The 144,179-nt window shown below is 39.8% G+C and overlaps 2 protein-coding genes and 1 pseudogene across 4 annotated transcripts in view; 1 reads left to right on the top strand and 2 right to left on the bottom strand.

Annotated features, from left to right (window-relative positions):
* TRPC5 (transient receptor potential cation channel subfamily C member 5) overlaps positions 1 to 33,753 on the top strand; it is a 262,537-nt gene extending 228,784 nt beyond the window's left edge. For 2 of the 3 annotated variants that reach the window (XR_004297931.1, XR_004297932.1), the window contains exons 7-12: positions 3,906 to 4,101; positions 25,726 to 25,929; positions 26,551 to 26,592; positions 27,606 to 27,695; positions 30,446 to 33,645; positions 33,714 to 33,753. Coding sequence is in view for 1 of the 3 variants with exons in the window: in XM_032392736.1 (XP_032248627.1) it covers positions 3,906 to 4,101; positions 25,726 to 25,929; positions 26,551 to 26,592; positions 27,606 to 27,695; positions 30,446 to 31,138 (1,225 nt within the window). In the remaining 2 variants the exon portion in view is untranslated. The other variant, XM_032392736.1, reaches the window with a different exon arrangement.
* Positions 33,754 to 55,867: 22,114 nt separating this feature from the next.
* Positions 55,868 to 119,541, bottom strand: ALG13 (ALG13 UDP-N-acetylglucosaminyltransferase subunit). Its single transcript, XM_032392720.1, is given in 31 exon segments — positions 55,868 to 56,777; positions 59,397 to 59,577; positions 61,342 to 61,382; positions 65,157 to 65,321; positions 72,001 to 72,166; positions 73,385 to 73,456; positions 76,785 to 76,865; positions 77,192 to 77,247; positions 77,350 to 77,382; positions 79,574 to 79,694; positions 80,047 to 80,203; positions 80,395 to 80,508; positions 81,349 to 81,595; positions 82,337 to 82,464; positions 83,502 to 83,602; positions 83,960 to 84,024; positions 85,642 to 85,750; positions 86,736 to 86,811; positions 88,665 to 88,827; positions 89,030 to 89,111; positions 93,438 to 93,510; positions 94,886 to 94,932; positions 95,658 to 95,708; positions 97,775 to 97,858; positions 98,413 to 98,589; positions 98,592 to 98,630; positions 98,632 to 98,756; positions 98,759 to 98,784; positions 116,268 to 116,406; positions 118,280 to 118,442; positions 119,427 to 119,541. Coding segments are annotated over 31 exon segments (3,429 nt in total). The 5' UTR covers positions 119,508 to 119,541; the 3' UTR covers positions 55,868 to 56,511.
* Positions 74,072 to 74,187, bottom strand: LOC116624720 (annotated as a pseudogene).
* Positions 119,542 to 144,179: the final 24,638 nt, after the last annotated feature.

Raw genomic sequence — 144,179 nt, forward strand, 5'->3', positions numbered from 1 at the left:
CAGGCGCCCCAACCATTGCATTTTTTTAATTAAAGATTCTTATTTATTTGAGAGAGAGAGAGAGCACAAGCAGGGGCAGAGGGAGAGGGAGAAGCAGACTCCCCGCTGGGCAGGGAGCCCAACACGGGGCTCGATCCCAGGACCCCGTGATCATGACCTGAGCCGAAGGCAGACAGTTAACAGACTGAGCCACCCAGGCACCCCTTACCATTGCAATTTTAATTGTTTACGGGGACGGGGGTAGAGGAGTGTAACACCCTCCATTCTGGACCCTGCCAACATATGGATTATATACTTGCCCTGGTTTGTGGCTTTGTTGTCTGTCATGCAATGAGCAAACATTTACTGAATGTTTTCTTTTTTTTTCTTTTTAAAGATTTTATTTATTTATTTGACAGAGAGTGACAGAGAGAGAGAGCACAAGCAGGGGGAGCAGCAGAGGGAGAGGGAGAGGCAGGCTCCCCGCTGGGCAGGGAGCCCGATGTGGGGCTCAATCCCAGGACCCTGGGGTCATGACCTGAGCCAAAGGCAGACGCTTAAGGACTGAGCCACCCAGGTGCCCCTTACTGAATGTTTTCTATACTCGAGGTCATTGAACTTCCAGAGACCCTGGTTTTTCGAACTACCATTCCGATTTGCTGCAACTCCTTTCTGTTTTTCTGAACCACACCCACCCTGGCTTCTGCTCTCCAGCTATTGGCTAGCTGCTTGTGCCAGTGCTGGCCTCCCACCTGCCCTGATTTCAGATGGACCCTGCCACGTCCTGGTTGTGCCTTCTTGGTAGAACCAGACTCCTGAGCCCCATATCTTTCTCATTTTTGATCCTCTGCCTGGCTCTGTAATGCACTGTCTTGCCTGGCCCTGACTTTTAGACTCTCCTGGAAATTCGGATCCTGTGCTAAGTCTGACTTGCCATATTCTGGTTCTTGTGCCAACCTGGCCCCTGAACTCCAGGCTCTCATCTTACTTTTGATTCTCAAATGCTTCACCAACCAGCACTTATTTTCATCAAACAAAAAGCAAATTTCTTCCTTCTAGGCTAGCTCACAAGCAATGTGATGTTGAAAGAATCATGGAAGTTACCTATGATGATACAAGAAGAGCCATGTAACTGGTTGAAAGGGGCCACGTGCATGTTGCCCAGACAGCCCTGAAGGAGGCTCCATGAGAGTCAGGCCAGTGCAGACAGAGCGCAACCTTCATCAAAATGACTAATCCCACTGTGCCGCCTATTTCCCGGACAATTGTCAATGGGACTGGCATCTTCTAGACTTTAATCCATTGATAACAGTAATAGTAAAAGTTAATAAGTATCCATTCATTTCTTCAACAAGTATGATCCAGTGCCTATCATGTGCCAGGTACAGAGGAGCTGTATGTCTCTGCCTTCCTAGAGCTTACATTCTAGTGGGGATGGACAGAAAATAAACACTTAAACAAGAAATTACTTCATATAATTTTAGGGAGTTTTTTTTTTTATTTTTTTTTTAAAGTTTTGAAGCCCTCACCACTGTAGGTCACAGGCAGTCGGTCTGCACTTTTGAAGATTTTATTTACAAATTTTTAGGGAGTTTTAAATGCTACAAAGAAAATTAAACGAGACGGGATGCCTGGGTGGCTCAGTCGGTTAAGCGTCTGCCTTCAGCTCATGTCATGATCCCAGGGTCCTAGAATCAAGCCCAAGGTCAGGCTCCCTCTGCTTCTCCCTCTCCCTCTGCCCCTTCCCCTGCTTGTGCTCACTCTCTCTCTCTCAAATAAATAAATAAAAATCTTTAAAAAAAAAAAAAAGAAAGAAAGAAAGAAAAGGGGGCGCCTGGGTGGCTCAGTCGTTAAGTGTCTGCCTTCGGCTCAGGTCACGATCCCAGAGTCCTGGGATCGAGCCCCGCATCAGGCTCCCCGCTTAGCAGGGAGTCTGCTTCTCCCTCTCCCTCTGCCCCTGCTTGTGTTCCCTCTCTCGCTGTCTCTCTCTCTGTCAAATAAATAAATAAAATCTTTAAAAAAAAAAAAAAGAAAAGAAAAAAACTGGTGGATCTACTTTTGGTAGAGTGACCAAGGAAAGCTTCTCTGAGGAAGTGACATTTGAGCTGAGACTCCAGTTATGTTAAGGAGATGGTCATGCAAAGATATGGGGGAAGATCACTCCCAGGTAGAGGGAATCTCTAAAACATTTCCCAGATACCCCCTAAATGAACCCAAGAATAAATCTCTAAGCCTCTCAGAATGTATTGCACCCTAAAAACATATTTGGGGGGCACCTGAGTGGTTCAGTCAATTGGGCATCCAACTCTTAATTTCGGCTCAGGTCATGATCTCAGGGTTGTGAGATCAAGCCCCATATCTGGGCTCCGTGCTCAGCAGGGAGTCTGCTTCTCTCTCTCTCTCTCTGTTTTTCTTTCTTCCTCTGCCCCTCCCCCTGCTCATGCTCTCTTTCTCTAAAAATAAATAAATCTTTAAAAAAATTAAAGCAACCTATTTTGAGCAATAGAAAAAGGGCATCTAATCTTAAAGTAACATTTCTTATGTTCTGCCCCTCATCTGTGAGCTTGAGAAATGGTTGATTTCTGCCACCCGGAGCTGGCTGCCTTTTATTGCTACCTGCACAGACTTCTGAATATGAGGCCAAATAAACCCTAGACACCGAAAACATACTGCAAAGTTACATATTTGGAGACTAGGAGAGGAAACAATAATTTGTGAAGCCATCTAATATAAAATAATGCAGTGGTTTGAGAAGGTGAGATGGATTTGGATTTTGAATTCTGGCTCAGCACTTAGAGCTGAGTGACCTCTGAATCTCTGCTTCCTCAGCCATAACAATAAAGTTTTTATAAGGATAATAATGATCATGTGGGGCGCCTGGGTGGCTCAGTCGTTGAGTGTCTGCCTTCGGCTCAGGTCATGGTCCCAGGGTCCTGGGATCGAGCCCCGCATCGGGCTCCCTGCTCGGCGGGGAGCCTGCTTCTCCCTCTCCCACTCCCCCTGCTTGTGTTCCCTCTCTCGCTGTGTCTCTCTCTGTCAAATAAATAAATAAAATCTTTAAAAAAAAAAAAAAAGGATAATAATGATCATGTATGGAAAAGTGCTTAACATGTTTATATATAGTAAGTTCTCAGTGAGTGTTAGTTGACATATCGTTTAAAATAATCTACACAGTGTGTTAATTCAAGGATCCCTAAGCTCCTCCACTGAGCTTAGCACCCCGCTGGGCCCTGTCAGAACCACAAAAGAAGTATCAGAAATGGTAACTTGTTCACATTCACTTGGCTAGCAAATGACAGAGCTGAGATTTCTAACCCAAGCACCATATTCTTAACTACTCATTTACTGTCATTATGTAATTAGAAAGGTGATAAATCACATGGTCTCAAGATGAAAGAGAAAGTTTGGCAAAGGAAGGAGCCCTGGAAATAACTCTTAGAAAAGCATAGGCTCAGGACGCCTGGGTGGCTCAGTCGGTTAAACGTCTGCCTTCGGCTCAGGTCATGATCCCGGGGTCCTGGGATCGAGCCCCGCACACATCGGGCTCCCTGCTCAGCGGGGAGCCTGCTTCTCCCTCCACCTGCTGCTCCCCCTGCTTGTGCTCTCTCTCTCTCTCTCTCTGACAAAGAGATAAATAAAATCTTTAAAAAAGAAAAAAGAAAAGCATAGGCTCTGTGTAGACTGAGAAAAGAGAGAAGGTATTCCAGGCGGAAGGGGAAAGCCTAAGAGACAGAAGCGGTAACAAACAAATGAGCCCACCTGATAGGTTTGTGTGGGGAAAGAGACCAAAATCATGTGACATCATAGTCTCCCTGTTGGGATGTAAATCTGACAGGCCCCTTATTAAGCAGATCCCTTCACATTTTCTGTCTATTTTTCTTGCCCTTCCTAGAGTATTAACTAACCTGCTCTTCGACCTCTTTCAGGCTCTTCGAAACCCTCCAGTCTCTCTTCTGGTCTGTCTTCGGCCTTTTAAATCTCTATGTCACCAATGTGAAAGCCAGACATGAGTTCACAGAGTTTGTGGGAGCTACCATGTTTGGGACATACAACGTCATCTCCCTAGTTGTGCTGCTGAACATGCTGATTGCCATGATGAACAACTCCTACCAGCTTATTGCCGTGAGTAGCTTTGCTTGACAAGGGTGATTACTTCATTTCTAGAGTGGTCACATTGGCCTGGAGCCCACTGGAAGCTCAATGAAGCAGTGTGTTGGCATCAAGTATTTTCCATTAGCTTTCCCAGTTGTTAGAGTGAATTATTTCTCTCTAAGGCAACTCGGTTTGGACTCTGAGTCCATTGAATCTCAGTAATCTAGAAGAGGACGTTCTAGTTAATAAGACTTTCCAGTTGTTAGAGTGAATTGTTTCTCTCTAAGGCAACTCGGTTCGGACTCTGAGTCCATTGAATCTCAGTAATCTAGAAGAGGACGTTCTAGTTAATAAGACTTTCTGGTAGCCTTAAAACTCTGAATCCATTTTCTTGCCTTAGGAAGGAGAGCTTGGGAGGTATGAGCACAGTTTGGCTATAACTTGTCACTCCACTAATCTCCAGGGTGGATTGAGCTGACTGGTTCTCTAGGCAGGAGGGTCTTATCTCCTTCATCACTGCAAACATGTTCCTCACAAAACTGAGCCAAAGGTTGCCAAAGACAACCTTCTCAGGCAGAGAGTGACTATTTTTTGATCAAGAATATATGAGTAATTACACTCCACTGTGAGACACTCTTTAGTAGAGTCAATCACAGTAGAATCTTTTTTTGACCATCATGCTACCATTTGGATCAGCAATATTACCCTAAACAAGAAATGGTGAAGGTATAGGACAGGGGATTGGTCCAGGCCCTGCCCTGGTTTTTGATGCCAAAGTAAATATCTAACCTTAGCATATTTTCTTATGATCTGCATATCATATTTAGAAATGGAGTATTAGCAAAGGAGTTTTGGCTATCTGAGGTCCTGTTTAGTTGGGTACCAGTGGATTTGGATGCTTAGTTCATATTAAGATGCTAGATCACCCCCATGGGTCTATCTGTTGCTGAAAGTTTTTGCTATAGCACAGAAGACAGATGAAAAGACCTGACTCTTGTCTTCCTTCATTGATGCTATTTCTCAGATTTTGTCTGCCACTGAGGAATCATTTAGCCTACAGAAAAGCAGCTTAAATTATTGGTTATATAAATAAAAGTATACATATAAATATATACATAAATATACACACATTTTTACACACATAGATATACACACATATTGTCCATATTTCATGAATATTTCTGGTGATAGTGACCATCTGTGATCCATTTCTTTTTTTTTTTAAGATTTTATTTATTTATTTGAGAGAGAGAGTGAGTGAGAGAGAGCACATGAGCAGGGGCAGAGGGAGAGGAAGAGGGAGAAGCAGACTCCCCGGCTGAGCAGGGAGCCCGATGTGGGGCTCGATCCCAAGACCCTGGAATCATGACCTGAGCCGAAGGCAGATGCTTAACTAAGCAACTAAGCCACTCAGGTGCCCCTCTGTGATCCATTTCAATTAAAGACAGACCGAAGAGGAATGGGTTTATGTGGTAGCAGGAGGCTTTTAAGTTATCTATTAGGAGAAATTTCCTAACCATAAATAACAATGAGATGTATTCTCCCAGGTGGGTTTGTAGAATTTCTCTCACTGGACAGTTTAAAGAAATCAGAATATAAAAGTATCCATTAGGATGGTTTAGATCTTAGGTACTTAGGTGGAGGCATATAGTGAAAAAATATATTAGGAGTTAGAAGACCAGGGACCCTAGTCTTAGTCCTGTCATTTATAACTGTGACCTTGAGTAACTTACTTTCCCTTTGTAGGCCTCAGTTTCTTCATCCAAAAAGTAAGAGGGTTGAAATGGATGGTCTTTATTGAGATATAATTGACATATGGCATTGGGTAAGTTTAAGGTGTACAACGTGATGATTTGATACAGATATATATTGCAAAATGTTTATCATAATAAGGTTAGTGAACACATCCATCACCTCACATAAATGACCATTTTGATGAGAATATTTAAGATAGCAAATTTCTTAGCAACTTTCAAGTATACAATACAATATTGTGAACTAGAGTCACTATGCTGGACATTACATCCCCAGAACTTATTCAACTTCTAACTGTAAATTTGTACCCTTTGACAAATATTCTCCATTTCCCCCAACCCTCAGCCCCTGGCAAGCTCCCTTCTACTCTCTGTCTCTCTGCATTGGACTCTTTTAGATTCCACGTATAACTGAGATCAGACAATACTGGCCTTCTTCGGCCTGACTTATTTGTCTTAGTATAATGCCCTCCAGTTGCATCCATCCAGGATTGCCTTCTTTCTCATGGTTGAGGAATATTCTGTTGTAGATATACACACCATATTTTCTTTTTCCATTTGTCTGTCAAGGGACAGTTAGGTTGTTTCCATGTCTGGTCTCTTGTGAACAATGCCACAGTGGACATGGGAGTGCAGATATTTCTTCAAGATGATGGTTGCCTCTTCTTTGGCTATATACCTAGAAGTGGGACCGCTGAAACATAGAATAGTTCTATTTCTAATAGTTTTGAGGACCCTCCATACTGTTTTCTATAGTGCCTGCACCAGTTTGCATTCCCACCAACAGTGCACCGGGGTTCCCTTTTCTTCACATTTGCACCACACTTGTTACCTCTTATCTTTTTTTTTTTTTTTTAGTTTTCATTTTATTTTTTATTTTTTTATTTTTTTATTAACATATAATGTATTATTTGTTTCAGGGGTACAGGTCTGTGATTCAACAGTCTTAAAAAATTCACAGCACTCACCAAGGCACATACCCTCCCCAATGTCCATCACCCAGCCACCCCATCCCTCCAACCCGCCTCCACTCCAGCAACCCTCAGTTTGTTTCCTGAGATTAAGAGTCTCTTACGGTTTGTCTCCCTCTCTGGTTTCATCTTGTTTCATTTCTCCGTCCCTTCCCTTATGATCCTCTGTCTTGTTTCTCAAATTCCTCATATCAGTGAGATCATGTGATACTTGTCTTTCTCTGATTGACTTATTTTGCTTAGCATAATACCGTCTAGTTCCATCCATGTTTTGCAAATGGCAAGATTTCTTTTTTTGATGGCTGCATAAAATTACATTGTATATATATACACCACATCTTCTTTATCCATTCATCTGTTGATGGATATCTAGGCTCTTTCCATAGTTTGGCTATTGTGGACATTGCTGCTATAAACATTGGGGTGCACGTGCCCCTTGGGATCACTACATTTGTATCTTTGGGGTAAATACCCATTAGTGCAACTCCTGGGTCATAGGGTAGCTCTATTTTCAACTTTTTGAGGAACCTCCATACTGTTTTCCAGAGTGGCTGCACCAGCTTGCCTTCCCACCAACAGTGTAGGAGGGTTCCCCTTTCTCCGCATCCCCGCCAACATCTGTCGTTTCCTGACTTGTTAATTTTAGCCATTCTGCCTGGTGTGAGGTGGTATCTCATTGAGGTTCTGATTTGCATTTCCCAGATGCTGAGTGATGTTGAGCACTTTTTCATGCGTCTGTTGGCCATTTGGATGTCTTCTTTGCAGAAATGTCTGTTCATGTCTTCTGCCCATTTCTTGATTGGATTATTTGTTGTTACCTCTTATCTTTTTGATAATAGCTGTTCTCTAACAGTTGTGACATGATAGCTCCTGGTGGTTTTGCCTTACATTTCTCTGATGATTACTGATGCTGAGCAACTTTTCCTGCACCTGTTGGCCATGTCTGATGCAGTGGTCTTTAATATCCCTGCCGGCTCTGACATCCTGTGAGTCTGGATGTCTAGATGAACAGGCTAAGCTCGCAAGGTCTCTTCTAGCTCTGAAATGCTGTCCATCTGCTGCTTTTGAAATGGAATATCACTCAATTTTATACTTCTCTCTCTCAATAGTTCGAACCCAACCAGGCCAAGAATTCTGGAATGATCTATGCTCACTCCAAGTCTGTCTGTATAAAGGGGACAGGCCTAAAATCTCAGGGGGTTATTTTTCCACTGCTATGCCTAGCATCCCCTTACCCTGCCAAAGATGGCAATATTCATGCTGAGGCCCTTGTCATTTTCTCCCTGGGTGTCTTGCAGCTGATCGCTCCTAATGGCAGTGGAAAACAAAGAGATTTTCTTGTCACCTAATACAGGGCTGTGGTGTCTCCCACTGAGCTCAGTGACATTTGGTAGGAAGGGTGGAAATAATCTTCTGTTTATGTGTCTTTAACATTTGGAACTGGATCCAGTGGGGTCCTGATATTGGGCAACCAGATTCCAAAAATATCTGGATCTGTCTGAGCAGTAAAGACCAGCAAGTAGATTCGATTCCACTCACCACATCTCCACTTCTGTAGTCAATGTAGTTTTTAGAAGGGCCCTCATATGGAAGAAATGTCATAAGAAGGGAAGCCACTGAGGATAAATCTCTCCTACTTCAAAAGGTATCAACAGGCTGACTCAGTCTAAGTGGAGACTCAGTTGTTGACATGCTTTACTGGGAATATGTTTAGTGTCTTACATCCTAAGACAGGGCTCAGGAACACCAGGTAATAGCAATCCCTTGAAAGGTCAAGCTCTTTCTCAATGCTCTGCACAGGATGCAGAGCTGCTGGTGGAGTAGAGATATGGCTCTTGAGAAATTCATATTTCTATGCCAGAGGAGGCTCCACTGCAGTCATAGATAGTCAGCTTCAAGATATGGGGAAGCAAGGATCACTCCAGGCGTGTGCTCTGTGGTCCCAGCCAGCATCATCAAATGAAGCTGGCCATATTTTATATTATTATTGTTTGTGATTATCATCGATTTCCTCTTCTCCCTTTATCCTTTTCTCTCTCTCAAGCTGCTTATTTCTCTCTGTAACACTTCTTTCAACACATCCACCTTGTCACTGCTGCTCCTCATGTGTATGCTCCCAGTTCCATCAAGTGAAGTTGCCCTTGATACCATTTTCATCAAATTCACCCTTATGAAAATATGAGGTGGGAGAGACAGACCAGCCCCACAACATTCATTTACCTTAGGACCTAGTCCTACGTCCAACTCACCTACAAGGGGCATCTCTTTTGCCTGAGACGGGTCCTCACAAAACATGGGGCTTATTATGATCTGTGTGATATAGCCTCGTGCGGCAAGTTACTAAGAACCCTCAGTTTCTCTGGCTACTGTGGAGTGTTCACTCTAAAGCTGAGATTAAGTAAACAGCACTTGCCTCACTGAGCCACATCTGCTGCAAGGCTTGGGGAGAGCCCAAATACATAGAATTGATTATCTCCCTTGGGGTGGCAGCATTTGGAGGCTCAGATAATGGATGAAGTCTCCAACTGCCAAAGATAGCTATGCCCATGAAGACATTCATCAAAACAATCCCAGCACTGCAAAAACAGTAAACAAAGCCGGAAGGGGCCACCGCACACCCGCGAATGTCAAGGGAGGGGGCAGGTGGTCTTCCTGCCCACCCCCAGTCACCCGAGACCAACCTCAGACTTTCAAAGCACAGAGAAGACGACAACTCGCACACTACACCCATGATTTGTAACCCACTAACCAGGCAGATAACCAACTGCTATGCACTGATACGGCACCCAGTTGTGAAGACATTGAAATATTTCCATACCAGTTGGTAAATAGCTGCCACTCCAGCTGTTCCCTCTGGGATGCCCCTAGATCACCTCACAATCCAGCAGGTGAAAGGTATTTTGCACGCCTCTGTCCCAATGCTATTGCTGGTATACATTCTGATTGGTTAGTTTCTTTTTTTAAATTATTTTATTTATTGATTTGAGAAAGAGAGAGTGTGTGTGTGCACAAGCAGGGAAGAGAGGGAGAAGCAGGCTCCCCGCTGAGCAAGGAGCCCGACATGGGGCTCGATCCCAGGACCCTGGGATCATGACCCGAGCCGAAGGCAGATGCTTAACAGACTGAGCCACCCAGGCGCCCCCGATTGGTCAGTTTATTAAACAGTCTGAATGTCATAGTGACAGGCAGAATCCTAAAATGCTCCCCTAAGATTTCCCAATTGTCAGGACTGTGAATATGATGAGATGGCACATTTGTGATTACATTGCATATGTGGCAAAAGAGATTTTACAGATGTAATTAAGGTTACTAATCAGGGAGATTATCCAGATGGGCCTAATCTAATCACATACGTCCTGTAAAAGCAGAGTTTTCTCCAGCTGGTAACAAAAGAAGATGTCAGAGATTCGAAGCATGAGGAGGGTTTGCTGGGCCGTTGCTGGCTCTGGTAACACCACTCACCACCTCTTCCAGTTGTCCCTCCAACTCTAGGGATAAGAGGGGCTTCCTGTTGTTGCTCCGCTGAAAATTCTCTGAGCTGTCTCACTGTCCTGTTTGGCTTCTTATCTCTTCCATCATCAACATACTAATCCCTGTTTTAAATTTTCTGCTTGAAAGAACTAGAGTGATTTCCATTTGTCTGGCTGTACCCCAACCTATCCGTATGTCTCTGATTAGGTTTTTGTGGGGTTGGTTTATTAAGGACAGATGGGGCTGAGACTTGAAGGTCAAATTTGGAAAGACAGAAAAGGGGGGATAGCTTTCAGATCTCATTTCTGGCAGGGAAATAGTTTGCACATCAGCAAGGATCGGCCTGGTGTTGATTGAAGGCAACAAGGGTGTAGGAGATGGCCTCATTCTTTTCTGCCTCCTCTTCTTTGATTTCCAATGGAAATATCTTCAAATGGGGGGCACCTGGGTGGCTCAGTCGGTTAAGTGTCTGCCTTCAGCCTAGGTCATGATCCCAGGGTCCTGGGATCAAGCCCCAGATCGGGCTCTCTGTTCAGCGGGGAGCCTGCTTCTCCCTCTCCCTCTCCGTGCCACTCCCCCTGCTTGTGCTCTCTCTCTCTCTCTCTCTCAAATAAATAAATAACATCTTTTAAAAGAAAAGTAAAAGAAAATATCTTCAAATGGGAATAATGTCCTCCCTGTGCCGATAGGGAACATGCCCCAGCAATGAAGAGAAACATATAGGGGAATCGTATCTCTAGGAGCTGGATGAGTTCAGAGCCTGCCTTTAGAAAAATAATTTTAAAAGATGAGGTCTGCTCTTATGGCTTCTCACATCCCCATTCTGTGTCTTTATACTGCTGTCCACCCAGCGCAGCATAGCACCCTGGGCTAACTGCCTTGCCTTACGTGGACCTGACCTCGGACAAGCCCTTTGCCTCCACCTCTAGGCCCGAGCTGAGCTCTTTCTCAGTCCCCTAAGGCTTAGAGAAGTCAGTAATAAGCCTGCAGTGACTATCTAGCATACAGACAGCCTTTATTAATCTGATAGGCATTCAACTGTTTTCAATCTATTATCATTATAACTCCCATCAATAATAACTACCATTTATGGAGCATTTATTATATGCCAGACACGATACAAAGCACTTTTTATACATATCTTCTCATTTAATTTTTACAACCTTGTGAGGCAGGTACTATTATTAATTCAGTTTGATAGGCGAGGAAACTGAGGCACAGAGCTCAAAGTGACTTACCCAAGGGCACACGCTTAATAAGGGCACTGGCAGGTGTGTCTAATCCAAAGTAATCACAATACTATACCCACCCCTTTCCCTGCCTGCATTCCAACTCCCCAGACCTGGATGCACACCCCCCCCACCCCACCCTACACCCAACCTTGGACTCCCTCAGCTTTATCCTTCTACTTGATTCACTGACTCGGACTGTCTCCTGACTTCTAATCAGAGGACTATCCTCTAAGGAGTCTTTCCCTTGGTTCTAGAGATTAAGTGCCTTCCATTTCCCTGAGATTCCCTGCCCCCTCCCCCCCAACACACACACACACACACACACACACACACACACGCTGGCTCTCTTTTTCTCCTTCAGTGTGCCTGTGCGCACTTCAGACTTCCAGTTTCTTCTTAGCTCTGCCCTGAATACTGCCAGCCTCCTCAATGAACAATCACACAACCCACCTGAGATAATCACACCCACAAAGGGTAAAAAGTTCAGCGCTCTCAAGCTCATTTGCATGACAAGAATTCCTCATTCAACTTACACATCCTGCCTTTGGATCGGCCTCTCATGCTGTCGCTTCCCAGAGAGCTCTTGCGTGGCCGAAAGGCTCTCTTGAAAGTACATCCTCACAAGCGAGTGGACTTCAGGGAAGTCTCGAGAAGAGGAGCATTCTCTCTGCGGATGCTGCAGGGGGCACCAAAGGCTGACTTTTCAGATCTCTGCATCTTGCCTGGGCCTGGCCTTCCCCCTGCTGGTCTAACACAGAAATGGATTCCTCGGTTTTTCTGCGTCAAGGTCCATTCATGGCTTTGTCAGCCAGCGGTCCGAGAGCCCGCATCTGCTGAGGACGGAGCTCTTCACCTCAAAATGCCGAAGGTATCCTTTGGCAGGTCTCTGCTGAGCGGCAGTCTCTGCTTCTGACAGCAGCAACAGCCTTTGATGCCTGCTACCTGGTAATGATCTTGGTCACCAACAAAGATGAGGTGGAGGGGGGAGGACGGTAAGAAGGCAATGAAGGGAAGTGGGGTTTCCTTCCCCCGTGCTAAAAGGCAACCAGACAGGGCAGACGGCCGTACTGCCCCTCTGCATCCCAGATTCTCCTGTCCTGGATGTTCAGCAGGAACATCAGTAGTTGTCATGGTGACTCTTCTCTTGGGTGACTCAAACCAAACAAGACCAAGTATGCAAGAGACAGGAAGGGCTTAATGCCCCAAGAATCCCTCTGTCCATCTACTGGCTGATGTCCTGGACTCTTTCACCCATTCACTTAATAATAAATATCTCTTGGATGGATAAATATTTATATTTATATATATATTTATATTTAACAAATATTTATTGAGAGACTACACCATACTATACTACATTCTTGTTAATGGAGACACATTAGGTGACAGGTGAACAGGACAGACAGACCCCTGTCCTCATGGGGTCTACAATCACGGAACCACAGTTTCAAATTTCTCTTTGCATTTCCTTTCTTCCTTGAAGACTGCCTTTAACTTTTTCGGGGCCATGGATTGCCTTGATCATCTGTTAAACATGGACAAGAGAAATGCACATATGAGCAGACATGATCAAATGCAGCATAAAATCTCAGAGGATTCACAAACCTCCTCCCGCTGTCATCCAGAAATAGCTCACCTTAAGACCTGTCGCCAGTTAGCATGCAAATATGTGTTAAGCTGTTAGGAGGTCACTTGTGACTCAGTGTAAATGAATCTGATCCCTTACTGAGATCAGGTTTGCATAGGGGGCCAAGCGAGTGAGACAGACCATGAGGGAATTGTACCTGAAGACTGCGGAAGGGACACCAACAAGGAAAACAGATCAGAGGCACTGAAGGAAAATGTCACCATCATCACAGCTTTGCAAAGGATCATCAGGTCTGTGCAACAGTCCCCGAAGCCAACGGTGCCTTCAGCCACTCTGTAAAATAACAACCATCAATGGACAATCTGTGTCCATAAAAATGACCATGTTTGTATTTCCAATGATTTCAGAGCTGAGACTCGGGAAGAACTGTTCCTCGTGGAAGACTTGGCCTCCCTATGGACTGGTCTCTGAATGTTCTCTTCATTGGCTACAAATCATATTTGTGGATGAGTCAAAGGTCCATGGCTGAAAGGTCATTGTTGGAAAATGGGGTTCTTCTTGGCTTCTGCTTGTTCCCATTATCATTGTTCTGGGCACCAGGAGTCAGTTGACTGGAAAGCTAAGTGGTACAAATGAGCTTTGATTTCTGAGCAGTTGAGGTTGAGGAACTAAATGTGAGCTCGGAGTGATTAATATTAATAAGGCCTCTCTTTTCCTGTGGTCATCGGAGCCCCATGTTATAGCCCAAGTCCATGTGAGAGACAGCACAGGCCAGGAGGTGTCCTTGAGCTACAACACAGAAGTCACAATACCCAGAAGGAGCATCGGAGGTACCAACCCGCTGCATTACTCTGCCTTTCACTCGAGGCCTGACAGCAAAGTTACGTTACATCAGCTGTCAAAGAAAATTTGTTTTTGTTTGAAAGAGAAAAACAGAGGAGATCTAAGAGTAAAACTGAAGAGAAAGGGTCATTGTATTTCTTTCTTATCCTCCTGTCTTCTGTCACAGGATTCTGCTCTTTCCTCTGTTCTCGTTCCCAATTTCCCCTGGGGATTTGACCTTCTAGAGAAGTACCTGGGCCTATAAAATTGTGAGTTCATCACAAAAGCTTTATGACAAATATATTTATCTCAAAGCTGCTCTTACTAAATGTGGCATATCCGGAAGCTCCCATAGTTAAAGAAAAGAAAGTGTTCTAGATCCCCTCATTCATTAGAAAATCAACATTATTAAAGAAGGTTTGAACTATTAGAATTAGAATCTTCTCAACTAACTCCACCAAAATTCCTATTGACCTTGCCCTAAAGATTCCTGGGGGTACAAAGAAGTTTCTAGCACCCAATAAATCTTCTAGGAGATTTTGCTACAGGGTTTTTCTCTTAAGACGTCATTTCAAACATTTCATAAAAGAAAACTAATGCAAGAAACCTGATGCTGGAGTCCCTCCATCCTTAACCAGGATGCGGGTGTCGGACACATAGGCGGCTCTCACTTAGTATCTACTGAATAAATGAGCAAATCCATGAATTCCCAATGCATGTGACAAAATATTTTAAAGTGTGAAGACAGAGCAACAGACAAAGCTGACCAAAGCTGAGCTCCTTGGCCTCTATTCAGGGGTTGGTCAAATTTTTTCTACAAAAGGGCAGACAGTGAATATTTTAGGCTTTGTGGACAATAAGATCTCTGTCACCACTATCCAATTCTGCTATTATAACACAAAGGAAGCCATAGAAATACATAAACAAAAGGGCATGACTGTGTGCCAATAAAACTTTATTTACGGGCACGGAAATTTGAAATTCATATAATTTTTGTGTAAAAACTATTACTCTTCTTTTGATGTCTTTTCAATCACTTAGAAATGTAACAACCCCTCGTAGATCTCAGGCTGTTCAAAACCAAGTGGCAGGCAAGATTAGGCCTGCAGGCCATCCTTTGCCTACTGCTGTTCTAGTTGTTTCCATATGTATCTCTTTTCTACCTTTGTAGACTGAGGCTCCTTGAAGACAGGGGCTCTGCTTTAGGTTTTCTTTATATTCCCCTGCTGCTTAGTAACATGTGGGACACATCATAGGTACTCAACACATACTTTTTCACTGATTGATGGGGAGAAGCTTGAGGAAATCCCTGATCTTCGGTTTGTCGACCATGTTAAAAAATGCATAATGCGGATTTATATCCATTGCAAGTGTTTGGTGTTTGGAGATTACATTTCTATGGCAATGGGTGGAAGCATTATCTGACTGAAAAGAGATCTGCCTACATGATGGATTTCATAATTATAGTAACATAGCGCTTTATACTTCCCAAAGCACATTTGCAGATATTGTCTTATTTGATCCTCATGAGGACTTTTGAGTGTAGGCAATATTATCTGTGGGTTACGGATGAGGAAACAGGCTTCCAAAGGTTGAGACTTGACCGGGGCTACATGGCAAGTTTGTTCATTCATTAATTCATTCTTTCTACAAGGACTTGAGAGGCTGCCGTAGGCAAGCAATTAGGTCAAGGTGAATGCAGGGCCAGTGACTCCTCAGGTGATGTTAAGAAGCAATCCAGAAAATAGAAATGTGCCCTGGAGGGGCACCTGGGTGGCTCAGTGGGTTAAGCATCTGCCTTTGGCTCAGGTCATGATCCCGGGGTCCTGAGATAGAGCCCCATGTCCAGCTTCCTGCTCAGCAGGGGGGCTGCTTCTCCCTCTGCTCCTCCCCACGCTACTCATTCTCTCTCTCTCTCAAATAAATAAATAACATCTTTATTTTTTTTTAAGATTTATTTATTTGAGAGAGACAGATAGTGACAGAGATAGCGAGAGAGAGTACAAGCGGGGAGGAGAGGGAGAATCAGGCTCCCCGCTGAGCAGGGAGCCCGATGTGTGGCTCGATCCCAGGACCCTGGGATCACGACCCGAGCCAAAGGCAGACGCCCAACCGACTGAGCCACCCAGGCGCCCCTAAATAACATCTTTAAAAAAAAATAAAAAGAAGTGTGGTCTAGAGAGTTCAAAGTAAAGTCCTGATAAGTGAGGCATATGGGGACAGACAAGTAGATTTTCCCGTGCCCACGTGATCAGGCACACCTCTCTCTTCTGCCCAGGCTCAGAAATGGAAGGCCTGACTGAATTAGTCCTGGTTATTTCTGAAAACTGCAGGGTGAGCTCCCAACCACAGCTCTCACCACCATCTGATGGCTTCTGTCCTCAGAAAGGAAAAGGTGCCTGTACTCCCCAAATGAAAGATACAGGCAAGCAGAACAATCTGTGTCTCCTTTCAATTTACATTTCTGGAGACGCCCAGAAAAGGGGACAGACAATTCAGTGAGCTTCAGGACCACCACGTGTGCTGTGAACGGTGCTGCCAGAATTGTGTAGTGTATAACCTACACGGCTGAACGCAAGAGCCCTGCAAAGGTCTCTTCACAAGCAGAAAAAGCTGAAGGAAACAAGTGGAAAAGAAACCTGGGCCGACAGAGGCCTGGCCAAGTGTGCAGTGGAATCTGTTTTCAAAATCTCAGAGTCTGATCAGCAGGCTCTGTCTCTGCACTTTTTGCAGGTACCTTTCTGACACACAGGAGTAAACTTGCTGCTTGTTGCAAAATCCCACTCGTGGAGCACTTCCCAAAGAGACGGTACACCTTAGCACCTTAGTGGTTAAGAGCTTGGGTCCTAGGGGCGCCTGGGTGTCTCAGTCGGTTAAGCATCTGGGATCCTGGGGATGGGATGCTTCCACCATTGCCATAGAAATGTAGCTCTAGACAAGTGGCAAGTTCTGGCTGGCTGATGTCCCTTTCCCAGGGGCAAGCTAAAGGTGAAACACTTGGCATTTTATTTTCTGGCCCACTGTGTTTGAAAATGGCCAGAAGGCACTTACGTAGAGAAGACAGCGGCTCCAGAAAGCACTAAGAGAGCCCTGGTGTCATGACAGCCAGCACCCCTTGTCAGGATGTAGGGAGGGACAATTCTTCCAGCAACGGGGCTCAGTAGGATCTGAGAGTCCAATTAGAGCTTATTTTCTTTGAGGACCCCTGGAGAGATCTATCACAAGTTCTTTTTTTGCAGTGATAAACGGGAGGCCTAGAGAAAGTAACATGGTTTGTTTCCATATGATCTACATAGTTTAGATTACCCAAAGGCTTGTAAGGTGCTATTCCTCAACCAAAACTTACCTACGCTGGGGTGTCTGGGTGGCTCAGTTGGTTGAGCATCTGACTCTTGATCTCAGCTGGGTAACCAGTAATAGAGTAACACACACCAAGCCCCTGAGTGGTCAGAGTGGTAATTCCAACCACTTAGCAATCGCAGAGAGGGATTTGCAGCTGTTTCCCGCCTGGGGAGGGGTGGGGGAGGGGCGAGGAGGGACAGACACAATGGCCGCCCACTAGGCAACTGCGTATGTTCGGTCGGGAGAAGGACCTGTTTGTAACACCCAACGAGGGGGCTCTTGCAGTCTGGGAAGGGTTAACTGGACTATTGAGGGGGCATCAGTACTAGGGTGCGAGGGATGCTGGGGACAACGGCTGGGCGGGGAGTTGGCACTGGAGGAAGGACTCTCTTTTATACCCCGATGTTTTGCAGCTGAGTTTGTGCCCTTGAACTGAGGTTGCTACGAGGGCTCTGAAGTAGATAAACCAATCTCAACGTCACTCGCAGCAGGCCCCAGAGTGATAGGAACGGGACATTCTGTTACAGAACCTGGACTAGATTGCCCTACGGAAGAACCAAGCGACACCCGGAGATCTTGGAGGATAGGAGGTTTATTTAACACTGTGGGGCTCAGAGGACAGTAGTCTCCAAAGTCTGAGCCCCGAGCACAAAGGGGACAATTTATACACTTCTACTTCCGCATACTGGGCACTCTTGGCGCATGCGCGAAGCGGGGCAGGGAGAGGAACCCGGATTCGTGCGTGCGGGAAGCAGAGCAGGGAGAAGAACCCGAAAGAGCCCCCCGGGGCAGGGGCTGAGACTCTCCCACTGGCTCAGTCAGCCATCTTAAGACACAGATTTTCCTTATCATAACCATCCAGCCACCTTGGGGAAGAGAGGAGGACTGCCGATTCTTTAGAGCTGGGGCACTGAGTCCCCGCTAGACCACCACACACGCGCAGTGAGCCCGGAGGTCAGGGCATGGAGGGGAATGGCGATACTCACTGAGGGGACGTTCTCTACTTCAGGGCTTCCAGGAGACCTGGACTACTTCCATATTCTGAAGATTCCTGTATATTTTTTTTAACTGAATGCAAACAAAAATGGAGTTACAAAAACCATGATATATTTTAAATGCTTACATCTTTTTAAAATGGCATTTTTAGCCCCGAGGCAAAACTACAATACAATGTATAGCATTGGGTGCGGTCCAGAAATCTGCATCTTTAACAAATGCCCCATATGCACACCAACCTTTGAGAAGCGTGCCCTGAATTCTACCAGGTGAAGAAAGCACTCCAAGTGGGGTCGGCTTCCCTCGAAATGCCAGGGAAGTGAATTCTCTCGCTTCAGTTTGGGGTGTGTTGCCTTCCCCTCATAGGGAAACAAAGTGGGGCTTCTACCCAAATGAAGTAAGCAGCTACTAGTTAATGTGAAAAAAATGCCAAAATATCCCTTACCCAAAACACCCTGCAACCAGCCTGCCATTGGGCCCAAGACTCCTGGGAGTAGCTTTTCTCCTTAAAGGTTATTATTAGCTCTTCTCTGCTATGTCTCTGCCTGCCGCTCTCCCTTTGCATTATGTTATAAAGCTTTCCAATTTGCTCAGGCAAGATGGTTGCTGGCAGGAGATCTAAGAGCGTGCATAAGAATTTGTCAAAAGCTGGTAAGAAATGGGCCTCGTGGTTTGATTGCAAGGCAAAGAACCTTGAGCTTGGATTTGTTGAGAAATGTGAAATTGAACAGACATGTGCATTTGACCTTGCTGTGGCCATGTGTTCTGGATCTGAGCTAGTCAACAACATTTGAGGTTGTGTTCTACAGTCACAGAACATTACACTGGGTTAGTGAAAGGAGATAAATAGAAGCCCTGGCCTGCTCTACAGGACCTGACAATCTCAAAGGCAATGCATGGCACACACGTGAACTAGAACACATATGTAAATCTATGTGTCATTAAAAGCACATTATGGGGGCGCCTGGGTGGCTCAGTCTTTAAGCGTCTGCCTTCGGCTCAGGTCATGATCCCAAGATCCTGGGATAGAGTCCCGCATCGGGCCCCCTGCTCAGTGAAGAGTCTGCTTCTCCCGTCTCCCTCTGCCCCTCCCCTGTGCTTGTGCGTGTGCTCGCCCACTCTCTCTCGCTCACTCTCGCTCTCAAATAAATAACATCTTTTTAAAAAATTAAAAAGTAAATAAATGCACATTACGGTAGCACAAAAGTCCTGAAAATTTTGGGAAGTCTGGAAGAGGAAGAACCACAAAAGAACCCTCCCAGGGGCTGACTTTGGAGAATGTTCAAGAGTAATAGTTGAGCAGAAAGGGTAGGGCAGAGAGTAGGAGAACGCAGCGCCGCCAAACACTGAAAATATGCAAGGAAAAGACAATGTCTGATTTGCCCATCACACAAGGTGAAAGGCTAGCCCTGTGCAGATGCAAGAAAACCTTTTGGGCATCATACATTCAGGGAAGTTGTAGACAAATACAACTACACAAGCCACAGCTCTAATCTTGCAATTCAAATTAGATCAAGGATTGAAAATAAAACAGGTTTCTAGACGCCAAATCATCTTTTTGTCCCTGTTGTTCACGGCTACAATCCCAACACCTAGCGTCTATATATATTTGATGAGTGAATGAATGTACGAACGAATATTTACTAATCACTTTACAGCTCACACAGTTTAATCCTGCCAGGTGCTCTCTTATGTCCAGATCTTCAGGTTTCAGCCATTAATTCTGTATGCTAATCATGTCCTGTGTGATATTCCCACCACTTTTGGACAGTCATCTCTCTCTACCCAGCACCTAGCACAATGCCTGGAATATAGTAGCTCGTTGCTCAACATGGGAACCAAAGAATGGAGGTTAGGTGCACTATGAATTAATACATGATGAATGAATGGAAAAGCACTACTGAGACAGTAATTTGCAGTAACTTCTCTGTTAAGTTAGTACATAGAAATTCCCAACCTGAGCTCACCTGAGTACTAGGGGCAGGAAAAGGTAGCAGTGGGGGTCCTTGAGCTGTTTTCAAATTGCTTAGCCAAAATCATATCCCCCATCTAAATGGACTAGGGGCAAGGAGGGACACCAGAAAGCCTCCTGAGCTCACAAAGATGTCTATGGTTTATCACTTGGCCCACTTTATGACTCTATTCTTTGTTGAGATCGAATGCCTTTTTTTCCCCTCAGCATTTTAAACAACTGTTGTTTTTTTTAAAAAAGGGACATAACTTCTTAGTGTTTAAAACACAAACAAAAAGCTTAACTCACATAGGGATTAAAAAAAAGAAAAGAGCATTTCTAGATACCAGGATATCTAGGCGAGTTTGAAAATGTGACTCAGTTCATCTTAAGAAATACTTATTGAATAGCTACTTCATTTCAAGAACTACAGAAACATTCTGCGGATGAAAGACTGGCTATTTGGGGCCATCAGAGGGTAAAATGAAAATTCAAGGTTTGTTTCTGGTGTTATGGGCTCAGAAATGTAGTGGAAAAAACCCCTGTCCTCCTCTGCATGGCAGCTTGCCTACAGCACCATTGTCTCTCAAGGCAGTGATAGTTACTATACTGATAATTGTGTGCATATATATATATAATTTATATATTGAAGCTGTCTTAGTCCTGGGTCTCATCAAGGACATTCAAGCGCTTTTCCAGCATACTCTCTAATGAATTTGGTGGGAAAAAAATCTATATATCCTTTTATATGTTTTTGAGTTGACATCAAAATATGTCATCCTAAGTTTAAACCATTGCAAATGATGTAATTTCTAGAATAGGATAAATACTGACATTTAAAATAAAACTACCTAATCACTCATTTAAATGTATCCAATGAAATCTGAGTACCATAGCAATTTGTGACTGATAACCATGTATTTAAAAATTAAATGGCAGGGCACCTGGGTGGCTCAGTCTGTTAAGCGTCTTGCTTTTGGCTCAGGTCATGATCCCAGAGTCCTGGGATCAAGACCAGCATTGGGATCCCTAGCAGGGAGACTGCTACTCCCTCTCCTGCTCCCCCCTGCTTGTGCTTTCTCTCTCTCTCTCTCTGTCAAATAAATAAATAAATAAATAAAATCTTTAAAGAATTAAAATTAAATGGCTAAAATCTTCTTTAAAGGCAGAAAGTTTACATCATTCCTTTTCTCCTTGCATTCTTATTTCCATTCACATCCCCACAGGATTTTACCCTAATGCTATAAAATTTTTGTTTTAAATATTTTATTACTATTGATCACTCTATAAGAGTTCTTCATAACAAAAATATAAATTAAATTTTAATTTTTTATTTCCTGTGGCCAGAAGGCAATAAATGTTAAAGTATTTCCTTTGAATTTAGTTATGATTCCATGATTAGCAGTACAAAACACCTCAAAAGAACACAAATAGGGGCGCCTGGGTGGCTCAGTCGTTAAGCGTCTGCCTTCGGCTCAGGTCATGATCCCAGGGTCCTGGGATCGAGCCCCGCATCGGGCTCCCTGCTCCGCGGGGAGCCTGCTTCTCCCTCTCCCACTCCCCCTGCTTGTGTTCCCTCTCTCACTGTGTCTCTCTCTCTGTCACATAAATAAATAAAATCTTAAAAAAAAAAAGAACACAAATATAATACAAATTTTAATAAATAACCAAGACATAAAAATACATTTTTATTGGAAATGAATTGCTTATATAGGTGAATAGAGTTTTTCACTAACTAGTTATTATATCCACAGAATATTAAGTAATATTCAGGAACAAAATTCAGCATCAACTATATTTTTATATTTTTATAAAATTAAGTGCTAAGAAAACTTTTCATATCATTTTCTTTTCTTTTTTTTTTTTTATTTTATTTTTTTTAAAGATTTTATTTATTTATTTGACAGAGAGAGACACAGCGAGAAAGGGAATACAAGCAGGGGGAATGGGAGAGGGAGAAGCAGGCTTCCCGCGGAGCAGGGAGCCCGATGCGGGGCTCGATCCCAGGACCCTGTGATCATGACCTGAGCCGAAGGCAGACGCTTAACGACTGAGCCACCCAGGCGCCCCGAAAACTTTTCATATCAATAAGTATATGTGAATGGACAGTTTTATTATGCCATTGTCATTCAATTTTCTAGAACTCTGAGTTACATGCCAAAAAGTCATGTAATGATTTTTTGTAAAATAATATTTCAATAATCTATCATCTGACAACTTGATTAGGTTTGCCTTATCTTTTATCAAAAGCAAGGAATTATAAACCACATGACTTAGAAAAGGATTTGTTACTCAAGATTACAGTCATTCAGTTTCTCAATTTCTGGGAAGCAATACGGTAAGAAGCCTCTGAGACGGACCCCACTGATCCCCACTTCCAGGCATCTGAACCCTTATACAATCTTTTTCCCTTGACTGTGGGCTAGGGACTCAGTCCTAACATATGAGACATGGCAGAAGTGATGTCACTTCAGAGAGTAGGGTACATGAAGACCATGGCTCTTCTCATTCACTACCACTGAGTGAAGCCTGCTGCCATGTTATAAGCCGTCCTATGGAGAAGCCCATATGGCAAGGAACTGAGGAAAGTCTTCAGCCAATAGCCAGCAAGGGACTAAGATCCTCAGTCCAACAGTGATAAATTTCACTTCACTGAAATTAATACAGCTTGCTCTATGAAAGAAACCATTAAGTGTGTGAAAAGACAAGATGCAGCTGGGGAAAAAACATTTGCAAGTCACATTCCTAACAAAGAGCTTGTATCCAGAATATAGGCATACCTCATGGGTTGTTTTTTTTTTTTTAAGATTTTATTTATTTATTTGACAGAGAGAGAGAGAGAGCACAAGAAGGGGGAGCAGCAGAGGGAGAGGGAGAAGCAGACTCTACGCTGAGCAGGGAGCCCAGTGTGGGACTCCATCCCAGGACCCTGGGATCATGACCTGAGCCAAAGGCTTAACCAACTGAGCCACCCAGGCACCCCAGGCAAACCTCATTTTATTGTGCTTCGCAGGTACTGTGGTTTTTTGTTTTTTGTTTTTTGTTTTTTTTACAAATTGAAGGTTTGTGGTAACCCTGCGACGAGCAAGTCCATTGGCACCGTTTTTCCAACAGCATTTGCTCACTTTTTGTCTCTCTCACATTTTGGTAACTCTTGCAATATTTCAAACATATTCAATATTATTACATTTGTTATGGTGATCTGTGATCAGTGATTATGACTTGCTGAAAGCTCAGATGATGGTTACCATTTTTTGGCAATAAAGTACTTTCTAATTGGGGTGGCTGGGTGGTTCAGTCGGTTAAGCATCCAACTCTTGATTTCAGCTCAAGTCATGATTTCAGGGTCCTGGGATCAAGCTCCACATCAGGCTCCATGCCCAGCTCAGAGTCTGCTTGAGAATAAATAAATAAATCTTTAAAGTACTTTCTAATTAAAGTGTACACATTGTTTTTTGAATAATGCTATTGCACACTCAACAGACGACAGTATAGTGTAAACATAACTTTTATATGCACTACGAAACCAAAAAATTCATTTGACTTGCTTTATTGTGATATTTGCTATGTGATGGTCTGGAACCAAGACCGCAATATCTCTGAGGTATGTGTTTGTGTATATATATATATATATTTATAAAAATTCACCTGTAAGAAAACAATGCAATAAAAATGGGCAAAGGATCTGAACAGCCACTTCACCACAGAGGATATATCGATATAACGCATATGAAAAGATGCTCAACATGAGTAGCTATTTGGGAAATGCATCTTAAAACCATAATGAGCTCCAACTACTTGTCTGTTAGAATGGCTAAACTTTAAAAACCTGACACATGGCACTGGGTGATGCAGGGAAGTGTTGAATCACTGTATCGTACACCTGAAACTAATGTAACACTGCATGTTACCTAACTGGAATTAAATGTTCCACTAAAATGGAACATGGACGAATCTCAAAGCCAATCTCAAAAAGGTATCTACTGTATGATTCCATGTATCTGGTATCTTGGAAGAGGCAAACTAAAGCATTGGAGAACGGAGGGGCACCTGGGTGGCTCAGTCGGTTAAGTGTCTGCCTTCAGCTCCGGTCGTGATCCCGGCATCCGGGATCGAGCCCTGAGTCGGGATCCCTGCTCAGTAGGGAGCCTGCTTCTCCTTCTCCCTCTGCCCCTCCACCCTTGCTTGTGCTCTCTCTCTCTGTCAAATAAATAAATAAAATCTTTTTAAAAAAAATAAAAGTGCTGGAGAATGGAGCAGTGGTTGCCAGGGGCTAGGGGTTGGGGAGAGCTTGATTACAGAGGGGCAACACTAAGGAATTTGGGGGAGGTGGTGGGACTGTTGTGTATCCTGACTGTGGTGGTTACAGCAGTCCATTCAGGTCTTAAAACTCCTAGAAAAGTGTGTGTGTGTGTATCTTGATTATGATGGTGGTTACACAGATATATACACTTGTCAAAACTCATGGAAAACCTAAAATGTGTGAATTGGATGTGTGTGAATTTTATGTGTGAATTTTATGCTATGGAAATCATACCTCAATGATACGGAATTTTTAAAAAAGCCTCGGGGTGCCTGGGTGGCTCATCAGTTGAGCGTCCGACTCTTAGTTTTGGCTCAGGTCGTGATCTCAGGGGTCCTGGGATGAAGCACCCTGTCGGGCTCCACACTCAGCAGGGAGTCTGCTTGGGGGTTCTCTCCCTCTACCCCTCCTCTCTCTCTCTGAAATAAAAAGTCTTAAAGAAAAAAAGCCTGCCCACATCAATTCCACTCCTCAAAAATAACCACTGTTGACAGTTTGGTATGTACCTGTCTAGAACATGTAAGCATGTCATATAAAGGGTTCTTCGGGTGCATAAATGGCATCATGGTACACAATAGATGCTTTATGTTGCTTTTTTCACTTCCAGGTCTTGGAGCTCTTACAGATATATGGATAAGCGCATATACACATATATATGTTCTATATATAAAATGGTGATAGATGTACTATATTTGTAATAGCTATATTGCAAGCCATTTTGTGGACATAACATCATTTACTCAAGCAGGCTCCCACTGTTGGATATTTAGGTCGTTGCTAGTTGTTTCACTATGACAAGCTACAGTGCTAACAGTGAACGACCCTGTGCATACATCTTTTTGCAAGTATGATGATCAGATAAATCTCTAGAAGTAGGATTACTGGGTCCTGGGGTATGTGTAATTTGAATTTTTTTAAAGATTTTATTTATTTATTTGACAGAGAGAGACACAGCGAGAGAGGGAACACAAGCAGGGGGAGTGGGGGAGGGAGAAGCAGGCTTCCCGCGGAGGAGGGAGCACGATGTGGGGCTCGATCCCAGGACCCTGGGATCATGACCTGAGCCGAAGGCAGACGCTTAACGACTGAGCCACCCAGGCGCCCCTGAATTTTTATACCTACTGACAGATTGCCCTCTATAGAAGCAAGCCGAACTTTTAGAAGGAGGCATGGGTGCATTTTGCAGTTTCCTATTCCAAATTCCTGAACTTCTCTCTTTCACAGGATCATGCCGATATTGAGTGGAAGTTTGCAAGGACAAAACTCTGGATGAGTTACTTTGATGAAGGCGGCACCTTGCCACCTCCTTTCAACATCATCCCCAGTCCCAAGTCATTTCTCTACCTTGGTAACTGGTTCAACAACACCTTCTGCCCCAAAAGAGACCCTGATGGTAGACGGAGAAGGCACAACTTGAGAAGCTTCACAGTAAGGCTTTTTAAAATTCCATTTTTTTTAGGTGCTCAGTAAATATTATTATTTTTTTATTAACATAATGTATTATTTGTTTCAGGGGTGCAGGTCTGTGATTCATCAGTCTTACACAATTCACAGCGCTCACCATAGCACATACCCTCCCCAATGTCCATCACCCAGCCACCCCATCCCTCCCATCCCCCACCACTCCAGCAACTCTCAGTTTGTTTCCTGAAATTCAGAGCCTTTTACGGTTTCTTTCCCTCTCTGGCTTCGTCTTGTTTCATTTTTTCCTCTCTTCCCCTATGATCCTCTGCCTTATTTCTCAAATTCCTCATATTAGTGAGATCATATGATAACTGTCTTCTCTGATTGACTTATTTCGCCGAGCATAATACCCTCTAATTCCATTTCTTTTTAAACAAAACTGTTTTCTATCTTCCCCCCTGCCCCACCCTTCATGACAGTCCCTATATTAAACAACATAAAATCACTCCAACCTACAGAGGCCTGGGGGTTTGTCAGGCAGGAGCTCCTGTGTTATTCTCCAGTCCTAACATAAAGAAATATATTCGAGTGGATGGGCTGCTGGGAGACCACTGATGTGAGCTCTCTGTCCATTTTCAATTACAGGAACGCCACGCTGACAGCCTGATACAGAATCAACATTATCAGGTAAAGCTCGTCCCAGTGACTAAGCAAAATCGTTCTTGGTCAGTTGGTGTGACCTCGGACAAGTCACTTAACTTTGCTGAGCCTCGGTTTCCGCATCTGTTAAATGGGGGTGATATAACTTAATTCACAGGGTTGTTGTGAGAATCGAGTGGTGAGCATGCATGTGTGATCATGTGTGTGTGATCGTGTGTGTTGTGTGTGTGCGCACGTGTCCTGGCACATTTAGTGGTAGCTATCATCATCACCGTCACTGACACAAAGTAGAGTGACCACGTGTGTGCCATTCCCAGGAGGCTAAGTAAAAAGTGGCCATCCTGAGGTGCCTGGGTGGCTCAGTCAGTTGGGCTTCCGACTCTTGATTCTGGCTCAGGTCATGATCTCAGGGTTGTGGGATCGAGCCCCGCGTACCTGCACCAGGCTATGCGATCAGTGGGGTGCCTGCTTAGGATTCATTTTGTCCCTCCCCCACTCTCCCTCTAAAATAAGTAAAATCTTTTTTAAAAAAAGAGGTCATCCCTGTAAAGGAGAAGTGTACATTGACTTTAAGAAAAATATCTGGATTATATAATAAGCAGACGTTGAAATCAGCAGACTTCGTGACACCAAAGAATGACTTTATCAATTCTACAAGAGGGAAGAACAACTCTCATCTTACAAGGAGGGTTAAAGTTTAATCCAGCCTGAAAGGGAGGGTATTGGCCATGACCATCCAAGGATTATTCCACTCTCATTATTCTGTAAATGTGAATCTGTGTTTGCCTTCTCTGTGGGCAGAAATGTTTCGTGTTGGATGAATTTGATTTTGCTGGCCCACTCTGCCACCACATTTGGACACACAGTCATTCTTCATTTAACCAATGGACTGAACAGGATTTTTGAGGAAAATGACTGGATCCCGGGAGGATTTCCTATTGCAAAGACAGTCTGAGCATGTTTTTTTCTTGACAGTGTTTCTTATTTTCCTGAGAGCCTGAGAAGAAAACTGAATGCCCCCCCTTTTTTTTAATTTCCAGGAAGTCATCAGGAATTTAGTCAAAAGATATGTAGCTGCTATGATAAGAAATTCCAAAACAAACGAGGGACTAACAGAAGAAAATTTTAAGGTAATTGAATCATGAAGTGGTTTAATTTCTCACTTCACATTTCTTAAGCATTATAATCTTCACAGGGTTCGAGGTTTCTGGTGATCATTTAACTGCCTATAATACAGCAAAACCCGCTATGATTTTTATGTTCTCTTAGAATGGTCTGTCATTGGGGCGCCTGGGTGGCTCAGTCGGTTAAGCGTCCAACTCTTGATTTCAGCTCAGGTCATGGTCTCAGGGTAGTGAGATCGAGTCCTGAGTCAGGCTCTACGCTCAGCAGAGAGTCTGCTTGTCTCTCTCCCTCTCCCTCTGCCCCTCCCCCCGCCCACTCATGTTCTCTCTCTCTCAAAAAAAAAAAAAAAAAAAAAAGAATGGTCTGTCATCCAGCTAATGGAGAGATTTCATCAATGTCTGCCACCATAATCAGCTTTATGAACAAAAGAAATTTGCCTTATGCATCCCTTTTAATATTCTGGGTGTCTCCCAGTGTGGGAATTGAGGGCTTTAAGTGTTGTGGCAAGGATGCACGGTGAGGGGCAAGAAAGCAAAAAGAAAATGCCTGCAAATGTAAAGGCCTTCTTTACTTCAGAGATATAAGATGAAGACCAATTAATCCATCATTAAATCTAAGATTTAACAAACCCTACCACAAAACATCAAAATTCTCCTAATACTAGCATTAGCCTAAAACAGTGGTTCTCAATCAGGGGCAATTTTGTTCCCTAGGGCACATTTGGCAATGTCTGGAGACATTTTTGGTTGTCACACTGGATGTGTGTGCTAGTGACATTTAGTGGGTGGAGATCAAGATTGCTACTAAACATCCTACAATGCATGGGACAGCCCCCCACACAACCAAGATCATTCAGCTAACATGTCAAGTGATTGAGAAACCCTACCTTAGAACACATGCATATTTTCTTTTTTAAAAAAGATTTTATTTATTTATTTGTCAGAGAAAGCACAAGCAGGCCGAGGAAGAAGCAGGCTCCCCGCTGAGCAGGGAGCCCGATGTGGGACTCGATCCCAGCACCCTGGGATCATGACCTGAGCTGAAGCAGACACTTAACTGACTGAGCCACCCAGGCGTCCACACATGTATATTTTCTAAGGAACATAAAAAGGCCATTATCCGTGCCTGGGTGGCGCAGTTGGTTGAGCCTCTGACTATTGGTTTTGGCTCAGGTCATGATCTCAGGGTCATGGGATCGAGCCCCGAGTCGGGCTCCACATTCAGCGCAGTCTGCTTGGGTTTCTCTCTCCCTTTCCCTCTGCCCCTCCCCACCTCTCTCTCTCGCCCTCAAATAAATAAATAAATCTTTTTTTAAAAGGCCATTATCCTAATCCATAGATATAACTCATCTATTGAGGGCCTGCTGTGTGCCAAGCACCCCACTGGGTGCTGGGGTACAGTGATGAGCAAGATATCACCAGCCCCCACTCTCATGGAGTGACACACAGACAGTAACAAGAGAAGGTGACAGGGACGCCTGGGTGGCTCAGATGGTTAAGCATCTGCCTTCGGCTCAGGTCATGATCCCAGGGTCCTGGGATCGAGCCCCACATCGGGCTCTGTGCTCAGCAGGAAGCTTGCTTCTCCCTCTCCCTCTGCCTGTCTGCCTACTTGTGATCTCTCTCTCTGTCAAATAAATAAAATCTTCAAAAAAAAAAAAAGAAAGAGAAGGTGACAAATGACTGAGTATTGTGACAGGATAAACACAGGATGCTGTGGGACAGAGAGCAGGGACACAACTGGGATCTGGGGAGTCAGGGCGGCTTTACAGAAGAAGCTGTGTTTTAGCTGAGGCTTGCAGATAAAGGAGAATCGCCGAGAAGAGTGTTCTAAGTGGAGAGAACAGCACAGGCAAAGACCCAGAGGCAAGAGAGACTATGTCCATGCAGGTGGACAGTAGAGAGCCCGAGGAAAGAGTAGGAAGGGCTGACACGGGGTCTTGAAAGACCTTGTAGCCCTTGGAATGGCATTTCTACTTTTATCCAAGGTCAGTGACAAGTTACTAAAAAGTTTTAAGCAGGGGAGCAAGGATCCAACTTAAGCTTTTAAAAGGTGGCTTTTAAAGGAGCAATCTAGCATCTAGGCCGTCAGTTAGAGAAGACATTTCCTGGGGACACCTGGGTGGCTCAATCAGTTAACCGTCTGCCTTCGGCTCAGGGTCCTGGGATCGAGTCTCGCATCGGGCTCCTTGCTCAGGTGGGGAGCCCGCTTCTCTCTCTGCCTGACACTCCCCCTGCTTGTGCTCGCTCTCTCTCTCTCTCTGACAAATAAATAAATAAAATCTTAAAAAAAAAAAAAACAAAGAAGAAGATGACATTTCCTCGGGACTTGAGTGGACAGGACCCCCTGTCCCCAAAGAGCAGTCTCTAACCTGACACGTTCCACTTCCCTACTTTCATTCCTTAGGGTCCTAAAAGCTTTTTCATCTTCCACAGTCTTTCTATATGCAGATGAGAGCTAGTACCTTAGTTGCAGGTTAGCGCTTTAGCAGGGACAAGTCTGTTGGTGTCCTCCTGGTAAGGGCCATCTGAAATCAACTTTGCCAACTGCACAATTTTTCCAATGGCCAGCCCTGCCCACAGAATTATTAACATGTTTTTCTTGTGCTGGAATAATGTGAGATTTTGCTGGTAGTCTGTGTACTTTGTGATTTGCCATTAGGCAAAACCTGGAACATTCCAAAGGACACCCAATGAGCCTATTTTGAACTAAAGACCAAGCTTCTTAATGTAAGGTGTCTTCTCTCTTGCCCTAGGAATTAAAGCAGGACATCTCCAGCTTTCGATATGAAGTACTTGACCTCTTAGGAAATAGGAAGCACTCAAGGAGAAGCTTTTCCACAAGCAGCACTGAACTCTCTCAGAGGGATGATACCAATGATGGCAGTGGTGGGGCTCGGGCCAAATCCAAGAGTGTCTCTTTCAACTTAGGCTGCAAGAAAAAGGCCTGCCATGGGCCACCTCTCATCAGAACCATGCCGAGAGCCGGGGGTGCCCAAGGGAAGCCAAAAGCTGAGTCATCAAGCAAACGGTCCTTCATGGGTCCTTCGCTCAAGAAACTCGGGCTCCTGTTCTCCAAGTTTAACGGTCATATGCCTGAACCCAGTTCAGAGCCAATGTACACCATTTCGGATGGCATCGCTCAGCAGCATTATATGTGGCAGGACATCAGATATTCTCAGATGGAGAAAGGGAAAGCAGGGGCCTGCTCTCAAAGCGAAATTAACCTCAGTGAGGTAGAATTAGGTGAAGCCCGGGATGCTGCTGAGAGCAGTGAATGCCCCCTAGCCTGTTCTAGCTCTCTCCACTGTGCATCCAGCATCTGCTCCTCAAATTCTAAACTTTTAGACTCCTCGGAGGATGTATTTGAAACTTGGGGAGAGGCTTGCGACCTGCTCATGCACAAATGGGGTGATGGACAGGAAGAACAAGTTACAACGCGGCTCTAAGTCAAACCCCTATCCCGTTGTGGAACACAAGAGAAAATTTGTAATTTCCTTGCTCTCAGAGGTGACATAGAATCTGATTCCCTCATTGCCCACCCCCCCACCACCACCACCACCAGAAAGGAGAGGGAAACTCCTAGTTATCTTCACTATCTTTTATAGCCACATTTTCCATTTTTTTGTTCTTGTTAGTATGATGATTATTATTGCTATGATTTGCCTTTTTATGCCTGTTAACTCGAAGTCCATCTCACAACCAACTGCAGGGGTGTTCACCCCGAATCAGCAGAGGTGCAGCCGGGTGCTTTCCCCTTTGGCTTTGCTTTTCTGACCCTTGCTTCCTTGAAGCTCCAGGTGCCACTTCGCTACTGTTGCTGCCGCGCAGATCTCTGACCTTCGTCAGGATCTCACGCCATTTCCCCACGGGGCTGCGGGACGAGCTCGGCAGTCCCCACCAGCTATCAGATGAGGCTAGCCAACCTGCCCATCTCTGTCGCCCATTCCAATTCGATGAACAGCATCAAAGGGAGACTGAACAGACTCCAAAGAATTGTCAGCTTGTGGTTTCTAGGTAGAACTGGCCTTCTCCTTGTTTTTGTTTTTAAACACAACGACTTCTCCTTATCGTGGGGGCTGTTGAGTGTTTTGTTTCTAAAAGATGTGTTAGTTTCCCAAGATGTGCTAGTGAATATTTACCGTGTATTATGTGTCCTATCTAATAAGTTAGTGAATTCCTTTCCTGTGTTTGTGTGTTTCAGTTGACTTACTACCTTTCAAAATGTGATAGTATTGAGATTAGTATTTAGGATGTGTGCTATTTTAAGAACTTCTGCTGCACTTTAACCAGTAGTCGCTACATCTCATACATTGGCAAGAAAAATAGCCGGTACATATATAGGGGCCTATCTACTGTTGATAGTTTTAATCATCATTGCTATCAAAAGCATTTCTAAGGTGAAAGTCTGGGTTTGAAAATATTTTTTTAATCAGAAAAATAACATCTTGCTGAGGTGTCGAAATCCAAAAAGAGCATCTTCATTTTCATTAATTGCATTCTGATGAAAAAACAATTTTAGGTCTAGATAACCTGATTCAGGTTGCAGTTTTAATATTCATTGCAGGCAGGGGAATTGCATGTGTCAACTTATGTTAGATATATAACATAACCCTAGCGCAATCCAAATTCTGTCTTCAAAGAAAGCCGAATTTATACATACAAACAAATTATTTTCCACAGCTCAAGAGTACCTCATCAAAATCTGAACGTGCAGGTTAAAAAATGAAGTCTATAATGCATATGGTCATCATGTTGACCCAATAACCACTGACTGATAACCTGCTCACCAAGGGTGGGGTTGTGGGTTTTTTGGGGGTTTTTTTGGCTTTGGTTTTTGTGGTTTTTTGTTTTGTTTTTATTATTTTTTACCAACATTAGCACAGAGTTGTCCCCAATTCACACTCTAACATATGACCCAAACAGCCCTAGGTGTGGGTCCTAGAGAGTAAATTAATAGTGCGTAGCTCAGAAAAGTAAGAAAGTTAGGTGTTGTTCTGTTCTTGTAAATGTCAACAGTAACAGAAATCCATCTAAATTCATGTGTGTACTTTCTGATACAAGTAAGTAAAATGAAACATTTTCAAAGAATGCATATATGCCTCCATATATCTGAATAAAGCTCAGATCCCAGGAAAAGTGATCAAGAGAACAAGCTGCATCGAGACCCATTTGATAAGAGGTTGTAAATTGTACAATTATTTGGTTGTCCCCAAATAATTCTTTGATCATGTCTGAAGTGATTATTTACTCAACTCCAATTTCTCTCCCGCTCCCCTAGGTTGGGCTATCATAAATGACCTTGACCTCAATAACAGGTGATTTTCCAGAAGGAAGGTTTCTAAATTTACAGATTCGACTTTTCCAGTTGTCAAACTTGCTTTTGATAATAAATAGCACCCGGGCTACCTCCCTAATTCATACTGATGGCACCAAAAACCAATACGTGGCCCTATTTCCTCAAAAGAAAAAGATACCTCTTTCTCACAAACACATGTACTTGTGATAAGCTAGGTAAAATTGTTCCAGCTGTCACTGTATCAGTTTGTCAGAAAACAAGGGCAGCTACAGAGCCAAAATAGTCTTCTCTCAGTTACATTCTGAGGACAGAATGTGCATAAATGATAGCAGCCAACCTTGACCACTAAAAGAAACCAGTGTCCTATTTTCATGGGCAGTACATTCCTTTTCAGATCTTCTCAGGGTTATCGTCTTTATGACTTGGGCTTACAACCGCACTAGCTACCTTGAGGCCTAGTTATGATGGGGATTGAGGCCAGTGAGCTGTTAAAGCTGGACAGCTATTGCCATAACTTCCATATTGGTGACATCAACAGTTTTATTCACTCTAACTCAGAAAAGTAGGAACTTGTAACATAGAAAGTAGAAAGGAAAAGAGATTTGTGTTCACCTTTGGGCCTCTGCAGACACTCTGGACCAGCTACTATCAAGAAAGGTATTTCAATTTTTGCCCTTGCTTCCCTTGCCTTTGGCGATCGTATCGCCAAAGGCAAGGGAAGCAAGGGCAAAAATGAACTATCGGGACTTCATCAGGATAAAAAGCTTTTGCAAAGCAAAGGAAACAGTCAACAAAACCAAAAGACAACCGACAGAATGGGAGAAGATATTTGCAAATGACAGATCAGATAAAGGGCTAGTATCCAAAATCTATAAAGAACTTATCAAACTCAACACCCAAAGAACAAAGAATCCAATCAAGAAATGGGCAGAAGACATGAACAGACATTTTTCCAAAGAAGACATCCAAATGGCCAACAGACACATGAAGAAGTGCTCAATATCGCTCGGCATCAGGGAAATCCAAATCAAAACCTCAAGGAGATACCACCTCACACCAGGCAGAATGGCTAAAATTAACAAGTCAGGAAACGACAGATGTTGGCGGGGATGCGGAGAAAGGGGAACCCTCCTACACTGTTGGTGGGAAGGCAAGCTGGTGCAGCCACTCTGGAAAACAGTATGGAGGCTCCTCAAACAGTTGAAAATAGAGCTACCATATGATCCAGCAATTGCACTACTGGGTATTTACCCCAAAGATACAAAAGTAGGGATCCGAAAGGGTACATGCACCCCGATGTTTATAGCAGCAATGTCCACAGTAGCCAAACTGTGGAAAGAGCCAAGATGTCCATCGACAGATGAATGGATAAAGAAGATGTGGTATATATTTACAATGGAATATTATGCAGCCAGCAAAAGGAATGAGATCTTGCCATTTGCAATGACGTGGATGGAACTGGAGGGTATTATGCTGAGCGAAATATGTCAAACAGAGAAAGACATGTATCATATGACCTCACTGATATGAGGAATTCTTAATCTCAGGAAACAAACTGAGGGTTGCTGGAGTGGGGGGTGGGGTGGGAGGGATGGGGTGGCTGGGTGATAGACACTGGGGAGGGTATGTGCTCTGGTAAGCGCTGTGAAATGTGCAAGACTGTTGAATCTCAGATCTGTACCTCTGAAACAAATAATGCAATATATGTTAAGGAAAAAAAAAAAAGAAGATAGCAGGAGGGGAAGAATGAAGGGGGGGAAATCGGAGGGGTAGACGAACCATGAGAGACGATGGACTCTGAAAAACAAACTGAGGGTTCTAGAGGGGAGGGGGGTGGGAGGATGGGTTAGCCTGGTGATGGGTATTGAGGAGGGCACGTTCTGCATGGAGCACTGGGTGTTATGCACAAACAATGAATCATGGAACACTACATCTAAAACTAATGATGTAATGTATGGGGATTAACAGAACAATAAAAAAATTAAAAAGAAAAAGAAAAAAGAAAGGTATTTCAAATACAGCGCTTAAATGTCATCTGACCCCAGAGAAAGTATAAGCCGATGTGAGAGTGAATTTATAAACAGAGAAAATTGGAGCTAAGAGAGTACCTTAGAGAGAATCCACTCTATCCCGACCTCTCTTCCAACCTCTTATTTCACAAACAGAAAAAAAAGGCCCAGAGAAGAAGAATGATTTGCTCAAGGTCACAGAGCCAACCAATAAATCCAGATCTACTAAATCGTAGAAGCAAGGCATTTATTATTAAGCATATATATGATATAGTATACATAGGAGATGTGAAAATGGAATGGCCGCTATACATACATTTTCTTCAGTGAAAAATGTACTCTGAAGTCAAATATAATAATACATGGTATAAGAATCATTTACTACTTGTCCAAATACCTATACCACGGTTTACCTCCATTACAGTTGGCTTTCTTGTCACTTCTAGACACCTGTATTCATTTGTTTGATTCCACCATAATTCCATCAGTGTGTCCCTGATAATGAGTAAGGGTATAGATCCTGCAAAGAAAATGTCTGAATTATATTAGAAAATGACCACTGTTGAAGAATCTCTTCCACTTCCAACTTTAAGTCCAGTGGAGTACAAAGACAGAGGAAAGATTTCAAATTCAAAGTCATCGTTTTTGGAAGATGCCAAATTTTACAGGGGTATAAATGCTCTAAGTTATATTTCTGTCCACTTACATCAGAACATTGCAGATTTCTTTCTGCCTCCCATAGTCATTTTTTATTCTACTCTGACCTAATTTAGGCTATTTCAGCTAAGCCCAAAACATCTAAACATCTGCCGGCAATTTGATTAAAGAACTGAAAAAAAAACTAGGGCCTCTACCTTTTGAATGACTTAAATAATAAACAAATACTTTTTCAATAAGAACTTTATAGTTGTTATGGCAGTGCAAAAGCTCTCCTGTAGATTTCATTGAATTTCAGTGAAAAATATGAGCTGATACCTTAGCCAGAAAATACCAATGACCATTTGATGTTCCTATTTAGGCCTTGCGAGTGAGACTCAAGTGGTGTTTTGACTAACAGTTTAAGTGGCCCAGACCTTGCTTGGTTTATTAAATCATCAGATAAAAAGTACTTGAAGTTAGGCAGACATTCTTTCCTGTTTAAAAGTACATAAGAAGAATTGACCATATTATTCTGGTAATCGAGTTTCCAAAACAATGCTAACAAACAGATTGCTTGTATAGACATAGCCAAAGTAAGCTGATGTAATTGTTCTGATCATTTAAATAACTTCTTCGTACCTACCTGTCAGCTCCCTCTAACCCCTGTGGCTTTGCCTAAAATCTATGGGCATTTTAGTTTGTTTCTCTGGCTTGCCTTATCTAGATAATTGTTCCAAATATCCACTTTGCTGGTGAAGAATTCACCACTGGGAACCGAGTACTGCAATTCAATGTGAGCATTACTTTAGTAAAGAGAAATGCTATTTCTACTGGATTTCTGGTGACCTTTTCCATCACTTTGTATCCAACAGATGTGAGTTTTGGCTTGTGTTGCCTTTAGGGGGATGTTTGTAAAAATGGGAACCTTATCTGTGTCACACACACATGCACATGCACACAGTGAAACTTAATAGCATTTGATCGTTCTGGCCTTGGCCAGATCGTTCTTTTTTGGTAATTATTTGATCATTTTGAAGGGAGGGGGAACAGGAATAACTTCAATGCAAAGAAACTTCTTGAGATATGGTGAGGAATTTCTGAAATAAACTGCCATGTCTGCCATGACAGAATCTGCTGTAGCAGATTATTAATATTGAAAGCTCTCAGAATTTTGGGTTTCTGGCTTGAAGAAAAAATAAAGCATTTAGGTCAGAAGAAAAGAACCTACCTGCTAAATAAAAATACGCATTTTTGGTGAATTAAATTAAATCTGCATACTTTGGATTTATTGCATACTTGAGATATTACTATTCATATGCTGAAACGTGGCCTAGGATTTCCACCTATAGGCTGCTTGATGGTCCAGAGACGAAGATTCCGGTAGGTGGTTTTGAGAGGTTTATTTTTAGAAAATGAAACTTTCAGTAAGAAACAAAGGAGGGAATTGCTTGGGACGATACAGGCAGCAGACCAGGCTGCTCTAGCATCTTTAAGCTCCGTATTTGTTTTATTCCTGCTCTAGGGTGGACTTGTATCTTGTACTTGATACTTTATTGGATTTGAGTTGTGGTCTTTCATTTTTTAGATATACCATCAGTGCTTGTGGTACTTGAGAGACACGCACATATTAAGAACGATAATGTCTAAATATAAAATTAAGCAGAATGCCCTTATGCCAAAGCTAGCTTTCTTATCTAGTGTGAAAAGTTGTAAAGCTGTGTAAGAACTTCCTGTTAATGAATTGCAATTTTTGTAGTAAATGGGAAGAGGCCATCACTTTCAACCATCGTAGTCAACCTTCAGAAATCCATAAGTGTAACATCCACGTACTCTACCCTCATTCTTCACCCTCAAAAAGAAAAGCCTTTTTTACAACTCTCCAAATGACTTGATAGAACCAAAAAAGACTAAATGAAGAAGCAGGGAAGAAGGGCCTGCAGTGTGAAGGTCATTTTCACCAATTTGCAGCCTATTTTGCCATCCAACTTCATCGATGAGCAGGTTTCAGGGAACCTAACATCCCAGGAGCTGCCCCTCAACACATGCACACACACATACCGAGGCAACATCCTCGGTGGCACCCGAACAGGTAGGTGGCAGTGGCCTTTTATTTTAGCCTAAGGTGGCCAACCATTTCCACGTACACTTAAGCTGGGCTTGGCCATTCTATGCCTTTTCCCACAAAGTTCAACATACCCCAAAATACTCATTGCCACCACCTGCCTTCCAACTTAGAAAACCTGTTGACAGTTCTCTGGTCTTATACAACCCTTAAAACTGACCCTTGGAAGACAAGACAAACAAGAGGCTTTGAGTTTTTACGGGGAGTGCTGGAGGTACTTACATGGTGGTGGTATAGTAAGAGACAGAAAAGCTGGTAACAGACGGAAAAGCTTGCAAAGAATGAGTATGGACAAGCGCTTTAAAACACAGGACGAAACCACCAAATTGTCGAACTCTTTAGATGACCAAATTGAGATGGACTTCCCCAATAAAAAAAAGTGTAGTTCCTGAATTAAAACGTTAACATCACCGTTTTCTCACTCAGAAAAATCCAGACGTGTAACAGTATATGAAAACCAGCTCTGAACAAACTGTAAATTCATTTTTCAAAGGTCAGGTCAAATTTAGTTTGAATTTCAGATCATGGCAATTTCTCACCTTGTGGTCACTATATTGCTAAGTTCAACACATCAGACTCATAGTAAGGTTACATTTTAAATTGTGCAATATTGTCGATTAGCTTTTATAAATATGCACGTTTAACCAGTTACTGGGATTGATCTCTCCAAATTTTATCTAAGAAATAAAACGAATTTGTCAAAACTCTACATCAAAGAGAAATAAAAGGTAAAATTGGGGGAGGATAGTATAGAAGGCTAGATTCTATATCCGGTGTCGTCTTTTAGCCTCATAAATTCGGAATAAACATATCAAGTGAAATTATAAAATAATGAGATTGATATCTTCATAAGCATGCTGGAATGTATGTGCCCAAATGAATGCTCTTCTTCAAAGTAATCACCTTAAGCTGCACCCATATTCAAAGGCTGTCATTACTCAAATCACTGTGGACGTCTGCTTTTGGGAGGACTTTCAAAATCCATAAAACAACCTCTGAATATCCTCAATGGTAGAAAATCATGATCCTATAAGATAAAAATTTTTAAAACAGTCAAAAATAATTTTAGGTCCATATTTGGTAAAAAGGTGGGTGATCAAGCTGAGTTCTACTTTTTCTGGTTCAAGTGCTAATACATAATAGGCACTTTAATAGGCACAAATATAAAACGAAATGGTTTCTTGTGTGATTTGTAAAGTGACCTGAAACTGCTCTTTGGGAACCAGTTAATTTTTTTCTTATCAACTTTACTGAGGAATGACGTGTACAATTACCTGCATCCCTTTAAAATGTACAATTCAGTGAGTTTTTGCAGTTGTATATATCCCTGGAACACCACCAACATTAAGATACAAAAATTTCCACCACGCCCAGAGTCCTCGTTCCTCTTTGCAGTCTGAAATCTAGTTTTAAACATGCTTGAAGCAGTTAAGTGGCCGCCAAAGCCTCCCAAGGAAGAAACATTAAAGAACACCATATTTAGGTATAGAACCTCCACTGATTTGGCAACAACCATAATGACTTAACCCTTGAAACATCTGTGTTTAAATAGTAAAACACATCCCAAGTTCCAATAGTTTGTCAGAAATAAACCCAGAATTGGCTTCCCAAACCTCACCTGAGCCATAAGAAATGACACTTTATGATGCAGAGGTTCTGACAACTAGGCTGTTAGCCGGAAGAAGGGGCAATACAGAAAAGCCCCAGGCTTTGTAGAAAAATGGAGGGCGGCGGCGGCTGGACCCAGGAGGAGCTCTGGTAGCAGAACTAGGAGGTAGCTATACGGGGAGGACGGCGGCAGCTAGCTGAATGTTCAAGTCATTTGAAAGGCACATGTATTTCCTGTGTAAGGTCTAGTTACATGATTTAAGGTAAGGCTTCAGCACTTTGTGGTCCCGCCTTGCAGGACTTCTTTTATGACAGATATTCAATGATCAGTTTAAATAACCAAAGCAATGCAGCCTGTAGTCCAACAAGCACAGTGATAACTGTACTTAGTATACTTGGACAGAAGAAGCAGAATTCTCAAGTAACTAACAGGATCATTAGAACCAATGACACTAAAATGAATGTCATGTGAGCTCATGAGGAAACCTCTAAACCCAAAGGATTAACACATTAGTCTCTGGCTTCCTTAATGTAAAGGCAGTCTAATTTGATAAATTATTAGCTTTAAAAGTTTTAACTGTTCAAATTGCTCCTTTAACAAAGCAAAAGTAAACCCATGTGTTTTCTTATTTCAATTGTAAAAGGAAAGACTTTCTCAAGGACATTTCAGTTAAGTATAAACAAACACATCCTTCTCAAGTGGAAACATTTTGTCTTTGTTTCTTATAACATAGGAATGCACACCAGTGATAGTATTCAAGAAAATACCAATATTTAAACCTTTCACAAAATTATGTTTCAAGATTTCTCAAAAACGAGGTTGAAACTGAGGTTGAAACAATGAATGTAGTTTGGAACTCACATTTGACACAAGACAAAGAATAGTAAAAAACACAGGTGGTGTTTAATTCACTTTCTTAACCTAGGTGACAGCCCGATCACACATCACCATACAGAAAATGTTTGCATCAAACTTAAGGTTAAAATTAGATCTCTTGGGCTTAATCATGAAAAGGGAAAATTCCAAATGTGTTTGTGTAAATGGCATTTTGGCTTTGCAGACTACAATTTTAAAAGCTAAAACCTCCTTGAGGAATTTCATTTGGATAATTTCCGTAAGAAGCGCAAAGTTAGTGTCATCTTCAAATGTGTTAAAAAATATTGTACAATAAAATGATTTTGTGTATTTTTAGCTTCAGTATGAAGAAAAATAAAGCACTGAGTTTCTTCCCCCCGAATTGTCTGGCTGCTCAGAATCAAGGTGTTTTGTTTCTCCATTTTCCCATCATTTACAGCCACCTATTATTAATAAACATTTGTGAACAATGGATTTTACACTGGAATTTAACCACCATACACTTAAAGGAGACCTCTGCAGTTCCATATACTTTGAAAAGCAGATGATTGAGAATAAACATTAATATCATTCTACCTTTTTATTTACCATTAGAGCTGTGACTATCAAATATTTAAAAACTGAATAAGCATTCATAAAGAACTTTGAGGGGTGCCTGGGTGGCTCAGTCGTTGGGCATCTGCCTTTGGCTTGGGTTGTGATCTCAGGGTCCTGGGATCGAGCCCCGTGTCGGGCTCCCTGCTCAGCAGGAAGCCTGCTTCTCCCTCCCACTCCCCCTGCTTGTGTTCCCTCTCTCGCTATGTCTCTCTCTGTCAAATAAATAAGTAAAATCTTAAAAAAAATAAAGAACTTTGAGATAATGACATAAAGGGACCAAGACAGTTATAAAGCTTGAGCTTACACATTGAGCAACATTACTGGCCTTATCCTGAAAATTTCTTATTCTTTATTGAGTACCCAAAGTATAATACATGTTGTGCAGAACAGTTTGAATCTGTGGGCCAGCAAGAATTTACATAAACTGGGGCACCTGGGTGGCTCAGTCGTTAAGCGTCTGCCTTCGGCTCAGGTCATGATCCCAGGGTCCTGGGATCGAGCCCCGCATCGGGCTCCCTGCTCCACGGGAAGCCTGCTTCTCCCTCTCCCACTCCCCCTGCTTGTGTTCCCTCTCTCGCTGTGTCTCTCTCTGTCAAATAAATAAATAAAATCTTTAAAAAAAAAAAAAAGAATTTACATAAACTAAAACTAATGATGTAATGTATGGTGATATAACATAAAAATTTAAAAAAACTTTAATAATAAAGAAATCTATTTTTAAAGGGAAAAAAAGAATTTGCATAAACTGAGGTTAAGCTGGTCATTATTAAACTAGTATACTCTAAGTACATTTGGGCAGTATTTCCTCAAGTATCAGTTGGTGCTGTAAGATTTTTTTTTTTTTTTTTTGTAATGGGGCGCCTGGGTGGCTCAGTTGGTTAAGCATTGGACTCTTGATTTAGGCTCAGGTCATGACCTCAGGGTTGTGAGATCAAGCCCCACGTGGGCTCCACACTGGACATGCTTATACATGGAGCCTGCTTAAGATTCTTCCTCTCCCTCTGCCCCTCCCCAACCCACACTTGCAAGAGCGCTCTCTCAAAAAAATAATTTTTTTTACCTTGCCCCTAATTAAATCAGATTCGAAGTTTTATTGTTTTTATTTTACTAACATTAACTTTAGGCCACGAGAAAACTGGTTAGCATACCAGAACAGCTTAACTTTCAGCCAAATAACTCGCTTGCAAGTCCTGGCCTAATTATTTAAAGTATGATTGGGTGTATAACATCTACACATTAGTTAGGTGAGTAAGGACAACTAAATAGGCAGTAATATAGCTGAAAAGATCTGCAACTGGCATATGCAATAAACTCCTACAACTCAATAATAAAAAAAACAAACTTCAACATACCTCAAAAAGAAATATATACAACTGGCAAATAAGCACATGAAAAAGTGCTCAACACAATCTGGGAAATGAAAACCACAACGAGATACAACTTACTACACACCTACCACAATGGCTAAAATCAAAGACTGACACTACCAAATGTGGACAGGGCTGAAAAACAAGTGGAACTCTCATACATTGCTGGTGGGAGTGTAAAATGGTATACTCAAATTTGGAAACATGTCCTGCAGTTCCTTACAAAACTAAACATACACCTAAACTGTGACCCAGCAATTCCATTCCAAAAGGAATGAAAACAAATGCTCAGAGGCTTGTACAAAAATGTTCATAGTGATAAGGAAAAATCTGTGTCCTAAGATGGCCAACTGAGCCAGCAAGGGAGTTCCAGCCCCTGCCCTGGGGCTCTTCCGCGTTCTTCTCCCTGCTCTGCTTCCCACACGTGCCAATCCGGGTTCTTCTCCCTGCCCTGCTTTGCGCATGTGCCAAGATTGCCCAGTATGTGGAAGTAGAAGTGTATAAATTGCCCCCTTTGTGCTCTGGGCTCAGACCTTTGGAGACCACTGTCCTCTGAGCCCCCCTGGGTTAAATAAACCTCCTATCCTCCAAGATCTCCGGGTGCTGCTCGGTTCTTCCATCAGGTGATCCAGTCCAGGTTCTGTAACATTTGGTTCCCTGACCGGGAAACCCAACCGCGCTGGCCCATTGTTGCCATCGGTCTGGGGGCAATGGCAGGGCGGTGACGGAACGAGGGATCCTAACCGAGAAGGCATGCCCTGCCTGATTTTCGGCAGTCTCCTGCCTTGGTCGCCTCGGGCCGGCCCCACTCCACTGTTCCCGCCGGACTCGAGGAGACTTGGCAGGTGAGGACCTGGTCCTGACATCCGATCACGGTAAGGCCTGGGGCCCCAGGACCCAGACTGGCCCACCCATTGGGGTGGAAGGGAAGCCTGATCACCTCCCAGAGACCTCTTAGAGGTCTCCCAGGTAGGGATTCCCAGGGAGGGAATGTAATAACTTCTGGAGTGAACGTGTGAGTGAATGTGCAATCCGACCTGGCTTACTTACAAGCGGACTGATTCTGTGACTCCACGGGTGGGCACCCTTAAGGACCCCAGAAGCCCCCAGAGTCTGAGTGGGCCCGTCTGCGATTCCATGGTGAACGGCATATGGTCTATGGCGGCATCGGAAGTTTCCGATCATAAGTCACAACGCTGAGACCGCTACGGCTAAGCCTCACCTAAGCTCCTTCGGGACACGGCCAGACAGGCATCTGATTGGTCTCCTCACCTCAGGAGGCACCCCCCGCTTTGTCTGTCTCTGCACCACCGCACACGGGGACATCACCATGGGGTCAGGGCAGAGTAAACCTATGGTTCTAGAGACCATGATCAAAAATTTCAAGAAGGGGTTTTCGGAAGACTACAGAGTCAGGATGAACCCCGGCAAGTTGAGAACCCTATGTGAATTGGAATGGCCCACCTTTGATGTCGGGTGGACTTCAGAAGGGACACTGGATGTCCCAAGGATTCATCGAGTATGGCGAGTCGTAACAGGAGAACCAGGACACCCTGACCAGTTTCCATATATTGACTCCTGGCTAGGAATTGCTCAGATCCTTCCCCCCACCCTGCCCCGGGTGCAATTTGCTTGCAATAGTCAGGGACAGGCCAGGGTCTTAATTGCCTCATCCAAGCGACCGAAAGAAAATCAGCAAAAGCCCCAGTCTACACAAATCCTAGCCGGAGATCCCGAGGATGAACCGATCCTGCCCCCACCGTACGTAACCCTGAGAGTCTACACCTGGCCCTTCAGCTCCAGACACTCCGCCGCCATCGGTTTCACTGGCGCCCCCAGGCCCAGAGGATCCACCGGTGCCCCCAGGCCCAGAGGATTCACCGGCGCCCCAAGGCCCAAAGGATCCACTTTCTCCAGGACCAGCAGCCAGGCTGCACCCCAGGCTGGGTGCAAGTGCCCTCCAAATGCCGGTACGAGAGACGCGGGAACCCGAGAGGCACGATGAACACGGGACGGTCCAACCCGGCCATTCCATGATGTATCATCAGCCCTTCTCCACCACTGACCTCCTCAGCTAGAAACATAACGCCCCATCCTACTCTGAGAAACCACAGGCTATGGTAGACCTCATAGAATCCCTCTTCCAGACTCATCAGGCCAACCTGGGAAGACTGCCAACAGTTACTCCGCACCCTGTTTAACAGAGAGGAAAGGAGGAGAATAATGAAAGGTGCACGGCAGTACCTGGAAGAGCACGCACCAGCGGGAGTCATTGACTCTGCTGCCTGGGCTAATACGGCCACACCCGAAGAGCGCCCAGCATGGGACTTCACCACATCTGAGGGACGGGCCCACATCCGCCGGTACCAGGAGGCCTGCCTCCGGGGAATCTGGGCAGGAGCTAAGAAACCCACGAACATGACTAAGGTATCCTCGGTCACTCAACAACCAGGGGAGTCCCCCGGGGACTATTACGAAAGACTATGTGAAGCCTACAGGATATACACTCCATCTGACCCCGAGGCACAGGAAAGCCAACAGATGGTAAACACCTCCTTCATAGCTCAGGCCGCCCAGACATCAGAAAAAAACTTCAGAAACTAGAGGGTTTTCCCAGGATGAACATCACACAGCTAATAGAGATTGCCAATAAGGTTTACATGAACAGGGAGGTTGCAGCTGAACGGGAAGCCAACAAAAAGATGAAAAAGAAAGTCAGCCTCCTTACCACCGTCCTGCAAGAAAAGGACAACACAAAGGCAGGGAGACCCCGACCACTGAAAGGGGGAGACCCAGAACCCCCTTGGCAAGGGATCAATGTGCCTACTGTAAGGAAAAAGGGCATTGGAAAAACGAATGTCCCAACCGGGGAAAGGCCCAGAAGCCCAGCCGCTACAAGGAAGAACCCCGATAGGAGGACTTCATAGGCCTGCGGGAATGGACTCAGACTGAGGGGGACCAGGCTCTTTCCTCCTTGGCCCCCATGAGCCCACAGTCAGAATGAAGGTGGGGGGCCAACCCGTGACTTTTATGGTTGGTACTGGAGCCGAGCACTGTGTTGTCACCTCCCCAGTGGCCCCTTTCAGCAAAAGGACTGCAACCATCCTTGGGGCCACCAGGACGCGGGCGATACAACAGCCCTTTCACCAGGCTCGCCAGTGCGAACTCGGGGGCCACAAGGTCTGACACGAATTCCTTTATCTGCCTGATTGTCCCATCCCTCTCCTGGGCCGAGACATACTCTCCAAACTTAGGGCTCAGATAACCTTTGAGCCCACTGGACACACTAGCCTCCGATTAAACCCAAGGCAAGAGGGGATGGGGTCTCTGGTACTAGAAATTACCACACCGAGGGAAGAAGAATGGAGGCTATTCTGTGCCCAGGCCCAACTGAGCAGCCCACCGGAGTTCAGACTCACCTTCCCTTCAGTATGGGCTGAAAACAACCCACCTGGACCAGCCTGGAATCAGGCCCCTATCATTGTTGAACTGATCCCAGGAGCCCAACCTCAGAGGCAAAGGCAATACCCCCTCCCACAAGAAGCTAAGATCGGCATCCAAGAACATCTGACCAAACTCGAAGAAGCAGGAATTCTAGTCAAGTGCCAGTCAGCCTGGAATACCCCACTCCTGCCAGTCAAGAAGCCAGGAGGGGGATACCGACCAGTTCAAGACCTGCGGGCCATCAACAAGGTGACCATCTCTCCGCACCCAGTGGTCCCGAATCCATACACTCTCCTCAGCCAAATCCCAGGGTCGGCCAGATGGTTCACTTGCCTAGATCTGAAGGATGCCTTCTTCTGCCTCTGCTTAGCTCCCCAGAGCCAGCCCCTATTTGCCTCTGAATGGTCTGAACCTGATACAGGGCGCCAGATGCAACTGACTTGGACGCGCCTCCCGCAGGGGTTTAAAAACTCACCAACCCTCTTTGCGGAAGCACTGGCCATGGGCCTCGCCAGCTTCCCAAGAGAGGCCACACGACGCACCCTCCTCCAGTATGTGGATGACCTCCTCCTCGCCAGTGACACACAAGAAGACTGCACAAGAGGCACAAAGGCCCTCCTACAGCTCCTGTCAGACTCGGGATACCGAGCCTCAGGAAAGAAGGCACAAATCTGCCAACAACAGGTCCGATACCTTGGTTTCCTCCTCACCCAAGGGAAGAGAGAACTAGGGCCGGAGAGAAAGAAAGTCATCATCTCCCTGCCACAGCCGCAGACAAAAAGGGGCCTACGAGAATTCCTGGAAGCTGCAGGATTCTGCTGCATCTGGATCCCTGGGTTCTCGGCAATAGCAAGACCCCTCTATGATCTCTTAGGGGGACCAGATCGAAAACCCCCTGTCTGGACTGAGGAAGCAGAAGCCGCTTTCACAGAGATAAAGACTGCCCTGGGGTGGGCTCCAGCCCTAGGCCTACCAGATATAGAGAAACCCTTCAATCTCTGTGCATGAAAAAGAAAAGATAGCACTCGGGGTACTCACCCAGACTGTTGGGCCCTGGCAATGGCCAGTTGCATATCTGTCAAAGAAGCTGGACCCCATAGCAGCGGGATGGCCACCGTGCCTCAGGGCACTGGCAGCCACAGTCCTACTCTTCAAGGAGAAAGACAAGCCCACCCTGGGCCAAGAACTTAACGTCAAGGTCCCTCATGCAGTTGTGTCCCTCATGAACGCACAGGGATACCGCTTCCTTTCCAACTCTCAGCTAGCACAATACCAAGGGCTCCTCTGCGAAAACCCGTGGGTCACACTCGAAACAGTAAAGACATTAAACCCAGCAACTTTTCTCCCCATGGACGAGGAGGAACCAGAACATGACTGTTCCAAGGTGACTGATGATGTCTACGAGAGCCGTCCAGATCTGCAGGCTCAAGCCATAAAGAATCCAGAGCTCACACTGTCCAGCGATGGCAGCAGTTACCAACAAGAGGGTGCCCGGAAAGTGGGTTATGCAGTAACCACAACCACTGAAGTCCTAGAAGCTAAGGCATTACCAGCTGGATGGTCAGCTCAACGGGCTGAACTATATGCCTTAGTCCAAGCCCTCACCCTCGGTGAAGGCAAGCGAGTCAACATCTATACTGACTCTCGGTACGTCTTTGCTACTGTACATATACATGGAGCCATCTACGAGGAAAGGGGCCTTCTAACCGCTGCAGGAAAAGCTATCAAGAACAAGGAGGGGATACTGAGACTCCTCAAAGCCGTCTGGCTTCCAAAGGAAGTAGCAATCCTGCAATGTGAGGGACACTAGAAAGGAGACGACAACCCCATAGCGCAGGGAAATCATCTGGCAGATGAGGCAGCCAAGACCACAGCCAGTGAGGACATGGACAGAGCCCCTTCCCTCGCCATGGCCCTGACACCTCCGGAAGAAGTCCCTCCACCCAGTTACACTAAAAAGGAAAAGGAATGGGCCATGGCTGAGGGAGCCACCCTGACTGAAAAGGGATGGTGGATGATGCCAGATGGGCACATCTTCATTCCAACAGCAACTGGAGGGCATCTAGTCAAGGAACACCACCGACTCACTCATCTGGGGGAAACTGCATTAGAGGCCCTTCTCAGGAAGCACTACTACATCAGTCAGCTGCTGGCACTATGCCGAGCGAGTGAACGGTACATAACATGTGCTAAAAATAATGCTCGGTTGGCACCACGGCCCCCGCCAGGTGTCCAGAAGGTGGGAGCAACCCCCTTCGAGGATCCAGAGGTAGACTTCACAGATGTGCGGCTCTGGGTGGGTCGAAGCTTTCCCGACCAGGACGGAGCAAAGCCGGGAGGTAGCTAAAGTCCTCTTGCGGGAGATCGTGCCCCAGTTCGGCCTGCCATTAACAATCCATAGTGACAATGGACCCGCATTTGTGGCAGACATTGTACAGGTCTTGACCAAATCTGTCAACATCACCTGCAGACTCCACACCGCTACCGGCCCCAAAGTTCAGGGAAAGTAGAGCAAATGAATCGCACCCTCAAGGGAACCTTAGCAAAGTTTTGTCAGGAGACTAACCTCCCATGGCCGGATCTACTACCCCCAGCTCTCCTGCGTACTCGCTGCACGCCTGGGACATTAGGTTTCTCCCCATTCGAGTTAATATATGGATGGCCTACCCCATGCTTGGGAAGCCTTCCAGGAAACTTGCATCAGGTTGGAGATAAAGGGATAAAGGAGCAGCTTCAGGCCCTGGGGGCCACCCTAAATAAATTACAAAAGTACACCATTGAGAGGGCCCCAGTCTCCTTAGGGTCTCAGGTACACTCCTTCCAGACAGGGGACTCAGTTTGGATCAAAGATTGGAAGAAAGACCCCCTCAAACCGCAGTGGACAGGGCCCCACACTGTTGTTCTAACCGGCCCTACTGCCCTCAAGGTCTCAGGTGTCACCCCGTGGGTCCACCACTCAAGAGTGAAGAAAGCTCATCATGCGGACGAGGAGCCGCGCCAGTGGAGTCCAGCCAGACCTCACGAACCCGCTCCGGCTTCACCTTCGACGAGACCCCACCGACTGATGGACACCTGCTCACCGTGGTCCCTGGCTCTCATTGGCATGATTTCCCTCATCTTGGGAGTCAGACTCTACACTGTTGCCCCACCTGATTGGACTTTCCTCCAAAGGCTGACTACTATTGTCATTGCTTATTGGGTGACCCTAGGGTGTATTACTGCACTTAATCGTCCACAGGTTTCATCTGTCGGGTTAGCCCCGATGGCTCCCTCTACCTAAGGTCGTAGGCCACTTTTACTGGCCCTCTGCTGTCTACTCCTAAGCACATTTCACCATGGTTTTCCCGGCCCCAGTCAGTCCCGGTCTTCTGCTGCCTGGTGTGCTGTTCCTCCTCACTGCCTCTAGCTTGCCCGGCCAGGCAAGGGGGGCAAACTCTCGTATCACCGTTACTGGCAAATGGACTTTCCAGCTTATCCCCCTCAATCCCGCACCAGCGCCCCCACTGACTTCTTCCACCTGGGATGGGCACACACCGAAGGTTGACCTCCACTTTGATGGATGCCAGCTTCTTGATACCTCCTGGGAACCTCATAGACGGTGTTCCTACCATGGCCCTCACTCAGGTTACCGGCTGGTAGATTTCTACATCTGTGGAGGCCCTACGCCTCAACAGCCAAATACCTGCTCCCAGTTCTGCTCACAAACCTGGAGATGCGAGTCCTGTGTGGCAACTTGGCTGGGAATGGAACAACGGTCCAATGGGTGGTGGAGCCTCAAACAGCGCAGTGACACCCGGATTTCCTTGTCTCGCAGTGCCACCCCATCCTCTTGCTCTAACAATCACTGTATACTGCTCACTCCCTCGGTCCTAAAACCCAATGCCACATCATGGGCCACAGGAATTACTCTCCTATTGGGCCAATATCACTCTATAGGGACCGACCCCATGGCCAAGTTTATGATTAAGTCCGTGTTCGCCCTCAGTCAACCCTCAGAGTCAGACAGAAAATAACTCGCCCTGGCATATCCCTGGGTCTCCCATCCACACGCAGCAAGCATCTATAGAGCAACTGTTAGGTATGATTAACGCCTCCCACCAAGATTTGGTTAAACTCAAATCCACCCCTAGCGTCTGACTGCTGGATCTGTATGAAGCCCGGTCCCGTCCAATACCTAGGTGTCATCCTCAACCAGTCCACCGTGTCACCTCCCACCTTGGCACCGCAGACCTCAGATTCTCTTTTTGGCTCCGGTACTGTTGTATGGAAACTCTTCCTTTCCCGTCACGGGTCACAGTCGGGTCTGTGCGCCTAACACTTTTCTGGCTTGTGATCAAGGTGTATATATCTGCATCACCCCGCACAATCAATCATGCACACTTATCAATCTCTTACCCGATCTTTCAGTCCCGGGGCCCCACTTATATGGAGACCTCCTAGCTGACCCCGACGTTCCCCCACAGCCATCCCTCTTATCGTGAGTCTGTGGGCTGTGTCAAGTGTTGCCTGATGTCTCAAGTTCAGTACCAGGGGCTAACTCAACAACTCACGGTGGATTTTTCTGCCCTCACTCAGTTGACCCTGGCCCTGCAGCGCCAACTCGATTCACTGGCCCCAGTGGTCCTCCAAAACAGGCGCAGGCTCGACTTGCTCATGGCCCCACAAGGGGGGGCTCTGCCTCTTCTTACAGGAGGAATGTTGTTTCTATGTAATGAGTCGGGGGTGGTCCAAGAAACTCCCGACTCAATTACAGGAACGAGTAAGTCACTGGTGGGAAGCACTCCAGCTGACATGGTGGGATTCCCTCTCACAATGGTTCCCTTGGTTCGCCCCCCTCATCGGCCCCCTCCTAATGCTCCTCCTCACAGCAGCATTTGGTCCTTGTATTCTTAATGCCCTTACTAGATTTATCACTGCTCAAATTGCTAAGATCAGACTCCAGTTGCTCCTTACTATCGCCCCATAGATGAAAATGATGCCCTGTAAACTAGGTGTTTAAAGGGGCATCAAAGAGGGGAATGATAAGGAAAAATCTGTGTCCTAAGATGGCTGACCAGGCCAGCAAGGGAGTCCTAGCCCCTGCCCCGGGGCTCTTCCGCGTTCTTCTCTCTGCTCTGCTTCCCGCACGTGCCAATCTGGGTTCCTCTCCCTGCCCCGCTTCGCGCACGCGCCAAGAGTGCCCAGTACGCGGAAGTAGAAGTGTATAAATTGCCCCCTTTGTTTGTGCTCGGGGCTCAGACCTTTGGAGACCACTGTCCTCTGAGCCCCCTGGCGTTAAATAAACCTCCTATCCTCCAAGATCTCCGAGTGCCGCTCGGTTCTTCGTCGGGCGATCCAGTCCAGGTTCCGTAACAATAGCAGCTTTATTCATATCTAAAAACTAGGAACGGCTCACGTGTCCTTCGATAGAATGGATAAACAAATGAGAGCATATCCATACAAGAAATGCTGCTCAGCAATAAATGTGAACTGGCACACACAACATGAATGAATCCTGAATACACTGTGCTGAAAGAAGCCTTACACAGGGGCGCCTGGGTGGCTCAGTCGTTAAGCGTCTGCCTTCGGCTCAGGTCATGATCCCAGGGTCCTGGGATCGAGCCCCGCATCGGGCTCCCTGCTCGGCAGGAAGCCTGCTTCTCCCTCTCCCACTCCCCCTGCTTGTGTTCCATCTCTTGCTATGTCTCTCTCTGTCAAATAAATAAATAAAAATATTTAAAAAAAAAAAAAAAAAGAAGCCTTACACAAGGGAGCACATGCCCTGATTTATTTATATACATTTTGAAAAACAAACTAATCTATGATGGAAAAATCAGAAGGAACAGTGGTTACCTAGGGGATGGTCTGGGATGACAGAGATTGACTAGGAAGGAGCATGAGGGAATTTCCTGGGGTGATGAAAATGTTACCTAGATAAGGGCTTGAGTTTCACAGATGCAGGATTTTTCAAAATTCACTGCATCAAACACAAGATTTGTGCATTTCATTGCCTGTAAATTTTACCTCAAAAGAGAAGAAAGTGAACCTTTAACAAATACTCAATTCTAGTTAACAATATGCTGAAACATTTAGGGGTGAAGTACACTGGAGTCTGCCATTTTCTTTGTAATGCATAAAAAAACAAGGATTTATAGATGGATATGTGAAAAGTCAAGTAAAGTAAAACGTTAATTGTAAAATCTAGATGGTGGATACACAGATGTTCACTACGCAATTATTTCAACTTTTCTGTACTTTTAAAATTTTTCATAATAAAATGCTGGAAAAAATAAGCAGTGAGTAAAGGAAAATAAAACAAAAGCCAAATCTATACCGTGCTTCAAAAGTAGGAGGGGGAAAACTTCTTAGGTAGTTGAAGCTATTTTAGCAGAGCAAAAGGAATGAAAGAAAATTAAAACAAAATTCAACTGCTGAAGCAGGCAAAACAAGTTATAAAATCATGGTGTTTTTTGGGTTTTTTTGGGGGGGGTTGGTAAGGCCATCCATATGGTAGAACTTTTCTATTTTATTTTATGAGAGTTACCATCTTAACAGACTTTTAAGTGTACAATACAGAAGTGTATTATACAGCACATCTCTAGAACTTCATCTTGCATAAAAAATTTATCAAGATAAAAACTCACTTTGATCTGGCTAATATATCAGGAAGGAAAGAAAACATTAGTTTTTTTAAGTCTAGAACTTTAGTACTCCAGTACTAGGGTAGAATTTTTTTTCTATAATTCTGCAAATGATTTGAAAAACCTGTATTGTATAGTTTGGAAAAAGCCATTAAGGTCTGCCAGAAAAGATCCATTACTTGATTAGGTGAAGGAACTGACCGCCCACAGAACACCAATAAATCAATACAATTAATCAGTAATGTTTGCTAAGATAGATCTTAACATTTTTATTCATGGACTGGCCTGTATTTTCACAGGAAATGATCCAGTTTAACCTCTATATTGTGAATCACTTCTCCCAGCCCCCTTTCACAAAAAATCTAGCCAGTGGCAAGGACCACCTACCAGAAAACCCCAAAACCCAACAGCTGTTCAACAGTAAAGGACTGCCTGATTTCCAAGCTCATAAGCAGTGAACTCAAAAAGCGTTGATTATTAGGGAATTAGTGAAGCAGTAAAACCTGAAATGGTTCACTCACCTCAATTAGTTTCAACTACAAATGTGTATCATGGTTTAACAAAATTTAGTTTTACAAAGTAGCTAGTGAATACTTTTGAGAATTACAAAATTTGAAGACTCAGTTGCCTATACTATAGGCTTCTCCCAACCCCCAGATGTGCCTTGTTAGGTACCTATCTACAGACCTTACGTGATGGCTTCTCTAAAATTGTTTTTCAGCAATCAAGGCAAAATTTTTTAAAACCTTAACTCTTAACTCGTAAACATGTATTCTCCATATTGCCAGTTGCCAAGGTAGTTTTTAAAAAAAAAAAACTATTATGAAAAACTTCAAACACTAAAGTAGAGGGAAGAGCATAGTGAACCCAAGCTTCAACAAGTATTCAACGATTAACATGCAGCTCATCTTTCATCTATAAACCCTGCCACCCAGGTTTGAGGTGATACCCAGATTTATCAATCTGAAGTGGTTTTAGTCCCACAGTAGTTACCTAAACTCAGGTCCATCCTTTCCTGAAGCTGTTATCACCCCAAGCACAGGGACCCCACACATCCCTGAATCTGCCTTTAATAACTGAAACAGAAGACAAGTGTTCTAATCAAGCTGCTCCAACTGAAACTTATTCTAGTGAGACGGGGGAAACAAGAGGTTGTCTTTTGCTGTATTTATTCTGAATTTAGTTCTTATTACAAATGGAAATTATAAATGGCTTCAAGGGTTTCATGCAAAATGAACATTTGTCCCAGATTTAGAAAAAGTCTAGATTAAGTTCATGTACAGCCCTTCCTCAATGGGCTATAGATTTCATTATTCATAGAGATTTATGTCTGAATTAAGTTCTGGATGTCTGGTGTTCACATAAGAAATGATTTGTTGCTACTTTTATTTCCAAAGCTAATTAAAAGGTTATGCCTTGATTATAGGTTCCAAAGGAAAAATGAAAGATGTTTGAAAAATTCACAAGTCTTGAATTTCAATAGTAAAACAGATTCAGTATTTTCATTTGCTCTTAAACCAAGGCAGAAAACTGCAATTAAGGGGCGCCCGGGTGGCTCAGTCGTTAAGCGTCTGCCTTCGGCCCAGGTCATGATCCCGGGGTCCTGGGATCGAGCCCCACATGAGGCGCCCTGCTCAGCGGGAAGCCTGCTTCTCCCTCTCCCCTACTTGTGTTCCCTCTCTCGCTGTGTTTCTGTCAAATAAAATATTTTTTTAAAACTTCAATTAATTTTGAAAGTAAATATACACAGCATAAAAAAGAATTCTCATTGTTTTCCTCAGTATGGAAATGATCCAGCTTTCTACCTTTGCTTTGGTGTAATCAGATCTATCTCAGGAAGGGGGTAGAAGTAAAGGGTCAAGAATGAACCACAGTGCCTTTGGAGCAGAGGGAAGACAGGAAGTTTTTTTACAACATTAAGGGCCCTAAAGAGGTAATATGAAAAAGAAAAAAGTCTACCACTATGTTTATACTATAGGTTGATTAAACACATTAAGTCTTAGGATTTTGTAATTACCAGAAAAACCACTTCCTTTTTATCTGGAAGCTACTTTTCAAAAACCACTGCAGACTTCTGCAGCAATACAGGTTACCTTCACCCTCTCAAACCCCAAAACAATAGGAGGGCCAGGGTACATGCTTGATTATTTCTTTGAGAAGACTGACTGGAATACATCAACAAGTAGACTAAACTTGCATGATTTTAACAGACCATAAATACTGATTTCCACACTGGTGACAGACAGTTAATAATTAGGTTGATCTAGTATACACCACGATCCCTGGTTTTCTGGTTAAGAACAAGTATCTCATTAAATCACTTTAATTAGTAATGGAACTCAAAGCAAAGCAGCAACCTGTAAGTTTAAAATAAAAACAAATCAACTGGGAGCTTAAGGCAAACATGCTTGTCTCAAAACCACACAATTTCCAGACCCACATTCTCAAGGCAGACTATAACCTTCTAAAACAATCCTTAGAAGCTAATTAGTAAACCATTGAGAGTTGAAGATACAGGACAATCACTTACTGTGAGTTATATATATTCCAGAAATGTTAGCATATTTGAAAAATCTCGGAGAGGGGTTGCTCCATGTTTTAAGTTTGACTAAAATAAACCTTTACTTAAAACATGAAACAATTTGTAGGCTGCACAAATTGAGGACCCAGGAGGTCAGGAGAGAAGAAGCTAAAACATAATACACAGTCAGGTTGTTATAAAGATCAGCACACTGTTGTCCCATCTTTCTTTACTAAACCCTGATGCCAACTTGTACAGCAAGGGCTTCTTAAGATGAAGGATGTAAAAACAAAACACAACCAGTTCCGTATCTATTTAGAAAGAGAAGTCTTAACTAGTACATGGATTTAGAACTCATTAATATCAATTATCTTCAGAACAGTACATTGAAGATAGTATATTTTCTTTAAAATGGTTCCCCCCCCCCCCAATACTTTAAGCTGCTAAGTTTCCTGGAGCCTGGAGGTTCTAAATGGTTCTTTTTGCCTAGGGTGTAGCTGAAGGTGGGAAAAAATGGACTGATTCACAAGAACAACCTTTAAAGATGGCAATATAAGTAGGTTTTGTGGCAACCAAAGAATTCTTTTTAAATAGCTGTCAGGTGAGATACAGCAAAGCATTCATTATGAATAACCCCTCACAGAACTGATGAATACAGAGGATCTTGTGGTCTTTGGGTAAATAAAAGGGAAAAGATGAAAGAGTTCTCACAGAAAGTCAGAGACAAGGCAAGGCAGGCCTACAGAGATACAAGGTAAGTCTAAAAACAAAAACTGAAAGATACAACTATTGGAAGTACAGGACAATGAGAAAGTAAGTCTAGGTTAAAGTTCCATAAGGGAGTTAAAATTTAAAAAACAACAACAACAACAAAACTCCACAACCTAAAAAGGGACATTTTCAAGGGAAAAGAACTGGTAGTATGCATCATAATGCCTTGCGAATGAATCACATTTCAATTGGGACCCACAAGTTCATGTCATAAAATTACATTTTTTTTTTTGCCACCAAGATAGCAGGGGAAAAACATTAGGACAATCCAATGTCTGGTACTCTTTGCTGACACAAAAAAAAAGAAAAAAAAATCCCACTCATTTTAGCAATTTTAAATGCTAATTTTTATTTACTGCTAACTGTGCAAATGACACCAATTCAATACTGTGCAGTAAAACAGTTACATAAATCCAATATCAAACAATAGCATATGGGATATATCTAAAGCAGAGCACCATGTGCCTTCAAAACTGATTAATATCACAGAACATAACTCAGTTCAGACAATTCTTAAGAAACCTGAAAAGCTCTCTCATTTAATAGTTATCCAGAAGCAACTGCTCTTGGTTTTTTTATTTCCTAGAAAAAAGTGAAAGTTATTCCAATTTTGCACGGTTTAATATGATGTGTGACATCTGAACCAAGGAAGTAGTTTGTATGATTTATTCCTTTTATCAACTGGAACCATCAGCTAATACAAAGTTGACAAGCTGGCTGGCAGGAAAACAGCTGAATGTAATGAAATATGCTCAACATGGGGCTAGCTGTACATCCATCTCAATTTCTTTATCCACAACCCAAAGTAATATTCCTTTATTTAAAGTAGTATTTTAAATCAAAAGATAAAATAATCTTAAAGACAGATAGTAACCACCCTAACCACCTAAATCACTTTAACATAAAATACTTTTTAAAAACCAAAACAGCAAAAAATGGCAGTGCAAGAATACTTCATACTGCTGAATCTTACATATTCTGAGGTATGTAATGAGAAGCTGAGGGAGGCGAAGCAATATAGCCAGCTGGCCCAGGATTCACAGCACCATGAATTTGAGAAGAACCACCATATGCTGCACCAACTGGATGCCAAGGGGCAACATAGGGATAATCTGGCATAACAGAAAGACAGGAATCAAAACCCGGCAAAGGTGGTGGCCCATAGGGATCTGACATCATTGGATAATAGACTGCTCCATGAGGGACAGATGCAGGGTCAGCATTTGGAAAAGTACCTGAAACAAAGAATGCAAACAGTACACACTTTATATACAAAGATTCACTAAAACATCAACATAAATGGATGTTCAGGTAAAAGTGAAACTCAGCACTAACTACAGGAAAGATCACAGCAAATGTGGCAACAGCACTTTCATATATTTATTATTTTTTTTTAGAGAGAGGAAGAGGGGGGGTAAGGGGCAAAGGGAGAGAACCTCAAGCAGGCTCCATGCCTAGTGCAGCACCCAACGCGGGGCTCAATCTCTTCGACCCTGAGATCATGACCTGAGCAGAAATTAAGAGTTGGAAGCTTAAACGACTGAGCCACCCGGGCATCCCAGAGCACTTTAGATATGAACATTAGGGACTGAAGCCAGCTACTAAAAGATTATATGAAAATTTCCTAATTATAAAAATTTAAATATGTGTGTGTGTATAATGGGTCAAATGTATTCTACCTAGAGACAGCTATCTTTCTGGGATGATTTAGTACCTACAGACTACATACAGAAACATTCTCTAGAGTCCTTCTAGTCTCATAAGGGTAGTTCCCAATTAAGTTATCCAATAGTTCCCCACAGTGACACATATTATCCAAATAACCATTTTGTATTACTTTAGCAATTTAAAACTCTGGTGTGTATACAATCTGGTCTATCTATACTTGAAGGTTCTGAAAAGCATCCTAAAGACCAAACATTAAAGTGTCACCTCTTGAATATCATTAAGATCCTAGCATCACTTTAATTTTACACCACTTTTGCTACCATGAGTCAGTTTTAGTGGAAATAGATGCAGTTCTGTCCTTGCTATAGTGACTATGTAAATATTAAAAAGGAGTCCTTCATTACCTGGAATAACGTAGATGAGCACATTCTGTGGAATGAAGACTGCCACTGTCTCATGGTTTACAATAATTAAAAATAATTCTATAAAAGGTACATGGTACAAAAATGCAATGAAGGTTGACACTTTAATTTTTATTACTATGGGCCATATCACATCACCACACTAGGGATAAGATTCTATAGTGCTAATATTTCCAAACCATTAAAATGCTTTAAATGAAGGGAGAAACAAAAGGAAATTCACATTTCTCACACGCACCAGGCACAGTATACTTCTACATATAGTATATACATATATCTCATTTAGTTCTTACAGTAACCCTGGCAATATTCCTGTCAAATAGTTCCCATTTTACAGAAAATCGGGCTTAGGGAGGTTAAGTAACTTAGCTGAGATCACAACCATCAAGTAGCAGTGCTGTAATGTGAGATAGATTTGGTTCTGTTAGTCTATATAATTTTTTCTACCTCCTGCTGATTCCTTCTAAGGGCAGTCAAGATCCTATTCTAAATCCTTTAAAATGCTGCTCCATCTATACAATACTGTTAATTCATAGAGAAACCATCTTTATGGTCTGGCACAGCGGTCTCAAACTTTTTGGTCTCAGGATCCCTTTACACTCTTAAAAATTGATTATTTCAAACAGCTTTTGTTTATTTGAGTTATACCAATATTTACTGTATTAGGAATTAAACTAAGAAAGTTAAAAATATTTATTAATCCATGTAAAAATAAGTTTATATTCCAAAACAAAAATATTGTGAGATAAGTGTCATTGTTTTACATTTGTGCAAATCTTGAATGTATGGCTTAATAAAAGACAAATGGATTCTCACATCTGCTTCTGTATTTAACCAATTGTGATACATTGTTTTGAAGTATATGAAGAAAACCTGGCCTCATACAGATATGCAGTTGGAAGAGAGAGAAGTCTTTTAATAACCAGCCTTTTCAGATAATTAGATATTCTTTGATGCTACACCAAAACTAGGTAAGTGGTAGTCGTCAAAGGTGAGTAGCAATGTGGACTTTTTCATACTCTCTCAATATTGAAATCCACTGTTTTATCTTGCACTTTGAATATATCTTTTACAAAATTATACATAGGTAACACCATGCATTGGTAATTGTAAAAGTATTATTGTACTGAGTTACACAGATCTCCCAAATGTTCACACATTTTATTATACAGTGTGAAAAAACACATTCATTAACAGCCCCATCTATCTTTTTAAGCTTTTATTTTTTTTAAGTGATCTCCACCCAACATGGGGCTCAAACTCGCAAGTCTGAGAACAAGAGTTGCATGCTCTACTGACTGAGCCAGCCAGAGGCCCCAATAACTCCATCTATCTAGAAAAGTATTGAGAAGCTGTCAAGCTCATGGCAGCAGATATAAGTTTTCCAAAATTCTAATTTTTATTTGAAAGCTGGGATTTTTATCTTTGTTTTTTCCAAGATTTATTTATTTGAGAGAGAAAGAAAGAGAGAGAGGCCCCTGGGTGGCTCAGTCAGTTAAGTGTCTGACTCTTGAATTAGGCTCAGGTCATCATCTCAGGGTCATGAGATCTAGCCCCACATCAGGGTCTGCGCTAAGCGTGGAGCCTGTTTAGGATTCTCTCCCTCCCTCTGCCCCTCCATCCCTGCTCATGCTCGCTCTCTAAAACAAACAAGAAAACACAGGTCTAGAATATGGGCCAAATGAGATATCTGAAGGTTATTATTAAATTACACATAATAAAGTCCAATTGTCCTTCTTGCAGGCACTCTCATTACATACTCACTGTTTGCCGATGCTTCCGCCTGTGTGCCATCTTGTCTCCCCACCTCACCATACAACTGAGGAACTGTCTGCTCTACCAGAGAAGATGACTCAGCATAGACTGGATAATTCTCTGCATGAAGCTGCTGCTGCTGCATCTGTGGCGCATAGACCATGGAGTGCCAGTAGTTGTGGTGATAGCACTTGGGTAAGAAAGAAAGAAAGACTTTACAATCTCTTTTCTTAAAGTAGTACAGTTACTCACTAAAAAACAAACAAACTAGGCTATGATTTTCAGGTAGAGTAGCATTTTTGACCTAAAAGAACATTTGGAAAATCTATTCTCTACTACAACTTTTAACTTCTTTTGCAGGATCTATCTCGTATTTGAACATAGGAATTCTTTTAAGAAGGCATCCTAAGGAAATTACAAATATACACAATGACCTGTATACAAAGATGTCTTTCCTAGCATTATTTTTAAAAGCAAAACAGAGTGGACTAAGTCACAGGGATGAAAGGTACAGCATAAAGAATATATATAGCCCATGGTATTGTAATAGCATTGTATGGTGACAGATGGTAGGTAGCTACATTTGTGATGAGCACAACAAAATGTATAGACTTATTAAATCACTATACTGTACACCTGAAACTAATGTAACATTGTATGTCAACTATACATCAATTTTTTTAAAAAGAAAAAACAGTGAACCACCTAAATATTCAACAATAGGGAACTGGATGAATTATGATATATCCATGATGGGATACAATAGAGGCAATAAAAAAATTGTGTTGTGAAATATTTAAGAAAAAAAGTGCTCACATTGTTAACTTAAAAGTTTACAAAATTACATAGCCTCATCAATATTTTGTAAAAGAAATAAATAAGCTATAAGGAAATATATCACAGTGTATAGTGGTTGTACACATGATTTCGGTTATCTTTATGCTTTAATATTTTTCACATGTACTACAATGAATGCTATTACTTTTGATATAAAAAAGCATTAAAATAACTATTCTGAATGTCTTTCTATTCCCATGATGTAAAATGCAGATGTTTTAAAATGCCTCAGACATCTGACATGAATTACAGTGTTTCCACATGTACCTATAATAAACTAATATAACTGAAGGTGCAAGTAGTTTATATTTTCAATTCTTGAAACTGCATTTAGGAAATAAGAACAAACATCCCATTCCACTATTCTTAATTTATAAATGTGTGCCAGTTGGAGAAGACAGTTTTCTAGTGAAATCAGTGTCTGGGAATATGAACTAATCTGAGCATTATCCAGGAGTCTGTCTGGTTTACTATCATCTGCTAAATCTTAAAATGTATCATTCCATTTTAGGAAATATGCCATCTTGTTATATCAGAAGTCAGGTGTATTTCGGGGGGGGGGGATGATGTCTGAAAGAACAAAATAAAAGAGCTCTTACCTGAAATCAGAGACACCTTTCAGGGATATTAAGATATTTGTCAGAACCCTCACCCTTCTACAATTCAGGGGAGTGGTGAAAATCAGTGTTTGGTAAATATCTATGAACACATAACTGCTTTAAAAATAATACAGCCCTTTAAATGTCTTTGAATCAGTCCAATTACTTTTCATATAAAATGTAGAAATAACCATAAAAATGTTTCAAGCAAGACAAATGATCCATTTATTATTGAAACAGAAAAACACAGTGAAGGGTTGGCATATATATGATGCTAAATATGGGGGCCAATAAATGTTTAAGTTGTGCTGCTTAGAGCCACCACTTGCCATAATTTAACTATTTTATAAGAGGAACTGAAGCACTGGGAGGCTCAAGTACAAAACTGACTTATATCATCTTCAGAATTATCTTATCTCTTCACAGTGTTCTTGGCTTTTAAAGTTCAAGAGTCTGATTATCAAACCAGCTTACATTTTTAATCTAGAGTTTGTCAAAGCAATTTTAACATGACTTACCTGCAATCCCAGATTGAAATAGTACTGCAAAACTTTTGTATCTAAAATTAAAAATCTTAATTTTAGTGCTAGAAGACATAAGCAATTAGAACTACCACTTAAAAGCTTTTCTGAGTATAAAGTAGTTATAAATATAGTCTTCTTGCATCACCACCACCCTCAATTCTATCTTACAGTAAATGACCACTTACCTGCCACTATAGGTAAGATCATTTTCTGATCCAAGGTTTAATTACCAAATACATATTTTATTTCTAGTCTGAGTATTAGGCAGATGTTACAGAAATACTACTCTGCTAATATTTAGAAAGAATCCAGTAAAGGCATTTTCTTGCTTGTCTCAAGAATAAAATCAAGACTTTATTCTTGAGACAAGCAATTTACTACATAACCAATCATAATTGTCTTCTGTTAATGGAGCTACTACACAGTACAAACTAATGCTCTAATGCCAAGATTAATGATGCCTAATATAACTAGCACTGTATCAAACAATTCACCTTGCTTTTACTTAACATGACTAACATACCACACCACTAGAACTCCAAAAAGAGGAGGCAGTAAGAAAGGTAACTCAAAATAATTTATATCTTAAGGTGATAAAAGCTTCTTCATAGAACTTAACATATTTCACAAATAAATAAAAACTAGATGTTATGGGATAAGAGGGAATAATCTTAGCATTCTAATTATATCTCTAAATGAATTTTTATTGACTGACCTGGGATCCATGTATATTCTTCTAAGTTAACTTGAGTCCCACTAACAAACTCTAAGAAAACCCCTTTTTCTTAAATTGGAGACTTCTGATATGTAGAAATATATTTACTACCATTTTAAAACAATCATGATTGCTTTTATTTTGACCATTATGTGGGAGTAGAGTATAAAGACTAAAGGTTAAGCTAAAGAATATCAAAAGATAATAGCAGGAAATAAATTCACAAATGGCAGAGGATTCCATTCCTTGGTGTATGTATGTTCACACAGAATTTGTATACAAATAGCCATAGCAGTATTATTCACAGTAGCAAAAAAGAGAAAACAACCCAAATGTGCATGAACTAATAGATAATAAAATGTGGCATACTCATACAATGGATTATTCAGCTATAAGAAAGAATGAAGTACGGATACATGCTACAACATGGATGAACCTTGAAAACATCATGCTAAGTGAAAGAAGCCAGTCACAAAAAGACCACATACTGCATGATTCATATATGTCAAATGTCCAGAACAGGCAAATCTATAGACACACAAAGTAGAAGAGTGGTGGCCTGGGGGAATGAGAAGTGACTGCTAATGGGTACAGCGTTTCTTTCTGGGGTGACAAAAATGTTCTAGAAATAGTGGTGATGATTGCACATATTTGGGAATATACTAAAAACCACTGAACTGTACACTTAAAATGGGTGGCTTCTATAGTATGTGAACTAGATCTCAAGCTGTTAAAAAAAAAAAAAGGCGCACAGATAGGGACTATAAAAACTCAGAAACATCACTTTGAGATATAATGGGGGGTATCATGAAAATGACTGGATTTTAAGAGGAAGATGGAAGACTGGAGGGGAAAGAATTTGAGTAGATCACCATATGCCAGCAAACGTTTAGAAGTAAAAAATCAGGTGCAGAGTTCTTGCAAAAGTAGAAAGAGATAAGGGGCACCTGGGTGGCTCGGTCATTAAGCCTTCGGCTCAGGTCATGATTTCAGGGTCCTGGGATCGAGCCCCGCATCGGGCTCCCTGCTCAGAAGGGAGTCTGCTTCTTCCTCTCCCTCTGCCCTCCCCCGTGCTTGTGCTCTCTCTCTCTCAAATAAATAAAATCTTTAGAAAAAAGTAGAAAAAGATAAGATACAACTTTGGAAAAATGACCAGCAGTTTCTTATAAAACTAAACACACTTATCTATGACCCATCAATTCCACTCCTAGGTATTGCCCAAAGGGAATGAAAACATAGGTTCATAAAGACTTTTTACAAGAATACTCACAGCCTTATTCATAAAAGCCCCCAAATGTAAATAACCCAGATGTCCACTAACAAAAGAATGAATGGGAATTTTTAAAGATTTTTTTTTTTTTTTTTTGAGAGAGAGTGAGTAAGCGACAGAGCATGAGCTGGGGGAAAGGCAGAGACAGACTCCCCGCTGAGCAGGGAGCCCGACACAGAGCAGGACCCTGGGATCATGACCTGCGCCAAAGGCAGACGCTTAACGGACTGAGCCACCCAGGCGCCCCTAAACAGGAATTTTTATACAATGAAATACTAACTCAGCAATAAAAGCAAATGGACTACTGATATATGCAACAATATGAAAGAATATAAAAAATAAGGCTGAGCTTAAGAAGCCTTCCATAAAAAGTATATATTGTATATTCATATGAAATTCTAAAACAAGTGAAACTATGACAAAAAAAATCGAACAGTGGCTGCCTCTTGGGGGTAAGTAGAAGCAGGGGTGGAAAAAGACTGGGAAGGGGCATGAGGTAACAGTGAGATAATGGTATCATTTTATACTTTGATGGGGATTTGGGTTACAAAGGTGCATGTACTTATTTCTCAAAACTCAGCAAGTATACACTTAAAGATTTGTGCATTATATGTTAACTTTACATCAAAAGAAAAAATAAACTCCAAACTCTAGTTAATGATATGTATGCTGAAGTTTTTATGGGGAAGAATGTTGATGTCTGCAATTTACTTTGGAATGCACCAAAACTGAAATGGATGACTTGATGGACAAGGAGATGGATGGAGGGAAAGATGGACAGATATGTGATAAAGCAAGTACAGTTAATGATAGAATCTAGGTGGCGAATACATGAATATTCATTTTGAAATTCAACTTTCATGTATATTTGAACTTTTTTTTAAGGATTTTATTTCTTTGAGAGACCGACTGACAGATAGTGAGAGAGCATGAGCAGGGAGGAGAGGGAGAAGCAGGTTTCCCGCTGAGCTGGGAGCCTGACGTGGGGCTCCATCCCAGGGCCCTGGGATCATGACCTGAGCCAAAGCAGATGTTTAACCGACTGAACCACCCAGGCGCCCCTGAACATTTTCATAATAAAATGTTGGGAAATGCAAAATCACCATTATGTGGTGACAGAGTAGATCTTGGGCAGGGATAGGTAAGTAAGCTACTCCTTAGTTTAATTAAAGAAACAAGACCACATGGCTTAAATCTGAGGCAGATCAGACCCCCAATTCCTCAAAAAAAAAAGAAAAAAAAAAAAAAACCTTCTCAGACTTCAAAATTCACTTGGAATCCTAAATATCGAAAACTGCAACAATTTCATACACTTGTGGCAGGAATGTAAGAAATGGAGAAATTTTGGTATCAATTCCTGCTTTTCAAAAAAAAAAAAAAAAAAAAAAAACAACAGGGCACCTGGCTGGCTCAGTTCATGATCCTGGAGTCCCAGGATCGAGTCCCGCATCGGGCTCCCTGCTCAGCAGGGAGTCTGCTTCTCCCTCTGACCCTCCCCCCCCCTCATGTGTGCTCTCTCACTCTCATTCTCTCTCTCAAATAAATAAAATCTTTAAAAAAAATTTAAAAAAATAGTTGAGAGAACAAAAAGAAAATGTTCAAGACAGACCTGTAGCTATCCAAAAAACCATCCACTTCTTGATTATGGAGAAGGTTTTCTCAGCTTTCAGTTCTTTCTTTCCTTAGTCACTTACCTAGCATTATGCTCTCAGGTCAATTTCCATTTGGACCCTACCCCCAGTAGATAACCAAAGAGAGATATGCTCTAAAATAAAAAAAATTTCAGACTAAATAACCCTCACACAACTCTCAAAATCTCTTTACCTTGAGGCAGATCACTGCCACTTGGATCACAGGAATAAGGTGGAGGTGGTGGTGGTAAGTTTGAAGCCTCTCCCACCTCAAGAGGAGGAGGTGGAGGTGGTAAAGAAGCAGCAGCAGCAGCAGGAATAGGAGCAGAAAGGTATGGATAGGATGGTGAAGCAATCACTAAAAAAGAAAACAAAGTAGCAATGCACAACTATAACACCTTATAAGCAGTAGTTCATCTTCTACTTTTGTGTCCCCAATATGGTCAAACAACTCTAATTCCTATGGTTTGACTTAAAAACTTGGAAGGTGAATTGCCCACATTCTTAGACATCGCCAGTTGAAACTGGGAGTTCATTACAGGTTATTTTGAATTAAGGTAATTACTGAAATTAAAAGGAAAAAAACTGGAAGTTGCAGAGTTTTGACTATAAAGACTTCATGATAAAAAAACATCAGCTAACAGATACATGAATGAAATACCATTAAAGCAAAATTTTTACTTAGCTTAATATAAAGTTAAGGATGTTTTCAGCCATCTGCCATTCTTAGTCAAATCACAAGATGCAGAAGCTAGTAAGAGAGACTAAACTACACAGATTACAGATTTAAGTAAACCTTGAAGGTTTCTACTTATTAGTAGCATCACTGGAATTTGGGCATTCTAAACCATGACAGTTCCATTTCTAAGGACACACAGAATCTAAGACAGGCTAGATGAAATACCTTATCCCTTTGACTTTATATACCTGTGGCTATAGTTTAAAAACAATATTCATTCAGGAGTTTCAATTTTTGACGTAAGAAATTCCAACATAGTAAAAGTAAGTATCTCCCATACACATACCAGATAAATTTGTTAAATTTGATGAAAGATGAATGATACAACCCTTCAAGTTCAATTCAATCATTTTAGCCAACTTAAGACATTCAAGTACTAAATTTATTGTGTTACCTGCACTGTAATTTTAACGCTGAGAAGTACAGAAACTTTAGTTTCAATGTTCAATAAAGATTTAAGTTCAGAGTTTTAGAACACTTAGTTTAGTACAGGAATGGTGCACACAAGCTGAATTTGTTATTCTGTTAATTTAGCAAGAGGAATTTAAGGTCAAGTATTAGAAATAATCCCTACTGTTTTTATTCCCTGACATAAATACTTACAATATACTTATCTATACCCTTTATACAGTTACAGGCTAACAGTGATAGAAGATGTCTTAGGGTGATTTAAAACTTGGATAAACAACTCTTTGGGGGTGATGAAACTGTTCTCTCTTGATTGTGGTGGTGGTTATACAACTCTATGCATTGTCAAAACTCAGAACTGGGCACCAAAAAATGATTCTTACTGTACCCAAATTAAACAGTAACATTTTAAAACGTGCTCAACTGTTTTGGAGTTTTGTCATGTACGTAGAAATCTCCACTTTCACAGATCTGGAAGAGGCATTTAAGTTTTAGAGTATCTCCAAATATTCAAAAGGCTTTATGAATTTGTTTTCCATAAAGTAATGGCTTTTTCAACTAAGCTCCACTTGTATTCCTTTTAAACTAGCACTCAAATCACACCATTTAAAAAAAAAAATAGCCATTAGCTAAAGATAGCAGAATGTGATTATGATCACTAGGTAAAAACCAACTACTAGACATGGATAGCTAAGTAAGTTCTCATGGGCCTGAATCAAAAGCAGAAGAAATTTGGAGATTATTTTATCTGAACTCACCTTCCCTGAAAATGCGTATTATAGTAAGTCCCTGAAGAAAAAGTTTTATAATTTCCAATTGCTCTAGAGATACATGAGCATCTCATTTGTAAGCTTAACAGGGCTCTATAGGTTTAACAGGTAGAATTTAAGGGATAGCTCCAAAACAATATAAACTTTACTAAAATATTAATGGAAACAAACATAGTCCATTCAAAATGCTTATTTGCCCTATGAAGCTGCAGTCTGTTTCAGGACGTTTCAGAAGAGCATATGAATATATATAGTAAGGCTTGATCATGATCTCAGGGTTGTGAGATCAAGCCCTGCATCAGGCTCTGCGTTGGGCGTGGAGCCTGCTTAAAATTCTCTCTCTCCTCCCTCTGTCCCCCCACCTGGCTCCTATACACAAACACGCTCTAAGGAAAAAAAAAGTACAATTAAAGTATTATTTACCTTGATTACTGTGGTTTTTGGCACTTTCTTAAGTTTTGCACCCAAGGCAAATGAGTCACTAGTCCTGGCCCTGACAAAAGCCTTGGGAACAGTTATCAAAACTCAGTTAACAGTATTTAATGCCTATGGGGAGATTCATATTAAAGGCAATCATTGCATCTAATGCCATGACAATGCCAGATAAGAAGTGACTTCATAATGGAGGATGGGTTGGGGCTGCCAGAGAGACACAAGAATAACACAATGGGAAACATGAGCTGTTTCATCTAGAGGAGTGAAAGAAATGTTAAAGTGTGATTACATAGCAGCCATGACCTAGTAGAGTTATAGCTGAGGTTGATAAGTGACTCAAAGAAGTAAAATAAATGCATTTTTAGAAATATCTACACAGAACACAATCTGACATTTAAATGGGAAGCTTTCAATGACTGTACATAAATGAGGCACTCCAACCAATGTTTGATTCACCTGTCATTTGATTTGAAGCTCAGAAGTCTGCAGAGCAGACAACTAATGCTTTTCCTTGCAATTAGCACAAAGTAGTAAAACCAGGGTCTACACTAACGTTTTCAGTGAAAAATTTCTATGGTCATTAATGAACATATATTGAATGCTTTTATTCCAGGAATTATGCTAAGCACTAATTTTTAAATTATAAGTGAATCAGATACAGAAAGCAAATCAAAATGAATTATTTTAAAGTGGACACTATCCAGGTCAAGAAATAAAACTTTGCCAGTCACTCCAGAAAACGTCTTTGTGCTCCATCCCAATCACAACCCTCTCCCTCCCACCGTAATTTAACCATTACCCTTTCACAGTAATCACTCCTTTGTGGTTTTAACAGTTTTGTCATCCAAACGTGCATCCCTAGATAGCTTTTAAAAGTTGAGGTCTTGAATGTCTTTTAAACTATCGGTCCCTTCTCCATCCGTCATTTCCTTTCAGTTTTTCTTTTGAAAAATCTTGGCCCTTTGACCTATTGAGTTTCCCAGTCTGTATTTTCCTGATTATATAGTCATGGTGTGTTACAATATGTTCTTCTGTATTTCCTGCAAATAGGCAGCTAGATCCAGGAGACTGGATCAGACTCAGGATTGATTCCTTTGACATACCTATAGGTAATGTTTCTGCAATCTTCACAGCTATTGCTGTTTAATACCTAATTCAGTAAGGACTGCAAAACAATTATCTTCACTGTTTAGTTAGAATACTAATATATAGAAACACTTTCCCTCATCTATTTGGTTACCCAGTGGTACAGTTCATATAAGGTAGGCAGGATAAATGCTTTATTCTTTCACTTTATTTTCCAGTTAAGAAAATGAACTGGTTTCTTGTCATCCTAAGGTGACCAATTTTTAAAATATCATTAAGAACTTTTATGTTTAACATATTTGGTATGTTCCAGTCTGCTGCAATTATCATCGTTGAGACTCAAATTGTTCCATCTTTGGCCAATGAGAACCTCTTCAAGATGGCTCCTGAGTTCTTTTGACATGGCCCCAGTAGTCTGATAGCTTCTTTGCTATCTGGTATGACAAAATGATATAGGCTCATCTTGAACATTTCCTGCCCAGACCTGGAATCTGCAGCCATTTCTCCACAAAGCTGCTTGGTTTTTTTAAGTAAGAAATGGCATGTCAAGACCACAAAATGAGTGCTAAGAATATTGTTTCTAGAACTTTTCAATGGACAGAGCTGGGAAATATACACGTATATTTAAAGATAAAACACCTGAAGTTATATTGATACTTCCAACTCAAATTTGAGACCATAAAAACTTTTCTTTAGCCTTATTATATCCATATTACCTTTCTTCCATACTTAGACTCCTGGTTTGCAAGGGCACAAGGGGATATAATTAGAGTATCCCATACTCACTCATTTGTTTTAGCCGACATTACAGTCTCAGAATAACAATCTGATTATCTAGATAAAAGAACCTCATGTGATTATTGAGGATTAAAAAATGCTTGGCATATGGTCTCTCAACTCTATTTTTAAGAATAGCCATACAATATCTACATAGTCCAAACATAAAGTTATTGCTATTACATAGTGTATTCTCCACTCTTAGCCCTCATTGTCTTAATTCTTTATGTAATTATACATTTAATACTTACCATTAGGTCTTCTGTCGATGTCTTTGTTTTGGTAGTCTAAAAGTCAACTCATTCTCTGGAACACTGATGTCCATCTAATACAACTTTCCGTGATGGCAGAAATATTCCGTATCTGTGCTGTCCAATACACTAGCCACTGGCCACATGTGGCTATAAGCACTTGGCATGTGGTTGGTGCAACTGAGCAACTGAAGATTTTATTTAATTGTAATTAATTAAAACTTAAATTGTCACATGTGGCTAGTGATTACCTTGCTTGACAGCATAGTTTTAGTAGATTCTTCAGGAAGGGCTCATGCAAGTAATATTCTCTGAATTCTTACTGCCTTTTAGGCTTGAAAATCAGTTTTGGTTGAATATAAAATCTTTGTTTTACACATTCCTTATTTTAAATGTTACTCCATTTTCTTCCAGCATAAAGAACTGCTGTCAAAGTTTGATGATTATCATTTTATTTATTTTATACTCCATAAGCTCTTTTATCTAGATAATCAAAGGACTTGCTTTTTCTTTAAAGTCTGGTCATTTTACTAGAATTATTTTGGTGTTGGCTGTTCTGGGTCAATATTCTCAGGGATGCAGAGTGCTGTTTCAGTATATAGTTTTAAAGTTTTTTAATTTCAGGGAAAGTTTTCTGAATTATAGTTTTCAGTATTTGTTCTTTTCCCTTACTTTGGTTTTCTTCTTCAGAGACTTCTATCACTGTTTGATCTCCTTTGCCTAACTTTAACAAGTCACTTGAATCTTTATCTTCCTTTTCTTCATTTTAGATTCCCCCTCCTTCTTATATCTTTCTTTTAAAGCATTATCTGTTGTATATACTTGGTCATGTTCTTTATAGTTTAGTCTTCGTAACTGAAATGAGTTTCTGCCATTTTTAATGCTTTTCTATCACTTCGAGTTTTTCTAATTCTGATCTGTTATTCTAAGATTTTTAATTCCAGTTATTCTTTAATGTTTTGTATTATATTATTTATATCTTTAGCTCATTCTGAAATAGCTGTTAGTTTAGTTGGCACATTTTAGTTGGCACATTTCTGACATGTCTTTACTGTCTATAGGGATATTATTCTTTTTTGTTCTTAAAACATCTTTGCATAGGATTTCACCTTAGTGTTTTTCCTTTGTCACTTGAAATTTTTTTCGGGGAACTTTAGAATGAGGTGGATAGGGGCGCCTGGGTGGCTCAGTTGGTTAAGCGACTGCCTTCGGCTCAGGTCATGATCCTGGAGTCCCGGGATCGAGTCCCGCATCGGGCTCCCTGCTCAGCAGGGAGTCTGCTTCTCCCTCTGACCCTCCCCCTCTCATGCTCTCTCTCTCTCTATCTCATTCTCTCTCTCAAATAAATAAATAAAATCTTTAAAAAAAAAAAAAAAAAATAGAATGAGGTGGATATAGGGTAGTTTTGTTTTTGTGTAGTGTTCAAAAACATGACTGCTTTCTAGGATTCCATGGCTCTGTTCTCCTCTGCTTTGGTCTGGACATGTTCTTTTCCCAATCCCGATCAATTCTGATTCCACTCCCAGTAGTTTCTCCCCAGTAAGGAATACTATCCTGACAGGGAGCCCTGGCAGGTCACTTTTGAGGGTTCTTAGGGGCCAGATTGCTCCAAGCCCTTCAAGTCCCTTTACTAGGTACCCAAAGCACTCACCTAGTATTGGAGAGGTCAAATCCCTTCCCAGTCTTAGCTGCTCCTTCCAAATTGGCCGCCCCACTTTCCAGTGAATTCTTATTAGCTCTTTTGGGGTTCTTCTGTTCTCAGGTCCATCAGACAACATCCCTGATGCTTCCGTCTTTTTGCTCCCACATAGACCCTGATAGCATGCAGGTCTTGTGACTGGTGGTTTGTCCCTAACTGCTTAGGGACACCTTGTGGGGATACCTTGTCACCTAGTTTCACTGTAAATGTTGTCCATGGGTTTTGGTTTTGCTATTTCCATTTTTATTTGAGGATTCAGATTAAATAGCTATGTTGTTGTTGCCACCACCTTCCCAGAATTCTGAGAATTCTAAATTATATTAACTCATTGGAATTTCATGACCACTTTATAAATTGGTACTACCAGTACCCCCAAGAGCTCATAGGTAAGGCTAAATAACTTGTCCAAAATTACAGAGGTAGGGAGTTGTAAAACCAAAATTCTAACCTAAGTTTCTTAAATCCTAGAGCCTATATTCTTTCTTACAACATTCATGGGAAAATGATTCATTATACAGAAAAGTATTTTACAGCAAACTTTTCAGGAATTCTGTGAAGTGTGAAACACCTCTACTTTAATTCCTGTATAATAAAACTTAAAGTTTAACTAGTAAAGTCCTCTAAATTTTCAGTGAGGTAGCAAAACAATAGCTACAAAATCATATCAAAGCCAAATTTGCAAGAAAAAAATTGAAACCCTGGCCCTGAAATCTCATGGATTCCTCAAATACAGAACATACTTTATTAAGTAGGTTAAACAAATTTAATACTAGAAATTAAAGTAATCCTATCTAATCACTAGAATTGTTGTATGTGCATGCTCATGAACAGGAAAAGAGGCTTCCCAAAGTAAGCAACCACCAATAACCTACCTGGCCTGCCTTGTATAGGTGGAGACACAAATAGAGGCTGTACAGCATTCTGTGAAGAAACTGAAGTGGTACTACTAGCTTGATTAGCTGCTGCACAGTTAGGTAAGACTGGAGCTGGAACACTATTGGCACAAGAAGCTGCAACTGCTGTAGAATTTACCATCATCTGTAAGGGCAGAAGAAAAGTTTAGAAAAGTTTAGTGATTTCTCAAACACTGTTAGTCTCTTATCTGATTCTAAGTTTCAAGATCTAGTATTTGGATGACTAAAATACTGAGAAATCAATCTTTATGTAAACCGTATATGAGGTTATTTCTTTTAAAAGAGCACAATTAACTTTAAAATCTTAATTTTTAAATTTATTTTTCTGAAAAATATATTAATATGATTCAAAAATCAAGTATAAAATTGTATACAATGAAATGTTTCCTTCCAACCCCTATCTTCCATCTGCCTAGTTCCCCTCCCCTCTCCCCAAACAGGTAATCTCTGGATTTCCTACATATTATCCAGAGATTGCTATGTTTGTTTTTACATGTGGATACATTTCCCCACGCTAACACATACTTTTTTTTTTTAACAGAAAAGGTGCTTTGCTTTTTTGTGTGTAAACTTCATGGGACTGCAATTTGTTTTTTCTGATGAGGCTGCAGCACCCACTACAGCACTGTGCACAGAGAGATGTTCACTACATAGTTAACACACACTTCATGAACATGCTGCTCTCAATGCAGTCTCCGTTTTCTTACCACACACTGCTGTGTGGCTGCTACCCATTCTGGTCCTCAGAAACTGTATTCAAAGTCACCAGTGGTCTTCATGGCAACAAATCCTAATAGACTCTTGCTAGTCCTTATGGTGCTTGACCTCCTGGCAGCAACTGACACTTGACTATTCCTTGAAACATTCCCTTCCTGGGGCTCCCATAGTACTACACTCTCCTACTTTTCCTCTTTCCTTAACTATTCCTTCCCTACCCATTTGCTAAAATTTGGTGATCTACAGGCTCTGTTCTGGATGCTCTCCTCAAATCTCTTCCTTTCCCCAGGATTATCTTATTCGCTCCCATGGTTTCAGCAACCTTTCTGATGCTAGCTCCCTATTCTTTACATTTCAGTTTCAGTACATGAGAGATTGACCAGTAATTTATATTAATTCACTCGTTATTTAAGAGGTTTGGAATAGGACTATGAGTAGTCAAACGCCAGCACATAGAACAATGTCTGGAACACAGGAGATAATCAATTTCTCGAATGAATTTTACTGATCACCGTGCCAGGCACCACAAAGTGCAATAATACTTAAATACGATGAAGGACAAGGAGAACAAAAAAAAGTCATTCCCCCCACCCATGTGATTGCTTGATAACACTATTAAGATTACCTTCTGGGGGTAGTTGTATGAGGTAACTGTGTCCTGAGGAGACATAGAACATGGTCTTCTGTCCTGAAGAGACTTTAATGAATATAGAAATGTAGTTAAGTAAGGGTAAATCAAGAAACCAAACAACATATCAATAAAAGATCTGATTTGTTCCAACATCTCCTAAAATTAAGTGAAAAGTGATCTGTCCTGAACGTGTTCAGATTTGGAAGCAACTACTAAGATAACGTTCCAAAAGGTATCACTCCAGTGCCTGATTTAGGTGACTATGCTATTTCCCATCTACAGAGAACCTGATCGTATCCAATTCTAGTCCAATGTAGATACTAAAATGTAGCGGAGGATTATAAACACTTTTTCAGTGGCCTTTCTTGCCTTAAAAGCTTCAAACTTAGTAGGACCAACAACAGTTTTACTAAACAAAAGCATTCCATCTAAAAATGTAGCTTGGGACAAGGGTGGATATATCTGGTTATTCAGCTGTAGCCTATCTAAGCAGGATGGAATATAATCCGAACACCACTCCCCTCTGGCTCAAGGTCTTCTTTGAAAGTAAAAATGATTTTTAAAGGGCTCAGTTATACATGACAAATTGTCGTGACAACAAAAACAAAAAACCTAGCAGAAATTGGTTTAACAATGGTAAGAGCACAAAGGGAATCAAGGAAAGTAATCACAGAGAACAAGAGGAATCATATTGTGACAAAAATGAGCCCAACTTACCATAGACTGCACATTTCTATTAACAATAATCGCTCCTCGGATAAACCTCATTGGCTACGATACTGCCACTGCACATTTCTAAAGTCAGTTTTCAAGTACAACCAAAGCACCTGCCAAAAAGTAAACTTTGGCTTTGACTCAGGGGGCCCAGTGTGAATGCTAAACAATTCTACAGAAGGATTTAGTTGAGAGTTGGGCACAGAAATAAATAGCAATAAATATTTATAGGGTTTTTTTTTTTTTTAGGAGGCTCTGTGCCTGGACATCTGTAAGTCCTGCACTGGTCCTCTCCCACAGCATGCTGTGAAAAAAATTACTTAGAAACTTGCTATAGAGGGCGCCTGGGTGGCTCAGTCGTTAAGCGTCTGCCTTCGGCTCAGGTCATGATCCCAGGGTCCTGGGATCAAGTCCCACATCGAGCTCCCTCCTCGGGGGGAAGCCTGCTTCTCCCTCTCCCACTCCCGCTGCTTGTGTTCCTGCTCTCGCTATCTCGGTCTCTGTCAAATAAATAAATAAAATCTTTGAAAAAAAAAAAAGAAACTTGCTATAGATTTGGTGACTGGGGAGTGGGAGTGGAGCACATCCTGAAGAGACTGAAAGCTACTGGGGATGTATGATAAAGTAAGTTCAGAACAAAAATGAACATGTGACAAATGAAATTAAAGGGAAAGAAATTAAGTATCAAAAAAGAGAGAAATTAAATATCTACTCTTGTCATCCTTGATGGTGAGGTTTTTACTTGTTTTTTCACTGGGGTGGCTATTTCAAGAAATGGCCTAAGAAGCATATGATGAGAATAGTAATGGCACAGTGAGAAGAAAAACTATTTCTCTAGAAGGGAAAAGGAAAGGGAAGGAGAAATAAGGGGAAGAGAAATCACGTATCATAGTTTTCTTCATTCCAAAGATGTACTGCCTAAACAGTGTAAACAAAAATTTAGTATGTGAGGTTAAGATTAACCATAATTAGAGAACAGAGGGTTGTTATTCAAGTTCTTACAAATATTCCCGTTCTCCTGGGTACATGGTAAGTTGTTCTTCCTGGCCCCATCTAAAGTTAGGTGCGGCCATGTGACTTATTTGGTCAATATGAACAGAAATATTAAAAGCCAGTGTTCAATTACCCTATCTTTGGTCCAGCAAAGTGACTGTGAAAGCACACATGTCCATCAGCCTGGGTCCCCCGAGTGACTATGATGAACAAAAGCCTGCTACCAACCTACACTAGACATAGAACATGAGCAAGAACAACTGTCCTGTGTTAAGCTGCTAAGATTTGGGGTGGGGGGGTGTTACTGCAGCATAACTTAGCTTGACTGAAACAGTAATTTGGTAATTAGAAGTAGGGTACGGTGCTACTGTAACAAAAACCTAACTTGAAAAGGAGAGAATGAACTTTTATCTCTTAGGGGAGGTTTGGAAAACAATGTTAGTTTTGTGTTTTGATTACTGTTGGCAGAGTTTAGCAACATTTTTTAAGATAGATGTGTACAGGAAAGGAGTTTGTAGGTAGGAATGAAAGGGAATAGAGAATCCTTGAATACAGGGACTTACAGGGTTGAAGACGCAATTGCTTCAAACCAAAATTGTAAAATATAAAACTGATAAATACTTTGGACAACAAAAAGCAGTTAAAACTTGGGTTTGAAGCAAAAATCAAATTGTTAAAATCTGATTGCATTAAGATATTTCAAAGCAAGAGTCCAACTAAGAATGCAACACCCACTGAATCCTTGCAATTGGACAAAATGGCTCATGGAAAAGCCTCCAAAAGTATGGCTCCTCCATCCCTGATAAGGTCAAGGTACTTGCAATCAGAGAGACACAGGGATAAGAAAGCAAATTATAGCAAATCTAAGTAGTATATCTATTAAAAAAAAGAATTGTCAGTATGGCTACTGGCATATGAAACCAAGAGGAATCATAGAGAGAAGCAGAATAAATTAATCACACAGCCAAAGAAACTATGAGCAGAACTAAAACCATCCAACTGAGATAAAACAACCCCTGGGCTCCTAATTTTCTCCAAGTAAGAAGCAGGCTGAGAAAGCTGCTCAGCTGCCAAGAAGGATTATTCCCCAAAGCCTACTTCAAATATGACCAAGGAACAAAGGGCCCTGGAGCAACCAAGAACCCCAGAAACAATGAATCAGAGAGCCCCTCCAGGGGACAATCCCCATGCCTAGGTTGGGGGCCCTCACAATGTCTGTCCATGATGTGAGAATTGCTACAGGCCATTAACTATTTCTCCCATTTTCCCCCCTTTCTGAATGGGAACTTTTACTGCCATTTTTCAGTCCCTGCTTCACCATTATAAATTAGGTATGTAGCGGTTAAATAACTTTGTGTCTTTGGTTTTAGGCCTCCAGATGAAGATGAGCCACATCTGGACCCAATGCACAGAGTACTACACATTTCCCAGAAACCTTGGGCTTTGAGTTTATTACACTGAATAAGATTTTTGGATTGCGTCCCTTGAGGTGGAATCGTCTTTTGCCTGTGGGAGGGAGTATGAGTTGAATGTTGTGGTCCTTAGCGCTGTTAAAATATTTCCAACTTTTTGACTTTCAGGCACGCATAAGTTATACTTTAATGGAACATATTCTGGCTAATGAAAAAGAAAGTGACAGGTGTCATCTCCAGGTGGAAGCTGTAAGAGCCAGGGCATCATTCACTACCTTTTGGTTCCTTCCTTGGCAACCATGAATGGAGCTTCTATCAGCCTGAGTCCCTGAGCAGAGCCCTCCTGTAGACCTCCACTGGATACGAAGCATAACCGAGAAACAAACTTTTGTTATATGAAGTAACTGAGACTTATGGCCCATTCTTACGGAAAAATCATAATAAAATCCTCTAAAAAATCATCAATGCCAATGTTTGAATTTCCTCTTGTATCAGCACATTAGGAGTATCATTAAATAGATTAATTTCAGGGTATTAATTTCATCTACAAAATGGGAATGAAGCCCTAACTACCTCATAGGATTATTCTGATTTAAATACATTTATATGTATCTCTCTTAGAACAGTGCCCTAGTACACAGTAGGAGATATAAAGTGCTTGCCATTTTTATTAAATACCTACCAAGTTTGCTGTAGATTCAGTTGTGCTATAAACACCTGAGGTTTCATAGTCTGGTTCTAGAGAATATAGCCAAAGTAAAGTAAAAAATGAGCATTATTTTATAATTTAAAATTGTATAAACAATGATGAATGTCAGATTATATCTAGATCTCACTGACCTGAAGGATAAATATATTCTTCATGATATCTCCCTACAAAAAAAAGACAGAAGAAGTGTTTATGTAGGGCTTTTTAGCTCAGCAGAGCCAGATGGCCAGCACTTGCTTTTTCTCAAGGTTTATGGATATATATTCAGAACTAAAATGTATACATCCTTGAAACAAATGATTTGAACTTTCATACTAGTCAACAGATATTGAAGCCAGATATTGACTGTAAACAGGACAAATTTCTCCTCTGAAAATTCCCTTGGTTCTTAAAAGTTCAGGCAGAGGTAAAAACCCAGTTGTATCCAATTTTTCCAGTCAAGCAGTAGAATATGGTGATTGAGTTCACTGGCTCTAGAGTTAGGGCTGTCTACATTTGAATCCTGATTTAACTTATATCACTTTAGGTGGGTTATTTAATTTTTGTGCCTCAATTTCTGCACGATAAAATAGGATAACAGTACCCAGATCATAGGGGGTGAAAAGAACATAGCATGATATACAGTAAATGGTGTCTGTAGAGTATAACCCATATTATGCTTAGGTGGACATTAAAGGGGTATATCATGCCTCATCTGTTTCTCAGCCTGTCTTAAGTAAATAATACATTTTTTAAAATTGGTTTGTTCTCAGAGGATGGCTCAGTGATCTAAAGTATTTTGCTGTTAAGACTATACTATACCATTGAAATGCAGAGAAAGTTAATCATCAACTGGACAGTTTTCCACCAAATAAACCCCACAGGTCAAAACTGGATTTGATTCTTAAACATGTCACTTATCAATCACATACATGCAACCACTCCAGACAGCAGGATTTCAGCTGAGAACAAAGATTTGGTTACTTTGAATATGCCACTACAGGTGAGCAGTACATCTGAAGGTACCCACCAAGCTAAAGGGAAAAGACGAAAGGGTCATGCTGAGTAAAAGAGCAGAGAGTACATGTCCTTGAGCACATGCATGGGGACAAAGTCTTCACAAGTCATTCTTGTGCTAGATGTTTTGTCCTCATTAAATTCCTAGAAATACCTATTTTCTTCTACACATGTACACAGAAAAACATCACAAGAAAATAAAGAACTTGACTGTTAAGTCAGTGAGACTGCCTCATACCTCCTTAATCCACCCAATTCCTCCAGAATTGTTTCAGTAGAATTGTCTGTCACTCATACATCATTTTACAGTAAAATGGTAAAAACAAGCACACCCCATGGTGAGAGGCACCACAGCAACTGTTAAGGACATACATACAGGCTTTAGTGTCAGACAAACCAAATTCAAAATTGACCTCTGCCAATCACAAAGGACCATATATTGCATGATTCCACTTATATGAAATGTCCAGAATAGGAAAATCCATTAAGATAGAAAGCAGACTTGTGGTTGCCTAAGGCTGGGGGCGGGGGGGAATGGGGAGAAGCTGCTAACGAGTACAGGATTTCTTTTTGGGGTGATAAAAATGTTCTAAAATTGATTGTGGTGATGGTCATGCAACTCTGTGACTATATTAAAATCACTGAACAGGTGACTTTTAAACCCTTTTTAAACAGGTGAATTATACCGTATGTGGATTATATCTAAATAAAACTGTTATAAAAAAGTTAAATCTCTGCCACTTACCAAAGGGTATGACTTTGGCTATGTCATTTACCCTTTGTACCTCAATTTCCTTATAAACAAGGATACCATATTCCTTAGAGGGATGCAGTTAAGTATTATATTAAATTATAAATATAGTTCTTTAGTACACTGGATGACCAATAGGATACAATGAACAGTAACGCTGTAAGTCAAGCAGACTTCTTTGGGCAACGAAATTATTTTCATAATAGCAGTCTCATAAAATAGTCTCATAAAATAGCAGCTAGTCACAGAAAAGCCCAAAGTAGTTCTACAAACAAACAGTCCTCACCATAACATAAATAGTGCCTTCCTAATAAGGAATGGGTATTTTCCATACCAAAATCTCACCAAATCAAAATTCACTAGAAGACCTAGTGAGAGAGCTGAAAGTAAACTGTGACAATGTGGTGGCCTATAGAAATAGAAGTCTGTCCTTCTGAGAAAAACCAAAACATCTTCAAACACCTAGCAAGCTCTGAGACAAGAACTGATGACTCGTTCAACAGTGTGAGATCCCCTCAAACCAAAACTTTAAATCTACTTCACAGCCCTGATGTGTTAATGCCACAAGAATCATCTTTTAAAGAAACATTTAACTGTAACTGACTCACCATTGTCACTCTGGCCACTGCCCTCCTCTGAATTCAAAGTCTGTTTGCCCGAGCTATGTCCTCGCCTTGCAACACAGTATCTCGAAGCAGCAGGAACCATTGTAGAGGGCCCTCCATGATTCTGTACCAAAGACACACACATAGACATGCAGTTCCGGAAATAAAGCTATAAATATATCTTAATGTACTTTAGAATCAAAAAACATGAGAAAATGATCAAGAAAACAGAAAATATTAGCCCATACTACGTAAGGCAAGATTATTGGTCCACCTCTACCCCTTTTCTCTAATAGCTTTAAAAAGTTCTCCTCTCCCATCTTTTAAAAGCTCTAAGATAAAAATTCATGTTTTCCAGAAGTGCTTTATTTGGTGGTTTGTCAAAACCTAAAATCTATCCACACTGCCTTTACTTTAAAGAAAAAAAAGAGAGAGAAAGTAAACAGCTTTTTTGAATAAATCTTTGACCTACTTACAGGTAAAGTTGGATAAGCAGTCTCATCCCCTTCTTCAACTTCATAAAAGGTAATGGTTTCTTCCAAGCCCCTGGGCATCTGTCCACTCTCTGGGGCAAAGCTATACTGGCACTCCTTATTCATACAATGCATCTGGCGGTGACTACGTCTAAAGGAACTTAAGTATTAAGTAGTTCAGAGAAAAGGGGAAAAAATGATAAAATTTGGTGGTAACGTTTCTAATTTCTAAATAACAGTTCAAACATCTCAGTGTTGACACTTCTAAAAAATTTAATCCATGTATTTGTTGCTCAGCAATGAAGCCAAACTTACCCATTTTCTGATTTTCAACATTTAAAATTCACTTACCGAGATCTATAGGAGAAGTTATCATAGCTCTGGCAACATCTTTTACCTGGGCCAGGGTAAAAACCAACTTTAGGGCCCTCCATGTTATGCCTGTTTATAAAGCGAGATGAATCCCTAAGAATGAAGAGAAAGGAAAACAAAACTCTTTATTCACTAGTGCTTGAGTCGTCAATCTTTACACTTAAATAGAATTAACACATCTTTCTAAAATTGTCCTAATGGGGCGCCTGGGTGGCTCAGTCGTTAAGCATCTGCCTTTGGCTCAGGTCATGATCCCAGGGTCCTGGGATCGAGCCCCACATCGGGCTCCCTGCTCTGGGGGAAGCCTGCTTCTCCCTCTCCCATTCCCCCTGTGTTCCCTCTCTCACTGTCTCTCTCTGTCAAACAAATAAATAAATAAAATCTTTAAAATAAAATTGTCCTAATAGAAAGAGCTATGCTCTCCTCACTACTGGCATTAGGCCTATCCATTATTAATGGATACAGAGCCAAATACATGGCACTCAACTTGATAGCCCTAGCATGTCTTCAACCATTCCATATTTCCTTGTAGACAGTGAGAATACAAATCTCCCAATAAATTCATTTGACAAAAATTTAAGTATACATCAGTTACATCCTCTATGCAGACATTACAAAAGGGAGCTAAACTGCTAAGACATTTCTAAATTCTACTGTAATTCTGTCCAGGAATTATTCACAATACATAAACAGAGGGGCACCTGGGTGGCTCAATCGGTTGAGCCTCTGCCTTTGGCTCGGGCCATGATCCCAGGGTCCTAGGATGGAGCCCTGCATCGGGCTCCCTGCTCAGGGGGGAGCCTGCTTCTCCCTCTCCTCCCTGCTCATGCTCTATCTCTGTCTCTCCCTCTCAAATAAATAAATAAAATCTTAAAAAAAAAAACAATACGTAAACAGAGATGTACATTATCTTGAAAGTCAGTTAAGCCTTACCTGGGCATCCCATATCCCCGACCTTGTCTCTGAGATGCATGTTGAGGATGAAAATGTTCATTAGACATAATACTGCCAGCCGTCGGTGGGTAGTGCATTGGAGGGTCATGCCCATAATGCATACTGTGCTGAAGCCTGGGCGGGAGGAGGGCATCTCCCCTGCTGTAAGCCATAGTCATATAAACCTCTTTTCCTCTAACTTTTTTGAACATCTTCTTCCGTTGTTTCATGTCCATCTCTGACACAGCTTCCAGGCAAACAAAGAAGCAGCCAAATAAGCTTCATAACCAAAGCAAAAGATCCAGTCCTCCCCTCCCCAAATGTGTAGAACGTTTTTTTTACGGGAACAAACTAAATAAATACAGGGAGAGAATGTCTGTATTCTTTAAGGATGTACTAGATCTTCCATTTGGAAGGGCAAAACCAGCAGGTAATTTCCATATCAATGGACATCTCAGAACTATCTTTAATACAGGTGGCTCTGATCATCAAAACATAGTTGGCCAGTCACCTACATTACCTATTTTCCAAGAAATTATGCCTATTAATGTCACTGGCTGCTTCTATGAGGTGTTTTCCTAGTTCCTTGAGAAATCTATTCCCTAAAGTTTTAGAGTCTAAAATCCACTCCAGGTTAAGTTTATACGAAGTCCCGTAGAACAGTGGTTCTCAACCACAGGCAATTTTGCCCCTCCCCACCTTGAGGCACATTTGGCAATGTCGGGAGACATTTCCGGTTGTTGCAACTGTGGGGAAGGATGCTACTGGCATATAGTGAATAGAGGCCAGGAATGCTAATCAACCTACAATGCACAGAATGCACAGGACAGCTGCCCACAACAAAGTTACTATCCATCCCAAAATGTCAGTAATGCCTAAGTTGAAAAACTCTACCAGAGAACAAGACTTATCTATGTTGTCTTTTTTTTTCTTTTTAAAGATATAAGTACAAGAAGGGGGCTATAATAAAAACCTTCAGCATACAAACCCATTTCTGGGACATAGCCCCCGGAAGTTTTCTGGTAACCTCTTCCTTTCCGACTGGGCATAGCATTCCAGGCAGGAACAGGTGTGACTTGGGTAACTGGTTTTAAGTTAGCCAGCGGAACCACATGCCTTAAAGTTAAAGACACCACCATAAGCCACTGCAACAGACTTAATTCTCACTGGATATATATACCCTCACCCATCCCGCTTCATTTTCAAGTGTATTCTACTTAAACTTGTTGACACTAGCTACCCTATTGAGGTTTTCTTTTTAGGTTAGAAAACCTAAGAGTAGTTTGTACAGTTTTACAGCTATTTGTAGCACATATCACATTCCAGAGGAAATACTGTGACAGAGTAGTCTACAAATATTTGTTGCCTTTCCTTGGAAGAGGATTGTATTTTCCCACCCAACTGACTTCTGGCTCAGCTACGTAATCCACTTTGGCCAATAAAACGTGAGCAGATGCTTTAAGAACCAGCACATGGTTGATCATGTTCATTTCTTCCCTGTGATCATGGAAAACTGTCTAGATAAAGCCTTTGTTGGCCTGAGTCTCCCCTTCGCTGATGCACTATAAAATGGTAAATGAGCAAGAAATGAACTTTATTGTTTTAAGCTACTGATTTTTTTGGTTATTGTAAGGGCAGCATAAGCAAGTTTAATAGTTCTTCAAGTGGACCAACAGCATCAATATCACCTGGAACCTTGTCAAACGTTCAAATTCTTGGGCCCTACCACAGACATACTGAAATCAGAAACTCTGGGGATGGAACTCATCGATCTGTTTTAACAAGCTCTCTAGGTAATTCTGGGGCATGTTAAAGTTTGAGAATGACTAGACTAGCTTATCTTAGTATAGGCAGAGGCTCAGTCAGCAAACTAGCTTTCCAATTAGTATGAACAGTTTTATACCAGAATTCTGTTGTATTTAATATTTCTAGTAAACTGGCTAGTGCCTAGGGATTTGGAAACTATTCATATACAGGTGTATTGAGATTTCATACTTCAGCATGTGCTTTTAACAATCTGAGGTAAGTCATCTTAAGCTGGTACCAGATGTAACTGGATTTCTTACTATCATCTGGTAATTCTCAATTTAATATTACAAAAAGGCATCAAGAGCCAAAGATTTTAGTAATTTAACAAACCATCGTATTCTTACTTTTCTGCCAATTCTTCAATGAAGACTGTTACTGAATTGTTCTCATTTCCAACTTCCTGAATATGAGCATTATAGTATCTTCCACCTGATCCCAAGCGAACCTGAAAGAGGATAGGAGACAGTAAAAATACATCCAATCTCCAATCTACTGACAGATATATCTTCTGCCAAACAAAAGTACAACTTCTCCCCAAACAGAGTTCAGTATCTACTTATTAAAGCCGTTGATAATCAACACTGCCATCCAGTCTGATTTAATAGAAGCGGCACATGCTGGAAGATCCTTACATTTTTTTTTGAAAGATCCTTACATCTTCTTACATAAGTTTGTAATTAAAATTTAACAAACATTAAAATTTTTTTAGCATTTTGTAAATGAGCCTTGTTGAACTTATATTAATGACTGAAACCACAACCTTGGAGAAACAAATGACTGAGTTTTTAAAAGATGAACTAACCTGACACTTGTCTCCCAAATAGTAATGTCTCCCAGCATACTCCATGTAATCAGATTTTTGAAGTTCTATTAAAAGAAAATGAAGATTCAAGCTCATCCGAACTGGTTCCTTTCCCATTTTACATCATTTAATTTTCTAATTTACTTTTACCAGTGTTTTTGACAATGCTACTACTATAAGGTAAAATCGGGGGGGGAGTTCCTAAAGGGTCATTCCCTTACTCTTGATATTCATTTCTATAGTCAATTAAGGAGATACCAAAATAGTTTTGTGCTAAAGAACATAGATAGGTGGAAATTGGGAGGTTGTAATCTTAGTTGGTCAAACACCAGTAAGGTACAATTTGAAGTAACACACCTCGATTAAAAAAAAAGAAAAGAAAAAAGAAAAAAAAAACACTACATAGCTTCTTCAAAGTAACCTGTTATTTTTAACAACTTACTGTGTTCCACAGGGTCTTAACCTCATTCTAGATTGTTAGGTTGTTAACTATACCTAAGTTAACCAAGGTTCAAGAAGTTGAATATGAAACATTAAAGGCTACCTTGAAAGCAGAGCTTTAAAGGCTAATTTGATCAACTTCTCTTGGAAGGAGATAAACAATTACCTATTTCAAAAGTTGGCAAACTTGCTTCTTAAGGAGCCAGACAGTAAATATTTTAATCTTTGTGGGTCATAAGGACCCTGTCACAACTACGCAGCTCTGCCATAAAACTATTAATGGACAGTAAATTTGAATTTCATATAATTTTCATGTGTCACAATATACTGTTCTTTTATATTTTTTTCTGCCATTTAAAAATATAAAGACCATTTTTTAGCTCACAGGGCCATACAAAAACAGCTGGCAGGCTGGATTTGGTCTGTAGGCCATAGTTTGCAGACACCTGACCTATTCATTTACCAGTGAGGGTAGTCTTAACATTTTAAATTTAAGATAAACTTATTTGCAGTTACAAGTTTCAGGTACTCTTTTTTTTTTTTTTTAAAGATTTTATTTATTTGACAGAGAGAGACATCAGCGAGGGAACACAAGCAGGGGCAGAGGGAGAGGGAGAAGCAGGCTTCCCACTGAGCAGGGAGCCCGATGCGGGGCTCAATCCCAGGACCCTGGGATCATGACCTGAGCCAAAGGCAGACGCTTAATGATTGAGCCACCCAGGCACCCCAACAAGTTTCACGTACTCTTAAAGTTATCTAAAAGTGATTTCCACACAATCTTTGCAAAACTGAAAGTCTTGGATAAACATCAGATTCTAAAAGATCCCTTCCCACTTCTAAACCTATTTGTTTCCTCTTTTGGATTTAAAATCATGAGAATATACGGGGCGCCTGGGCTCAGTCAGTTAAGCATCTGCCTTTGGCTCAGGTCATGATCCCAGGGTCCTGGGATCCAGCCCTACTTGAGTAGGGCTCCCTTCCCTGATCAGCGGGGAGCCTGCTTCTCCCTCTCCCTCTGCCCCCCACACCCCCACTGGTGTGTTCTCACTCTCTCAAATAAATAAATAAAATCTCTTAAAAAATAAAATAAAATCATGTATCAAGTAAGCTAAAAAGTACCATGCTATTTTTTTTTTTTTTTTTTACAACAGTACATTAAGAACATCTCATCAGAAATAATTTGCAAAATTTTTTCCCTGGATCTGTCAGGATTCAACAGTACGCCACTGATATTTCATTACCTTTTCTGCTGTCCAACCAAACATCAAATTCTACATTACGATAGATTTCTGGATCCAGGGCTTTGAGCACCTTATAGGGGAAGAGCATCTTTGATGGACTTTCTGGAGACTAAAACAAAAATAATCATGCTACAAATTCACCATCCTTAACTTTAGTGTCCTTTCTATGAAAAAAAGAATTAAAGTTCTTTTTTTAAAGTATGTACATATGCCTCCCTTTTTTATTAAAAAAATAAATAAATGTCATAAGTTTTATTGTGTATTTTAAAAATCAGGACATTAAAGAAGCAATATGCAAATAATCTAAAAGGTTTTAGATGGCAGAAGGGAAATACTGTCTACAACTCAGGATACATCTCATATAAATCAATCCACACAGATTAAAGATTCAGTCAGGCTATTCAATAAATCTCATCTTGATAAACAACACAGAGGTGCAACTGTTTCTGTACCCTAAAATCACCTGAAAAAAATTTGAAAATTTTATTTCATTTTGGTCAAAATCTGTTACAACTTCCAAAGAAATTACCTTGTTGTTCTGCTTTCCTAGAATTTCATCATATCTAATACTGTTACTGTTCCCAAATTACCAACACTTGGGGCATACATAGATTATTATAATAGTATCTTCAGCCCTATTTAGTGACTAAACTAAAGGTCTGCTTGATTTTAGTCCTATAAAGATGGTAAAAATCTCTCCCCTTTCTCTAAACAGGATTATTACCTATTTATCTTTGAATAGGACAAGCATTATATTCTTTAATGACAAAAAGAAACCTTAGCATCAGAACACTGATTACAAACTAAGTATCTACTAGATTTGTAACATTACTTTAACTTGAAAAACAGCAGTTTCTGCAAATTCTCAAGTGTTCAGAGTTTGCTTGGAAACAATCCAAACAATTCCATCAAGAATAAAAATTCAGAGAACATTAAGCACCCATTTTACATTTTCAGATTAAAACTTCCACAAAGGCAAACCTGAACTCCTCCTCCACACCATATAACTAAAATGGACCACCTGACCTTAACTTGTTTGTTATGATGCTGCAAGCCAAGATTATGAAAATTCTTTGCCCTAGAAAATTTCAAACCTTTGCTTCTTCTGTTCCTTGATTGTACCCCTCTGGTATATTTTCAACATTGCAGCAGGCACCCAACTCTTCAGTCCTAATTGAAAAGATTTAGAACAAAGAGCTTTATATAAATGCAGTAGCTAAATTTTAAGTCTAATGACTATACCACCACCTAGTGGTAAAGTAGCTCAGGTCTAAAAATGAGGCAAATACTTTTTTACCCCAACATTTACATTTATGCTTCCTTTTTCTAAGTATGTGCTACAATATACTTAGCAGATTATCTCCTAAATTTCATACCTCCATCTCTTAAGATGGCCCTATGATCCTTGCCTCCTGGTGTGCACATCCATGTATGATTCCCTGATCTCAAGTTTGCTTCTAACCAACAGATAGGATGTGTTATTATAATGCATAAGAATGTAGTGCCTGTATTGCTGACCTCTCTCTTGCTGACTATAAGGAAGCAAGCAATCATATTTCACCAAGCCCATGTGGAAAGGAGCTGAGGGTTACCTCTGGCTGACAGCCACCAAAAAAAAAAATTTATTTTTTTCAGTCCTACAGCTGCAAAGAACTAAATGCTGCCAAAAACTACATAAGTGGAAAAGTGGATCCCTCCTCAGTCAAAACTTGAAATAAGAACTCAGTCCTGGCCAACAACCTCATTGCAGTCCTGTTGAGACCCTAAGCTGAAGACCCAGCTAAACTGTGCCCAGATTCCCAACTCATATAATTGTGAGATAAGTGTATATTAAGTTGCAAAATCTGTGGTAACGGTCACGCAGCAATAACTAACTAATACATCTTGCCTTTTTACTACTATAGTTTCCATAAAGCCTGATGTCCTTAGGACAAGTCACCAGTGAAGAATGAAGCAACTTCTACCCCTGCATTCCCAAGTAAGTTTTAAAAACCACTCCTCGGGGCGCCTGGGTGACTCAGTCGTTAAGCGTCTGCCTTCGGCTCAGGTCATGGTCCCAGGGTCCTGGGATTGAGCCCCACGTCGGGCTCCCTGCTCAGCGGGAAGCCTGCTTCTCCCTCTCCCACTCCCCCTGCTTGTGTTCCCTCTCTCGCTGTGTCTCTGTCAAATAAATAAATAAAATCTTAAAATTAAAAACCACTCCTCTACCAAAAAAAAAAAAAATTGCAAGCCACAAATATGTAAGAAATAAAATTGCAAGCAAGACAAAAAGACAAGGTGACACCTGACTGGCACCAAGCCTATCTGAATTTCCTAGACAGAAGTAGGTATCAAGAAGAAATACAAGATAATGCCTACTTTATTATCTCTAACACAAAATTTTTGACCAAATCTGTTAATAACAGTTTCCTCAGAGGCCACAAACTACCTTCTCCTAGTGAGTACCAAAGGTAGACACTCAAAAGCTCCTAAAACTTCCCTTAGGCTGAGAGATTCTTTTCTACTAGCTGGATGTACGTGTCAAGCAACCTCAGTTACCAACTAACAAAATGATGGTGCTGGTTTAAATTAGTTTTTTCTCAAAGTATGGTCCAGGTCCACAGCCTACCTACATCAGAACACTTGGGGTGTCCTTGTTTAAAAAAAGCAGATTCCTAGCCCCACTGTGACCTCAGATTTTGTGAAAGTAGCCCCCAAGAATCTGCCTTTCTAACAAGCACTGTTAAGTATACCTTTGTATACAACTGAAGTTTGGGAATCATGGGGTTAGGTAGTTCTAAAGTCACCTCCAGCAATAAAAACACTGATTCTGACTTGGATCAAACCTCCAAAGCCTGAACATCTCAAAATACAACATATCTTCTTGGTAAAATTTCTCTTCCCCCATTAAAAAATGTATATCCATATACATATGTGTGTGTAGTGTAAGTTATAAGTTTGTCAAGCCCCTTCCACTTTCAAATGATGATGCACAGAAACATGAAACATGATCATGTAGTTGACATCCCCTTTCCCTGTATTACCTATCCTGAGCTGAACTCTTGTAGTCAATATGGACATCTTCACTGCCAGTCAGAGCATTGTTTCTGTTCTTTTTGGAACCACTTCGAAACAATTCAACTGCAGTCTTCAACTCTTCTTCATCCACAACAAACACATCTTTATAGAGAATTTCATACAATACAGCTAAAGGAAAAAAGAGCCAAAACTCCCAATTATCAAATTAAGATCTCTTTATAACAATGTGAAAATAGCCATAAACCAGTATACAATTTCAATAGGTATGAACAAAGTCTTAAAAGAGCTATTTGCGGCGGGTCCTTCAATTTAAAAATGGGCAAAAAAATCATCTGAAATACACCTAAGCATTTATACAGCCTTCACATACCCTGACAAACAGCTGCACTTGACTGAAATTGTTTCGAGTATACTGAATCATAATGGCCATTACTTGAATAGCAGAGTAGAATCTGAAGAAAAGAAAAACACACAGAATTAAGTGAATGTTACATTATCTTACAACTATGAAATACTTGAAATTAAATCGCTAACTAGAAACTGATTAACTAATGTTTTTAAAAACATGACTTTTTTTAGATTCCACAGATTAAGTGATATCATACAGTACTTTGACTCATTTCACTTAACATGATGTCTCAATAAAGCTGAGGCAAAGTGATTTTTTTTAATTTAAATACAGATAAATGGTAAGCTAGAAGTCAAAGGGATTTTCTTGAAAGTGACTTTTAAATGCCAAGATTAAAATCACTACTAAGGCTACACTGTGAGCCTATGGCACATTCCCATTAATATACCACACAAGTACTGATCTACAAATTTGCAAAAAGATGGGAACTTTTATAAACTGACTGAGTAAATCTAATAGAAATCCTAACAGAAGTCAAAAGACCCAGCTTAACTTCAAAAAATGACTGGAGAAATTAGGTCAAATACCCAAATACTCTAAACTCAAGACTATAGGGGGAGAGACTTAATTTATTCAAAATGTTATCCCTTGTACTAAGTAGCACTATATGAATACACCATATAGGAGCAATACTGCTAAAGAGACTTCCTTAATGAATTAAGGCACTGAGATGGCTACAAAATAGTTAATTTCTTTGATCTTTAATCTCTAGTTTTCCCAAACAACAATCCAAAGCCATGCTTACTAACCAAAGTATTTTCATAAAAATGCTTATGGGCTCTGTATAATGAAATGTGTTTGAATAACAGCACCAAAGTCTTTTAAAATTTTTGTTCAAAAACCTGTCTTGTGTAAAGGATTAATACCTAGTGATTAAGTCTATTTTATTTTGAAGCCACCTCTGGTACCAGGAACTTAAGGTACCAAAGATGATTCTGTGTTCTATGGGAGGATGTTGCCACCAAGCTTCTTTGGCAGAAAACCATAAGCACCCTGTTTGCTGCCTTCCTACCTACTCTGGGCTTACTCCTTCCAATAATAAAGTTCTCTATATCAAGTCTGTTATTCTTCCCCAGCCTTTTTTTGAAATCACAATTCCAACTCCATCAATATAATTCATTTCAGAGTACTGAAGGCAAGCATCAAGCTAAAGTTAACTCATAGTGAAGTTTAAGTTATGAAGTATCACACGCCCCAAGGGGTATTTGCCTTTAAGAGTTTATTAATCCAAAAGAACAGTGAACAGATTTTGAGCAGAGAAGCCCTTTGTACCTTGGACTGGAAAAACGTGAAACTCCAACTAAGAAAGGTAAATAACTGGAGGTAGTTGTTAAGGAGTAAAGGAATCCAGCTAACCAGAACTGAATAAATAAGCAGGAAAAAAAACCCAGAGATAATGGTGTAATTTATTCATGTGGCAAGTTCCATTTTGATTGTAAGAGGTAAACTAGACATGATGGCTTTTATGTTCCTTGGGGTATCCCAACATAAAATAATAGTTCTCTGATACACACTTGTGGGTAGGTTAAGTGGGATGTCAGGGCATTAAACTAGCAAAAAAATGAGGTAGATCTGTATTACTGATGAGGATAGGTGAAAAGAACAAGGAACAATATATTTACTATGAGCCCATCTACATTAAAAAAATAAATGCAAAGAGAATGATATAGGATACCCACTCAAACTTAATAGTTGTTATTTTGAAGCACAGGACATTGAAAAGCATGAATGAGGGCTTTTTATTCTACCTTTCAGATTTAAGTTTTGTTTTTAATAGAAGTACATCTATTCTTTCTAGGTAAAGAGGCTAAGTGAAGATGGATGGCTACCTTCCAATGGCATTCACTTTGATACTGAATAACTATGTAAAATGCAAAGTTAAGTCAATAAACGTTTACTGCTTTTAATAAAGTCATTTTTGAACTGAGCCTGAACTGAGAAACAGCAACTAAGTTTTTGACAAAGCAAGGTGTCACACAAGTACCCTGCTGCCAACTGGCTCTTTCATATTTAAATTTCAAGATGAACGAACATACTTTATACATTTGCAAATGATACATATACACATTATCCTGTGCATGCAAATGCCCAACTGCTGGTAAGTATTAGCTTTGTATGCATGTACAGATTAGAGTTATACATGATATTCTCGTGGTTGCACACACTCAAAAGGTCTTATACATTTTGTATTCTTATGGTTCCCAATGGGTGAGGTTTTCCCCTTAATTAGCTCAATATCTCTGTAAAATATACAGGACTCATTTAAAAATGGAGATGTGTAATTGTAGGAACTAGGTGATAGGGATTATGAATGTTCACTATACAAGTCTTTTAATTTTTCTCTATATGAAAATTTTCACAGAATAAAATGTCAGGGGAAAAAAACTGAATTGCAGGTTTAGAGTCCTGGTAAAGGTCTAAATGTCTAAATCTCTTCTCCGGCAATGCTGTATATAATTGCTAAAATACAAAAGCTACCACTCTTCCTTCCTCAAAGAATTCTGATTATGTCACATCCTTGCTTAAAAACTATGAATGAGTGTTTAGAGCAATTGTACTAAATGTCTGAAATTTACTTTCAAATACACCACAGGGGCACCTGGGTGGCTCAGTCATTAAGCGTCTGCCTTCGGCTCAGGTCATGATCTCAGGGTCCTGGGGTCAAGCCCTGCATCCGGCTCCCTGCTCTGCGGGAAGCCTGCTTCTCCCTCTCCCACTCCCCCTGCTTGTGTTCCCTCTCTGGCTGTGTCTCTCTCTGTCAAATAAATAAAATCTTTTAAAAAAATAATAAATCTTTAAAAATAAAATACACCAGAAATTAAGATGGATTGATGAATGGATAGATAGGTGATAAAATAAGGATACTAAAAGTGGTGGGAATTAGAATGTTCACCATAAAATTCTTTTAGCTTTTCTGTATTTTTGAAAATCTTTATAATAAAATATTGGAAAAAAAGCTACAACTATTCTGAAAAGCCAAATTCTTGGCATGGCCCACTCATTATGTAACTCTAGCCTATCTTTACAGCATTGGCCTCTCCCCTAACCAACTACTTGAGTCCGAAAGCGTCTGCTGCTTCCATGTCTTTGCACAACTCCTCTGAATAGATTGCCCTTCATACTTGTTGGACTCATTGTTTGATATTCCACTTAAATACCACTACCACCAGGAAACTTTCTAAACTCTCTCAAGCAGAGAGGACTTTTTCTTCTATGTTCTTTGTACATACTTCTATTATAAAACTTACCACTTCACTGTAAAATTAACTATTTGCATTGTCTGTCTTCATAGTCTGTTAGGCCCTTGGAGAACAAGTATGTTGTATTCATTTTGGTGTCCCCAAAGCCCAGTGAAGTACCTGATACATTACAGGGGCTTAATGTTGCCAAACAAATTAGATGGCAGTACCACTGATAAAACAAGGTGCCCCAATTTATACTTATTTTCTAAGTTTTCTCTTGCATTCTACTCTATTCCTAATGCCACTTCCCTGGTTCAGGTCTTTTGTTGTCTAGATTACTTTAACATCCTAACAGTTCTCCCAGTGTCTAGTCTTGTCTTATGATCATCAAAATGTTGCCTGAATTATGGTCCACCATGTGAAACAAGACTTGCAAAACGCAATTACTGTATAGTCTATACTCACTAATCAAATAATCATGATAAAAGGCTTTTCTGAAAACTCTTTGGAAGAAAAATTATATGCTGAAGAACAATCTGTTTAACTGCCAAGAGTTCTCAACCAACAAAACAACCTCCTACTATTTTCCAAGTACCTTACTAGGCAGTAATAGCACACTGTCCTGTCCTCAAGAAACTTTCAGAATGAGAGAAATAGACATGAAAACAAATACAACGTGATAAATACTGTAATTACTTGGGTGATGCTAGAGGAACACAAAGAGAGGAAATAACTCCAGGGGAGTTGGGAAAGTTTCAAAGGAATTAACATTTGAGATACAAAGGAAAAGAAAAAAGTATAAAAATCGGACTATCTGGAATCATGGTATACTAAAGTTGCAGGACAATGGAGATGAAAAGGAGGTTTGGGACCCTTTAAGGGACTAAATGCCTAACTTCCAAGTTTGAACCTTATCTTCTAGTCAACAAGGAGCCAATTATGGTTTTGGGTTTTGTTTTTTTTTTTTACCTATTACAGGAGTGCTAAGATCAGATCTGTTCGGAAGGGTGGCTAACAACACTGAAGATAACTGAATGGAGAGGAAAAGGCTAGTGACAGAGAAGCTTGGCATTTAGACTATGCTTTTTTTCCCATTAATTTGGTAACAAAGGATGATTTCTTACTATCTTGGTAAGCCAGTAGCATCAATTTATTTTATTTTAGTAAACATTCACTCATCTTCTTACCTTGTCTTCATAGCCATTATCTGTGACATAAGTTGGAGGCTTTCCAGGATAGCGATAAAGAATGAAATCCCGACTACATAGGTAGAAAACATAGGTGGTTGAAAAGAGATAATTTAGTATATGCAAGAGATAGTTATAAGAACAAGTATTTGGGCTTTTAAACTGTCACCTTATTCATACAAAATAATCCAAATGTTTAAGAGGCTAAATAATGTTAATTCAAAGTAGACAGCTAACTGCCCCTAAAGTTCTATGGATTTTTAAACTGTACCTTAATTTGGGGAAAGGAGGAATAAAGATAGACTACCAACTGTACGTTGGCTCCCCACTTATTTAAAGCATGGGCCGGCAAATTTTACTTGGTAAAAGACCAGATAATAAGTGTTTCAGCTTTTGCAGGTCATATGGTTTATTCAGCTTTGACTTTGTAGCAAGAAAGCAGCCGCAGACCATGATAAACAAGTACACGTGACTGTTCCAATAAAACTTTACTTAAGGACACTGAAATTTGAATTTCATAAAATTTTCACATGCCATGAAACATTATTCTACTTTTGATTTAACCATTTAAAAACTTTTTAAAAATTATTAGCTCGAGGGCCATAAATAGAAAGAAGGCCAATTTAAAAGCTGGCCCTTGACTTAAAAGCAACAACTGATTAGCTACCTGTCCAATGCCTCTTCTATACGACTTCTTGATGGATTTAGTGAGAAATGAGCAGGCTGCAAAACACTAACTTGAAGGAGTACCACAATGAGAGGGTTTGGACTCTACCACATATGCCATCTCACCATCCTAAAAATTGTGACGAGTCTTACGTATAGAAATCAACTTCCTCAGATGAACAAGATTCCCACTAGCCTCTAACCTACATTATATAACTATTTTTCAAAACTGCACAGCTTCCAGAAATGCCACTTTTGCTGTCTTAAAGACCAAAGTGATAGAGCAGTGTTTCTCAAAATGTTCCATTATCATCTCCTTAGAGAGCCTTTTTACTTTTCATAATTTCCCTCTGATATTTTAATACCACAGATATACTGTGTATCTGTTTAGGTACCATAACCCTTTGAAGGACCACAAAGCACTGTAGTATCTAATTATCTTTTTGTCTTGAAGAACCAATTTCTACCCTCTTAGAAGCTGTATTGCCCCAGTGAAGACACATGCAAGAAGCACAAAGTTAAATATACAAGAATTCTAAGAAACATATTCTGATTTCCTACAGGAACACTAGCAGTTCTTAAGTCCTTTATTTCATTCAAATGGACACAAATGCTAGAGGCTCTCCACCTAAAAATTAACACCAATTAACTATGCTTAGACCTCTTCATTCTACATATCATTACATTAAATCCAAATTTCCCAAATTCTAAAGAGACTTGAAAAGAAACTTTACACACAATCACACATACACACTCAGTCTTTAAAAATAGATTTAACTTACTTATAAATTAGAGAAAGAGCTCTTATTTCCAGCTGGCCAGCACTTTCCTAAACATAAGTAGTACATAAACTTTTTAAAAACATTCTGTAGCTAGGATATAAAAGTTTCTGCAAGTTCAACATTGTTATTTTAGATGCTTAGCACTGTTTTAGATGAAGAATTTGTAGAACACACTATTAACTTGCTTTGAGGTTTGGGATATTGTGTTACTCATTAACATTCTGAAAAAAAAATAGTCCTAAAGACCTTCTCAGTTACCTATTAAGTAACAAGGACAGGTAATATGATTTAAAAGGCACAATAAAAATGGAATTAATGTTAAGAATATGAAGTTAGCAGGGTACTTAGTAAATGCTAAGTCCAGAACTATGGAATTAATCATATAAATTATTTTTAATTAAATATGCGTTTATAGAGCTTACTTCTACATAAAAGGATAACTACAATTCAGGTGAACTTTTGAATAAAAAAATAATGACCTCCTATTAACATTACTATCCCTCCTCCCCCATTAAAGTGAAAAGGCTTAGGCTTGTCCTGTTTGCAAACAGTCTATGGATGATAAAATTGTTGACACACAATTCTCAACATTCAACACAAAACAATAGGTCAATTGCCAGCCTCTTAACTTTTGCAAGAACTATTTGATTCAACACAGCTGGCTACTTAAGAAAACAGGTTGCGTCTAGCTAAAGCGACACAGATGAATGAATATTTAGGTTTACTATTCCATAATACTCGGAAAAGATTAAACCCCCATATTTGATCTTACCTTGGGATCTCCCAACCGTTCCAGGTATTTCTCAAAAGATCCCTCCACATACTTCAAAAATAAAACAAACTTGACTTAACCAAATACATAGCATTACTAAAATCTGATTATATTCTGCAATACTATCCTCCAATGGGTTTTTGTTCAGCTCAATAATTATGGTATTAAATTACTATTTTGCACAGCACCTCAAGAAGATTTGCACATACACAAAAGTTATGAGTGGAGAAAAGCTGGACTATAAAACTATCTTAGGAAATGGTCTGGCTGATCCACATACCAGTGCATTTCATCAAATATAACACCTTTGAGTTTCTTTTGAAATGCCAATTTAAGTTAACTTGACAATTTTCATAAATTATGCAAGCCCAATAATTGTAAGGATTTTAAATCTGATAGGAGACATGCATTTGCAAAGTTAAACTGAGGAACATTATTAGGGAATTTTATTAGTTTCAGAAAAGCCCAGGGCACACGGGAACTTCTTGGGGTAAATCTTGATTGCAGTGGCGGCTGCATAACAATATGATTGCCAAAACTGAAAGTGCTAAACTTAAAATGGTGAATTTTATTGTGTGTAAAATATACCTCAATAAAAATAAAATTAAACTTGGGGAACAGAATATATGTCTAGTTCCATGTACATATATCACTGGACAAAGTTTTTTAATTTTTCCCAATCCCTTTTTAAACAGCTTGAGGTATAATTGACATACAACAAACTGCTCATATTTAAATGGCACAAATACATTCTGACATATGTATGCACCCAGGAAACTATCATGACAACTGTGATAGTGAGTAGATCCATCACATCCCTAAGTTTCCTTGTGTCCCTCTATAACTCTACTGACCCCCACGCAACCACTGATCTGCTTTCTATCACTAGAGACTGGCTTGCATTTTCTAGAGTTTTATATAAAGGAAATCATACAGTATGTACTTTGGGGGAGGGTCTACCTTCTCTCCTTTGACATAATTATTTTGAGATTTATCCATGTAAGTTTTAAAATTTTACACAAATCTTTGTTACTCAAAATGTGGTTACTATTACTGTATCATGAACAAGAGCAAGCATCACTTGGGAGTTTCGTTAAAATGCAGAAATCTCGGGCCCCAGCTCAGACCTACTGAATCAGAATCTGCATTTTAACAAGATCCCCAGGTGATTTGTATGCACAAAAATACTTGAGATGCACTGTTTTACATCATGGTCTTGCATTTGAAGTAATTTCATGAATAATCCTTTCCCCAGATGTAGTAAAGACTGTAATTAACTCCTAGGTAATAAGCTTTAAAGTCAAGAAGCCTTCACATAGTTTTAAAATTCACTGAAACCTGTTGAGAAAATTAAGAGTAAACTTCGAACAGCAGGCAAATACCCATAATATACAGTCAGAAGAAAACAAATAGTACTGGAAGGGCTAAGAATTTTTTTTTTTAAGTCACACAAAAGGGCACACTACAAATCAAACCTTGATAAAACCTCATTCCATTAACAAGAATTCAAATATTTCCAAGTACTCAAAGATGTCTTCTAGAAGTTGTTTTAAAGCCAATCATTAGTGGCAGAGTACCAATTACCAGTTCGTCACATGAAGATAAATGTTTAGAACCTAATTTGTTTCCTTACAATTAGGTTTTATAAGATTCTTCATATCGGCTGAAGATCATTGTGTACAGAATTAAGAATACAGAAGGGTTTCCCATTTATATATACTTGGAAGTATACATTTAAAAATATTAACATAGCCAAACTTTGTGAACTATGATTACTTGGTTCAAGAAAACAGTGATATGGATAATACAGAACAGTAGTCAAAATGTAACTTTTCAGGGCTTGCCAGATTATGGGCAGTATGTGGGGAGTAGAAGGTAGTGGGAAGGATACAGATGAACTGTTTTTTTCTTAACTTTTAATTGGAGTACAGAACAATCTTATTCTGGAGGTGGTCCAGAAGCATGCTAGCTAGGGGGAAGACAGCTGAAAATTAAGTATTTGCTATTGAGAGGAGATTGCAGGACATAATTTTCATTATGTAGATGGCTCAAAATTCATTTCCCATTTGCTACACACTCTACTAACATCTCTACCTTGCGTTATGTATTCTACTTACAGACTCAAAAGTTTGTTGATTTTCTCTCATATATGAGACACAAGCCTTCCTGATTTCCAAATGATGGACCTGGCTGCAAAACAACTAAAAAGAAGAGAAAGACCAGCTGTCAACAGTCATTTGAAATAGCTTTTAAATTAAAATGATGAACTAGGCACTGAGTCCCCCCTTATTCGAAACATATGTAGGAAATTAAGTCCTGACCTTACTAAAATCTTTTTTCCATCTTTACTGGGGTTGGAAGAGATGGTTCTGTCTTACCACCCCCACCCTTTTTCTAGTTCTTATGGGCACAACCTATAAATTTTTCCTTAGGCACTAAATTTATAAAAGTAGGGGCTGTTTATAAAGGATCAAGATTCATTTCAAAGTTTTCTGTAATTCCATTCTTATCTTACATTCCAAACTGGCATTTAGAAAACAGAAAAAGACAGCAAAGGCACAGCAATATATCTGGACTCATCAGCAAAGGCATACACCAAGCTAGTAAGTGGCAAACAGGCCTGGATATCTTTACTAGAAAAGAGAAAAGGGATTTTTTTTTTCTGGTGGGCTCCAGGTCTTCTAGCTCCAGTACCATGCCATGTGTCAAACCCTGAAAACTCAGTATAGGGAAGATATATTTGTTGTCCTTTTACCTGCTCCGAAATAGCCCGAAAGAGGCAAGAGGCATCCTTGGCAGTCAGCTTTCGAAACAGCCCTAAGCTGCCTAAATATTCATCCATTGATGCCTCATTCAGAGACTTCTGGCCGCAGTACTTTTTCCATCCTTTATGCATTTTGCCAGGGGTGGAGGTGGGGAAGGGGAAAAAGGAACACAAATGTGGCAAGAAGGAAAAAGCAGGATGCAGGTAGGAATGGGTAGCAGTGACAAGGGCTTGCTTATGCAGGTATCCGGAAAGCAGCCCAAAGTCTAGGGATGAGAAGGCAGTTGGAGTCAACGCTGCAGAATCTTGGCACTTCTCAGGAGCAGAAGCAAAGGGCTGGCTTGCCCGGGACAAGTCGGGACCCTGTGAAAAGAAGAGGAAGAGCCGATGCTCCTAGGAATAGAGAACTGGACTTGAGAAGACATGGGAGAAGGCACTTGGGGAGCTACCTTGTTGGGGAAGGATGGGATTAATGCAATCAGCCCAAGGTTGAGAGAAATATGCACAAGCAGCTGAGCTTTGGGACCAAAAAGCAGCCGAGTTTGCAGTTAACTCACGGCAACTGCTGCACGAGGCTGCAATGGGACTGCAACAAGACTCAGGTGTATATGATGCAGCCTGGCCCACATTATATTGCTTTAAGATTTCTGCCCCAAATTTTCAACTACAGTCTCTGCCCAAGTTCCCTGCTCCCCTCATAATTTCATGGAGATGAGGAAAAAATTATAAACCTAATTAATTACCGAACTTCTGTATTAAGATCTTCAAAAACTAAGAAAGTCAGAGGCTGGGGGCGCCCTTGATCTATAGGGGCTAAGATCACAGTTCAAGCAAAATAAAGTGCCAAAGCAGTTGCCTGGTTATTTCAGGTAAGGGGTTTTAAGTAATTTCATTTGGTTCTCCTAGATAATAACTCTCTGCTAGGATCACAGAAACTAAATCCATTAACTATACTAGAAAACAGATACAATTCTTGACTAATATCCCCAAATTATTGTATAGCATTAACAAAAAGAGAAAATGCAAAAAGTGTTTCTTAAAAACTGGAAACAATGAAAGTTTAAACTGAAGCAGCATAAAAGAAAATGTCTTACCCACAAACTTTCTAACAGACTACATTTAAAATGCTGTGGCACAGCATTAGAGCTGTTGAACATGAGAGTATTTCCATGTATTATTAGGACAATTTTCTGGAAAAACTACTCTGGATTGTAAGAAAACTAAAATAAATACAGCTGTATTTGTAAGGTTCAAAAACAGGACTGATCACTTGCATTACTTGATTCCACTGTCAAGTGTGTCCTTTTTATTTAAATGCCAAAATTAAGTTCCTTTCTTAAGTGTTAAACAGATCCAAAGTTGGCTTTGGAGAAGTTGCAAAATTAAGCTGCTTTGAAAATTGTTTTTCTTGTATCTGTGGATCCAGTAGCTATCATGACTGCCCTGCCTATAGAAAAAGTATCGATAATAAAATAATTTAGGAATGAAATAAAAGCATGGTAAAAAATAAAATCTTGACCTCCTTTAGCCTATCAATTTGAAATTACTGTAATTAATTTCTTTTTTAAGGAAACCAGAACACTAGGGAAATTATGCCTTTTGAAAAAGTCCTGAAACATGGTTTGGGAAGAGGGATCACCATCTTTTTCTAAGGCCACAAATTCACTGAGAAAAATTAAAGGTTATAATGAAAAAGTTAACTCATTTTTGGCAGTTTTTACTTTGAGGAAAAAAATGCCAATTCTTCATATTTATTGCTACTGAAACTAAAAATAAGGTACATAAAACTTCAATTAATACTAATCTACATACTTCATTTTGATGAAGGGAATAAAAGGGAAAATTGGGAGAGGAAAAAGAACTAGAAAAGTAATACAAGAAAAAGCAGTAAACAAAAATTAGAGACAAGACGACAAAAAGAGATGAAAGAAAGAGAAGAAAAAGAAAGAAAAAAAGAGGAAAGAGAAGTACACAGAAAGACCAACACAAATATGGTTAATGGATTACTGACAAAGGTTCAAGAGTAGTTCAACAAAGACAGTATTTTCATCAAATGGTGCTGTACAATGGCATTCATATATAAAAAAATGATCTTTAGCCTATACCTCCCATCTTATACAATAATTAAAATGGATCAAAGGCCTAAATGTAGACCAAAATTTCAAAACTTTTGGAAGAAAGCATAGGAGAAAATCTTCAAGACCTTGAGTCAGGCAAAGAGTTCTTAGATATAACAAAATGAGTAATTGGACTTTATCAAAATTAAAAACTTTTGCTCTGCAAATGTCACCGTTAGAAAATGAAAATGCAAGCCACAGATTGGAAAAATATATTAATATATCCCATCTGACTAAAAAGCTTTGTATCAAAAGTATAAAAAGAATTCTCAAAAGTCAACAGTAAAAAAACACAACTAAAAAATTGCCCAAATGATTTGACTACACATTTTACCAAAGATACAGGAATGGCTAATAAGCTAAAAAGATGTTCAACATCACTAGTCATTAGGAAAATGCAAATTAAAACCATTATGAAATATAAATACAACCTACTAGAATGGCTATAATAAATACAGACAGTAACAAGTGTTAGCAAGGATGTGGAGAAACAAACCTAAGTAAAAGAAGGTAGGTGCAAAAGGGGTTTGATTCCAAAAGATATAGGATCCCATTTATATGAAATATACCAAAAAGGCAAATCTATAGAGATAGAAAGCAGATTAGTGGCTGCCTGGGGTTGGGGTATGAGTATGTATTAACTGCAAACAAGCACAAAGGATCTTTTCTGGTGTGGTAAAAAATGTTCTAAAACCGTGATGTTTGCAACATTTCTGTACATTCACTAAAATTACTGTACACTTAAAAGTGGTGGTTTTTAACAGCTTTTCAGTTAATATACCATGCAATTCAAAGTGTACATTTCAATTACTTTTAGTACATTTACAGAGTTGTCATCCATTGGCACAATCAATTTTAGAACATTCTCATTACATTCAAATGAAACCACACCCATAACCAACCTAATCCCCCACTGTCCATCAACTCCAGGTAACCACCAATCTACTGTCTCTCTATATTTACCTATTCTAGACATTTCAATAAATGGAATCATACAATATATGGCCCTGGGCAACTGACTTCTTTCACTTAGCAGGAGGCTTTAAAGGTTCACCCATGGGCAGCTCTTTCTGCCCATGGGTCCTCTCCCTGTACTTTAATAAAACCACCTTTTTGCACTAGAAACAAATTAAAAAAAAAAAAAAGGTTCACCCATGTTGTTGTAGCACGTATCAATATTTCAATCCTATAGTTAAACTATATTTTACTTATCCATTCATCAATTAGTAGACATTTGAGTTGTTCCCACTTTTTGGCTTTTTATGACTAATGCTGTTATAAACATTCACGTGCAAGTTTTTGTTTAGACATGTTTCTATTCTTTTGGATAATACCTAGGAATGGAGGTGCTGGATCTATGTTTAACCATTTGAGCAACTGTCAAGACTGTCTTCCACAGCAGCTGCACCATTCCACATTCTCATCGGTAGTGTATGAGGGTTCCCATTTTTCCACATCCTATCCATAATTACTGTCCATCTCTTGACTATAGCCCATCTAGTGGGTATCAAGTGGTACCTCACTGTGGTTTTGTTTTGCATTTTCCTGATGGCTAACAATGCTGAAAACCTTTCATGTGTCTAATGGTCATCTGTATATCTTTAATGAGATATCATTACATACATTTTAAAATGACTAAATTTTTTTTAAAAAAACTGACAACAGCAAGTGTTGACAAGGATGTGGATCAACTGGAACTCTCATATGTTGCTGGTATGAATAAAATAGTACAGCCACTCTTAAAAAATTGTTTAGTAGTTTCTATAAAGTTAACCAGAGTTGCCACATAACTCAGCAATTCCACTTCTAGTTATCTACCCAAGAGAAATGAAAACTTCAGCTCACACAATAACCTGTACATGAATGTTTATAGCAGCTTTATTCATAATCATGATCCCCCCCCCAAACTAGAAACAATCCAAACATCCTTCAATTTTTGGTAAATGAACTGGCACATCCATACAACAGAATACTCCTCAATAATAAAAAATGAGGTATGATACACAAAAGAACATGCATGAATCTCAAATGAATTGTATTCAGTAAAAAGACAGATTCAAAAGGCTACATACTGTATAACTGCATTTATGACAAACTGGGAAAGATAAAACTTATAGAAAGGGAAAACAGATCAGTTGCTGCCAGTAGTTAGGGTTATAGAAAAGCCTTACTGCAAACGGATGAAGAAAGGGGATGTATGGGGGTGATGTATTTTGTATCTTGATGGTGGTAGTGGTTACACAATTATACGTTTGTCAAAATTTACAGAACTATACAAGAAAAATGCTGATTTTGCTGTATTTAAACTGAAAAACAAATTTTTAAAAAAGCAGCAGAAAGAATTTAGAGTTGAGGAACTCACAGAATGGACAAGATTGAAGAAAAAAAAAAACAAGAAAATCAGAGGATCACTACTGGATAGCCAACATCTAACACAGGAGGCCCCCAAAAAGATAAAGTGGAGGGGAAGAAATGATTATGATAATGATGAAAAGAAAATTCTAGCACTGCAGAATAGGAGTACCTATATTTAGATCGAAAGGGTCCATGAAGTAGCCAGAACAATAAAAGTAAAAAAGATGATCAGCAATGCACACACCATTTCTGAAGTCAGGGATAAAGACTCTAAAGCTTTCAGAGATGAAAACTGGGTCATATACAACTTCTCAACAGAATAACTAGTAGCTAGAAAAAAATAAAGTTCCTTATGTGAGGGAAAACTATTTCTAACCTTGAACTCTATACCAAGCTATCAATCAGATGGGAGTAGAAGCGTTTCCAAACATGAAAGATTAAAAAATTTACCATCCTTTCTCAGAAAGCTATAAAGGATATTTGAAACCAAAATAAATAAGTTAAACCACAAAAGGGGGGGGGGGCAGAGAGTCCTAGAAACAGAAGATTCAATGTAAGAGAGAAGCAAAAGGAATTTCTAGGATAAGGGTGAAGGGGAAATCCCAGGACAGACATTCAGCAGGACTACAGAATCAATGACCAGTTCACCTAAAAGGGGATAGAACTCCAGCACAGACATTTCAAAAATAAATAATAATGAAAGTTAAATATAACCTATTTAAACATACTAGGAAAGATGTATACCTCTGTTGGAGAGCTTGAGAATATTTTTATAGAAAATCAAGCAAATGAAAACATTAAAAATGAGGTAAATAGAAATAGGAATGTAATCAATGAATACTGACTACATGACTCAGATGTGAATATTGTACTTAAGTAATCACGTCAACACTGAAAACAGATCTCACAAGAACTAAATTATTTTTTTTCAACTTAAATACCATCTATAGACTTCCTACTGTGGAAGAGGAATATAAAGCCTCCTCCTCCATACTAGCAAGTGTATAGCTGATATTTAAATTAAAAAATGAAAACAAGTTTAAACATATTCACTTATAAAACAAAGGTAATATGGCCAACTACAGAAAGCAGATCACAGATGGGAAGAAGTGGGACATAGAACTGTTTGATACACCTTGTAGAACTAGTTAATACTTTATACTATTTATGTGTATTATCTTAAGATGTAACAAAAATTTAAAAAAATACTAAGTGAAGAAATAATAGCATAATAAACTAGGAAAAAATGAAAAATAGAATTTTATAGCTACAGGACCTCCTATTTTACAAATGAAGAAACAAGTTTCAAATATTATGAAATTTGTCCAAGTTTTCACATCCTATCAATAATAGTACAAGGACTATATATTGTCTGATTATTGTAAAGAGGAATCATATATCAAAAAAGAAATGATGAACAAAGGCTCAGAGGTGGTTAAGTACAGGTTACATTCCCCAAATCAGTACAATAGGACTTTTTAAAAAAAACCTGCGGGATAATACTTCATCCTGTGTGTAACAGCCATTTCATATTATTTAATATTGTCCTTCAAAGTATCTATTGCACTTGAAATCCCAATTGGCTTACTATTCTTCTACAGCAAACTACTCCAAATCCTGTAAACCTCTAGAACAGAGAAAGGGCTCCATAAAACAAATTACCCCATGCCCAGAGATTCTGATTCAGCAGGTATAGGGTGGGTCCTGAGAATGTGCATTTCTAACAAGTTCTCCGATGACAGCTGATGCTGCTGGTCCAGGAACTTTGGGAACTAGCGTTCTCAAACAATGTTGTTTCACAAGTTCTTAGTAAGTGTCTCTAAAGAGTTTCAGGGTGAAAATTTCAGCAAATACTGCACACTATAATCCAATCTCTGAGGTTCACAATGTCCATTAGCAATATTAAAGGCTCTAAGGAATGCTAACGTTACCTACTTAACTTTGATCTGGCCTTTTCCATAGGGGAATCTTTTACAAAGACTTTCCAAATCTTTCTGAAGATTTAGGAAAAGCCAGATCAAAGTTAGGCAGGGAACTTTAGCGTTCAAGTTAACAAGTTTTTAATGCACAATAGCTACTGCTTTTAAATTGTTTCAAAGTTTGAAAAATGTTTCTGTACAAATTTTTTGTCATCTATACCTAAGGTTACTGGGATAATTACATAAGATACTGAATGTTAAGTGCTTAGCACAAAAGTGCTTAAATATTGATTGCTGTTAGCTGCTACCTTACAAAACAATTCACTAAGAAATTCTTAGTGAACAGAACAATTTCAACTAAATTCTACTGGAAATCAAGCCAAAGTTCAAATATAGCTCCCCAGAGGAGCTTTCCCCAACACTGATAAAGCTTCTTTCACTTCTGAAAATAATGGAAAGAAAAATAATTGCCTTAAAAACTTTTAGGCACTGTACTCTGGGTACAGATTAAAATGAAACAGATTGAAGAAAATCCAAGTAACTTAAAATAATTAACATTATGACTTATTATAAAACTGATGTGCTTTTATAATTACTACTTTTTATATTAAAATTTAACCTGCAAATGTGACTTGTTTTAATTGCTAGAATTGTCTTATTTCTTCACTGATCAAATAGGATCATGAATACTAATAGTTTCAGTTCTGAGGTAACACTTCTTCATATTTCAACTAATTAAATGAGGTACATGCCTGAAAATTTTTTTAAAGCATACATTATCTGTGACACAGAAGGTTTAGTTGTAAAGGTATATAGGACATGACACTTCTGAGTTACTATTTTAGTTTGAGAGGCAACATGGTACCATGAAAAAAGTATTATGAACTTGGTTATGCTACTTTCTCTGAGTCAGTTTCCTCATCTATAAAAGGAAGGAGGTATGGTGCATGTTTAAGCTCTCTTTCAGGTCTAAGGAACTGTGAGGAACTGTGATTCAATGGTGGATAACAGATTTGCCCTCCCTTTAGATGGTCAAATTTGTGATCAACATTAACCATAAAAACAGCTTGTAGGAGGATTAACCTATTATCCCGGCAAATCGTGGGGTTGACTGGCCCACATAAAAATGAGTAAATCTTACCTTACAGATGAAATAAACAGACCTAGATTTTTGAAGGCAACAAAATTTATAACCATGTGTGGTGATGGATATTAACTGTGGTAATCATTTTGCAATATATACATGTATCTGATTATGTCAAATACATTAAACTTTTACAATGTTATGTCAATTTTATCAAAAACTGCAAAAAATAAAAATGACAATGACATGTATGTAAAGATTTGTGGGAAACTGCTGAAAGGCAATCAGTATTAAAAAAACTCATTTATTTCACTTATTTTTAGTACCAAAATAACAAGGAGCCAATTGGGGTATATAACTCAACCCTACAGGACCTATTTTTAAGGTTTTTCATTACTTAAAAATATAATGGTAAACATTCTGAAACATTTTTAACAGCACCCTGGAAATAGAACCTGTTGCTTCTTTTCATAGTAGACATTTAAACAAAATGAACAAAGCAAAATTCATGAAGGGAACACAATGGTTCCAAAACAAAATTTGGCCATTCGATCCTATTCAACCTCTTAAAGTGCAAAGCTTTAAGAAAGAGACAATAAAGAACTGATTTCCCAGAGTAGTGATCCTTCAGATAAGCAAAATAAAAGAAACATTACCAAGAGCCACTTGCTTTCATTTCCTTCTCTTCCCCACTTCCATCTGAAGCACTCTAATATAGATTAGGGGAAAAAAGGAAAGTAATGCTTTGTTTAAAAATGCATCCTAATGGCACAGAAATGCTAAGGGTTGGTTTTTTATTCAAGATACTTACAGTGTCTGAACAGTCTACCAACATACAGGGGATTGAAGGAAAGGAGAATACAGACCAGAACACTCTTGTTTTGATGCGCTCACTTAAGCTTCTAAATAATCTTTAATTCTCTAACTATAACCCCAGCTACAGACTATGAATTTCAATATGAAATTCAATGAAGACTTTGCTTTCTGTATCATTTAGGAGTATATACTGTGAATTCCAGGGAAATATCTCTAAGTCTACTCCTACTTCTTAAAACAAAAACTCTAACCGAGAAAATGTATTACTTCAATGACATTTTTTTATTTTCAAACATGCCACACAATTGGTTTTGTGTCTCAGAAATCACCTATGAAGGAAGTTAGCTTTACTAATTCACAAATGGGAAAACTGAGATTCAGAAAATTACTTAGGCCAAGAACTTAATGTTTTTCACTCCTAAATTTGGGAAGTATATTACTCACCCACTGCACACTGGCAGTGGAGAAACCACCAATATGTTCTGTACAAAAGGAGAAATGAACAGTAAAAAAGATGTAATATATGGCCTCACAGACATCATTCCAACAGTGACTTATCAGTTCAGCAAACAAATACATTAGAAGCACACTTGACAGTAAATAAGGTACAAAACTGTATTGCTTTTCCAAATAGCCTAATCTAGTATATCCTAGAATAATTACTACAAATGAAAAAAATTCCACTTAGTTCCTTTTATCAATTAGAAACAGTGCTACACAAGACATTATGGGTTATAGACAGTTAATAGTATAACAATATTAAAATTAGTTTCAAATTGTGTTCGGTATGTGTTAAACTTGGTAAGTTTCTAATTTGTTATGTGATAAAACTGGGAATTACTAAACTTAAATGTATTTAATCAGAGGGCTTCATTATAAAGGAGTCTAGTAGTTATCACCAGAGTACTAATGAACAATGAACGAGGAATGAAAATACTTAAATTGGCCTCAGTCTGGAGATTCTCAACCTGGAGCCTCAAGGTACCTGGGAAAAACTCCCCGAAATTCACTGCAAAATATGTGTCAGTATGCGAGAGAAGCAATAGTTTTAAATATTTTGAAGGGTTCCATGACCCAAAGAGGCTTATACTACTGCCTTAGAGAGCAGGACTATAGCCATCAAAATAAAATGACAGAGTATCAATCAAAATAATTTTGGTCAGGATGTGGTAAAAATTCCTAAACCTAATAAAGAGCTAGAAGTCAAATACCAAAACAGATGGTATTTAACAGTATAAAAGACCTTAAAAATATTCTATCAATATCAGAGTCAAGAAGCATATATTCTTCAGGAAATTCCTGTTTGAAGCAAGCTAGGTTTGCTCACCTTCTATCTAGCCACCTACAAAAATTATAATTTAAAGAACTATTCAATATAAAGATTGTGCTAGAATACTCACTTTTGTAAGGAATTAACCATTTAACAAGGAATTAAATGTTTAGTGGTTATCTTAAATCCTTTTCCATGTAATCTGTTATTGGAAAACACTACAGCTACTGCTTTTAACAAACCTCTTCATTTTTAACACGTTTTACCAAAAATCCCCAACAGGTACCATTATTTGACAGACACTTAAATACCATTAGGATATTACACAGTGTCAGTATTGCTATGTTTTAATGCCAGTCCTGTAAATGTTTGATCCTACAAATTTCACCATACAATGTGATGGTCACATCTTTCTTCTGAACAAGAGACATACTAGACTCCAAGAAATGACTATGTGCAAGATTACAGTGTTTCCTAAAGACCGATCCCAATCAAGACAATGAGAAAAAGTGCAATTATGCATTTATCATTTATGGAAAGCCTACTGTGCTGCAGGCAGAGGATTCAAGAATGAGTAAGACAGTTCCTCCTCAACTAGACTGTTAAAAAGAGTTCCTCCAGAGCAGTAATCATGTCTTGAGTGCTGCTGATACAAAAAGTAGATGCTTATTATGCATTTATGTTAAAGGACTAAATGAGCAAATAAATGGGCTCAAGATATTTAGAAAGCAAAGCTAAGAGAACCTGGTGACCAATCAGATATAATGGGTTAGAGATATCATTTAGTCCTCCAGGCTTAAAATACCATCAATACGGGCGAGGATCTCAGAAGGATGGAAGGAGAAATAAGATTTTAGTTTGGGGCACATTAAGTTTACCATGCTTAGAGCATTAACAGACATATATGACCAATAGGTAACTGGAAATACCATTCAGAAGTTCAGATCAGAGTCGGGGAATATAGATAGAGCATTACTAGTAGCTCTGAGAGTAATGAAAATATCAAGAAAAAATATAGAGAGAACAGAACCAAAAACAGAACCTAAAACAAATATTTGGAGAAAACAAAAGAGCCAGTTAAGTAACTTGCAACCAGACAAACCACCTGGGAGTTTCTCCACATGGATTTTGATCAGCATTCAGTAGGCTTTTAAAAATAACAATGTGAAGACTGAAATAAGTAATATACCTGTGGTTATCATACAATCAAAATTTCTTGGAATAGTCCTGACTTCAAATATTGTCCTGTCACCACAAATGATGGAAGAAATACAGTGGAAATCAGCATTCTAGCAATTACAATTCCCAGTCTATCAGACACTTAAGTAGCATAAAACTTCCTTTTTGCATTATGCTGAGCTCAGTTTCCTCATCCGCAAAATGGGAGAATAGTAGCTATTTCATAGAATTATTGTAAAGATTAAGTAACTTCGTACCTGTAAACTGTTTTTAAAAAATTTATTTACTTGAGAGACTGAGAGTGAGCACAAGCAGAATTGGGGGTGGGGAGGGAGAGAGCAGCAGAATCCCAGCTGAGCAGGGAGCCAGACATAGGGCTCAATCCCAGGCCCTGAGATCATGACCTGAGCTGAAGGCAGACACTTAACGGACTGAGCCACCCAGGAACCCCTAAACTGCTTTAAATAGTACCTGATACATACTAAGCACGCAACAGGTGTTAACTATTGTTATTTTTCATTCCCCACTCCCCCACAAAAATATAGTATTAGTTGTACAGCAGAAAAACAGATTAGTACAACTATCTGGACCACCCATTCCAAACCTTTCCCCCAAATCAGTTTCAAATAGTCTGCCCATATCTCATTTCTTATACTGTATGCAGTTTTTTGGTCATGTCTGAAAATTTTACAATTTGAACGAATCAGAGAGATTAAGTGCTTATACCATAATAAAGGGCCAAGAAAAATGTCTACATTACTTCTAGTCATTACGGACTTTTTTTTAGTCTTGGAAAACTCTTCCTCAAACTATCTAAGTGGTGGTACATATTTTTATATTGCCCTTTTTATCTACATGATTTACCTTTAAAAGCACAGAGTAGTACTCTAAGGTGTCTAAAATCAGACACTTGACAGTACTTTCAGATAATGACCAGGGGACCCTTGAACAACACGGATTTGAACTGTGCAGGTCTACTTATACTTTTTCTAAAACACAATATTGTAAATGTATTTTCCTTGATTTTCTTTACATTTCCTTTTCTCTAGCTTACTTTGTTAAGATTACAGTATATAATACACATAATATACAAAATGTGTTAATTGACAGTCTATGTTATCAGTAAGGCTTCCACAGTCAACAGCAGGCTATTAATCAAATCTTTGGGGAGTCAAAATTTTTATGTGGATTTTCAACTGTGCAGGGTGCAGGGTTCTTGCACCACTAACCTCCACATTGTTCAAGAGTCAACTTTTGATGTTCCAGAATCCCACTTCAAGTTCATCAGTTGCACTCTTACCTACCAAATCCTTCCAGCTTTCTTTCCTCCCAAATCAGTCATCAAAACTCCCTACTTCCCAAGGTCATCCTATAACCTCACATCACTTTTCATCTACTCCAACATCAACTTTCTACTATTATTACTCGTCCACCTCTGAACATATCCATGATGAGAATTTCTCAAAATACTCCTTTGCTTCCTTATCCCTGGAAATTTAAATACCTCTAACAGAAAACTGCTAAATAAACTACACTCCACTTACCCACTGACTTCAAGAACCTGAAGCCCTGCCATGCAATGAAACCAAATTTCACTCAGAGCAAATATTCCCAATAGAATATTACCGTTAATTTTTCATAAGGACCAATAACTGGTAATTTTGGCAATTAATTTATCTTAGCCTTCTTCCTCATCTAAAGTGGTTTGTAGTAGGTATGTTTAAAATTCTCTTCCAACTCCAAAAATCTGCAAGTCTTTGTCTTAAAGTCTTCCTTTATTCAATCTACTATCAATCCTACCCATGGCATTTTGGATTCCAAAAACTCAGGAAGCACAGGTTTCTAAGTCCAAGGTAAGTTTATCATACACCAAAGAAAAACCCAATTAAGGGTGAAATTCCTACTAAAGTAAACAACTTCTAATAAATGAACAAAACTCTCCTTGGAAGGGAGTAAAGTAACTAAATACTAGACAATTATGAAGAATCAAAAAGCTTACAATATATATTATGGTGTGGTAGAAAGAGTACAAGACAAGGAGTCAAAAAGCTGCTTCTAGTGGCAGCTCCCTGTCAAAGGCTGTTAGACAAGTTGTAAACCTTTGGCCTTCCACATCTGAGAAATGATGGGATTGGACTAGATGATCCCAAGAATTCCTGCCAAATGAAATTGATCCGGAGAGATCCCCGGATTTTTAAGCCGAACTGATAAAAAAAAATTTCACAAAGGTATATAGTCAAGGGATATCACTACACGCAATTAACACCATTGGCTTAAGCCTCTGCTAAATGAAATAATGCAATCAGGGTTATATATTCTTGTGGGAAAGAAAACAGAGGATTTGGGGTCCCATATTACTTTACAGTTGTCTGATGTTTAAGTTGACCCTTTGTTTCTGATTCTCTATGGTTAGTCCTTCATGACATAACTAAAAACCAAGTGATCAAAATACATTTTAAGCCACAATTTTTCTCAAATTAGAGCACTTATGAAAGAGCCCAGAAAATTCTCTCCAAATATTTGGAAAGGGCCTTTCCTATATAACATTAGCATTAAGACTAATGTACATTTATGATTATGGTGCTGTGAATTCTCAACTATGTAGATATAGATTACTCACTTTTTAGATTATTCTCAGCAAAATTTTAATCCAAGTTGGCTTCCTCCTGCTACCCAGAGTATTTCTCAGCCACCACCTTCTACTATTAGTTAAGAATTTATTTTAATATTAGCCTAAGTAAAACACAATCAGGAAAATAAATCTATAGAAACATTATATAAAGCATCCCCAGTAAAATGCCTAGAATAGCCAACATTTTGATTATGGAAAGTATGTCTTTATAGTGTATACTATTTTTATAAACTCTATCTAAAATTTCTACCAGAAAACTATGAACATTTAGAATCAAGACTACTTACTCTAATCAGAATTTCATAATGTATCAATCTTGAGGAACATGAACCTAAAAGTCATGTATTTAGGCCATTATATACATCTGATCGTATATTTGCTTGTAGAACTAATTTTTTAAGTAAATTATAAATTCCTCTGTGATGTTACAATAAACGTTTCAACACCACTGTGAGAAGGGGCCCTTAAAAATAATAGCAAGTTCTCTTGGCCTAAGTCCTTTTTGATTTACTCTTTTCAAACCAATAAAACTTTGATACTGAACAAGATTATTTTGTCATTTTCTATTTGCATTTTAGAGGAAAGAGAACAAATCTACTCCACTAAAAGTAATTTCTCCAAGTACCATAATCAACTGATTTGATATTTAATCTTGTTAACCTTTAATTAATCTTAATCTTTTTAAGGTAATTATTGAACGTTTTATTTCACAGAACACAACTCATCATGTTTGCTTGTTTTTTAAAAAATTGGTTCCTTAAACTGTACAGCTAATGATGCTGACTCTCAAATGCCTTACAAATTTGTTACTGCTTCATTTTATTTATTCTAAAGAACACCAAACTAATAACTACATTTGAGGTTTTGGGATTCTAGGATAAAACCTGTGAATGCTCATACATATTTTAACTAAAATATAAAGTAAAAATCTACTGAATTTACTAAATTGCGGTAAGGATTTGGACCCAAATGCTAACATTCACACCATAAAATTTTCTATACATTCTATAGATGTATAAGTTTATTAATTTATATTATTCTGCAAATATACTATATATTTAATTTGATTTAACCACATTCCATAGGTTGGATTTGGGGGGTGTTTTTAAAGTGTTCAGAGTTTAGTGTTTATTTTTGTAATCCAACAACTTTATCCAAAAATGCAGAAAATTTTTCTGGCTGGCCAGGAGGAAAACATTTCAGTGTTGATAAGTCCATTGACTGTAACAGCCCAGGAAGCGTGCTAAAACAAAAGAAGAAAAATATTAGGTAACAAGGGAGAAAATTCTGTAATTCATCTGCTGCCCACTTGATGACTGAATCTAACTTCCGAGAATATTGTGATGCTTCTCAAACTGTACATACGAATTTTAATATAATTTTATTTTAGGTATATAGTTGACCCTTGAACAAGGTGGTGTTAAAGGAACCGACAATCCGCGCAATTGAAAATCCATGTACAACTTCCAGGGTCACCTGGGTGGCTCAGTCGGTTAAGTGTCTGACTTCAGCTCAGGTCATGATCTCAGGGTCCTAGGATGGAGCCCCACGTCGGGCTCCCTGCTTAGCAGGGAGTCTGCATCTCCCTCTCCGCCCACTCATGCTCTCTCTCGCTCAAATAAATTTAAAAATCTTAAAAAAAAGAAAATCCATATATAACTTCTGACTCCCCCACACACCTTAACTACAAATAGCCTACTGTTGCCTGGAAGCCTTACCGGTCACGTAAGAGTCAATTAACACACATTTTATACATTATGTTATGCACTGTATTCTTAACAATAAGCTAGAGAAAAAATGTTATTAGGAAAATCATAAGGAAAACACATTTACTGAAAAAAACTCCTTGTATAAGTGAACCCATGTCATTTAAATCTGTGTTGTTCGAGGGTCAACCGTACATACAACGATTAAAGCAATACGAAGAGCACTATGTAGTACCTGTCAATACCAATTCAACAGACACTGTATATCGTGTCAACAAATATTACAGAAATGTTATTTCATGAAAGATGTGGTCACATGGCTTTTAAACATTTCTCAGGACTGGGCAGATATAAACTGAAGCAAAATTAATTTATGAAAACAGAATAAATGAAAACAAAATTAATAGCTGCCAGACAAGAACAGTAAGCTGGGAAGACTACTGGACCATGCATGAAGATTGTGAAATAGCTTTCTTTTGCCAGTAATTTACTATCATAAATCCATATATAATTAAGTAAGGTACAATCACCATGCATGTTCGAAGATTCCAAACCATGACATAAAAGTATTACTTCAGAAATTTAAGCAGCCACTTAAATTAGAACAGACATACAACTACCCAGCCTAGATTTGGGGGAATAATGTACCTAAAATGAAAATACAACCAATTATTGATTCTTACAGAATTCAGGTATGTGACTTTTTTTTAAATTAATATTAAGAAAAAGACTTCTAAAACTATAAGAAATAAACTGGAGACTTGTACAGCTTCCTTTTCAACTTGAGTAAGGAATCAGGATGTTTTTCTGAAATCAGTGCTTTCTCCTTTTAAATGTACTGACATAAAATCAAAGCTGACTTAACATGTAGAACAAAAATACTCATTAAAAGTGTCCGGAAAAATTGACTTGCATAAACCCGATAGGAGGCGGAGTTTATTCTTCTTTAAAAAATGTTAACCCCGGGACGCCTGGGTGGCTCAGTCATTTAAGCACCTGCCTTCAGCTCAGGTCACGATCCCAGGGTCCTGGGATCCAGTCCCTCATCAGGCTCCTTGCTCAGCGGGGAGCCTGCTTCTCCCTTTGCCTGCCGCTCCCCCTGCTTGTGTTCCCTCTCTAGCTGTGTCTCTGTCAAATAAATAAATAAAATCTTTAAAAAATAATAAAAAAATAAAAAATAAAAAATAAAAAATGTTAACCCCTAACAATCTCAACTACCCAAGGACAGTTATCTGAAGCCTACATAATTTTTATTACCTAGCTTCTCCCGACTCACAGTACTTTTAATAATGACTTCTGTGTTATACAGCCACCCTGATCTTTCCTCTCCCCCATCATATAGGGATTAGGACACCAACAATTGTTCCTGAAACAATCAATGAATTTGTCTCCTCTCAATGAGAACAGAATTGTCTGTTTTGTTCACCAATACATGACAAGTACCTAGAATAATGCCTGGCACATAGTAGGTGCTCAATAAATATTTAATGAAAGAACCAGTATTTACTGAGTGCCTAAGAGACAGACGCAGTGAGGTTAAAAGACAAGCCTTTTATGTTCTAGCCAGTTTCTTTTAAGGTTTTCCACTTGAAAATTAATTTCAATTTATTATAACATAAAAAATATATTTTATAATACTTCTATAAGGTCTTTACTTTTTAAAACATCAAACTAGGATAGCTTTTAAAGTCAAATAATTGGGAATTACTGACCTGACCCTTTTGCAAGCTTCTAGTGTCTCAAGAAGAATTAATAGAAAACCAACCAGCAATTTTCTTCATCCTTCTACAGTGATGTTGACCAGTTCTTGTTGAATTTTAATATACTTCTAGAAAATAATACTCCTTACCATAGTAATTCCTTTGCTTAAAATACTTTAATGGCTTCTCACTAAACAGAATAAAATCAGAACTCTTACGTGAGCTATCCCCACCCAGTCTCATCTTATACTATCTTCTCCCTTGCTCGCCATACTCCTGCCACACTTAACCTTCCCTCTGTTCCTCAAACAAAACAAACTCCAAGCTCTTTCCTAACTTAGGACCTTTGCAGTTACTGCTGTTCCTTCTTCCTCTAGAGCTTCACATGACTAGCTCTTGTCATTTAGGTCTCAGCTCAAATGTCATATACTCAGTCATGCCTTCCCTGACCAATCTAATTAATCTTCACTCCCAGCTATCATATCACACCCTGCCTTATTTTCTTAACACATTTCACCACGTGAAATTATCTTCGTTTATTTATGAACGGTTAACTATGTCCCCCTACTAGAACATAAGTATCAAGAGAGCAGGGGCTTTACCTCATGTTTATCACTGTATCCACAAGCACTTAAAAACAATGCCTATGACATATCAGGTCTAGTTTAATTAATGAGTGAGTAAATTTCACTTAGGGATCCCAATGGATTTACTGAAGGCAAAACCTTAATTATAAAAAATCAGCAAATGCCTTCCTTGAATAATGAAAATCTAATGAACTCAAAAATTATATTCTCAAGAGACTTGCGCACCAGATGGAACTTACATACATGCGTACACACAGATATTCACATGAAATGAAACACGCACAGACACAGAAAGAAATATAACAGAGATCACACTCACAGCATTAGACAAATAAGAGGGCTTTACAGGTGAGAAAAATCAAAGTATGTTTGATAAGCAGGAGAACGTAAGAGGTTGAAAAGACAGACAAGTTAGGTAGGTGGATAAGAATAGCCAGGGAGGATTTAATGCAAGAGGTCAAATTATCAGTCTGTAGTATACCTGCAGGTACAGTAGAAGAGATGCCCGTCTTTGTGTAGCTGCTTTGCCAATTCCAACTGATGATTGTTCATCAACTTTTCGTTTACAACCACTACAAGGGGCTTTCTTTTTTCCAGAGTCTCCAAACAGCTTCCTGCACCTAAATCAAAATTGTTAAGTTTAAAAAAAAAAAAAAAAAAAAAGCTAAGGTGCTCCACCAAGCTTTATAGGCAGAACTGAAGATGATAAACTTAGCTGGCAGAACTACAAACCAGGCCTTTTAATTATACATTCAAATGACCAAAGTGTAGTGACCAGTTCTCTATATTATGTTATAAACTTGACTTGAAAAATACATTCTTTACCACTGCCAACAATATTATGACCTATGATTCAGTGCTTTGCCACTTGCCCTCTACTAGTATGCCCTGGGCATGAGCCTTGAATTCAATTAAGATTTAAGTTCAACATACTACACATGAAACTGTACTGCACTTCTATTCAAACACAAGTGGAAAAAGCAAGTCTTCAATAGTGACAGGCACCAAAAAGAAAAACTCTGACCATCCTTATAAGTCTGCTTGTGAGGTACCATCCCCAAAATGTCAAGAATAAGTCTCCATAAATGTGCATATATACAATATTTGGGTCAATTCAGCTCTGAAATCTAAAATCGTTTAGGTAGGGCGCCTGGGTGGCTCAGTTGGTTAAGCGACTGCCTTCGGCTCAGGTCATGATCCTGGAGTCCCTGGATCGAGTCCCGCATCGGGCTCCCTGCTCGGCGGGGAGTCTGCTTCTCCCTCTGACCCTCCCCCTTCTCATGTGCTGTCTCTCTCATTCTCTCATTCTCTCTCTCTCTCTCAAATAAATAAATAAAATCTTAAAAAAAAAATAAAAAAAATAAAAAATAAAATTTAAAAAAAAAAAATAAAATCGTTTAGGTATTATAATGGGAGTGAGAAGGGCGCCTGAGCGACTCAGTCTGTGAAAAGCCTGCCTTGGGCACAGGTCATGATCTCGGGGTCCTGGGATGGAGCCTGGCATCAGGCTCCCTGCTGGGTGGGGAGTCTGCTTCTCCCTCTACCCCTCTCCACAGTTCGTGCTGTCTCAAATAAATAAAATCTTAAAAATAAGTTAATAAAAAATAAAAAAGTAAATGGGAGTGAGGAGACTGGTAAGTAGACAAACCTTTTTAGGTTGACTAATTTAGAGTAGTAGGTAGGACAGACTCCAACACCAAGACTTTTATCTACTAACTTGACTGGAGAAGTACAGTTAATCTGTGTCTCTGTTTCTTCATCTGTAAAATGGGAATACTAATAATACTTAGCTCATAGGTCTGGGAGGATTCAATGACTTATATATATACACAAAGCACACAGAACGGTACCAAAAGCTATTAACTATTATCCTATACATTTCTAATCACTAATCTGTTGGTAATGTTTACTTCTAGTAACTTCTCCCTTCAAACTAGACCTCTTAAGAACTAAGAAGCTTCTTCCCTCACTTATCCAGCAATCGAAACTGCAATGCTCCCCAAAAACAGTTCTTGTGACGGTACTGGCAGTCTAACTAGATGAGGATGGTTTTTGAAGAGCAATGATTTACACAACATGTGGTTAAAAAATATTTTTGACTGCATTCATTTCATACTCCCATTTAAAATATAAAAAAAACTTTCAAAGCCAATTTCTCCATGTCCAATCCAACCAATAAGCTGGCTGAACATTCCTGCAAATCTAAGCCCAAATACTAATTTCAAATTTGATAACTCTTTACGCACGACGTTGGGTAAATTATTTTGCCCGGGTTTGGAGTTTCTTTCTTTAAAGTTAGTCTATGTTGTTAATTTCCTCGTATCACCCAGAAATAATAAGTTCTCTAGTAATGTTCTCAACAGGTATATTCAAATAAGTATTATACTCAAAAGGCTACAGTGCGTTACTCTAGTGATTTTACTTTACCTCAAAAATTTCAAGTTTCTGTTCTTACTACCAAAACCCAAACTGTGGTATTCTAAGGCACTTTACCTGCGTGACTAATAACAAGATCTGCTTTCTGAAGATCTTCTTTCAATGAATCCTTGTACCTGTAAACATCCAGAGCAAATGACTCAGTACTGAATGGTTCAGGTACCACCTTTCCTCTACCTATCTGAAGGACAAGTCGGTTGTAGCCCAGGCTCTTGATGATCTGCAAAGGGAAAAAAAAAGAAAGAAAGAAAAAGCGGGACTTTTAAACAGGGTACTGTAAAAACAACAAACCCTAAAGTCGGTGTTCAGACCGCAGCGCGGGCCGCAAAATCTTCTACCTGCGGCCGATTTTACTTTTCCAGAACGACGCTTTACCCCCGTACCGTGCCCCGACAAGGTACCTCTCGAGTCCTACCGGTAAGATCTACGCGACCCTGCTCACCAAGCCGTTGAAAGGACCGGCCACGCCACAGGCAGAAGACCAAGCGAGACCCTGAAGAAGGCGTCAAAAACTAGAGGGGAGACGAAGAAACGGCCCCAATCCGCCTCAGGGCTGAAGCTGCGCGAACCACCGGCCCGGAGGAGCCGCCGCCGCAGCCGCCGCCGGAGGACGCCCGCCTCGAGGACGCCTGACGAGACCGCGAGGCGCGGGCTCGCCCGAGCGCGGCGGGGGCAGGGCGGGGACGGCGCGCTGAGTGGGACCGGCCGGATCGAGCCGGGCCGAGCCGGGCCGAGCCGGGCCGGGCCAGGCAGAGCTCACCGAGGCGTCTGACGCCGACCACGCGACCCCGAGTGGGCCTGAGGAGCGACTGGAGGCTGGCCCGGGCCGAGGAGCCCCACTCGGAGAGGCGGAGCAGCGGGAAGGAGGGGCGAAGCACGAGGAAGGAGAGGCGGAGGCGGAGAGTCGGAAGGGAAAAGCCGGAGAAAGGAGGAGCCGGAGAAAGGATGGGGAGGAGCGGCCCGGAGGGCGGCGGGGAAGCGGGAAGAGGAGGCGGAGGACGCTAAGAAGAGGGGGAGCTGGAGGAGGGCCCAGCCGAGCGCGGGGAGGAGCCAGCAAAGGGGCGGCGGCACCTGAGGTAGAGCTGTGAGGGGTTCTTCCCGAGCGCTGCGGTCAGGCAAGGTTACCGAGGCTAGTGGTAAGGCTAGCGGCGGCGAGCGGCGAAGGAAGCCGCCACGCGCCCGTACGCCCGCCTCCCCCACTCACTTGCAGCGTGTCGTGCGCCGAGACACGCGCAATGAGGTCGTCAAAGCTGGTGGTCCCTACAGTAACAAATACGCACTTCATCGCGCGGGTTCCCAGCCCCGAATCGCAAGGGCCGGATGTGACGTAGCGAAGGCCACGTGGGCTGCAGCGGCCGCGCTCGGTGGGGATGGCGGAAGTCGACCAGGGCGCCAGAGGGCGGTGGGAATCGGGGGGTGTGGCGCGCGGGCGGCGGGGGTGGAGCCGAAGGGTGCAAATGGCCTACGTGCCAGAAACGTGATGTGTGTGAGTTCACCGGGCCGTCACAATAGGAAGGTGGGACTTGCCAGATTTACTTTTTTCCAAAGGTATTTAGAAAATAATGGTGAAACCTCATACCTAAGCGCTGTGCTGGCGTTATTGCTTGGGTACCACACATCTTTTGAATGATACAGGAGTTTGGGACTCTATTTGCTACCCTGTTTTGCCAATATTCGTTTGAGCTATGGTTTTACCTCAAGTCTGTTGAGAGCCTGTGAAAAAAAAAAGAGCCTTTTCAAGATGACTCATTAGCATAGGCTCTTCATACTAGTTCTCAGGAAGCCAGAGCCCAACAGGGTCTCTTGGAAGCTGCAAAGAGTCGGTTGCCTTCACTAGTAAGCACTGTATGTAAAATAGAGGCACTAGGGCCTGAAGCCTGCATCTATAATTCATTGAACTCATCCATTGAGCCCTTTAAAATGTAAAATTATGATAAATTTAAATTACGATGAAATGTAAAGTTATACATTAGCATGAATAAACACCACAGATACATTACACTGAAGTAGTCAAGTACCCGGGAGGTAATTTCTCAAGACTCCCTTTTTTTCTCCTACCACCATTACTAAGATGCTTTATTTCATTCTAATATTTTCTGTATTTCCTACTTAAAATCTCACTTTAGTTCATATTTGTGTTTTCCCCTGCCTGATTACATACAGAAAGGAGCTGTGAGAAGAAAATAAAGAGGAAAAGGATTAGAGGTGAATTAGGCCTAGAACATAAGCTGAAAAAAAACCTCTTAAGGCGTATTTCTACTGGACTGTTCCTTTAAATCTTGTAGCTTGGGTAATTGTCTTTTTGAGGAGTGATATGCTGCTACGCCTTTCTTGATAACGATTTTCATGAATTAATGATACGGTGAAACAAACTACAGTCTCATAATAAATGTAGAAAGATCATGGTTAAATAATAAAACATAAGCATAATCCCAATTTTCTGCCCAACAAGAATAAACTATGAATATTTATTAAAATACGAAGAGAAGATATTCCAAAATACTCTGTAATTCAGAAAGACCTTTACCTCTGGTTGTGTCTGTGAAATCTTTTCCTGTATCTAGAAGATATTAAAGAAGCACTGTTCTGATTAGCAGAGAGAGAGAAAATAAGCACACATATAAATTGAATATTCTTAAATTCCCAGAAAATCAGAAAACTGAATTTCTAATATTTTAGAAATATTAAAATTTCTAAATTTTAATTTTTAGTAAAGCATCTTCTTGCAGAAACTGATCCAGAAATGTTTTAAGGACCCAAGATTACATAATTAATGTAAAATTTTGGCAAGTAAGTCTTTTTATTTTACTTAAGTGTGTTTTTCCTAAACTTCCACAGGCTTACTGATCAAATAAGTTAACATTACCCACAAAAATGTTTATAGTTACGAAAAATGTAAATGTTTTCAACTACATTAAATCAGTATTCTGACAAACTTTATTTCAGCTGCAAATATGCTTTGTAGTATGCCAGCTTGAAGATAATTTTCAAGATCTTTAAACAACTTAAAATCGTGGACTGACATTAAATTGAGTTAATGGATGCCTAATCATTGCACCACTAGATGCTTTCGAAGTAAAACAGAATATTGAAACATTGGTTTAGACTAAGCATAATTCCAATATAATGTTTTATATATTTTGCATTTTATTTTGAAATGCTATAGGGAAGCTATATCTTGGAGTTGTATAATGTATTCACTTTTGCCACTTTAGGAAGTTATAAAAAGGATTTGTATGGCTATGGGAAGTTTTGTCATGTGTATTCTTAAGCCCTGCTAGTCTGTAAAAATGTTTGTATATGCCATATAGTTCTGTTTTCCATCCTTCACTTTTCTCTTTAAAATAGAAGTTAGTCACTTTGATCTAAAGTTATAATTTAAAAAAATAAAATAAAATAAAGTTATAATTAATATGGTAGTTGAGGCTCTTCAAAGAGTAACAGTGACAATTACAATACTATATGTGCTTTCTTTTTTCAAGGAAAAAGAACAGTTTTTGTCTAAAGTAGCTTTTTCGTTTTCAGACCCTTTTATATTATCAAAAATTACCAAGAACCTCGAAGAGCTTTTGTTTATGTAGATTATAATGTATGTTAAACTGTTGATATTTACCATCTTCAAGATCAAAGAGAAAATTTTAAAATATTGATTGATTCATTGGAAAGTAGCAATGATGAGCACATTGCATGTTAACGTAAGTGACCTGTTTTTTATGAAAATAGCTTTTTTTCCCAAACAAATATTTTCATGGAAGGAATAGCATTGTTTACTATCTGGGGTAACAGAAGAAAGCCAGATATTTGTATCTACTTTTGCATTTAATCCACTGCATTTCACACATCACATAGCCTCTGGAAAATTCCACTGTATACTCATGAGAGGAAGAGAGTCAAAAAGACAGATAATATCTCAGTATTGTTATGAAAATCATTTTGATCTCACAGATTATCTAAAAGAACATGAAAGAGTATAAAAAAAATGACAGAACTTAGAAAGAATTTTATTTGCTTTGGCTTATAATACCTGAGTCTGAAATGCAGCTATGAAATATATTCAAATGTTTACAGTACCCCCTCAGTTTAGATGGTCCTGCTTTCTTTATTTAGTAATTAATTCTTCTACCTACAATACAAAAGGTTGTTCTTTACATGCAATCTGCCTAGGTAGCAGAGATTCTGTGTCTCACAAGAATAATTTTCTATGATTTAAGTTGCCTTTATTATGTACCTGATTATTTAAGGGGGAAAAACCCCATAGAATATAGGCTCTTCACTTAAACAATAGTGTTAGCTTTGTGTTTCTTTTCAAATGCTTTATTTGTACAGGAAAACACACACACACACCCAGCCCCCTTATTAGCTGTTTCTCTTTCCGGGATTTCAGTTACCCCACTCAATCTGCAGTCCAAGAAACAGAAGATCTTCCTCCTGACTTCTATCATCAGAAAGTCAATAGTAGCTTAACACACTACATCAAAATGCCTAGATCAGTCACCTTGCTTCATCCTATCACATAGGTATTTTATCATCTCATATCATCACAAGTGTGGGTACAGTATATTTTGAAAGAGAGAGAGAAAGAGAGACCACATTCACATAACTTTTATTACAGTATATTGTTATATTTTATTATTAGTTATGATTGTTAATCTCTTATTGTGCCTAATTTATAAATTAAACTTTATCATGTGTGTATAGGTATGAAAAACAGTATATATAAGGTTTAGTACTACCTGCAATTTCAGGCATCCACTTGGGGGTCTTGGAATGCATTCCCTGTGAATGGGGGGGGGGGGGCTGCTGTGCCTTGATTAAATAGGTAAGTATTGTTTCTTAGTCACTCATGATCCAGTCAAGTGCACAGATCTCTTCTGACAACTCTTTGGTTTTGCCTTCCCAAAATCAGTTCCTGAATTTCAAACAAATAAAATTTTCAGGATATATTTTAAAACTAACAGTAAAAACTTTTATGTGTAAAACCACTAAGATTTCTCAGAGGGCCTTTGGAATCACAAAGATTTGCTCTGTCTCCTTATAAAGAGAGATACTGGAAATAACTAGGATTGTTTATGTGTTCCTACTATAAAGTTGCATGGGAAGAGTTGTTAGGTCAGAAGGGACACGGCCATCCCTAAATTAGGATTTTCTGGTAAAATATTATTAATATAAACATTTTAGAAATTGTATTCTTTATGGGAAGTCCCTGGTGATTTGTCAGTGCCCTTTCTGTGTATAATACTGTTTTACCTTCAGGGGTAACCCTCATCAAAACTCTGATGAAATAATTATATACTGTACTCCAATATAGAGTTTTGCCTCTCTCTACTGAGGATTGGCAATATATAGAATTGGCAATAGTAATAAATTGACCACAGCCATTAAATCTCTTAATGTTCTTGTTTTACTCTAAAGCTTACCTGAAGGTTCTACTGTAAACTACAGGCCAGAATTTGCATCTTCAACAAAGAACAATCTCAGAGCCTCATGGAGAGGGACCATACCAGGTACCTCATGATTGCCACTCCAAAGAATAGACCTCGGGGTTCAGGCTTCCGAGCTGATATCACTTAGATAACTTTCAGACCATACCAGTGGGCTGAGGCAAGATTTCCAGGGTTCATTTTATTTATTTATTTTTAAAGATTTTATTTATTTATTTGACAGAGAGAGAGCACAAGCAGAGGGTGCAGCAGGCAGAGGCAGAGGGAGTAGCAGGCTCCCCGCTGAGCAGGGAGCCGGATGCGGGGCTCGGTCCCAGGACCCTGGGATCTTGACCTGAGCCAAAGGTAGACGCTTAACGACTGAGCCACCCAGGTGCCCCCAGGGTTTATTTTAATCCAGTGAAAGGCACAGATAGCATAGCATCGGATAACCAGGATGCATGTGCTAAACAATGCCTAGCCTTCCATCAGATGCCTAGTAATCCTTTTTTCTTTGTTTTTTTCTCTTTCAAAATATTTCAGAATTTTTCATCATATGAAACCCAGGTATCCTGACATGCATTTTAGAAAAAAAAATCATATGTCCCTTCCCAGATAAAATAAAGATGGAACTATTGCTGAGAATCTGAAGGAAATATGGAAAATAAAGTAGCATTAGTTATCCCTATCATAAGCGTGGTCTCTTCATTATTTTATATAACTGAAGAGCTATTCGATTTTTTAAGTAATTTAGGAAGAAACTGTAATGAATGTATACCATATTAATTTATTCATATTCTTTTTGTATGTTTTGTTTCTGCTCTTACTATTTTCTCTGCCTCTCCATCATTATGGATAACTAATCCTTCAAGATTCAGCAGAGGTGCAATTTCCTCCAGGAAGCCTTTCTCTGATCCTTGTAAGTTATGTCCATTATGTAAAATACTACTTTGCCTACCTCGGTCATAATTCTTGATGTTTAAGTTACTTATATACTTTTTACTTCCTCTGGACTGTAAAATCCTAAAAGGTAGAGACCATGTCTACCTCATCTCTGAATTCCCAGGATTCAGTGCTATCCCTGGAATCTAGACAATACTCAATAAATGTTTATTGAACTAAAAAAGAGTTAAATTATTAAGTACCATGCTAGGCCCTGTGGGGATTAGAGATAATTAAAACATAGTTCCTTTTCTGTTCCAATAATAGAGTATTTATTTTGTTCATTGGCTGACAAATGGTTCGCGGACTTTTAGAATTAAGAAACCATGGCATCCATTCTTTTTATCTTAAGGACAAGAAACGGAGGTTCAAATAGATTGTGATTTTTCCCAATATTGTAATAGCAGAGTAAAGGGTTAAACCCAACCTTCCAGGGGCGCCTGGGTGGCTCAAACGGTTAAGCGTCTGCCTTCAGCTCAGGTCATGATCCCAGCGTCCTGGGATCGAGCCCCGCATCGGGCTCCCTCCTCAGCCGGAAGCCTGCTTCTCCCTCTCCTACTCCCCCTGCTTGTGTTCCCTCTCTCTCTGTCTCTATGTCAAATAAATAAAATTAAAAAAAAAAAAAAACAACCCAACCTTCCAGATGCCTGGTAAGTGCTCTCCTATACTATGCTGAGTTATCCTTTAATGATAAGCCTACAATAATGGCATATGCTTTATAATATAAAGCAATAACAGCAATATAACTTTTAAAGGAAGATAAATCAGAAGTGTTTCTTCTTAATCCTTTCAAACACAGCACAGCATAGAATCTTCGAGCCGCCTAACTTGTGTTTAGATTTCTTTAATTTGTCATCATTCCTGAAAGGTTTGTGTCTATCTTTTCTTTATTATTACAGTAAATATCTTATCAAAGCTGAGAAGTCACATGCTATAAAACATTTGTTTTTAATCTCTGCTTTGTGGATCCCTTGTGTTCTTGAAAAGTTGCCAAAACTTGACTCTCCTTTTCTTTTTGCACCTCCAAAATGTTATTGATACAACTGTCTTACTTTTAGGGATACCGAAATAACTATTTCTTGGCTACACTGGTCAAATCTTGGATTAAAATTATACTATAATAGAGTCAATTTTTTAGAGAACCATAAAGAAAATGGTTTAATTTTAAAGGGTAGCAGAACATGCCACCCCAAAAAATGCACTTTGACATGAGAATTATTTCAAGTTGATGGCAATTGAAAAGAAGCTGACAGCAGAGAGAATAAAATGGAATAACCATTGCTAAAAGAGTTATTTAAAATGGAGCCGGGAGGACATTGAGATGGGGCTTATGCACATCTTCTGTCTCAAATTCTTGGAATTTTTGCTGAACTCAGCTAAAAGCCAAGGCATCTGCTATATGTTAAAATGGACATAATGGGACTTTCTGCCTAACACTAGCCTTAGCAACCAATCACATACAGATTAGTGTAATTGTAGAGAAACCAGCACCAATCACTTTTTCTTCAAAACAACTTATGTAAATCCCCTGTTTCCTCTTTAAAAACTCTAACCTCCTTTGTCTCTTTGGAGCATGTTTTCGATTCTGCGAATCTGTCTCCCGGATTGCAATTCCTAAAACCCCAAAAAAACACACATATTTTATTTTGCAGCTTGCAGTTTTGTCTTTTGTTGATTGACAGAGCGGATACAAGAAAAACTCTCTGCCTTCCCCTTTACGCCTAAAAGTAGTTGTAAAGATACCCTCCCCTTTGTACCAGGAAGGACAGAAATTAACCACCAGAGACAATTCTACACCTTTATAAGCCTGGAGTCAGCACTATAGGAATCTACATAACAAACTACTAACTCGCCCTTATGGTCCGTTTTATCTTTACCTTCCCCCAGTTTGCCACCCAGGAAACTCAAGTCTTTTTCCTTTGTCTTGTCACTAATATAAAAATTGTTCTTTTGTTAAGATGCTGTATAAACTCAAGTTCTAACCACCCCTTTCAGTTACTCATCATTGAGTATTCCCATGTGCTATGCATGATGCACATATTAATAAACTTCTGTTAGTTTTTCTCTCGTTAATCTGGTTTTTTTGCCAGTCTAATTTGTAAGGCCCTAGGTAGAGAATCTAGAAAGGCAGAGGACAACAAAGATCTTTTTCCTCTTCTATGGTTTATTAACTGATATTTTTATTTTAACAATGTTTAAAAAATTCAGACTAGGCTGCCTAGTTTCTTCAAGATCCTAGTGAGTAAAAGAAAGTACTTCATTGGGGTGCCTGGGTGGCTCAGTCGTTAAGCGTCTGCCTTCGGCTGAGGTCATGATCCCAGGGGGCTGAGGTCATGATCCCAGGGTCTTGGGATGGAGCCCCGCATCGAACCCCCGCATCGGGCTCCTTGCTCAGCGGGAAGCCTGCTTCTCCCTCTCCCACTCCCCCTGCTTGTGTTCCCTCTCTAGCTGTCTCTCTCTGTCAAATAAATAAAATCTTAAAAAAAAAAAGAGAGAAAGGACTTAATTTACCTAAGGGTGTGCAAGACAGCTGATAAAATCAAGATTCAAAAATATACCAAAAAAAAAGATATGAAAGAAAATATTAAGAAACAGAAACAATGAGTTCAAATAAATCAGACCAAAGTCTTAGGCTAAGGTTAAAAAAACACTATACAAGTATAAAATTGGGTTTTAATGGACTGTAATGAATGAGTTGGCTGCACCACTACTTGAATTATCAGAGTCAGAGAAAAAAACCCTAATTTTTATTAAATGCTCCTAATGTGCCAAGCACTGTGGTAGATATATTACATGTCTGATCTCTTTTTATTAGGCTTAAATTGTAAGATTTTTACAAATCTGATCATGAAATTACTACTCATAAAAATTACACTAGAAATCATATGAAAGCTACAATATTACTGTAATAATGAAAACGAACCTTCATGAATTTCACTTCACATCCCTTCCCAGGCTACAAAGACAAAGATCAAAAACCATGAAATGCTCTCTTTAAGTAAAATCCAATTGAGTATGGAACAAGTCACCTAAATGAAGCATTTAATTCTATTATAGTGACTACAAGACTAAGTTATACATCTCATTACCACGTATTTTTAGAAGAAGGAAAAGACATTTATGTGATCCTGATTATATGGGTATGTGCCTCCTGTGTGGATCAGTGATGTTAATTAACCCCTTGTTGTATAAAATTATCATAATCAGCTTAACTACAAATGATACAATGCTTGATTAAAGGAGACTGTACTGAGTAAAACATAATTCCAGACATTGCTTAGAATCCATTGTATATGAGGAGGCCAGCGTTTAGATGAACCGAAGATATTAAGGTTTTAATGTTTTTCAAGAACTCAAGTTTCGGGTGCCTGGGTGGCTCAGTGGGTTAAGCGTCTGCCTTTGGCTCAGGTCATGATCCCAGAGTTCTAAGATCAAGTCCTGCATCGGGCTCCCTGCTCAGTGGGGAGGCTGTTTCTCTGCCCCTCCCCTGGCTCATGCTCTCTCTCTCTCTCTCTCTCTCGCCCACTCTCTCTCTCTCTCAAATAAATAAAATCTTAAAAAAAAGAACTCAAGTTTTCAAAAGGTCTGAATTTTATTTTGTTTGTATTTAATTCTCTATCTAGTTATTGCTAACATATAGCAAAAACTACAGAACATAACGTCATTGTTTATAAATGTCAGAGACATGGATAAATCACTTAATAAGAAATTAATTAAAAAATATTTATTGAGAGACGCCTGGGTGGCTTAGTCAGTCAAGCGCCTGCCTTCAGCTCAGGGCTTGATCCCAGGGTCCTGGGATCGAGTCCCGCATCAGGCTCTTGCTCAGTGGGAAGCCTGCTTCTCCCTCTCCCTCTGCCTGCCACTCCTCCTGCTTGTGTGCGCACTCTCTCTCTCTCTCTCTCTCTGACAAATAAATAAAATCTTAAAAAATATATAAAAAATATATTTATTGAGCACTTACAATGTCCAAGTTCCTCTGCTACACACAGATGCACTAGACAGCTTAGAGTTTAGTGAAAACACACAAACATGTATACAAGTATGTTTTTACAAATTGTGGTAAAATGCAATAAAAAACAGAGCAAAACATGAGAGAATAACAAGAAGACTGGGGGTGGTGTGGAGACCTCCTTTAAATTCAATGGTCAGGAAAACTCTGCAATAGTGACATTTAAGCTGAGCCTTGGAAGATAAGGAGCCAACCAGGAGAAGATTGAGGGAATAACCTTCAAAGCAAAATGAGTAGACTGTGGGCAGGTCATCAGGAAAGGTGCTTTGCTTGTTTGAACAAAGAAATGAAACAGGACAGTGTATGTAGAGCGTAATAAGCAAAGGAACCAGTGGCATGCAACGAGATTAGAGAGTTCAACAAGCCCTACAGGTCGTGGTGAGGATTTTTATTTGTGTTCCTCAAGAATTGAGTAAATGGCAAATATGCCACTGTATATATAAGAGGATTTTTACCTGTCTTAAGAATTGTGATTTTTAGATTAGAACATGCACACAATGCATCTCAGAGGAATTAAGCTAAGCACAAAAATGCATTGTTCATAAGAATAACTCATCTTTAAACTAAAATTTTAATTTTACTAAATTAATACCTTGCACAGAGATTTTTTAAAAATAGCACAGCAAAAAAACAACAGTCCTCTATCCTATCCCTCTCCATTCCTGATTCTCACTCTTGAAGAGCAGTAACTTTAAACAGTTTTAGCTGTTCCCTATAGCATTTACTACCATGTTTTTATCTAGTAACTCTCTATTATGAAAGGTGGCAGGTTGGCTGTTCTGCACCCATAAACACACACTTCCCCTCCTTCCAAAAGTTTTGGTGAAATCTATATTCAGTGATGATGTTACTATGACTTTATAAACATTATTCAGAGTTTAACCAAGTATTGAGTATGTTGTTACATTTCCTCTAAAAATTTTGTTTTGACAAATTAATTTAATTTTTATTTGCTTAGGACTTTTTTATGCATCTATGACTTACTCATCCCCAAATAGGTTTTTCCAAGAAATCTCCACATCTCCTTTCTGTGTGTTCAAATACATCAGGTTATCTATAACTCATTTTTTTTTTAAAGATGTCTCTGATGGGGATATTTGTCCTTCTGTTCCAATGTGAACTGGTTTAGTCTTTCTAAATAGCTGCCTTCCTGGCTTATCCCCATACCTTTATCCTGAAAATTGCTTTTGCCTTTCTCTTGTGTTGGATCCCATTTTATGTACACTATGTTTCCCTCACTTTCACTTTAACTCCCTCATTTTGGTGGACAAATATCCTCCAGTAATTTCTTGAGAAAGACGGTACCTTTTTTGAGCTCTTGAATGTCTGAAAACACTTCGTTCTAATCTCTTTTTTTTAAGATTTTTTATTTATTTATTTGACAGAGAGACAGCGAGAGCAGGAACACAAGCAGGGGGAGTGGGAGAGGGAGAAGCAGGCTTCCCGCGGAGCAGGGAGCCCGATGCGGGGCTCAATCCCAGGACCCTGGGATCATGACCTGAGCCGAAGGCAGACGCTTAACGACTGAGCCACCCAGGTGCCCCTTGTTCTAATCTCTTATCTGAGTGTTAGTTCAACAGATACAGAGTTCTAGGTTGATGTATTAGGTGTCCTATTGCTACTGTACCAAATTATCCCAAACTCAGTGGCTGAAAACAACACAAATTTATTCTCTCTGGATCAGAAATCTGAATTGAGTTTCAATGGGCTAAAGTCAAGGTGTGGGCTTGGTGGTTCCTTCTGGAGGCTATAGAGGACAATCTTTTTCTTTGCCTTTTCCTATTTCTACAGGCTGCCTGAATTCCTTAGCTCATAGCTCCTTCCTGTATCTTCAAAGCATATTACTCCAACCTCTGCTTCAGTTTCCACATCTCTTTTTCTTACTTTGATTTTCCTGACCCTTTCTTATAAGGACCTTTTTGATTATATTGGGCCCACCCAGAATCCAGGAGAATCACCCCATATCAAGATCCTTAACTTAATCACATCTGCAAAATTCCTTTTACCATGTAAGGTAACATAGTCACAGGTCCAAGGATTAGGATAAGGACATCTTTGTGGGGAGGCATTATTTATGCTACCACAGTTGGAAATTATTTTCTGTAAAAACTTGTCTTCTAGATTCTGGGGGTACAGTTTAGAATTTTGTTCCTAATATTATTTGTGATCCTTTGTATATGACCTGTTTTTTTCTCTCTGGAAGCTTTAAAATCTTCTCTTTATTCCATCTTCTGAAATTCCACTATAATGTACATTATTGAGAATCATTTTCTCATTCACTATTCTGGAAACTTGGTAGACCTTTTCTTTAAAAAAAAAACCTTTTCAATCTGGATACTTATATATTACGGTGCTAAGAATTTCTCTTATATTATTCCTTTAGTAATTTCCTCCCTTCTACTTTTTCTGTGTTGCCTTTCTGGAACTTCTATTGGTCTAATTTGCCCCTCCACTACTGAATCCTTGAATTGTCTCAATCTTTACTCTATTTTCCACTTCTTTTTCTTTCTATTCTACTCTCTAGGAGAGCTCCTGAATTTTAAATTTTTATTCTTCTTTTTTTTAAGATTTTATTTATTTATTTGACAGAGAGAGACACAGTGAGAGGTGGAACACAAGCAGGGGGAGTGGGAGAGGGAGAAGCAGGCTTCCCGCAGAGCGGGGAGCCCGATGTGGGGCTCGATCCCAGGACCCTGGGATCATGACCTGAGCTGAAGGCAGACGCTTAACAACTGAGCCACCCAGGCCCCCCAAATTTTTATTCTTCTATTGATTTTTAAATTACTACGATAATATTTTAATTTCTAGATGTTCTTTCTCATTCCTTGAAAGTTCAATTTTACAGAATACTGTTCTTATGTCTCAAATATAGTATCTTCTCATATCTCTGAAAAGATACTGATTATAGTGGGTGTTTTTGTTTCTCTTTGCTTTGACTTTTGTTACTTTTGTAGTTTTGGTTTCTGTGTTTCATTTTTTTAAATTTTATTTAAAATCAATTAATTAGGGGCACCTGGGTGGCTCAGTTCATTAGGCATCTGCCTTTGGCTGAGGTCATGATCCTAGAGTCCCAGGATCAAGCCCTGCATCAGGCTCCCTGCTCAGTGGGGAGTCTGCTTCTCCCTCTTCACCCGCCCGCTCCCCCCCCCCCCGCTCATGTTCTCTCTCTGTCACTCTCACAAATAAATAAATAAAAATCTTTAAAAAATAAAATCACTTAATTAGCATAAAGTGTATTATTAGTTTCAGAGGTACAGTTTAGTGATTCATCAGTTGCATATAACACCCAGTGCTCATTACACCAAATGCCCTCCTTAATGCCCATCACCTAGTTACCCCATTCTTCCACCCAGCTCCCCTCCAGCAACCCTCAGTTTGTTTCCTATTGTTAAGAGTCCCTTATGGTTTGTCTGTGTTTCATTTTAGAACTTTCCTCAAATATTTAGGGATTTGGCTAGCCATAAATATTTAAGAGTGAGGCACAAAAAAGAAGTTCTGTCTCCATTGTTAGGACTTTTGGATTATTGAGCTTCACTGGGGAGTAATTGGGCAGTTTTCTCAATGGGAGAATCCCAGATATCAGTGTCTATAGGGCTCTATACTAGTGCTTAGTCAGCTTCTCCAGAATCCTCCAATCCCCTGCTCAGCTGATAATATCTTAGAAACCAAGCAGCAGAAAGTCAACAGGGTTGGGAGGAGTTACTATTTAGTACATAGAGACTCAATCCTCATTTTCATTAAAGTTCACACCCCAGCCCTCAGCTATGCCTATTGTTTCCAAGGCTAGAGCTTTTTTTTTTTCTAGAAAGGTGTCTCAATTACTCCAGAAAATAAAACTTGAATCTTTTGTTGGAATAGATAAGGGGTTTTGGGGATCTAATTTTTTTCTAATATATACTTTTGATCAATTTTTAAGCCTCTTTTTTTTAAGCCCTCCCTTCATCCTGAACCTCAGAGATATCCAGTAACTTTAAGCACTGAATCCATTACCACCACCCTTAGGTTTCAGCTTTCTCTAGTTTCTTAAATTAGCTTAGCACTCATCTTGTCTAAGGCTTTCCAACTTCCACAGTTTTGTTGACTCCATCTATCTGCTGTCATCTCCTCTCCTCTCCTCTTTGTCCTTCTCCATTTATATCTTTTAAAAAATTCCTTTATTGTCATTTTAGTGGAGCTTCATGATGCCACAGAGATAAATACATGTGTCTCATCTGCCTTGTTTAACTGAAAGTCTTATAGCATACTCTATATCCACAAATAAGACACTCCAAAGTTAATAACATTGAGGGTGGGAGATTAAGAGGCCCACTTCTGCAACAGAAAAGTAAAAATCTGTTTCAGAGAAACATGAAATAAACAATTCTAAAATATGTAAGCCATATATATGACTATTCACTGCACTGTAAAAAAGTAAGATCTGTTGCTACAGAAAACTGAATTGTATCAACTTTCAAATACTTAAAACTATAGATAATTTATGATAATACATAAATATAAGATACATGGGCTTGGCTAGACAAATCAAAACCACAATGAGATACCACCTCACACCAGTCAGAATGGCTGAAATTGCGAAACAACAAATGTTGGAGAGGATATGGAGAATGTGGAACCCTCTTACACTGTTGGTGGGAATGCAAACTGGTGCAGCCACTCTGGAGAACAGTATGGAGGTGCCTCAAAAAGTTAAAAATAGAACTACCTAGGACCCAGCAATTGTACTACTAGGCATTTATCCAAAGGATACAAAAATAGAGATTAGAAGGGGCACATGCACCCCAATCTTTATAGCAGCAATGTCCACAGTAGCCAAAATCTGGAAAGAGCACAGATGTCCACTGACAGATGAATGGATAAAGAAAATGTGGTATTTATATATAATGGAATATATACATATATAATATAATGGAATATTATAAGTGGTATTTATATATATGAAAATATATGATGGAATATTACTCAGCCATCAAAAAGAATGAAATCTTGCCATTTGCAATGACATGGATGGAACTAGAGGGTATTATGCTAAATGAAATAAGTCAGTCAGAGAAAGACAAATGCCATATGATTTCACTCATGTGTGGAATTTAAGAAACCAAACAGATGAACATAGGGGAAGGGAAGGGAAAATAAACTAAGATAAATACAGAGAGGGAGGCAAACCATAAGAGACTCTTAACCATAGGAAACAAACAGGGTTGCTGGAGGGGAGGTAGATGGGGGGAATGGGATAATTGGGTGATAGGAATTAAGGAGGGCATTTGATGTAATGAGCACTGGGTGTTATATGCCACTGATGAATCTCTAAATTCTACTCCTGAAACAACTAATACACTGTATGTTAATTAAATTGAAATTAAATTTAAAAATTAAAAATAAATAAATAAATGGGAAAAAAGATATATGGGCTTGTCTAGTGTTTTTTGGATATCCACAGAATGCCTTTTTATAAGAAATTGTCTTTAGACATTAACTGTCCTCATTGAGGAACTTTAAGAAGCATGCCATTTAGTGACTAGAAGGACCAGCTCCTGTGGATTTCATGAAATGGGTGATTTCAAGACACAATTTCAAAAAAATTATTCAGATAGATCTTAAGTATTAAAAAAAAAAGTCTGGGGACCCCTGGGTCGCTCAGTCAGTTAAGCGACTGCCTTCGGCTCAGGTCATGATCCCGGAGTCCTGGGATCAAGTCCCGCATGGGGCTCCCTGCTCAGCGGGGAGCCTGCTTCTCCCTCTGCCTGTTCTGCCTGCTGGCCTGTCGCTACCCCTGCTTGGGCTCTCTCTCTCTCTCTCTGACAAATAAATATATAAAATCTTAAATTAAAAAAAAGTCTGCATGATCCTTCTCTATCCTAGCCCTGACCACACATCCTGCCTGTATGTAAATTTGGGAAAAGAGGTCATGGTAAAGGCAAAGATGGGGGGCGGGGGTTGTACACATTAATAATAATCACTAACATTTATTTACCTTTACCAAGTGCTTACTATGTACTGGTAACCATGGTAAACACTTTTCATGAATTATCTTTTTTTTAAAAAAGATTTTTATTTATTTGAGAGAGAGACAGAGAGAACATGAACAGGGGCTGGGGGAGGAGCAGAGGGAAAGGGAGAAGGACAAGCAGACTCGCTGCTGAGTGGGGAGCCCAGCACAGGGCTCAATCCCAGGACCCTGAGACTATAACTTAAGCTGAAGTCAGACACTGAACCCACTGAGCCACCCAGGTGCCCCTCATGAATTATCTTATAGTAAATTGTTAGTGATTATTTGACAAATGAATTTAAACAGTTAAAAAGGAAGGACAGGGGCGCCTGGGTGGCTCAGTCGTTAAGCATCTGCCTTCGGCTCAGGTCATGATCCCAGGGTCCTGGGATCAAGCCCCGCATCGGGCTCCCTGCTCCGCGGGAAGCCTGCTTCTCCCTCTCCCACTCCCCCTGCTTGTGTTCCCTCTCTCGCTGTGTCTCTCTCTCTGTCATATAAATAAATAAAATCTTTTTAAAAAAAAAAAAAAAGGAAGGAAGGACAAATGAGTGAGGAGGATGAGGGAAGAATGCCACCAAAGATTCCATAATGTTCTCATTTCCTATTTTCCCCCATCCCTCCCTTTCTCAAGTATACTCTAGACTTACTTATATTCATAGCATAATTTTGTATACTATTCCTGCCTTTTGGTGTTTTTTCAGTGTGTTAATATTAAATAGTTTATCTTAGATACTTGAATTTGAAGGTTAATGATTTAAAACTTCAAGCAGTTCTGATTTAAATAGTTCACTGTTTTGCAAAATATACCACCAAATATTTTTTAACAGAAGATATGGAATAAAACTAGAGGAGAAGAAAGAGTAGCCTGCCAAGGCATTGCTATAACTTTTAAATCTGTTTTTATGAGTAATACAGCTGATGTTTCCAAGTGACCAAATTTTTAGAAAACTTCGAGATAATAGGAACCTGTGGTGATTTAATATATATTCAGTCAGATTACCAAGAATGCATCGGTCTGAAACATGTATAAAATTGGTCTAGAATCAAAGGAAATAATCTAGACAGAGGAAATGAGAATTTAAATAATTCATTCTCCTGAGGTGCACTCAATCAGTAGAGCATGCAACCCTTGATCTCAGGGTGGTGAGTTCAAGCCCCACACTGGACGTAGAGCTTAGTTAAAAAAATAATAATAATTCTCCCAAAGACTAATAAGATATATTTGAGCCTGCAGATTATTTAAAATTAAAAATTTTGCATTTTTAAGATTTTATTTTTAAAGAATCTCTACACCCAATGCAGGGCCTGAACCCACAACCCCGAGATCAAGAGTCGCATGCTCCCACTAACTGAGCCAGTCAGGCGTCCTGAAAATTTTGCATTTTTTATTGTAAAAGAACAAGATAGACTTTTTTTTTGTTTTTTTACTTAATTGGTATGTACTGAGTACCTACTCTGTGTAAGAAGTTGTGATGGGTGTTATGGAAGAAAGGATATAAGAATGTCTTGTTTTATCAAGAAGGTCATAATTTAGTGTTCAAGATAAGACATATGCAAAATTACTATATACGGTGTTATGTGACAAATGCCACTTGAATGACTACAAATATTTTGATTTTTTTGTTTTGCCAAATTGCAATATAAATGGAATGAATTATGTAGTGAACTCCAAATATATGTTTCTTTGTATAATATTTATACATGCTGACCTTTGACTACAGTTGTAAAACATCATTAAAACCAGTTCGGGTAGGGGCTCCTGGGTGGCTCAGTCCATTGAACATCTGACTTCAGCTCAGGTCATGATCTCAGAGTCCTGGGGAGCCCTGCGGTGAGTGAGCCCTAGGCAGGCTCCATGCTCAGCAGGGAGTCTGCTTGTCCCTTTTCCTCTGCCTCTCCCTTTGTTCGTGGGCCCTCTCTCCCTTTCTCTCAAATAAATAAATAAAATCTAGAAAAAATCAGAAAAAACAAAAAAAACAGTTCATGTACAAGTCCAGAAAAAGAGCTACCAGCTATGGTACAGTATGAGAAAAAAAATTACTGGTTTTGAAGAGATACATATGTGTGTTTCTTTTAATGGAATATATATCCTGTTGATTGTTTACTAGATTCCATTCACCCAAGTGCATTAGGTATATATTTCATTTAATTTTCACAATAGGTCAGTACTATTTTTATCTCGTTTTTCAAAAGAAGAAACAGGCTCAGAGAAACTACATAATGTGTCCAAAGTTACACAGGTGGTAAATGATGGAGTCAGGAGTTGAACTCAGTCTGTTTCACTCCTAATCTGCACTCTTAACCATTTCTCTTAGGGAACATGCCAGTGGAGATATCTGGGAAATATTTAGATGTCTTAGTCTGGAGTTCAAGAGAAAGAGACTAGAGATACAGATCTTGCAGTCATCAGCACGTGTTACATCCTCAAATATAAGGAGACCTCAGTAAGGAGAAACTAAAAAGATTTTCTTGTTGGGGGGCCTGGGTGGCTCAGTCGGTTAAGCTTCTGCCTTTGGTTCAGGTCATGATCTCAGGGTCCTGGGACCCAGCCCCACGTTGGGATCCCTGCTCAGCAGGAACTTGGCTTCTCCCTCTCCCTTTGCCCTCCCCGTCCCACCCCCATGCTCTCTCTCTCTCTAATAAATAAATAAAATCTTTTAAAAAAGTTTTTCTTGTCACCTGGATTATAAAAAGTTTTAGGGATACAGACAAATTAGTAAAATATCTACTTGTAGCACTTAAAATTTCACTTTAGTAAAATAACTACAGCTGTATTATAAAAATGTTAATTTAGCTTTATTGATTTTTCTCCTCATATTTCATGAAATAACTTTAATTTTCCAGATGCATTTTCAACATTAGTGTCTGCATCATTACTAGAGTCTATTCTTATCATCTATTTTCCAGAGCTCAGTGTCCTCACTTCTACGTATGAATCTAATTGTATCATCTTACTGTGAAGGAAATTTTATCCCAAGTCATAAATACCCATTCACATAACATCACATTTGCAGTTGTGATGTCATATTCCCAGGACTAATCACTACATTTGAATTAATATTTGTATTAAGTTTGTATTGATATTTTTATGTTTATATGAATGTATATATTTGCTTGCTTATTTTTTTAAAGTTTTTTTTTAAGATTGTATTCATTTATTTGACAGAGAGAGCAAGAGAGTGCAAGTAGGGGGAGCAGCACAGGGAGAGAGAGAAGCAGGCTCCCCGCTGAGCAAGGAGCCCAATGCAGGACTCTATCCCAGAGCCCTGGGATCATGACCTGAGCCAAAGGCAAACGCTTAACCAACTGAGCCACACAGGTGCCCCTACTTGCTCATTTATTTTTAAACTGGCTTTGATATAGGTTATTTCATACAAACATGGTAGTATTAATTGTAACCTCTGGAGTAGAAAACTAGATAGGGCTCCATTAAAAAAAATTCATAGGGGCGCCTGGGTGGCTCAGTTGGTTAAGCGACTGCCTTTGGCTCAGGTCATGATCCTAGGTTCCTGGGATCGAGCCCCACGTCAGGCTCCCTGCTCTGCGGAAAGCCTGCTTCTCCCTCTCCCACTCCCCCTGCTTGTGTTCCCTCTCTCGCTATCTCTCTCTCTCTGTCAAATAAATAAATAAATAAATAAAAATCTTCAAAAAAAAAATTCATAGATTAACATGATGACTATATAAAGGCAGCAAAGTATACACTTTTCTAAAAGAAACTTCTTGTATTTAACTAAGATGTGTTAAAAACCTACTATTTGGTAAGTGCTTCCATCTTTTAAGATTTTTTATTTGTTTTTAAGTAGGCTCCATCCCCAACGTGGAGCCCAACGTGGGGCTTGAACTCACGACCCTGAGATCAAGAGTAGGATGCTTAATCAACTGAGCCACCCAGGAGCCCCAAGATTTTATTTTCAAGTAATCTCTACACCCTATGTGGGGCTCAAACCTACAACCCTGAGATTGAGAGTTGCACACTCTACCAACTAAACCAGCCAGGCACCCCAGTGCTTCCATCTTATTTTTAAAAAGATCTTATTTATTTATTTGACAGAGAGAATGAGAGAGCACAAGTAGGGGGAGGGGCAGAGGGAGAGGGAGAAGCAGGCTCCCCACTGAGCAGGGACCCTGATGTGGGGCTCAATCCCAGGACCCCGGGATCATGACCTGAGCTGAAAGCAGACACTTAACCGACTGAGTCACCCAGGCGCCCCTGCTCCATCTTTATCACAACACTAATACCATACCCACAGTGTCATTTCCTCCACTTCTTTTTCTTATAGCTGAGGAATGAGTCTCAGAAAACTAATTTGTGAAGGAGAAATAACTTAAATACAGTAGAGATAGGATTTTAATCCAGTTCCAACACAAAAGCCCATGTTCTTTTTTTACCTGCTCTCCTTTACTCAACAAGTAATATATAGTTGTGAAATGGCTGGCTAATGACCATGAGGCAGAGTTCAGTTAACTGGCCTATGTGTAAAAATGGAACGAGTAACCATGGTTTTATAGGACACCGTTTTCATCAACTGTCATGCCTCCTATGGGATAGATGTCATATTTCAATATATGGGAGATGGCTTTTGGAGAGTTCCATTAGGGAAAAGAAGGAGAGAAGAGGAAAAAACTGGAAAAGGTGGGGGTGGGTGGTGATATCTGAATCAACAGCCATTTTGTATTAGAGTAGGTTCGAGATAGAACCATTTATAATTCTGGCATGTATCTGACCCTGAATCCTCATAGTAAGGCTGTTAGGTAAAGACATACATGACACCAGAAGTCACTTTAACATTTAAAACAGAGCCCGTGTGGGGCACCTGAGTGGCTCAGTCGTTAAGCGTCTGCCTTCGGCTCAGGTCATGATCCCAGGGTCCTGGGATCGAGCCCTGCATCGGGCTCCCTGCTCCACGGGAAGCCTGCTTCTCCCTCTCCCACTCCCCCTGCTTGTGTTCCCTCTCTTGCTGTCTCTCTCTCTGTCAAATAAATAAATAAAATCTTAAAAAAATAAAAATAAAAAATAAATAAAACAGAGCCCATGTGATATCATAGGTTTTCCTTCTAGACATATTTAATATTATGTAACAAAATTTTGTTTAGCAAGAACTTGCTTAATAAAAAAGTCATTTTATTACCTTTTGACTTCTCTTTCTTGGTTAGTCTAGCTAAAGGTTTGTAAATTTTGTTTATGTTTTCAAAAAATTCTTAGTTTCATTGACTTTTGTATTATTTTTATTTAGTCTCTATTTCATTTATAATCTTTTTTAAAAGATTTATTTATTTATTTTAGAGAGAGAGAAAGAGAGCGAGCACAGAGGGGAGGGGCAGAGGATGAGAGAGAGAGAGTCTCAAGCAGACTCTGCACTGAGCTTGGAGCCCGATGCAGGACTCGATCTCATGACCCTGAGATCATGACCTGAGCTGAAACCAAGAGTCAGCTTAACCGAGTGCACCACCCAGGCACCCCATTTCCTGCTCTAATCTTTATTATTTCCTTCCTTCTGCTAACATTGGACTCAGGTGGTTCTTTTTTTCCTAATTCCTTGAGGCGTTAAGTTAGGTTGTTCATTCAGAATCTTTTTTTTTTTTTTTTTTTTTAAAGATTTCATTTATTTACCTGACAGAGAGAGAGGTAGAATACAAGCAGGGGAGAGGGGCAGAGGGAGATGGAGAAGCAGACTCCCACTGAGCAAGGAGCCCGATGGGGGCTCGATCCCAGAACCCTGGGATCATGACCTGAGCCGAAGGCAGACCTTAACCGACTAAGCCATTCAAGCACCCCTATCTTTTTTCTTAATGTAGGCATTTTTTGCTATAAACTTTCCTCTCAGGATTGCTTTTGCTGGTGGCGCCTGGGTGGCTCAGTCATTGAACGCCTGCCTTCGGCTCAGGTCATGATCCCAGGGTCCTGGGATCGAGCCCCACATCGGGCTCCCTGCTCCGCGGGAAGCCTGCTTCTCCCTCTCCCACTCGCCCTGCTTGTGTTCCCTCTCTCGCTGTGTCTCTCTCTCTGTCAAATAAACAAACAAAATCTTAAAAAAAAAAAAAAAGGATTGCTTTTGCTGCATCCCACAAGTTTTAGTATGTTTTGGTTTTGTTTTCATTTATCTCAAGACACTTTCTGATTTCCCTTTCGATATCTTCTTTGACCCATTGGTTTTTCAGGAAAGAGTATGTTGTTTAATTACTACATATTTGTAAATTTTTCAGTTTCTTCCTGTTACTGATTTCTAGTTTTATACCTTTGTAGTCAGAAAAGATACTTGATATGGTTTCAATCTTCTTAAATTTGTTAAGGCTTGCTTTGTGATCCAACATACGATCTATGCTGGAGAATGTCTGTGTGAGCTTGAGAAGAATGTGTATTCTTGTGTTGTTTTGGATGGAATGTTCAGTATAAGTCTGGTAGGCCCATTGTTCTATAGTGTTATTCAAGTCCACTGTTTGTTTATTAAGTTTCTTCCTGGATGATCTGTCCAATGTTGAAAGTGGCATATTGAAGTCCCCTACTATTATTGTAATGCTGTTTATTTCTGAACTGATCTCTTCATCACTATATAATGACCTTATCATCTCTTGTGACTACCATTGACTGAAAAATCTTATTTTATCGGATATGAGTATAGTCCTTCCTCTGCTCTCTTTTGGTTATCATTTGCATGGAATATCTTTCTCCATCCCACATCTATTACCTTTTAAATCCAAAGCTTTAGTGTACTTCCTTTCCTGGCATTTTTTACTCATACATAATGTACAAAAAACAGGTATCCATTCAGTGCAAATCATAAAATGGACATCTAATAAATGCTTGCTGGGCTCCTGGGTGGCTCAGTTGGTTGGGCGGCTGCCTTCGGCTCAGGTCATGATCCTGGAGTCCCGGGATCGGGTCCCGCATCGGGCTCCCTGCTCAGCAGGGAGTCTGCTTCTCCCTCTGACCCTCCTCCCTCTCATGCTCTCTGTCTCTCATTCTCTCTGTCGCAAATAAATAAAATCTTAAAAAAAAAAAAATTTAAAAAAAAAAAAAAAAATGCTTGCTAAAAGTAGCAGCATTTGCCCACCTAGAATAGGATTGCTCTGCGTATACCTATAAATGTTGTTAGCTTTTAGTTAGAGAATATCCACCAGATGGCAACCTCATCTGCATGTAAAACATGATGTGCAATCCTCTGCAACCCATTACAAGTCCCTTGAGCCAAATGCTCCCAGATTAATGGCTGATTTCTATAGTGATCCCAATAAATGAATACTAGGTAGTCACTTGGCAGTGGGGGTTGTACAGAGTTGGGATGCATTTAGCATTGACTGTGAAATACTTCTAGTAACATTTTTTATCATTAATATTGAAAACAAAAATAATAGTATCTATTTTCATGTTGCCCTCTAAACATATTTCTAATTTGAAGCTGAAGGGAACCATATTTATTTCTCCAATGTATGAAGCTGCAGACAGGATTATTTCTTCCTCAATCACAAGTTATTCTAGTTGGATTCCTTGTACTTAATGGCAATCTGGTATCTAGCTGGTTTATTGCTTGATATGCAAACCATATTCCTTCTTTCTAAACCTGATAGTATGCAGAGAGTACTGCTGGGGATATTTAATATGTCCCTTATTGTTTTCTGTTTATCAACAACCTGCCCTGAGGTACTAATTAGATGGAAGATATTGCATATACTTAACAAATACTGTTGTGTTTTTCCACACAAATAAATCTGTGACCAAGGTGAAAGTTGTTGATGGGTTGGTTACATGTGCTGCAAATCTCTGAAAATATGAGTGATGGTAGATGTTCTAGAAAAAGGAAAAAAAAAAAAACTGATTTGTTGAGATTTTTAGTCCTGAATAGCTGGAATTCAAATTGCAAATGACATTTCATTGATAAGTCCTTTTCAAAAGTGGCATATTTCACCTGCATTAAAGTACAGCTGTGTAAGACATCTGTTTGAATTAAATATCTATACCACCTAAGAGATTGCCTTTTTCTTATGACTGTAATTGACTTTATTTTACATCTGTATATTTCCAAAATACATATTTGAAAAATATGTTTTTTCCTCAGTCTTCTGGGTACTTTAAATAACTTTATTGAGGCATATTTTACATATCCTATAACTCACCCAGTTCAAGTGTACAATTCAATGATTTTTAGTAAATTTAAGTTTCCTGTGTATTTTTTCCCTGTGCATTTTTAAAACGGTATAGCTGTACCTAGATGCAGCTACACATTACAAAATTCCTCTGTAATGTGATGTAATCTGACAAGAGTCAGATTTTCTTTTTTTTTTTTTAAAGATTTTATTTATTTATTTGAGACAGAATGAGAGAGAGAGAGCACGTGAGAGGGGGGAGGGTCAGAGGGAGAAGCAGGCTCCCTGCCGAGCAGGGAGCCCGATGCAGGACTCGATCCAGGGACTCCAGGATCATGACCTGAGCCGAAGGCAGTCGCTTAACCAACTGAGCCACCCAGGCGCCCAAGGAGTCAGATTTTCTGACCTTCATTTAAGTAAACAATATCTAAAACCAGGCATATTAGAAACCAAAGATAGCTGAGCTGCCAAAATGCATCTGACCCTTGTGTGTCTGAAGTTTTGTTAGTATCAGTGTCTCTGTGCCCCATCTTCTAGATTAGGTAGGGACATATTTACATCACATTATAGAGGAATTTTGGAATTTTGGCTGCATTGTCATATAATACTAACACATCTAACCTTCAGTATGACCCAGACCACTGGAGCTACTGATTATTATTTTAATTTAACACATGTGCAATACTCACATTACATTAACACATTTTACGGCACATAAAATACCGTTCTTGCTCTTAAAGGATTTTTTTTAAAAGATTCTATTTGGTTGACAGAGAGAGAGTGAATAGAGCACAAGCAGGGGGAGTGGCAGAGGGAGAGGGAAAAGCAGGCTCCCTGCTGAACAGGGAACCCAAAGCAGGGCTTGATCCCAGGACCCTGAGATCATGACCCAAGCCAAAGGCAGCTGCCCAACTGACTGAGCCACCCAGGTGCCCCTTCTCTGAAAGGATTTAAAAGTAGTTAAAAAATTGATCTAGGTATAAAGAGCCCTCCGGAAAGATCATTAAGACTCCATTCATATTTTCCCTTTCTTTCCTAATTTTTCTTTCTCATCCCCCAGACGTATGACTTTCTGTTCTCTGATTCTGCCATCTAGATTTGCCCACATGGCTCCAAGTTCAAATCACATCAGCGAAGTGTACATAAAAGCTGATGTCCATCTTCAATTAAATATTAGTTCCCTTCTTCATATGTTTGGGTTAAAGGCTATATTGTAAAACAGTAGAAAAATCTCCAGGTCAATATTACTATTGTTTTTTGCATTGATGGTCACCAAGAACTGATGTCTCCCTCAGTTGGAAGAGTTTCTTTGACCTTGATGGAAGAAATTCTCCCATATTTGAATAAATTCCTGAGTTTGAGGAATTTATGCCCATGTACATAGTAACTAAAAAGCTGAACAAATTATCAGAAACAGTCATTTCAACACTGGAAACTGACCCAAGCATACAACAAAGTGAGAAATTCTGAACTTTGAGTAAGATCAGAGCAAGTCTATATGGTATTCTTGTCTGA

The sequence above is a fragment of the Phoca vitulina genome, unplaced genomic scaffold (assembly GCF_004348235.1).
Source record: "Phoca vitulina isolate PV1807 unplaced genomic scaffold, GSC_HSeal_1.0 scaffold69, whole genome shotgun sequence".
Taxonomy (NCBI): Eukaryota; Metazoa; Chordata; class Mammalia; order Carnivora; family Phocidae; genus Phoca; species Phoca vitulina.